General features: G+C 42.9%; 2 protein-coding genes across 6 annotated transcripts in view; both read right to left on the bottom strand.

The window, feature by feature from the left end:
* Positions 1–49035: 49035 nt before the first annotated feature.
* qkia (QKI, KH domain containing, RNA binding a) lies at positions 49036–127919 on the bottom strand. 5 transcript variants are annotated; one of them, XM_035167280.2, is made up of 8 exons: positions 127689–127919; positions 101231–101373; positions 89558–89674; positions 79925–80068; positions 60566–60653; positions 58777–59205; positions 56817–56891; positions 49036–55539 (listed from the first exon to the last, which is right to left on the bottom strand). In XM_035167280.2, the coding sequence occupies exons 1-8, from the start codon at positions 127831–127833 to the stop codon at positions 55523–55525; spliced, it is 1158 nt and encodes a 385-aa protein (XP_035023171.1). In that variant the 5' UTR covers positions 127834–127919; the 3' UTR covers positions 49036–55522. The 5 variants fall into 5 exon arrangements, with proteins under 5 accessions (XP_035023171.1, XP_035023174.1, XP_035023169.1 ...); XM_035167283.2 differs by having other exon boundaries at positions 58906–59205; XM_035167278.1 differs by lacking the exon at positions 49036–55539 and having other exon boundaries at positions 56012–56891.
* An 11008-nt stretch (positions 127920–138927) lies between these two features.
* The window catches only part of pacrg (PARK2 co-regulated), a 130856-nt gene continuing 125604 nt past the window's right edge, over positions 138928–144179 (bottom strand). The window contains exon 5 of the mRNA XM_035169074.2: positions 138928–139452. Within this exon, the coding sequence (XP_035024965.1) occupies positions 139292–139452 (161 nt within the window). The 3' untranslated portion in view covers positions 138928–139291. The remainder of the gene's footprint in view (positions 139453–144179) is intronic.

Raw genomic sequence — 144179 nt, 5'->3', positions numbered from 1 at the left:
AACTAACATAGAAAGGCACAAAAAAAGTTGACGCTAAAACTCAACTCATCTTTGGTAAATCAACAAGCCACGAAATCCAAGCCCGGCCCCAAGTCACGCCACTTTCATCCACTCCACCTACGACGGATCACACCAACACAAAGTGATGCTGCTGCTGATCATGTGTTGAGAACCTTAGATTTAAAAGTTTTCACCTGCTTTAAAAAAAAAAAAACATCTCATCTCATGAAGCAAAGAATAGTCATCGCATATTATTCTCTGTGCTTCAACCTTCTCCCCTCAACCTTTTCAGCACTTTACAGTTAAAGAGGCTTTTGCACTCCGAAGCATATTCCACACGGAAGAGACTTCGTGGTAATATCACAGAAAGGTTTAAACATTTGAAGCTAAAGAATCAGTTTTGTAAAGGCTGCAGATTTATTTTTGTCCATGAGAGCTTGATCGTGGATGAAGTATGGCACAACCAAAACTGAATGACATAATCTCCGGGAGCGATGGGAGGTGGGGAGATTTATCAGGCCTCCCGACGGGTCGAGCAGGTGACTGACAGATGGAGCCGGGCTGGCCGGCTTGCTGACCAGCTGGTTCCGTGCAGCGGGGAGGCCGCTCTCTGCCTCCACTGGGCCCAGTAATCCTCTTCTGCTGTGTCCAGTCCCAGCCCTGAACCCCGCGGTCCCACACTGTCACCTGCTCGTGACAAACACAGCAGAGAAATGTCCTAGCCGCGTCGTGAGCAAGTTACAGAAAAAAAAAGAGAGGAGTGTGTAAAGGCTGGGTAACAGAAGGTTGGCGGATCAATCTCAGCTGGGAGTTGGCGATGCAATTTGTGACAGCGCGATATTCCCTGACATGATTTTCCCTCCACTGGCCTCCTGCTGCGTCGACACCACGCTCCTGCAGATTCAATGCAACATCTTGATCTTTTGAGCTCCACCTTTGCTTCGCATCCCCCATTTCCTGCTTATTTCTTCATGCATCACTTCTTCTTTCTCCCTCGCTCTATTATTTTATGTATCTCGTCTCCGCTCCTCTTTTGGTACATCTTAAAATCCCCCAAACAGACTGAGCCATTTGTGATATATGCCCGTCAGTTCACAGATCCCATCTCCAGCCAGGTCGGATCTGCTTTCTGCTAATAAGATTGTGAATCTGTCTTATTTTACGGCTGTGCAATATCAATACCGGTTTGGTCATCCCACTAAAACCTCAGATTGCTATATATCCCATGGAGATTGATACTCATCCAATAAAAGCAGCCGTTATAGAAAAGGAAAACATGGAGTAAAAGGTGTGAAGAAAAAGAGAGATAAAACAGGAGAATGATGGAAAGAGTCACTGCATGATATTGGCAGAAATATTAAGCTTAAGACTTTTGGCTGTTGACTCTAAAGCAAAGGAAGCATCCAGAAAATATAAAGCACTCGGGAAAGTAGCAGCTGCACTCAGAGCTTAGGGGGGAAATGTTAATCTTTCCACAAAATATATACCTGGGTCATGACAGGCTAATATCTCTCGTGACAAATCGATGCAACTTAGGAGGAGTATTGCCGGGGAAAAAAAACGTGAAACGCTTGCAAAACAAATGTAGCCAAAACAAAATCATATTTTGTGGCGGATACATGGTGGGGCTTTAAAAATTGTCTGGCCATCAAAGATGCTGACACCGGAAAATAACACTTTCCCAAAGATACAACTCACGTCAAGCGACGCCGGTGCTTTAGATCTGCAACAGAAGAAAAATGAAGTTGCTACTCTTTTCCTCTCAACTGCTTCTCTGACATTACGCAGCAGAACGAGGGAGAATTATTACCTCAATCTGTTTTTACATTTCAAACGCTCCTGCTGATTATTTCTGGAGAATCCTCGCTGCTTCGCCCTTTAAGCGACGACACTCAGTTTTACAGAAACTTACTGACCTTGCCAGGCTTTGTTCTTCCTGTTAAGTATTTGAGTGTCTTGATGTCCTTTGAACTGATTAACAGTGATGGCCTGTAGCTCACCAACTGTAACCAGGCACATCCGGCCTGTCAGGCATTTCTCCACATGCTCAAGATGTGTGCATGGGGCTGTAGTGAGACAAAATACTTTTAAAACTATTGAGGGTTTTTCTTTTCATTTTTTTTCCCACGGACATGCAGCTTTAGTGTCAGTCTTTATTCAAGATAACATGTCACTCAATTAGCACAATACCACAGTAGGCAGTATGTAACCAGCACATTTAGCGTCCATTCTGCTGTGTTCTCGATTCAGCTGGAGACAATAAATAAAAAGAAAAATCAGCCAGCGAGAGTCTTCAACCAACTCAAGATGTTGAAGGGATAGTTCACCCAAAAAATGAAAATTCACTCACTATCTACTCACCACTATGCCAATGGAGGGGTGGGTGGGGTGTTTGAGTCCACAAAACTTCCGGGGTAAAGAGCGTTGGGTGAACAAAATCACAGCCGACATTTAGGCTAAAAAAAACGTGGTGTAAAGGACGACGTTTGAAAAAGTGGTCACCATTTACTTCTATTGTATTGGATTTGGCTGCAACGCTGTTTACCCCTGAAACCCCAAAAGTGTTTTGTGGACTAAAACAATTCACCCACCCCTCCATCAAAAGTCAGGGCTGAGCGAAGGATCAATTAGCATGTCAGCAGTTCTCTAATATCGCAACAAAGCATGACTGATTCACGTCAGTACCGCCGCACTTCCTGTAAACAGCAGAAGGTAGCAACTTGTGATGGAAGCAAGGTTGAATGCTACTAGAAGGCACAGACTGACGGACCAGCTCAGTTTAACCAACCATGAATGACGAGCCATCAGCACAGGCCCCGAGACCGACAGATGCACTGATTAATTTGGGACAATAATGATGCACATGCGCATCTATGCACACAGCACACACAAAGACGGTCCGCCGAGATCGCCCGTGGGCTCTGTCAGTCCACTGCCTGGCACTCATTGGCTTTACATAACTGTCTGTGTCTCTCATCATGTCAAATGTGCCAAGGAATGGAGTGGGGGTGGTGATGTGAAAGATTGCCTTGTGTTACCCAATGCAGTGCTGGTATGGTCCAAAAGAAGTGTGAGGGCTCATTTATGCTCAACGTCAGTACACAGAGACGGAGATTTCATCCGTTCGTTTCATCTGTTATTGTGCACGTCTTCTGAAAGCTTACGGATTCGGATGAAACAGAAAAAACTGAACCGGAAATTGAGGAAGTTATTGAGGAGAGACTTTGAGAGTTGACGAGAAATTACAGGCATGTATGTGATGTTACTACTCCAGGGCAAAGGGACCAACAGCTGCTTTTGCTTCCTTAGGTCCTCTGACTCGGCTCTGCCCACTAGTGGATGTATTGCTAAACAACCATGCCAGGGTTAAAGACGCATAAGTATGTGGGTAGTGATGGTGACATCATTTGAAACGTACGTAACGGCATCATAAATTAGCATTTACGGGGCCCTTCATCGTTTATCATACGTGGACAAGTTGTAGGCAATTCTCAGATTTTTGTAGAGGATTGGTTGCACAGTGAGCGTGTACACATCTCTGGACTTTCTTCATCAGAGCCTCTAATGTCTCTGAATCTGAAGAACCACACCACAACTTAATTTTTCCTTTCTATTAAGTACCCTGAGTCATTCCTGATTGAATTATACGAGAGATGTTTGTTTTATTTTGTTTAGAGCACTACCAGGGCAGTCGAATCAAACACACAAGGTTTAATTGGGATTTTTTTCGTTCATTGAAATCTATAAATAGACACGATATTGTCTCTCCTCATCGAGAGAATACTCATCACACGGCGTCTTATGTCTCCTGAGAAAATGTAACCTTCTGAGTCACCTGACTTATCCTCCCCTGACTGCATCTATAATTCACCAGGAGCCAACACCTTCTCAAGGGCAAGTCTGGAGCTTTACCTTCAACAGCACCAAAAGGAGAACTCTCACAACTCAATTTATGGAGTTCACATAGGCACTGCACTATTCACCTTCAAGGTACAGAGAGTTTGAATGAAGGGGTGCTCAACCATGGCCACATGCACCTCTGCCCATAAAAAACTCCATTTTAATTCATAACACAGGCGAACATAAATGCACTTCTATTAAATTGGAAATGGCATGGGGGAGAAACAAAATCACACTTTGCCACAAGCATAGAGAGATTAAGGAAAGTAAGTGAAGAACTCAGTAGGACAATTTAATTGAAATCTCTCGAGGGATTGGGCGGCCGTGTAGGAGGGGAAAACTCGAGGGAGAGAGAAAAAATATCCAGCACAATTTTTAGCCGGAATGTCATTTTTCTCTCAGTTCAAAAGGAAAAGGTCATCCGGCGTCCTGCAGTATTAATGTACCACCATTGATGATTGGTTTTCAATCATTCATTAAAACTTACCATGCTCCAAGGCACAAAGCTATGATTAAGAAACATTTCTCTCCCCCTCGGTCTGGCCACGAGTGCGTTTCTCTCGCTTTCGGATCACCCGTCCGTTCTCTTTCATTATTCAGTTTCTAATTAAAGCACCTGCAGGTTATGCCAAGAGGCGTTTTCGGAAAATACTGTACTTTATATTTCTGTGTGGCTCCAGACAACAGCTGAATGCAACAGTCTGCAAACAGCTGATCTGCCTTTACCCTAAATACTGTTTAGTTGCTGTCTACAGCTGACCGTCCAGAAGTCTCCCTCTCATGTGCGCTCGCTGATAACAGCTCCTACACCTTTCAAAGCATCTGCCCTTTCCACTGGCACGAGAACAATGTTTCTGTTGCCATAAATAAACCGAGTCATGTCGGCCACGCGGCGCCCGAGAAGCAACAGAGAAGTGGATGCATCACCGGGGAACGTGACGATGGAAAAGCCAAATGGAACCGACAAAGCACACCTTCAGTACATCCGCCAGATCGTTGTGCACAGTCTGTGAGAGGGTGTCACATGACACACACACACACACACACACACACACACACACACACACACACACACACACACACACACACACACACACACACACACACACACACACACACACACACACACACACACACACACACACACACACACACACACACACACACACACACACACACAGGCTGCGAGGCGAGTTCAGTCTCAGGCAACAAATAATGGATCCGTGTGGCTACTTCTCTCGCTCATTGCATGTTTCTCTTCACTGCAACACATTGTCCAATAGGATAAATAAATCAATCAAGCACTCTCATTAACCCTGTTTTGGAGATGTGAAAAGAAATGAAAACTGTCTCTCGTACATTAATCAGGTGTTTCAAAAAAAACATAATTACAATTTTTGATGTGGAGAAAGTCCTCCCGCCGTCACACAGACTTCAACCCACCAGTACATTATTTGTCCTTGAAAGATAATGTCCATATTTGCAGGAGGAATAGCCTGCATTACAAGGACTGTCGGCCATTGTGTGGGCTAATGCTGACTGATTGATTCACTCCTTTCACACATTGTGGGTGATGAGTGCATTTGTCTGCTTTAGTTTTTTATTTAAGTTCTCAGTTATATCGAGTATCAATGTGTCAACTGTAAAGAAAAGGTTCACATTAGTTTTATTTTAAATAAATATGATGCTGAAGCCAATATTTCCTTTGTATTTGTTTTTCTTTTAATTCGTTTTTGTGAAGCTATTTCAGTAAACGTCTTTAAAAGGAAACTTAAAAAAAATATTTTTGCTTCAGCCTTTAACTAGATCTTGCACTTTTTATTATCTGTTTTTATGCATTTTTTTAATTTAATTTAATTAATTTTTGAATTTTCTTGGTTACATTTTTTAAAAATCTGTTCTCTTATTATTTTGAATTCCATTTCAACATGTTTTTATTTCCATCCATATTGTATGTAAAGCACTTTGAGCTGCATTTCTTGTATGAAAGATGCCATTCAAATAAAGTTTATTATTAGATCATCATTATTATTATTAGAACTTTTCACAGCTTTTAATATTACGTTCTTTGTTTCATCTTCTTAACTCTACACCCACAGATTGAGCTTTAGTCACAGTCCAAATACTTCTCCGTGACTTGTATGTGTGTACAGGCAACTGAACCTGCTTGTGTTCCATAATTCAAATACCTGCAGTTGTATATTCTGACCGTGTTTCCACTAATTCAGCTTTTTTTAAGGCCTGGAGTCGACTACAGAGCAGAATCCCTTTGGAGAGGAGAGATAATCAGTTCAACCTTGGGGCAGAAGGTTGTCACTTTGTTTACGACCCAGGGGACCTAATGTGACATATGGATAGATGTATACTGAATGTTTAAACCATTTAAACAAGGACAAATCCTATTAAACTCGTCTGCAACAAGGCTGCGAGTCTCCAGGAACGCTAGTGGCTGTGTGAGGCTACTAGACACAAGACTTCATGCTTCATGCTTACAGAGAGGGGAGACGTGTGACACATCTTTATTTACAATCTGTGGTTGCCATCTTAATTAAGCATGCTAGCATAGAATAATTTGATAATTAGCACCAAACACAAGTACAACTATGGCAAGTTGGAATGTCACATGTTTTTGCAGGTATTCGGTTAACTAAACTAAAGATCAGATGATGGTTCTAAAGTCAAGGAGTTACTGAAATATACCAAACTATAATCTCATGATGGGACTTTCATGTGTATCTACGTTTTTGGAAATAGTTACTGAGGAATTCACGTTAAAATCATCCTTAAATCAACCTCAGGGTGACAAGTCAGGAAATAACATATGAGGATCATGTTCAGTTACCAGAATTTCATGGCAATCCATCTCCTAGATGTCAAGATATTTCAGTTTATGCCAAAGTGGCAAGCTGACCGACTGTTATCACTGGAGCTACAGTGTTAGCATGGACGGAATTACCAATAAAACACAACTCTGGATAAAAATCACTTACAGTTTTTCGCAAAGTTCATCGCAGTCATTGGCTGTTTGCTTAATTTATTTGCTGACAACTCGTAAAAGTTATCAGCAAACACAGAGGGCCACTTTCTATTGGATTCTATGAGAGTGTTTTCTTCTAAGCACCAGCGTCTTGGAAAAAGCCATTTGCTGCACTGTCACATCTCTTTACTAATGAACTTATAGAATACCACAGGGACTTGACCAAATTTGGTACTCTGCAGAAAATGATGCAGAGTGTGATTGCTGGGAGGTGAAAAGGTCAGACACTGTCCGGGACTCTCGCTAATGATGTCGCTAACTGCCTAAATAAAGCCAGCGGGAGAGAGTGCTGACGCAGGCCGGAAGAAAAAGAAAAACTCACACCTTCTTCTACCCTTCAACTCGATCCTGTTCCCTATTCTCTGAGATTAACTTTGCTCCCACCACTGACTCTACCTAATACTCTTCCAATTACACCTTAATTATGAGGAACTTCATCTATGTGAGAAATACTCGACGCTACGTATTCACACTTTCGCCGTGGGTACAGTAGCTTGTGGGTAATGATGATGTACGATCTAATAACAGATTCGCACTTCTGTCAAATCAGACACTTATTAGCATTCATGTGTTTGTTCAATTAACTGCGCTGATTAATGTGCCAATCAATTGAACTTAATGATTAGTGTTATGAAACAATATTGCATCACACTGTGGAACCTCATCCAAACAGCAGGAGACTCTGACTAGTCAGACAAGAGCACAAACCGTCAGTGAACTGGGAGGAACACGTAATGAGGAGAAATGGTCAAAGGAAGCAAGGAGAGAGGTGAGAGGTGGGGGGTGCACAGAAATACATGCACACCAAGTGAGAGAATCGAACAAGAACATTTCAAGGTTTCTTCACAGATCTTCTAAGTTATAATAAAAGGAAAACTCTTATTACCTGGTGAAAGGTGTTTCTGCACAAAAAGTGATATTTACCTCTATGGATATAATAAAGTAGAAACATTTGAGAAAAGGTCAGAACAAGGTCAAAATATTTTTTGTATAAGAAATACAAAGTTTGTAATATGGAGCAGATTCAACAGCGCATATTGAAAAATGTTTCCCTGGAAACGGCGTCATGTCTGAGGGGATGTTTCCCATGGCAGCAGCGGTGGACTGAAATCTCTAAAGCTGCTTTCAGACCTGCACTGAACTCTGGACATTTTGAGAATACAGCAGGATAATTCTCAGTTGATGAAGTTTCGAACACGTGACGGACGCAAAACTGAAAAAACACAGACAGAAAACAAACATATCAGGATGAAAACCAGGTGCCTCACACGTCAAAGACGCAGACGAAGATGTCGACTTTGAAAGACGAGATTCGAGAGCTTTTGACGACCAGGGCTGATGCCTGTGTCAATGTGCTGTAAACCAAACACGGGATTTCCACAGCGGACATTATGCGTCATGTCCCGCCTCCTGCATCATTTGAATGTTCAGGACATTCTCCTGTTGTTGTTAACGTGTCTGACTTGGACAGTTTCTGGCTGCGTTCTTCATATGTGAAAAGCAAACTGGAAAATGTCCGAAAACTGCGTCAGAGATTCCGCTGTCAACTTCTGTGGTGCTCCAGGTCCAACATCTTTGTAACGGTATATCAGTTTATACTGCAATCCCTTTGTTTTCTAATCCTGGTGCAAATCATAATCACTGAGAAAGAAAAAATCCACATTACCACATCAGTTTTGTGAATCATCCTCCCCCTTTAATCAGCCCACTGAGGAGCTCAAACCCTCTGCGCCAAACATAGTGGGCTGATTGGGTCTGATGCTCCAAATTACAGAAATAAATTTCAGAGCAATTTACAATCAGGTTGAGAAGGCTGGCATGATGACGGGAACATGGAGAAGTTTCAACTTGTTTTCGGTCACACAGTGAAAACAATAACCCCTCTGGCTAGCTTCTTAATTAAAAATCTGGCCTCAGAGAGCTTTTTCTTTTTTCCGATGTGGACTGGGAAGCTAACTTGCTTACAAATTAAGGTACCGTGTGGCTGCCATTGTTGATATTCATGTTTCTGTATATGCTCCCTGGCCAGTCTACCCACAATGCACTGTGATTTGCTGCTGTGAAGAGCTGCATCATTTTGATGGTGCTACTTTAACAATTCTCACGTAAACAAATGTGGAAATACACAAACATGGTATCCTGACAGTTTGTTATTAGTACCTGGCTTTTTTTTTTACATTACATGATCTAATCAAGGAGATTAGGAGAGATGAGTTCACAGACAAACACTGAGACGACTAACAATTCCTACATTTCTGTGGCATTACAAAAGTCTGCCGGGGCTTATTTAAACTGACTCATGGAATAAATGAAAACATGTAGGTATTTGTTGTCATCTGTAACTTTCCGGTAAAACCTCTGTGATTCAACAGGGACCACTTTCCCCGACTGAGTCAGCCCGAGACATGTACCATCGCAGTGGGGGGGGTAACAAGCTGTAAGGGATAATCAGCGCTGATTCACCACAGCTCACCTCATCATTTCCACAATATTTCCTCATATTTGTTTCATTCTTTTTTTTAATCTTCTGATGTGCGTGTGGGGGGGATTGAGTTTTTGTTTTGAAAATTATGCTTTTTTTTTGTTGATTTTTGGAAGGACAAATGACATGTGGTGGTTATTACTGGCATCTGGCACAGAGGCCTGGAAGGGCAATGAGGGGACATATTTCAAAAGAGATGAAAAACTGGAGATACTTTGCATCATCTTGCAAAAAGATTGTTTTCCTCCCTTAGAAAATTTATGGAACTACTATATCCCATGAGCAGCAACAGCTATAAGACCTCAGACTAAACAGAACAAGAAACAACTCATATGTGACCTGAAACTGAAATGTCCAGTGAGGAGGTAACTCAAATATTTTACTTAAGTAAAAGGAACAGACAAACTTGTACTAAAGTAAAAGTACATTATTAATTTTCTACTTCCAGACGAGAATACAAAAAACCACTACAAACACTCACCGGACCAGTAGGTGGCGATAAAGTCTACATCAATGATCCATCAAATACCAGAGAAGAACCATGTGAACATGCTCAGTGAACTCAGGTCCAAATACTGGGAGAGGCTGATGCCTGTGAATGTTGGTGATGTGGTGCTGTGATGCAAACTTGTTATTAGAACAACTTGTGCTCATCAAACCTATAAAAGCCAGTATATAGCCAGCCAGCATTGTTGTTATTGTTTTTTGCGCATGTTCATTACACAAAGCAACAGTTGGCAAGTGCATTCAAAGTTTTAATGACTCAGAATATCGTTTGCATGTGAACGAGCAGGATACAATTCGTTTAGCAAAATATCTGCATCAGTATGGATAGAATACAAGTATGCTAAATATGCTTAAAGTATTAAAGGTAAAAGTACTTGTATAGTGGAGTAGAGAGTACAGATTTTTGCTGATATATGTAGTTGAGCAAAAGTGAAAAGTATCTCAACCCAAATCAAAGTAACTAATACATGGAAATTGTACTTAACGGCAGTAACTAAACAAATGTACTTTGTTACATCCCACCACTGCAACCCCTCTTTGATAGTTTATGCACAAATTCCCCATCAGTTTCTGCAGACGCCACAAGAAATGCTAAATGACTCTGGTTATAATTCATGGCAATTGAAGCAACGGTAATTAATAATGTAGATCTTACAAATATGTGTTCATGTTCTGCACACAAAAGCGACAATGTAATAAAAAAAAAAGGGGGCCAGCCAGCATTAGATTGGCCAATTTACGACTTCCCCTGATGTTGTATCCCTGTCTGAGAGGCCTGGTGTTTTGTTCGGCCGTGCATCCATTATCCTGATACCATTTCCTCGGTCTGCACACCCCTCTGACCTCTCCCCAGTTCTTCCTCTTGGCTCGGACTCTGCTCTGTGGTGTGAAAAGCCCCGACACCCTGGTGTTCGACAGGAAGAGTGTCCCAGTGTGATGGGACTGGATGTCTTGCCAGCACACACTGTGGAGCGGGCGCCTGCTAAGGGCTGTATGGATCCTCAGATGTGGAGAACAGAGACACAGACCCTCCAATAACAACGGGCCTCTGTGTTTAGATGCATCCTCGGGAAGAGACTCTGCCAGTGATGGCCACCTGCCCGATTTACACACACACACACACACACACACACACACACACACACACACACACACACACACACACACACACACACACACACACACACACACACACACACACACACACACACACACACACACACACACACACACACACACACACACACACACACACAGCAATGCCTAACTCCTTTCCAATTTCTCAACTGATGTTTCTCTTTTGCCTTCAAACACACACACAAACACACGATCCTGATTCATTGTGAGTGACACATGGGACGACTGTGGTGCTTGCTACAGCTGGGGCCTTGCCTTTATGTCATGCTAGAGGACAGATGTATACTCCTACAATGTACCAACAGTCTACACACACACACACACACACACACACACACACACACACACACACACACACACACTCATAACTATTTAGTTTCCAATAAAACTGACAGAGGAAACATGATTCACTTGATTGAAACTCATTTGATTGAAAACCTAAACTTTATCTGTTTCCTCAGCGGAACACTCGACAGAAAATCTTCTCTGTTTTAATCCAAAGCCAAAGAAAATCAGCCATCTTTGCAGAGAAGAGTCTTGTAATCAGCGTCTGCAAGTCCAAATATTCATAAACACAGTTTGGAAGTCGACAAACCCGACACCACCGCTTTCTCAAATAAGAATTGTGGACGAGATGCCCTCATTACCTGCAGCCCTTTCTTTGTATTTACCGGTGAATGCTAATCATGCACGACTCTAATGAGGAGCTGCAGAGCTACGTTCCCAGTCTAAATTTTCATTCAGTGCAAAATGTCAAGTTGTTTGTATGTTTCGAAATCCTGAAATCATCCTTACAGAGCGTGAGAGGGGTGTCAAACTCTATCGCTGATCACGGTTATTATGAGATAGGTTGCTGCACGGGGGTAGGTCGGAATTATAAACCATATCTCGCTTTCTCTTTATATCCTTTTCTGTCACCTTCTTTCTGGTGCGTGTGCATGAGTTTTGTGTTATCGATTTTCTGTGTTTCAGCATGCGTCGGGTCCATTGCGTTTGCCAAGAGCAGACCTGAGAAGATTGATGGGGGTTATCGTTTCACAACATATAATTCATCAGAACCTGACAAATCCATATCTGACACAAACAGCACCACCGGCAGCTACACCTTTCTTGGATTTTTGTGTTTCACGCCTGATGAAATCTATGATGTTATATGTGTGTATCCATGTGTGGGAGCAGAGAGGGGGGGGGGTCTCCATTCGGGAGCAGAGGGGGATTGACAGTGCAGGATTGGACAATATTTATCTACAACAGAGCTGAGGAAAATAGGTTTGTCCCTGATGACATTTTCATCGATTGAAACATGTACTACCCCCCCTTTCTACTGAAAATGACTAATCTCAGGACTTGCGGTTGCGGCTTTGTTCTTGGAAAGTCGGGGCGCCGTGTCACAGCCACACAACATGTTGGACCTTATCCCTACATGGATTTTTCAGTGTTGGCCCCAACTGAACTGAAAAGACGTTAAAAGGTAAAAAAACTCAAATATCACCCGTTTGCTATTCTTTTCATGAAATGACCAACAGGAGACGAAGGCGAAGAATAAGGCACCATTTTTATGAGATAAAAAGTACTTTTAAATGTCACAGATTAAAAAAATAAAAGTCACTCCCAGCTGAATCTCTAGTTAAATGCAGAACTATACATAAATATTAGAACTCACCTGTGTCCTGACCCAAACAACTCGATGAAACGCTGGGGTATTATTAAAGGAAGGAAACTGCCGTGTCTTGGAGGAATTAAGAAGATCACCATCTCTTTTTTTCGTCCACGCACTTCACATAAAGGTTAACTAATGAATAGGAATGGTAATTCTGGGACCATGTGGGGTTCGTGACATCACCCCGGTGTTTTATATCACCACCTTTAATGAGCGTTGTGTATGGAGTCATTATCATCTTTGAACATTGGGGGGAACATCATGGAGAAACAGTGCTGGCACCATAGGGTGCATCTGGTTCCATAAAATGGCCTCACACTGCTTTGCCGTAATGTGACCCTGCAGAGCAATCACCGGACGTAATGGCTGCAAGAACACAGCAATCTGTGCCCATTCACATCCTCCATGTTTAGCAGATGGCAAAAGGCTTTTTAGTGTTTGGATTCCTACAAATATTGATCCATTCCATTGTTCTATTGTGGAAAAAATGAGACTCAGCAAAACCATAGAATTTTCTCTAGCACTTTCATTTTTCATACGTCCAAGTTAGGTAGCCCTTACATTTGATTATTGATCTGGGTTTGCTAAAGGAATGTTCATTTTCCCCAGACAAATTCACAAATCAAGAGCAACTCATGGGACAAAACATATTGCTCAAGAACTCTTTGTCATGTAGACAGGGAGATCGATGTTGGGATTGTAGAACTGTTTTCTGGTTACTCCCCGGTTCTTGGACTTGGGTGTGTTTGTTTTGCCCTGTCCCCATTTTGGGCTGCTGGCTGGGCGTAGCCTCCAGTTCCCTCCACTCCTGCCAATTCAGTTCCTCATCCTTCAATCGACTCCCTCAGACACTCCAGTATGTAAGAGCCGGCTCAGACACCACTCCTTCACTGGAACATTGATTTACCTTGTGGCTTTGCTCAACCTCTGGTCTTTGACAGCCGTGTGGATATCCACCCCGAGCCGGGTTTGGACAAAAATTCTCTCAGGTTTGGTCATGTTGGCTGAGCCTATTATTTCATTCTTTACACTGCACAGGCCTGTAATTTGGGCTTGAGTCAGGTCCGGACCGAAAAGAACGAACGCCTGTCGGCTTCAGGTCAGGCTTGATTAGTTTTCTCTCTGGGTTGGTTTAGCTTGGACAGAAAACTGCAGCCCCCACTCTACTGCCCACCTGTACCCTAACCCTTTTGTTCTCTGTGTGCTTCAGGATCACCTTAACCTTTTCAGGTGCAGCCACGCTAAGCCGAGCCACACTCCGACCCACTCCCCTGGACCTCTGGATCACTCCGCTTCCCCTACTCCTCGTCCTGTTCGTTTATTATCGGTCGGTGTCAATAATCTGTCTTTTTAACCTTGTTATTTACTCCGTATCTTTGACTCTGCTTTTGATTCCCAAACACGAACCTCAACACTAAACCAAAGTCCAATGGCCAATTGAACTTATTCAACCCAGACAACTTCATGTTTGTGTTTGTTTTCTGTCTGATCGGCACCTTTGTAACTCATGTGGTCAATGTAAAGCTCCCACAGAACTGATTTCTTTGAGATTCTTGAAATAATCTTGTTTATGATTCAATCCGAACATTTGAGGCAAACATTCTGTTAAATGTCTGTCTGTTCTTCGGCTTGTGATTGTTATTTGATCATTTATTGAACTTTCTGAAGTAGTACAAAACCGATAAGAGTTACAAAAACTGCAACAGCACAATAGAGACCATACAGCATACAAATCATGTCAAGTTATTTATACAGCCCAATATCACAAGTTTGCCTCAAGGCGAATAACTGTCTGTACAGCATTAAGAGACTGTCGGCCATTAAATCCTTGAATCGTACAAAGAAAACTTCCCCCAGAGGAAAAAATGAATAAATCTCAAAATGAGCAGTAGAGGAGGGGTCTCAGACATACAGAAAAAAAGCAACACAGATTTAGAGTGTATAAACCAGGATTACATTATTATAGGTTTTAAATATTAATGAAGATTACCACCTGCGTGACCATTGAGCCACTTCAAGGTACCACCCTGAGAAAAGACCTGAGCCAAACGACCTCCTCTCCACCATCATCACCAAAATCACACACACACACACACGCACGCACGCACGCACGCACGCACGCACGCACGCACGCACGCACGCACACACACACCTCAAATTTCAAATTTCAAAGTACACCTCTGAGGTAAGTGAGCCAGAAATGATACATCAAAGCAGCAGCATCGGAGCAGTTAACAAGTGGAGTCATGGTTACATGGATGTAAGATACTCGTGTTATCGGAGTTACTGGGTTCTGTGGCTTTACCATTTTTCTCAGACACTGATTTAAAAAATGTTCCGACCTGAAGGTGCAGAGAGTGTGACAGGACCAAAACATGTGGGTTTTTAGTTAAAGTCTGATGGCGCCTATCACATTCTGCATCAATATACTGGGTCAACTAATACTAACTATTGTTAGATGTAAAATCTGACACTGGATTAGATCATATCCTCCACAGATGGAGGATTTGTGTAATTGGCGTCATTCCTCCTTCCCATAAATTTGCTGTAATTCCTCCCATTAAAATGTGAATCCCAAAAGCCTGAACAGGATCCAGAGACAGAAATCATGAATATCGTAATAAATAAAACATATCACATTCATAGGAGTCAGTGTTTGTGAACTGTATCATGGGGCTCGTCAAAGCAATTTCACAAACTGTGTCAGACATCACAAAAAATAGTGCAGGTTTACATGTGACTACTGAGGTGTTAACACAAAGTATAAGACATGGAAAATAATATTGAAAGTGTAAGTCCGATATGTACTCTACAGACAACCTAAACATATGGGCCTGTGTTAGAAGAGGGGGTCTGCCTCACTTAGATTTCAGTGATCAAAGGTCAAGGTTTTTAGCCTCTTGAATGTGATTTCTCAAGACGGCTTGAGGTAATTTCTCAGTTGTCAACTGGACTCAAAGATGAAGTGATTATGTTTCAGTTATCAAAGGTAAATGTTACAGTGACCTTTATATGAATCTGGAAAAAAAGTATGTAGAAATATGTACACAGAAAGTGCACTGGGTGGCTTCATTTATCAAAATTCTTTTCACGTCTGTTATACTGTTATAAACGACCAAATGAAATAATTGGCTGGCGTACCCGTCTGTTACTAACCCACCTGCCTGTGCTCGACCTGCACATGACCCTATAGTCCTCAGACAGAGAGACATACACCGATGAAGCAGAGACGATAGTGAGAAATTAGTGAAGAGTCACAGAAAAGTCTGCTCCTAGCAGTTGTCAGGCAGTGAACGCTCATGTGTTTTGGGGCATAACTTTGACAAGATGGCCGATGAGCGGGGGTGGGATGTATTGGTTGCATATTGTAGCCTGCTCTTGCTATAGCTTAGCCAGAGTCACAACATTTCTGTAGAGCAGCGGGTGAAACTCATCTCACATCCTCCATCTCTTGACTGCTGTTCTACACGGATGACACAAAATTGTCTTTACCAGAAACATGAGAACACAGATTGTTTAAATGGCTTTCACTGACCTCATGACCTATTCCCCCAGAAGTCACCTCTTGCGGTCATGTAAATAAAGCTCGACCTCACCAGAGAAGCACATGGATCGGTCAGCAATGGTGGGAAACACTGAGATTTGAATGATATCCGTGTAGAGGATTTTAATACCTGACACCACATTTTGTATCTTGTCTCCTACAAGTAATCAGTGAGGCGATGTTAATGAAGATAACTACTCTTTCAGTAAATTCAGCAACAATTTCTTGAGTCATTCAGTCACCATTGAATGTCGTCTAAATCTGCTTCTCTCATCAGGCCCTCCCTCCCTCCCTCCCTCCGACACATCTGCTAGTTCATGGGCCCCGAGAGGATCATGGTGAGCAGTTACACCCTCTCTGGTGAATTCAAGGTAAATTCCAACCGGATGCGGTCGGGGTCCGCTGAGCACAAAGCATTTAACTCATCAAGTGGCGGATCTTCTACTCTTCTGTAAAGTTTTTGTAATAATCAGCAAACTTTTCCAAATGATCCCGCAGTAACACGAGCTCTGTGGAGAGATGCCTTGGCAGTAAGTACGTGTGTCAATTCTCTCAGAGTCACATATACTCTCTCTGTAGATATGCAGATTGATGCGTTGTAATCATTCCAATATTCTATTCCTCTGAAATTCATTTGAAACCCTCCCTTTTTTTTCTCTCACTGTGTTCGAGTTGCTCTCTGCCAAAAACTCAATGTTTCTCCCTCAGCAGTATCTGGGGGAAAGTAACTCATTGAGTCATGTCATTAGATAATGGGTTTGGAGGAGTTATTCAAATAAACACAGTTCCTGGATGTAAAATGGAGGCAGAGAGTTCAGTGTTGTTTTTTTGCGGGGATACCAGGGGATTTCCAGCGCTGCTGCAGGGCCCATCTGTTGTAGATCGAAGCAGCATCACAGAGCCACTGACCCATACTGCAGCTGCCCTGTCCCAATATTGTTTTTAAAGATATACCACAGCCGCCATCTGCACCTCGCAGCACTTGAGCAAGATATTATCAGTGTAATGCCAATAGTGGAATTACAGTAATCCTCCAGCTAAAAGCGGGTCTTCATCATTTACTTGTTATCGATCGGCTCGGCTCCCCAGTGATCGCGTCAGTGTATCGGCTCATGTTTATACGTGTGGGATGTATGATACTGCCTTCAGCGCAGAGACGTCATTTGCATTTCAGATGTGTTCGCTCAGTCAATATGATCATCAACAATAATAGTAACAACACATTTATATATTTTTAAATACTGTTCATCAACCCAATACATGATGTCCATGTGAATTCCCAGGGCTGCACAAAATCCTTCAAATCTGTTCTGCGGGATTATCAAATAAACAAGTGGAAAATCAGATGCACTCGGTTTGACAATGTAATCAGAGGAATTCAACAATTCAAAGCACCCACAGCCTGTCATCATGTCCTATTCGATAACATGCTACGTGTCCAGTTTTTGGCAGAGCTGATGTTCCCATGGTCTGGTATCTATCGTGGAAATAAATGAATATTCATGTTGTGATTTACTGCAAAGCACACATCCTAGTGTTCAAATGATCTGTTTGAATAAATAAGCATGATTTCTTTGCATTTTCAGACATCCTCTCAACTTATTATGGTGATTGTGCTTGAAACAAAGCTGTCACTGAGCTGTAGTGTCAGAGTGACTGGGATCTTAAAGTGGCAGTGCAGCAATGAATGATTTTACAGAACACTAACATTTATTTCATTTTATTATAATGGACATTTAAAAAAATGAAAATCTGTATAATTTCTCCGAGATCAGATACAACACTAATGACATCAGGGCCCATATTTTCTCATATTCCCAATTCCCAAAAAGAGTGAACTGACCTTTATTTTGTGCACTTCCCCTTTAAATGTAATTGCTATGCTGTATTTTCTATGATTCATTGTCAGTTGTGCTTGGAAAAAAGAAATCAATAGCAATGTTTTGAATGGTGATATGTTGAAATATTATTGACTTACTGTTGAATTACCGTAATTAACCGCGTCTGACTGTGCACGATTGAGTTTTTATACCATTGATGGTAATTGGTGTGATTACTGTAACACAGATGGCAGGTTTTGGTCATCACTCAGTTTCTGTCTTATATTGCGATCACAGGAATTCTATGTTTTTCTTTTTTCACATTGTCAAGCTGATAAAACCAAGGTGCAATGAAAAGACATTTTTCAAACAGTCAGGATTCTACCAATGCACCATTTGTCATGTGCATACTGCAGCTGGACAGTGTTGGAAAGGTATTTTACTATCGATGACTTGGATTACAAAGACAAACAATACTGATGCATGATGTAAAACATATGGTACTTTCACGTCAGGTCAAATTTTAGCAGTAGACTAGCAGTTATTCTGAAACTGCAAAGCTAAGGAGAGACAGGATCCTTTGCTTTAATCTCCTAGAGTCTCTTCCTTTTTCCCGTCATCACTTCAGTTTAAACCCATTTTCTGTCGGTGTGTAATTTCAGAAATGAACTTCCCTGTACTCCTGCATTTCTTCTATTTCAAACTCAGGTAATTAAGTAATCTTGACGGATGTTTACTGGATACACACATGCTGCCAGAGACAGGAGGATATAGAATCGGTAAGTCAGACTCACACTACAGCCTCGGGGTGTGTATACGTGTGTGTTTCCCTTTTTGTCATGTTTTTATTTTTTCATCCTCTCCGAGCCCGTGGCCGTGCTGTATTGACAGGCTCGCCGTGGTGAGGCCCGGCTGAAAGGCTCTCAGGGCTTTTAGTCGTGCCCTCGTTTAGACGGCTTTGAAAAGAGGAGCTTGGCCTCTGTGGTTATCGTTGGCACGTTAGAGGGAGTGAATATAGATTTTATCCTTTCCACCTCCCACCTCTTTTTTTTTCTTCTTTCCTTTCTGGTCCATTTATCTCTTTCCGTCTCTCTCGCTCCCGTTCCCTCTCCCTCACACTGTCCTTGCAATAATGACAGCAATTCATATTGAATTTCTCTATTGTATGAAGGTGATGAGGATGAAGCGTCGAAGGGCAAGAAGCAAACCGTTGTGAGGCAGCGGCTCAAGAACAGAAAAGCCCCGCCAATAAAAGTCGAGGTGGTGGTGACGGTGGTGGTCTTCTGGAGGAAGGAGGAGAAACGACAGCATGGAAAACCACTGAGGGAGGGATCGATTGTGAAAGACCAGGAAACACAAGGGGCACATGGGGTGAAAATACAGGAATTGAGTGTCCTGATGGGGGGGTGGAGAGAGGAGTCGAAGGAATGACAGGGTCAGGAAATCCCTGAGGAAACGAGGGATGAGAGAGCACATGGGGGGGGGAAGAAGGATGAGCACCACTCAACTGGGCTTCATCCCCCAGAGACCTGAGGGAGGGTGTGTGCGTGTGCGTGTGCGTGTGCGTGTGCGTGTGTGTGAACATACGGATACACTTTCTAAAACATTTTAAATGTTTGACTTGTGTCTGTTGCAGAAGGTTTTTTTTTCCTGAATATTTTAAAGTTTGCCGATGACAAGGTGAAATAAATGAACACATCTGTTCGACTGCAGCCTGGAAGACATCCCGCTTCCGCAAGCAAAAAATGAGGAGTGTATATAAGACCTGGGAGAGTAACTTGATAGACAACATAAGGATTAAACTGTCAGGGGCAAATGACATAGAGGGGTAAAGATGGGAGCAAAATTGAGGATGAATGGGGGGAGGTTGAGCGGGAAGGCGTCTGAAACCTGCGCCTGAGCTAACATGCTTCACTCCGAGCCTCATCAATAACTTAAACGTGATGGGAAATCTTTTCCTCTTCCTTGTTCTTCCACGTTTTTTGGCACACAAGGTCAAACCGTGAAACTGAAACTGCACGATATTTGACACATGTCACGAGGACTCACTTCTCAAGCTCATGCAATTTAGATCCTGGGGGTCTCTGCTGGTGAAACTCCCCTCTCTCGTGTGTCTCATTATGGATGTTAATGTATAAAACAGTGGGAAGGAGGCAGCACTGAGATTTCACACTATGTTGTTGAAACTACTGGGGAAAGAGACGTTAATGGGGGGTAATTATTATTTTAGATGTGTTGTTAAATTTGCAGTAGGTTGTGGTTTCTTGCACCAGAAATATGTGCAGTGTTTTTTTTTAAAGATGAAGGGAGATGAATTTCTGCCATGTTTTACCCATAATGCAACAGAAAAAAATAAAGTTAAACGGAGTTAAAGTATTAAGTAGAAACAGTATAATCAATATTTCAATATTTACAGTACAAATGACTGGGAATGTGCCACAAATAGTTGCTAATTGTCAACATTTCTGCAAAACTGATGATGTTTAAAAATGTTCACTCTATTATATGAGTGTTTGTTCGAGTTCTCCAAACTTGTGAGATGATAATTGGACCATAATGGGATCATACTTCTGGTTCTGCTGATGGGCATTTTATGCAAACAACACATAAAAACAACAGTAACTGCGGAAAATGAATAGAAGTGTAGTTTGTTATTCTTTTTATCCTCCGACTCCAACGTGGTCTGAAAATGAAATGTCCCTGATTAGGCGATCAAATTCTTGAACGTAACTGAAATGAACATAATTGCAATTAGGGGGTAACCTAGCAACAGCCTATCACGGCAGAGGCTGAGTGGGCAGGACTGATGATGTTGGAGTGGAAGTTGGTCCTCAGCTGTGCCTCAGTGTAACTTGTTAGTGGGCAATTAGGTCGCCTTGTTACATTAAACGGCACAAATGCTCTCACGACCTCACAGTCGTCTGCACGAAGCCGAGTGATACAGAAAAAAACTGCTTTGAAAAGCCACATTAGCCCCTCGGAGCTAGCTCGTGAGGAGGGCACACAGACGAGAGTGTGGTCGAGTGATCACAGCAACTGGTGTGGAACTGACAAATCACTGGTATGAGTATCGAGCTCGGCTTTTAACCTGAATGTCAGCTTAAATATTTACAATACAAACGATGCCCGACATGTGTTTCCTACCAGTTGTGTTTACATGAGTAATTTCATCTGCAGATGTCGACTCGGTGGACTATATCGATCAGTCTAGAAAATAATGTCTCTATTAATAAGAGCTGTGTTATTTGGAAAAACAGAAAGAGACTAAAGAGCGAATAAAAGAGGCAGGAATATAAGAGGAAGGATAGATTATTTCCATTGACAGACGACAGCCAGGTCATTCCCAGAGGGCTGCGGGGCTACTGTGACACACACACACACACACACACAGACACACACACACACACACACACACACACACACACACACACACACACACACACACACACACTCTCACTACCACACACACACACACACACACACACACACACACACACACACACACACACACACACACACACACACACACACACTCTCTCTTTCCTACCAGCTGCCTCTAAATTATTTTCTCTGGAAAACGAGACACTAACTTTCTGTTTCTCTGTCTGCTTTCTTAAGGCGTTGGGGGAGACGGCACAGGCCACATCCAGGACACTATTTTCAGGGCAGGCAATAACTCAGTCAAGCTGCCTTGAGAGACTCTTAACTACTGTATGAATTTACGGCCACTCGTTTCTCCCCTTGTACTCATGACTGCACGCTCACCTCCATTCACCCTCTCTCCTTCAGAGGAAGCCATTATAGTGACTTTCACTAAGCGCTTTGGGATAATTAATTTATGGCCCAGCGCAGTGACAACATAAAGTCCTCTTTGAGCAATTACAGTGTGTGGTCAACTTGGTCGTCTTGTCAGAAGGACAACTTAAAGGCCCTTAAGTCTTTCAGAACAGTGGGTTTACAGGGGACGTGGTGATAGTGCCAGACAGGCTGTCGGCGGAGCTGGATTAAGACCTCAGCGAGCCTCTGGGTGTTTAAGGTCAGGGGGCCTACTACTGTGTCAAAACACATCTGCTGACGCTTCAGAGTCACAGAACAAACACACACTGTCGTACCCATTTAGAATAAGTAACATGTGAAGCTTTGTGTCCCAAAACATCTCCAGACATTCACCACACACCCACTGAGTGACCCTTTAATAACCCTGATGGAAGAAACACTGAGAAAAGTGCAGAGGAAAAAGCAAACTCATAACAACAAGCTGCTGTTGCTCTGTGAGAAAGATATGCATGCATCCCCAGGCAAAAGTAAATTCAAATAATAGCACTGATGAGAATTACTTTTCATAAACTTTGAAATTAGGACAATTGATCTGAAGAATGTGAGATGAAATTCCTTTTTGTGGAAATGATTTTTTGTAGATTCCCTTTTTCTCAGTTTTATTTTGAGAATTTACATAATGGTGTTGGTGTAATGTTGGTTGTGGAGAGTTCAGGTGTCCCACGTTGTGGATTCAGAGCTCTACAGTAAGTTACAGTTAACACTAGGACAACCCTGCCTTACATTCATCTTTCAAATGAAATAATTAATACGAGAAAACATGATATTTCCACCTTAACACACATTAAACAGATAAACAGATTCATTCTTACCTTTAGAGGCTCTTTCTCCTTTCTCCTTAGGTTTAAAATCCTCAAATTCCAGTTTATTGACAAGATTTAGACTTCACCTATTAAAAGTGTTGTGCTCAGTTAACATGTTCCACTGCTTAGCTTCTTGTGCTTCCTCTTGACCTGAAGCTGGAAGTAAAACTGAAACAAGCCAATAAAACACCTGAGACACTTGTTAGACCACGCCCCAACTTATTAAATGAGCCAATCACAATGCTCAGGTTTGTCTAAAGGCCCTACACACTCACCTACATAGTTGTCTTCACTTTGCCTGATCAGACTTCTTCTCAGGCAGGGACACAATACAACCTCATTGGTCCTAACATGGCCTCAGATAAAAATCCAAATGAACAGAGATTTCTTCTCTTTTTAAAATATACAGGTAGGAACATTTCCTTTATAATTAATAAGTATAATAAGTATTATATACACATGTAGATAATCCCCTAAACAAATTTTGGCTGATTTTGTTCTCATTCAAGTCTTCATCTGAACTGATTGGATATTGAATGTTGCATATACACATTATATCTGTAGGAGGTATAAATGTTTTTCAAAAAAACATCTTATTGATTTGGATTTATATGTATACATTGATATATATTGGAGAGAGAATTAAAGAATTTCTTTGTACCTGATTATGATGGTACAACAATGTTTTCAGCTAAAATTCTGAATGGTAAATCTGACACCATAACCAGTGTTTTCTACAGTAAGATTATACAGTGAGATTACTACAGTGCCAGATTATAGTTTGATAGAAACTGAGGATCACATCTCTGACTCAAATTTAATCCAAGCAGATATACAATCAACCAGAATAACTGAAAACACTTGTGTACTTGTGAAATTTTAAATTAGCTTTGTTTCAACTGTTGAAATGGACACAAAGTTAGTACTAAACCTGCTCTAAACAATCATTATTACATGTATAATTAATCCTATTCTTATTCTTATTCTTATTATTAGTCATAACAATCTCAGCTTTCAGAATGATAGAACAAATCTCATTTAGCTGCAGAAAGAAAGTTCTCCTGCTCAGTTCTGCAGAACCTCACACAGTCTGTTTGTGCTCTTATACCTTGAGCACAATATTGAGATTCAGTGTTTACGCTGCAGAGGCAATGAGCAGATCCAGGTCACCCTTACCTTCAGGCAGCCCCATTGTTACACTGACCGCGATAATGAATTCATCACCATCATCATCACCATCATCCTCACCATCACCCATCATGAGCATAGCATTACAGCTGATGGTTCTAATGATGCTAAATGTGAGTTGCTCGTCACAGGGCCTCCATCACTGGCATCTCTCTCCTCTGTTTGCAGAATTACAGATGAGTGGCTTTTGCCCTGTTTGTTCTGCAAAGTGGCGGCAGCGCGGAGTGCCGTCGTCCGCAGACTTTGTGAGTTTGCGGTAATTAAAGCTGGATAGAGCCCTATCAAGTAAAGCTGCTTATGTTTAATACAGTCAGCCATGCAGACAGGGCCTGGCGGCGCACGGCCCGGCGCGGCAGGGGGACGGCACGGCACACAGCCTCTGCGCATAATCCCACCCAGTGCATCAGCATGAGAGCATGAAAGAGGGATGGAAAGAGGAAAGAGGGGGGAGGGGGGTCGGCTGCAACACTTGGGCATTGAGTAAAGTTGAAGAGCATTTCATTGTGTGTGTGTGTGTGTGCAGATGTGATGTGTGTGTGTGTGACAGAGAGAGCGAGGGGAGGGGGGACAGGGCAGTTGAGAGGGGATCGGGGGGAGGTGCAGAGTGAGAGGGATTTAGTTTATGGCAGCTCGACTTCACTGAGTAACTGCATTGTGCAAGTGCTCTGGTGTCGGGATCAGAGATGGAGAGAGTGTCCTCTCCGCTTAAATCTGCCGGCATCACGAGCCAGGCAGTCACTCAGTCACAGAGCAACACAGCGGTGCCGCAGAATGACGCTTTAGAAGTGTCCGGACAAAGACACAAACAGACATGGTGGACCACATATGAACAATTGACTGAGGCCTCCAGATGTTTTGGACTTTGACATCTGCATTTTCCCCAGTTTGGACACAGCTGAAGACCTTTCCGTCACCCCCCTGTTTAAATTGTATTTACTTGTAGATGTTTCTATTTGTTTTTTCATTCATTTGTTAGTTCGTTTGATCGGCCCAGCATTTCTTCAGTTTTATCTTTCTAATGGTTCAAGAAAACAAAGCTCATCACATCACAACAGATTCAGGCACATCTAACATTTCTTTAAATAGTGTTTGTTTCCATAAAATGTTAATTGCTGCAAGTGTATTGTACAGCATTAATTGTTGTTTCTGTTTACATGACATCAGCATAGATGTTTATAAAGATGGACGACGCAACTTCTCCCCAAAAATGAAGCCAAAGCGTTTCAATCGCCACCCATTGGCTGGCTGCAGTAAAGGTCATTAACCCCACCTCCTCCATGTTTGTGGATGGACTTCAAAGATGGTGTCTGTAATTTTAGGTAGTTCTCGTCACACCGATTCATGTCCAAGTATTCGTTTCTAGATTCATTTTGGATAGTGGGAAGTGGATCAGCAGTGTGCTCATTCACAAAAAATGTATTCTTGAGTTCCCCTGGATGTCCTCATGACCAAGACATAGAGAAACAACGCTTCAGGAAAATGTGAATCTATCCTTTCTAGATTGCACATTATAGGGTTTATAAGTTAAAGACTTTATTATAGGTTTATTAATCATTTATTAACCCCTTGGGGAGAGGGGTTATCTCTGATGAATTAAAGAGAATAACAAACACATTGCAAGTTGTATTTGAGGACTTATGCTCGTTGAAATTTTTATGACCCATCTATAAGGCGTTCATTAATCAAACATGAAGCATTAATTATTAACGCTTAATAATGCTTTCCCAATTAAAGTGTATCCACATACTCAACAATAATGCTGTGTCCTTGACTCTCATCACTTGCACTATAAAAGTCTATCTTTAGACTTATATTAACCCCTGATATAAGGGGTTAATATGCCCTCTTTTCTCAATGCAAACATGCACCAGTCACTTTTTGTAGTAATTTCAAATTTTCTAACTTATTTTTTTTTCTACTGTAAATGCTGCCATCATAGGACAACTGTTGCTATCTTAACTTCTATTTTACTAAATCCTGTGGATGAACATTGCATCACTTTCCATGAAGTACTTTTGCATTATTCTAGTTTGCACTATTCTCTCAACCTATTTGACTGCATACTATGTTGTACTATGTACTATGTGTTGAGTACTTAATATGTTGTGTACTTCTTCTGTGTACGTATATGTTTCTCTAGAGAGAAACAGAATTTCAATCCCGTCTATGTCCTGTTCAAACGGCAGAATTGACAATAAAGTTGACTTTGACCTTTTGACTTTGAATGCACCTTTAAAAAAGTACATTTATATACATGGAATAGATTTCGCCTTTGTATTCTACGCTGTACAGTTTATACGTGTCACACTGATATGAGGTGTAAGGAAAAACACTTCTTGTTGTGTTAGTCTGCATGATAATAATTACCCACTGGAATTCATACTTTGCTTGAATGTCATCTATTTTATCAAGAGTGTTACACAGCCAATCAGCAAAGGTTGTGGGTCAAAAACAGAGATGCTGTTTGTTTACTACTTTGTTTGTGTGTGTGTGTGTGTGTGTGTGTGTGTGTGTGTGTGTGTGTGTGTGTGTGTGTGCGTGTGCAGATATGAAATATTGTGTTATGAATTGCAAGCTATAGCCTGCATGACTTCTAGCGTGACCCGGTACAACAGAAATGAGACCTGCAGTTTGATGAAGGTGTGGAACATGTTTTAGATTAAGAGCTGACGACTAATAATTGAATTCTGCGGCTGCACGTGGCCGAGGCTTTTCACTTCTACTCAGGGTGCATTTACATAACTGATTTCTGAGAAGTGGAGAGGGACTTGTCCGGCTCGTATTCCTAAATGGGAGCTGTACAGTGCTGTAATTTCACAGCTGTAATGTGGCATCAAATTAGCCTTTCAGATCAATGCCTAATCTAACCTCGGCCTAGAAAAAGATCTGAGCGATCCAGTCTCCAAGAAGGATGCCAAATCCCCCAGCATCCTCGGTGGTGGTGCTGGTGCCGTGACGACACTTTAATAAGCTGTAAGCTCCTCTTCTGATTTAAGACAACCTGAAATATAACACTAATTCCCCTGATGAAAGGAATGTTATTTCTATAAATGTGACACGTGTAACACAAGCGGAGGAAAAGGGTTGAAGAGGAGCGGGGAGACGTGTGGGGGATGGAGATGAGGATTTGCTTCCTGTCTGACGCCCGTATTCTGTGAAGTGGCTTGAGCCAGAGTCGTCCGTGCTGACCTCCTCTTACGCTTCAAAAAAACATACAAAAAGGTTTCAGTGTGATATCCCTTCCCACGTTTCCTCAAGATGTTTGATCTCTGAGCTCAGAGGAGGGTATTAGACTTCACAAAGGCGAGCCGTTGATACCCCAGGGATCAATACAGCCCGGCCAGTCAATTCATTAGAGCTGTACAGTGATTAATTAAGTTGTCCTAACCATCAGAAGGCCGGAACGACAGAGGACGGTAAAAGGGGGGCGAGAGAAAAAAGAAAAAAGAGCCAGTCTTGGCGTGATGTGGGTGGCGTGGGTTCCTGAAATGCGAGGCTTGGCGGCGATGTGCTCTTTTGAGTTTTTTCATCCGTCTTCACCCCTGTCTGCTCTGTCCTTGGAGCCGTGGCTGTTCATTAGAGGATGAGGAGGAAGCTGGATACCGCAGTGTGAAATAGGGGGAGATGTTAATCCTGACAGGTTAGTCATTAAGAAGCCCTTAGAGAGGAGGAAGAGACAGAGAGCCGGGGAGGAAGGAGGGGCGGCGAGAACCACCGGCGAGGATGAGAGGAGGAATCGTAGCCTTGTTATTAATCCTGGTCCGACGCAATGTGAGGCACCGCGACCTTTGACCCGACCAGCTTGTTTTCTTCCCGTTCACCGACTGGCGGTTTCCTTTTTTCGGTTCTGAAACGCATTGTGTGAAATTCAAAGAAGAGCTTTCAGATTATCTCGTGACCTCTCGACACCTTCTGAAGCAGTCACTGCCTTTAGCACCCTGTGATCGAGCAAATGGACGGAAAGGCATTCACACAGGAAGGAGGAACAGAGGAGTCATGTCATCACGTCTGTGTGTGTGTGTGTGTGTGTGTGTGTGTGTGTGTGTGTGTGTGTGTGTGTGTGTGTGTGTGTGTGTGTGTGTGTGTGTGTCTCTTTGAGCAAACAAACACAAACATTGTTTCTGTTTGCAAAGACGAAAAATCTTGTCTTACTACTAAAACTGTTGTAAATAGGTTTGTGTGTGTCTGTTGTAAATAGGATTGTGTGTGTCAGAATGTGTGTGTTTGTGTGTGTCTGTTGTAAATAGGATTGTGTGTGTCAGAATGTGTGTGTTTGTGTGTGTCTGTTGTAAATAGGTTTGTGTGTGTTTGTGTGTGTCTGTTGTAAATAGGTTTGCATGTGTTTGTGTGTGTCTGTTGTAAATAGGTCTGTGTGTGTCAGTATGTGCGTGTTTGTGTGTGTCTGTTGTAAATAGGATTGTGTGTGTCAGAATGTGTGTGTTTGTGTGTGTCTGTTGTAAATAGGTTTGTGTGTGTCAGAATGTGTGTTTGTGTTTGTCTGTTGTAAATAGGTTTGTGTGTGTGGGATGTGTGTTTTGTGTGTGTCTGTTGTAAATAGGTTTGTGTGTGTCAGAATGTGTGTGTTTGTGTGTGTCTGTTGTAAATAGGATTGTGTGTGTCAGAATGTGTGTGTTTGTGTGTGTCTGTTGTAAATAGGTTTGTGTGTGTCAGAATGTGTGTGTTTGTGTGTGTCTGTTGTAAATAGGTTTGTGTGTGTCAGAATGTGTGTTTGTGTGTGTCTGTTGTAAATAGGTTTGTGTGTGTCAGAATGTGTGTGTTTGTGTGTGTCTGTTGTAAATAGGTTTGTGTGTGTCAGAATGTGTGTGTTTGTGTGTGTGTGTTGTAAATAGGTTTGCGTGTGTCAGAATGTGTGTGTCTGTGTGTCCTCAAACTACCTTCATCTCCCAGGTTGCTCTCACACCAAACCTGTTTGATTAATATTACTTTGTGGACTCTCTCTTTGGTCTTGTTTTTGTATTTGTGTTGACGTTGAATTTACATTTCACTTCTTTGGACTTTTTATTTCCTTCAGTTTGGTTTTGTATTCAGATTTACTTGTTATCAGTTGATACGGAAAAGTATAAAGGCGGAAAAAAAATGTAAGAAGTTCATTTTTTCCAATTTGCATTTTAATAAGTGGAATGTTGATCATTATAGCACCAAAATACAACACACAGTAATAGTGAGGTTGAGACCTAACAAAACCACAGAGAGGACCAGCGGTTCCCACCATGAAAGTCACAGCCTCACATCCTCGGAGTGTGTGTTGTTATTTATTTATTTGACTAAATACTCAAGGGAGGTCGGGTTAGTTGGACACAGGTGAAACACATTAGGGCGCGACAGGAAGCGAGACAAAGACAGGACACGAAACAAGACAAATAATTTCAAAGTAAGACAGGAACAAATATAAATAGACCAAACAACTGAAAAAACAAGTCTAAAGACTATTAATACAGAAATGAGTCTAATGCAAAATAAAGTTCACAAAAGTCTTTCAAAAGCTCTCGAAGTCCACAGCAGAATCATGACAAAGTATTTTGTGGAGAGGACCTAACTTCATCAGTTTGATATATTCTTAGAAGTTCGACTTTAATCTTGAAATTTCAAGTTTATTCTCCTAATGCAAAATGGGAAAAAAAATGAATCTTCAAATTTGTTCTTATGTTTTGCTTTAATTCTAAAATAAACTATGACGATGCAGCAAAACTGTCCCATCGGTGCGTTCGCAGTTACGTCTACAGATTCTGGTTTGTTTGAAAAAAGCCAGTGTGAAGACATCTGGACCAGAATGAAAAGACCTCACTGAACCTGCACTAAACCACCGGTGTGAATGCACCATCAGTCTCCCTGTCGTTACAGCTCCCCCCCCCTTCTCCTCACTAAAAAAAATCCCTGCTGCACACCTTTCAGCCCATGTGCTCATTTTATGTGGGCACAAAGGTGTGCCAGTCAATGCTAACACATTACCATAAAGCTGAAGGGATTCAAATTATAGGCCCTTTGAAGCCTTATAACATAAATTGGGCAAAATTACAACGAGCGTGGGTCGCTGCCTCCGAGGCTGATGCCTACGTAATTACAGTGATCTGCCTGCCTGGGCAGAAAAGAGGGGCCTGATTGCAGCAGCGTCATGATTGCACATACAGTGTACACTAACACTACATGTGACAGGTAGCTGTTAATCCTTCCAGTTCTTTGTCCGTGTCTGAGCTCTAACTTCATGTTCTGCAGAGGTCCCTGCCTGTCGTCTTCCCTGGATGTGTCTCTCAACGTGCACTTAAAGTGTCTCTCTTCCTCCTGCTGAACTCCGCCCCTGTGCACAGCGTTCTTTCTGCCAAGTCGCAACTAGTGTTGACAAATTTATGTTTGGTCCATTTTTTACAAAAAAAGGAAAGATATTTTAGTCTAGCTTTCGTCGTTCCATTTCCAATTTTTACAGTTAAGAAGTTGGATTCACTCACTTGTTCACTAGAGTACTTTTCATTTTCTGGGATTAGTTTGAGAGGAGACCGTTTATCATTGCAGCCGTTTCCTGAACAGATAATGTTATTTCTCGAATCCCGTTGTCTCGCTGTTCAGACAATATCCTGCTGCGTTCTCACATGACCTCACTCAGACATTCTCTGGAGTTTATACTCGAGGGGCCTGCAGGAAAAACTCTGGAGAACGTCCAGAGCAACTGCCTTGGACATTCGCGTTCTCACATACAGCCCCTCCAGATAATTTCAGGAGATTATCCGGAGTTCGGTTTGTGTCTGAAAGCAGGGAAGGTAACTTCAACGCTGAGATCTCTGTGATCTTAAATGGACCTCAACTTTAAATCAAAGTTACCTCCACATCGACCACACTTGACAGTTACATTAACTTATCTTCTTCTAAATGTCACCATGCTCCCTGCTTGTTCTTTATAGTCTGTCTCAGCAGGTTGTCAAATGGCAAAGGTGTTTCTTTCTGAATCATCTTCTTGACGAGAGATATTTTGTGCGGCAGCGGAAGCCAATCAGTGCGTGCAGCCACAGATTCATTGTTTAAGATTTAAAAAACATCATTTGTTTTTCACCATATCATTTTCTCTCTTGTCTGTTGACAACAATGCAATACACCTCGTAATAGTTGGTTGTTTTTTATTTGGTGTCGGTTCATTTTTTTTCATCACGGAAACATCATTTATTGATGAAGATCTGTCGTCACAGTTTTCGTGGAGTGAAATCCACACTGCTTGTGTTGTCAGCTCGTGGCACCAACAGGCCTGAGGGCCGAGGCAGACGAGCCAACGCAGGCAGGTAAGACAATACGCTCCGATCCAAATGAGAAAGACAGACACACACTCAAACCCACACGCAAAACCACACACAGACACGTGCATCGCTTACACACGTCCGCCCACGAGCGGCTAATTACCTCCTCTGTGAGATTTCTTTTCTTCACTTGTCCAAACAGCACATTTCTCTGCGCGGTGACAAATAAGCAGCAGCATTTTTTTTTCCCCTCTTTTTTTTTCAATTACACTGATGCATTGCAAGATTATTGTTTCACACGAGAGATATTACCTCCATTTGGCCTTGAAAACTTGTTAGATAAGCATAATTATATATTTTCAAACTGACAAGTGATGCATTACAGTCTGACAGTTGGTTTGTGTAATGATATCAAGCTGAGTAAGGATGGGGGACCTTACAATCCACCAGTGGGACGTGGAAGTCTGTGGAATCGGGTATTCCCTTCCATCGAGCCCCTGGGGTCCCATTTTAGATAATCAGTATTTCACAAATAGGACTTTTTTTTCTTTTGCTGCTGTGGAAATGGCTCCTCAGATGATGGCTTCACAGTGAGACAGGAAGGAGCTCTCTGTGCTGGGAGAATACTTTAAATAATAAAAGCACATGGAGCTTCATGAATAGAGCATTATGTGGCTGTGAATGGAAGGATTCTTTTAATAGTTTTATTTTTTTTTCTCTCTCTGACTTTTGCCTTCGCTTCACATGCCAGCTCCAAAAAACACTCTGCCCACTGTCCGGCTCGTCCCCCGGGAAATGCAAAGAGACAGATGGAAGGAGAGAGAGAGAGAGAGAGAGAGAGAGAGAGAGAGAGAGAGAGAGAGAGAAGAGAGAGAGAGAGAGAGAAGAGATGGCAGCGACACCACAGTAAAGCTTGTATTCAGGATTATAGGACCATTACATGATTTGTGGTGTATAACAAGTGGATTTATAATTTTCTGGACATGCTGCCAATTCTTTACATGTGTTCCTCAACAGACTGGAGTCCACAGTGAGGAGGAACCTAAATCTCCCATCGTGAGAAAAAAAAATACATCATTTAGATATTTTCTTTATAAATGTGCATTAAAACAAAACATGTGATTCTTATTTTAATATTTTAAGTTCTGATAGTTAATTCTATCTCATCAAATTGCAAACATAGCTGAATATGGTTTCTAGTCAGTAGAGCACACGTCCTCGTACAAAGCCACATTTATATTCACTGCATTCAGATTTTTATTTGAAACTGCGCCAAATTGCAAGCACTCATAGATGTCAGCCCCCCCTCTGATTCATGTCTCATTTCCTGGGAAAAAAGGAAAATGTTGAGAAACCGTGATGTGATGACTGGACTAAGAACAGAGACTCACATGCAGGAATCAGGCAAACACATACACTCACCATCCTTCTGAAAGAAAGAAAGAAAGAAAGAAAGAAAGAAAGATTGACAGATCCAGCAGGGAGACATTTGGCGTAGATTTCTATTGCAAATGTCCATTCAAGCCAAAAACAGAAATTGTATTCAGATATTTACAAACTTAAATTGTAGATATAATTATAGGGATAGAGGGGACAAATGAAGACACAAATAATTTCATTTATCTAGCATACATCTCTTTTTAAAGTAGGTATCCCCTGTGCTCATGTGTCAAATGACGAGCTCTTGCATGTTGGGTATGAGTATGCATGAAGTTGGCCGGGGCTCTGACAGGTGGCCGGTGTGTTAAAGGGCCCCTCCCACAGCCTCCAGTGGCCGGCCGAGGACTCCACCACGTCACGTCTCCTTTCTCCCCCCAATTCACGCATCACCACCTGGCGCTCTGACAGCGGCTGCTGCCCGTCGTGGCCCCCTTGTCAAACCCTGTTGCCATACCCCGTGACACCTTCCCCCATATCTCCGCTCAAAGTGCCAAAACCGCCGCCGCTGAGTGTTTGATTTCTATTTATTCATGTGGTGTTCCTGCTCCTCCACACGCTTGCTCTTGAATAACTTTCAAAATATACTGTATATCTAAAAGACAGAGCAGGGTGCCTGTGTACGGGAGCTGTCAGGAGCCTGTCATGTTAGTCTGCTCGGCTCGGCATGCACACCGTCTCATGAATTCATGAGCTTGAAGTGGAAGAATCTCTGTTAATGTCTGCGTGCGTGTGTCTCACTGTCTGCGTGTGTCTCACTGTCTGCGTGTACATATGTTTGCCTTTGATTCCACATTTGCATTCGAGTGGCACGGCTTTGACGACATGTTGCATAAACACAACACTGCAAAAACATTAACACAGCCTATTGCCAGAAATTAATTTTACAAGTTTGAACAATTTTCTGTTACATTATGTGCATGACGCCGAAGTATAAATATGTGCACGTTATGACCTTCCCCGTGGTAGAAGATGCCAGTTATGTGGAGGTTTAGTTGGACTCACGGACGTGTCCGACGGACGATTTTTCAGCTCCTCCGGCTTTTTATGTAGAAGTTCTTGTCTAATCAGCCTTCAGTCTGGACTGATTTACCATCGCTGTCCTTAATCAAGCTCTCATCATGTTTCCTGCGCTCCATGAATGATTCACTGTCAGTCAGAGCGCAGCGCGTGGACAGCCTCTCAAACACTTGTTTTCTGTTTGGAACTTCTCTGACATCTTCAAGACTTTTTAGATCAAACTAATTTATTCTGGAGGATTGAGATGAAGTGGAGGATATTAGAATGTCCCAGAGGACTTTTCTGTGATTCACCTTCACTACAGTGGAGCTGGAGTATGAGGTCAGATTTCAGCTTTTAAATCCTGTGAAGGTTCAGGTCATTCTTTCTGTGCAGCAACCACTTTATTCTTTGTGTTACAGATCGGCACGGCTACAAAAGAAAACCAAAGCAATCCCACTGCAAACAAGTCAAATATTTCCGTACAACTATAAGAATGTGTATTTTCTAAGCTTCTTTGAAGTATATTTGCTGAACAAGGAGCAATTTCCAAAATGAATTCATTGATGTGTGGCTTTGCTCAAAGCTGTAGAGCCAACAGTGAACAAGGAATAATTCAATTGTGCACTTTACTGAATCAGCGATTGTGCATCGATGTTGGACACATTATTGGCTCCTCTGTGTAAATTGTGGCCCCTGATTCAGAAAAACCCTCCATCCCCCACTGACTGGCAGATATCTCACCTCCATCCCCTCTGCTGTTATTTAAACATGCAGGAAGCACTGTAGCATTTTACCTTTGAACCACATTAGAATTTATATAAACATCTCAAAATGGACAGAAACAGCTGAAACCCAGTGTGCTCCCCCGTTGCTCCACCTACTCGCTCCCTGCGGCATTGTCACATTCACATTAATCCTCTGTCCTTCCTCTCACCTCCTCTCCTGACCCCCCCCCCAGTTCAACATTTGCTCAGCTAATAAGCAGAGCATTTCAACTGAAATCATTTTTTCTCTTTATTTACGGCACGCCGTGGCAGCTCTCCAAATTAGGATGTTTATTTATGGCCATCAATATTTAATTGAGTTTACTCTAATCTTGCGTTAGTGGGTTCAGAAGTCTCTGCATGGCTGTTTAAATATTAAAATTAATTGGAGCCGAGATACTGTAAAGAGGCTTGACTTAATTGTTCTGGGAGAACAGGTAGCTTCTAAAGCTTTAGCACGCAGAAGGCTCCACGGGCACACGCACACACACACACACACACACACACACACACACACACACACACGCACGTGCTTTAACCAGATTTACCAGATGAGTTCCTGGAGATTTCCTGTTGAACGCACAAACAACATTCTCAGTTCACAGTTGAGTCTTTGTGTAAAATGTTTACCGAGCTTGTTCACTGAGCTGTGGCCCAGACTAACAGGCTCAACACTAACACAGCTGATACATTGAGTTGCAGTAACAACAGTTATTACTCCCGATGTGATAAAACACGAGGACACAAGTCATGCATGTAGTGAGTGTTTGCATGTATTTATTTGATAAAATGCAATTAGCTGAAAAAAGATAACAAGGTCAACACGTCGTGACCGTTATTAATAATTAAAGTGTCAACCCACCGTGACGTCACCCATTGTTTAGTGAACTGCTGTTTTTAAAGCCTTGAGTTTGACATTCTGCTCAGCGCCATCTTGGTTTTTGAACCCAGAAGTGACCATATTTGGAGGAGCAGGGGTGGAGCCTGACTGAGACCTTCACTTATGACCTGCAGACATTGGACGGTACTAGCTGTCAATCGCAGGGTATCCACGCCCCAATACATACCAAGCTTTATCATCACATGCTAAATGAACTTCGTTCTGTGTTGACGAAGAATTAAAACTAGCGATTAAGAACATAAACTCTGTAAGAACATGTTTAAAGATGTTATAAAATCAGTGAGAAGTAGGGTCCCTTTTCTTATAGACTTTTATAGGAACTGAATTCAGTTTCCAACCAGTGGAGTCGCCCTCTGCTGGTCATCCAAGAGAATACAGGTTTCAGGCTCTTTGGCATTCGTCAGATTCCTGGACCCGGAGTCCCGTACATTTTTATATGCATTCTATGTTTTTATAGCTGCAATATATAGATTTCATCGTGGTAATCCTCTTTCACAATGGTATTTGCGTGAAATCTGTTATTTCAGGCCGGAGTTTCATTTCGTGGGTCAAGCCATTATTGAAGACTAAAATACTGTAAAGTAAAACGACACATTGTGGTTTAACACAGGATTATGTGACAAACCATTTCCTTGGCCGGCGCAGCAACTTGTAGGACTCCTGTCGTCACCATGAGGTTTCCAGGCAACCATGCAGCGGTTGAATAATTTTGATTTGATTTAACGACTCAGTACTCTCTGATTTGATCCGGCGTTGCCAAGTTTGGCAGTGTTTCCTCGGTTTGGTTGTCTTGGGTCGAGTTTATTTGGATATGATTAAGTTTAGTGCGGTTGGCTGAGGGATGCAAACAGGTCTGGAAAGCAGCAGAGAGCCTGTGTTAGGCCTCAGGTTATGCTGTTGAGGTGATTTAAATAACACTGTCTGTCTCTCATTTCATTAATACACTTTCCCTCTCTCACAGAGCCTCGGGGCATACAGCTACAGCGGTAACTGAATGAAATTCAGTTTTTCAAAATGAGCAGCATACTCCAAAGCGATGGTAATCTCAGATGTAGAAATTGGAAAAGTCAGCACAGCAAATGCATCAGCAGCTTTCCTCCAGACAAACATGCAATATTGATTCTCCTTCCAAACAGGTCATATTTTATGTATTTGTTTTAAAGATTTGTGCTGCAGTGCTCTTCACATTTGAGGGAGAGGCGGTTTTGCCTGTTAATGAACATTAATGATGACTGAAGCAGGCGCACGCTCGCTGCCTGGCCACCTCAGAAATCTTGTCACTTAATGAATCTTAATTGGATGTGTATGTCTGTACGTGTGTGTGTGTGTGTGTGTGTGTGTGTGTGTGTGTGTGTGTGTGTGTGTGTGTGTGTGTGTGTGTGTGTGTACGCCCGTGAGCACACCTATTTCCCCCAGCACCACCCATTATTGTTAGGCATATTTCTCAGCCGTCTCCGAAAATAACTTTGTTTATTCACATCTGCACATTTCACTCCCGCAGTTAAAATTTAAATACGCAGGAAAAAGATGCATCAACTCAATTGCTTTCAGACACTATGACACATATTATTTACCATAATGGAATACGAGTAAATAAGAAATAAACAAAGTCAAGGGGAAAAAAAAAAAAGTCCTCTGATATTATGTCGGCTACCAGTCACTCTTCAGCCAATTCAGCTGACAATGAATTGTCAAATGGTGCTGACATCAAGAAGATGGATATGTTCATAAAAAACTGTCCTCAGTGCCACGTTCAGGAAATGAGCTGGAGTTTGAATTGCAAAGGACTGTGGCGAGGAGAGGTCTATGATCATTAGCCCGGGGAGGATGGATGGATGGATGGATGGATGATTGATAGATAGATTGATGGATGATGGATGGATGGACTGCATCTGTAAACTCCACACTTGTCTTCATGTTTCATGCAAGTACTTTGCATCTCCCCAGACTAATTTCCGAATCTATATTAGATGACTGAGAAAACATTTGCAGAGCTTCCAGTTTGGCGTCTCTCTCTCTGTGCCGCTGCACCGGTAAATCTGCACTGACTCTAATGACTGAAAGGACCAGTGTGTAGGATTTAGTCAAATGGTCACAGTTGAATAACCGTCCCCTCACCATCCCTTTCTAAGACTGTGGGACAGAGGTCATGAATTGATGAACCATGGTCCAGATCCAGACCCAGACCCTGTCTTGTCCAGTCCTGAACCTATAACCGATATATATTATAACCGACCACAGACCAATTGCGTGCATTGTAAATCATCTCACGTGATCTCAGCCAATGAAATTATTGAATTCCAACGAGCATTCTGACGAGAGTCGGTAAACAGGCCCAGACAGAGGAGAGAAGTGAGTGAGGAAAAAATGAAGAAAATTAACTTATTAATAACTTCCTCCAAAGAGAGTAGACTGTAAAAAAAAAGAGCTCCAGGCAGCTCCAAACCAGAGAAGCAGGTGTAAAAGCTGCTCAGTTGTTAAGATGTGTTGAAATTGTTAGAAAATTGGTTGAGACTCTAAAGTGAGAGTTGGCAAAAATAAGAAAGGAGGGAAAACCTCATTTACACTTTTAAAAACTTAGAGATGCAAGATGCACATCTAAAAAAAATGTTGATATATATTTTGGGGTTTTTTGCTTCATTTAAATACTTATTTATTAACCCTCCAGTTGAATGTGAAAACTGACAGTAAATATTATTAGAATATAAATGTCCAAGTCACCTCTGTACAGTGTCTGTTTGGGCGACTGTAGAATCATGGCAGTGCAACATGGTGGACTCTGTGCAGGAGCTGCTCCCCATGTAAATATGAAGGGCTCATTCTAAGATAAAGGCAACTCAACTGGTCTTTGCTTCAGGTGATTATTCGCTAATGAAAACATGATTCTAATTAATTTCTGCCAATAGATCCCTCAAAATCCTTCACACTGATCCTTTAATCTGCTACATCCCGATGCAACGCAGCTATTCTCTTTGAGGGCCCTCAACAGGTTCACGGTAATAAAAATGACTCTGCTTTGTTTTACTTCTCCTGGTGAAAAACTCGTATAAACCTTGAGAAATGATTGATTGTTGGATATAATATAAACAGGTTTTAAAATCCAATCTCTTGGTGACAAAGTGACAAAACTATGCCAAAAAAAAACCACTTTACAATTTCGAGTGTAGAATATTTTAGTGCTAAGTGATTTATTTCAGGTGCTGAAGAAGAGGATTCTGTTTGGAAATAAACTCTTCATGAGAGGAGTTCATTTCAAGTCACATTCCCTCGATGGCTCAGTGTTAACTGGCCCGACACCAGAACCAAGGTACTCCAGCTGCCCCTGAACAACAAGGGTGCATTCCATTTAAAATAGTATTTTTTAACTGGAACACCCCCTGAAGTTAGATTGTGGAAAGTCCCTCCCCAACCTTAAAATCCAAGATGGCTGCTCTGTGCATCAACAAGAAAGCTGTGGTAACGGCCTGTTTGTGAGCACTTCTCTCTAAATTGTGTTATCAAATCAGTTTTGTGCACAATTCTGTGGACATGTGTGCGACTGTGTCTGAATGAGCAAAATAAGATGCAATGAATTATCAAGTGCAAGGACTACAAAGGTCCTTCTGGCGACGTCCATCTTGTTTACTGACGTCAATCTTCATTCAGTATATTGAATATAAATTTAAATTAAAAATGTATATACATTTTAAAAGACCAGGCATGTTTTGGGATCAGATGTCATTTAGTTATTGTTGTGAACATGCAGGGCTGCACAGGAGAAACAGGAAACACACTGAGACCTAACCAACGAATAGTAAATACTTTTTATTTCTTAAGGCAGCACAAAAGTCACAATACATCCATAAATTATTTATACCGCTCATGCTTTGAGCTGGAGCCAATCCCAGTTTACATGGGGCAAGAGGAGGGGTACACCCTGGACAGGTTGCCATGGTATCACAGGGACAACATAAAAAACAACCATTCACACTCACATTTACACCTATAATCAATTCAGAGTCTCCAATCAACCTTAACCCCAGTCTGCATGTCTTTGGATAATGGATAATAATAATAATGATTTTTATTATCATTATTAATTATTATTATCATATATTGTTGTTGTTGTTGTTGTTGTTGTTGTTATCATTATTAATACGTTTACGGGTCACTTCCTATAAGCAAGTCTATACCCTCAAACAGAAAAATTTGAATTTGTGAAGTCACAGTTATATAGAGGCAGATAATCGTATGCAGAAAGTCAGTATGATAATAAATCCGACCCCGTCTAACATCTCATTGTTGGCTTTAGTGACAAAAGACGAGGAGAGAGGGATGATCTTAGAGGGAAGGAAATGGAGATGAGAAGAAGTTACCTCCAGATGAAAGAGGAGGAAGGTGATGGAAGGAACTTGTGTGTGTGTGACACAGTGTGAGTGTGTGAGGGTGTGAGGGTGAGTGTGCGTGTGTGTGTGTGTGTGTGTGTGTGTGTGTGTGTGTGTGTGTGCGTGTGTGAGCGCTCAGAGCTCTGACTGCTTTGAATTAGACGGCACATCGCTGCAACGGCTGAAGAATTTTATTAAGAGTCTTTATATCAGCATAATCCCCGTCCAAACAAGAGATAATGAATCTCCTCTGTCAGTGTTGGGTTAGATAGGGGAGCACATGATGCCAGTGGAGGGAGGGAGAAGTGCACAAATTATTGGATTTAGATTAGGAAGGGCCTATTTTAATGGGTTTTAAGTAATACCACAACGTTAATGAAAAGTTGCCGTCGGCCTACACAACTGTGTGTGTGTGTGTGTGAGATGGAGAAAGCAGATTGGCCGATAAGCTGTGCTTAACATAGCTCATGGAAAACACCCAGCTATTGTGAGAGCGTCTCTTATTGTCCTCTGTTCTTTGTTTTGTTGATTATTTTTCATGCCAAGTCATCAAATCTAGAAGTCGTCATTTATATGACTTCATGATTCCTTGTATGTTTCTATGCTCCGCTCATACGTGAACCATAGGGACCGAGGCAGTGTGGCTAAAGTCTGCTTATCTATGTATGTATTCAATCTTTAATTTACATTTTCTCCTCCAGATTGTTCACAGACTCTTACAGCACACAACACATTCATTAAACTCTTTTATGCTGGGTTTATCTGCGCTGGCAGCCTCCACCGAATATAATTTCTAATGACCTTGGAAACATTTTTGAGCTTTTTCAGCTCAGTTTATGTTCATATTTATGCAAACATATATGCAGCATGTACATAAATTCTTCAGATGTTTTAAAGCCTTTTATTTGAAAAAAAAAAACTGAATTCCTACAGGGTCAAGCTAATTTATTATTCCAGATATCGAGGGGTGTGACTAACATGAAGCAGAACAACAAAAATACACATTAGTTGCGGTGACTTATTGTGTATTATTATGATGAAATGCACTATACACACGACAGGCTTCATCCAGAGACCTCGTCTTCCACTGTCAGTGGGTCAGCATGTTGACAACAGACTCTGTGCATCTGCTGGAAAGGATTTCTTTTTATCTTTAAAATGTCTGAACAAGGTTGACTCATCCTTTCAATTCCTCAAGCTCGTCCTCGTCTTCGTAAAATAAAAAAACAGCCAACCTTGGTCTCTGAAGACCAGTTTACATGCACATGCACCCATTGCCACTCTTATTAAACAGAGCGGTGCCTGTTAATCAAAGCAGAAATTCTCAGGCTTTGGCGTGAAAATGAATAAACACAGACAGACAGCAGACTGTCCCCCTGTCCCCCGTCCCCCACGACAAACACACACACTAACACACACACATTCTATCAGACAAGTTATGCAAAAGGTGGAAAACATGAAGGAAACAAGAGAAAAGAGAAGAAGACCGAAGAAAGGAGAAAACACTGTCGTACTGCTGCAGATATAAATGAAGCATCATAGGAGCGATGCATAACCCAATCAGAACAATGCTAACTTGTTAATATCACAATAATTCAATCATTTCAGTCAGACCACTCGCATTTGAAATGTTTATTGCTGCAACAGACCATTTTATTTTAATTTTATTGTCCAAATGGGTGTGAGAGTGAAATTTATTAAGACCAGGGGTAACCAAATATTTATAATAATTATGTTTGTGACATATTCGACGGATAAAAGTTTTATTGTTTATCTATCTATGTCACAAACATAAATATTTGCAACACTTCCTCTAGCCTACCTGTTTCAAAATAAAAGCACTCCAGCGTTTGTGTTGACTGAATCCATTCATTTGTTTTTTTGTGTGAAATATTTACAGGGAGCAGAAGATGGATGGCTTCATATTGTGGAGTTATGTTGTTTATTTGAGTTCATAGGACTACTTTTATTCAAGGAAATACAGTAATCCCATTTACGGCCCTTTTCAAGTCAGCTGTCAGCGATGACGCACATTGATGATAAGTCTTAAATCTCTGAATCCAGTGTCCATTATTGACTTAACTATCGAGTGTCTGCAATGACTTTCTCTCTCATTTACCTTTGTTATCGCTCCTTCTTGCGCTCTGCCTGTGCACATCAGCTCCTGCGTCTCCCGCTGCCTCTGACACCATCAGGTTTACGAGATCACGCAACTGCAGCGATTCAGTGGCTTCACCGCAGCTCATATCAGAGCGATCCTCTCAGAACAGACGGGTGTCTGAATGCAGTTAGCTGACGTGGAGGCCTCCATAATTACCGAGACATCAAAACAAAATCATACGGTACCTTCTAATACAGGAACAGCAAGAGGTGTGACGCTCCAAATTCCCTCATTCCGCTAATGACAGCACAATTATTTCTCCCTCCTGTGCCAATTACAGGCGTATTGATGAAGACCCCAGATGTGCCTCCCTAATAATTAACAGGGTAATAACGCAGCTTTCCGTGGGCTCACTGGGATGCAGCGCTACCTGTGTGGAGTGCTGTGTGTAACAGCAGCAGCCCGGTGCTACATTACACCAGGCTGCGGAATAAAAGTGTCTGTCAGCTTCAATTAGAGACATAATGTCTTGGATGAGAGGAGTGCGACTGGCCCGGGGAGGGGGGGGTCAAAGGAAAGTGAAGGTCAAAGGGAGGAAATGTTGTGGCTCAGGTTAACAGGGCAGCAACTGAGGGGAGAAGAAAATCAAGAGGGTGCTGGTTAGTGTGAGGAGTGAGAAGGAGAGAAGCTGGGGAGGAGTGAGGAGCACGTGTTTCAGGAAAGTGCTTGGTTCAAGATTTGAACTAGAGTTACCGCCCTGTATGCCACCGCCAACCAGCGCAGATTCAGTCCCTCCAGGTGTTCCTGACATGTTCTATTCACAATAATATGAGGTCACCGTGACCTTTGACCACTAAAATCTTATCAGTTAACCTTTGAGTGACAACTGCTCCAAACTCCCTACGAATTTTGACCTACGAACATGTTTTGTGAGGCCAACGTGGCCGTGACCTTTGAACACCAAAATCTAATCGGTTCATCCGCATTTGAAGACATTTCCGCTTGGTGTTCTTGAGATATCGTGTTCACAAGAGAAAAAAAAATCTGAACTGAGTCAGAGATGGGAGAAGAAGTCCACCTTTGTTTCCATCCAGCTGTGATGCACAAACTGAGCCTCAGTGGAGATGCCAGAAGCTTGGGAGACAAGAACAGTTTCAAAGTTTACCCTTGACCTTGAATAAACAAAGTTGAGAAAACAATCTCCCGCCATGAGACGTCATAACAAGCTCGGGAAAAAATGGAAAGTTTAAAATCTAATCCATGACATTTCCATCTGCTGCAGATAATTAATAAAATATACAAATGTCATCTCAGGTGGAAAAACAGCAACAAAACGCTGTGACCAATCAGTGTAATTGCTGTTTGACGGATTATATAATGTTGTCATATCCTCTTGCATATGTTTGTACCAAGGTAGTTAATTGAAAAAACACTGTTTTCATTTTAACTTCTAGAGATTCCATAGAAACACGAGGACTGATAACACGAACACCAAATCTGCAGAGCAATAAAATGAGTCGCACTTTTAGTGAGTGTGTGTGTGTGTGTGTGCGTGTGTGTGTGTGTTTCATGAGTCGCCTGACAGGCCGAAGTGTGGAGATTTAGTGCAGATACAGATCTGACAAGACAAATTCACCTGAGAAAAAAGGAAAGAACAAAAAAACTGTCCTTCCTAATGTTTAGAGCCGCCACACGCCCAGATTAATTACAGACACGCGCACAGGAAGAACACATCCAGGGACAATGTAGTCATTTGTCTCCCTGAACTCACAAGCGCTCCAGTAAAAGATAGCACCGTACTAATGTGCCGTCTCCCTATGTGCCTCCAGGATGTGCATGAGATTATGTCTGTGTGAGGAAGTCGTACGGCAGGAAGTTCATTACCGCCTCGCAGCTCGATGTGAGGCCACCCCGGCACAGAGCAGCTCAACAGGACCTGAACGGCATGCTGGGAGCTCAACCTGAGGGGGGAGCACACCCAGTGCGAAGGCACATCCTTAACAGCGGAGATATAACACAAACAGGAAAGCACAAATCTGGAAATAAACCCACTGTATATCAGTATACATTATTTATACCATATTTATTATCTGCAGATTAATAGTTAAGTCAAGTAATGACCTGAGTCAAACAGTTTTGTCTGAGACATATTGAAACTGTAAAAGGTTTTGAAACACAAGCAGATGAAGAAATGTGAAACAAATAACAATTTCCTGTGAAGTAATAACTCCGTCATCATGTTGGAGCGTCTTCATTTTCTGATTCTAAAGTGAAAAATGCAAAAAGTGGCACCTTCTGTATTCGAATTGATTGAATTAATCAGTGTAGACGAGGCACCGCTCCCGGATTATGTGGTGTTGGAGTGTGTGTTTGTGTGTGTGTGTTTGTGTGTGTGTGTGTGTGATTGAGTACTGGGCTGGAGTGCAGCGAGACACAGGTGTATTAAATTGGGTCAGCGTTTTCATTTCCCAGGGTGAGCACACACACACTAACAGGATGCTGCTGTTCCAAACTGAGCACTGATACAAACACACCTGCACACACTATGCATAAGAATACACACACACACACACACACACACACACACTCACACAGCGTGCGTGCATGTACACACACACACATCAACACTTCCCAGATAAGTCGGATTAGGAGTTATTCTTGCGACTAGATAAAGATTCTCAGTCTGAATCACTCGGGAAAAGAGGGTGGGAGGTGTTTCATACTTCTTTTGTGACTGTGTTTGTGCTCGTGGATAAGTGAGGACGTGGGTTTGTTTCAGAACTCGGTGGAGTCCAGGGTTAAAAACACGAGGCGAGTCGGGTCAGAGGAAGGTCGGCTTCCTTCAAAGAGCCCTGAAGTTGTATCAAAGGAAAGCAAGGGTTTGAACTTTGTGAGCTTTTCAATGCGTCCGCTTTGTGTTTCCTGATGTTCATCCGCACATGGATTCCTATTTTCAAACCATCGCAGCTTTCATGGAAAACAATGGGGCAAAGCAGCGGGAACGTCCGGCACAGGGACGGTTCACAAGAGGTGCAGAAGAGCGCGGAGCTAGCAAGACGAGCTGGAGGCTAGCAGTGCTACGTTCCACCACAGAGCTGCTTTTACTGACGTTTCCTAAACACGAGGGACGTCAGCACTGACAATGGGCCTGTGACGGTATTTGGCACTTCCCGTCTCGCAAATTATATGAAAGGAATGTAACCTAGGCAAAAGGGGTCCCCCGGCGGCAGACATTTTTGACACGTCATAGCGGGAGAGCACAGCTGTGACTCATAAAACGAACGGCTGCGTTCAGTTTTCGATGTTCCAGCTGCAGGGCTCAGTGTCGCACATGACGGGCCACTGGCTTTGTTTACTGATGCTAAAATGAAACAAAGTTATGAGCTTCGCCCGAGCTTCCAGCGTAGATTGTAATCATCTGAATATTACGCTGCGTGCAAACACAACTTGTGAGCATGTGGTTGTGATGTGGGGAGTTGTGTACACGCCGTGCTTGGTCGTCCGGGGGGTTAAATACAAGCAGATATGTGGAGCTCAGTGTTTTTGATGGGTCGACTGTTGTTTTTGTGTTCATTGGGAAATGTCATCTGACCAGAAGGATTAAACAAGGCTCTGGAAAAATCCCAACTAAATGATTTAAATAGACGTTCCTCGGTACGAAGACTTGAACCAGAGGATCCTCTGCAGTGTTGGGGGGATTCTTCACAACAGACGACAGAATACTCGCCCTTAAATGTCATTTGTAAGTTGATTTAGGATGACTTCTACATTATCTTAACTTAACTTAACACTCATGTGGCTTTCATGCATTACAGCTGCCTAAAGAAAACTGAACCCAGAAGTCACTCTGATGGCGAAGAAGATGAAAACCAACTTTCTCCCTCAAAGCAATATGCTCGAGTGAAAACCAGTAAACACACGATAAAAACATAGCAACGGATATTTACAGCACTGACAATCTCACTTTGTTGCTTTGTAAATAATCCCCTTGAAATAAAGTGTTGTCACATTGACTTCTCCTGACTCTCTGCAGACTTTCTACTTGGAGGCCAGGCGGAGTAATGCCTCTGTAGTCAGATCTGATGATTACTTAACTGCTCACCATTACTTAGCTTTTGTGTTTGAAACAGTTTATATATCTCCGCAGCACTGATCTCATCATCTCTTCCTCCTTCCCCCGACGTTTTATTCACAGCTGACAAACAGAGGCGGGAAACGTTGCGAGCTTCTTAGAATGATAGATTCTCTTCAGGGGAAATAATCACCTGAAGCTTCACAATACAAAGAGACAGATCTCAGGAAAAGTCAGAAATGACTCAGTTATGATTCTGAAGAAGTGCTCGCTCACTCGCTCGCTCTCTCTTTCTTGATACAAAATAAATGAAATTTGTGCGTCACTCTCTCATTCTCTTAACACACGCACGCACACACACACACACACACACTTAAATCAAACGCCAACACACAGCATCCAGCTGCTAGACTGTGTCACTCGGCACAGGTGCCCAAAGAACTATAGAGTTTCATTCATCAATGTGAGCTTGAAACCTCCAACAACTGTGCACTCTAAACAACTCTCTCTCTCTCTCTCTCTCTCCCTCACACACACACACAGTCTCACACAGTCTCTCTCACCCTCTCACACACACACACACACTGGCAGGGAGAGAGGGAAACAGCTGCACACTGATGAATGCCCTATATTCATTCCACAGGAAGCTGGTTCATCTGTCACTACTGATGCAACCCTTCCACTCTTCCCCTTCAAAACACACACATGCACACACACTAACCCCAGTTCTCCCTCTCTCTTTCCCTCTCTCTCTCTCACTCTCTCTGTGATTAGACTCCCAGCTGGTCCCTGCGACAAATGCTTCTTTGATGCATCTTCCCGGGGGCCAAAGCCACCATCAGCAGCCTCCTCCTCCTCCTCCTGCTTTTCTCCTCTCCGCTTCCTGCATGACATTAAAGTCACTTCCAGCAGCCCCCCCGTGAACCACTGCTCCCCACTGTCCCATTCAGCAGCAGCAGCTCTGTCCTCCAGCAAGAGGACGAGAGCACGAGAGAGGCAGTGAGAGGCAGATTTGTACCCATCGTCTCTTCTCCTTCTGCAGAGTTGCCAGTTTGAGCCACAATGAGACGTCCATTTGAAAGTGCTTGGCTTTTTTTATTTCTGCATTCTAATCGTGAATAGGATGTAACCGCTGTATCAGCTTAACAAGGGAAGTGGTGATAATTACCCACAGGAATGGCAGGTCCATTCTGCGTTGCCTGTGTCGCCGGGTGCTTTCTTCATGCACCTGACTCCACCAGTCACCCAGAGTCGGTTTCATTTGTGTGATCATCAGGGGAAATGTCTCCGGCAAATATTTATTTCGCTGACGCCTCAAAATAAGAGAAGGCAAACAAAGACATTGCTTGTTTTGATGATTTTATTTTTCTACCTGTGGTTGCCATCAGCAGACATCGGCCTAGAAAGTCCACTCTGCATCCAGTGTGTGTGTGTGTGTGCAGAATGTAGATTAGAAACCAGATTAAGGTGTTTAGAATAAATACTAAAGCTGTAAATGGGATTATTCTTTGGTTAAGATTTTTAGGTTTACATGTTAACTGAGGGTTTTCTAATCGTCAGACACGGTTTTCTAAATTTACAGGATATTATTATGGTATTAATCTTTTACTTTAGGCAAAACTACAGACGAAGAGTGTTTGTTACCTTTGTTTTACCTCATAGCTTGGGCCTTATTCCTGTAGAGCCATTTTCAGATATTAGCTTTTGAAATTGGATCCGGACATTTTCTTGAGTTTCCCTTTCCCGTATGAAGAACGCAGTAGAGGGTGGTCCAGGTCAGACGTGTGGGTAGAGCTCGCACGAGATGAGCCAACATTTTTACATTCCGTTGTGGAAATCTCTTGTTTTTGTTTAGAGCACATTGACACCGGCGTTGGCCCCGATCGCCCGAAAGCCCTCGAATGACGTGGTCTTTCCATGTGGACGTCTTCCGTAGTGTCTTCTACGTGTGTGGTTCATCTCTTTCACCTTGAGTATTGAACAGGGTGTTTATTTCACTTTTGCTTGTCTCACATGTTTGAAACGTCAACACATTCCACTCCCTCACTGTGAATTTTTTCCCGCACATTTTCCTGTTGTATTCTCAGTTTTAACTCAAGACATTTTGGAAAAAGGAAAAGTTCAGGAGAATGTCAGAAGTAACAGACTCGGACATTAGTGTTCTCACGTAAGCCCCCTGTTGTATATCTGGAAAAAATCTGGACTTCAGTGCATCTCTGAAAGCAGCTTGTTTGAGAAAAGCATGGTTGCAATATCAGTTTCTTTTAAATACCTGGTTTTAAAATGTTTTACTGAAATCAATAAAAGAGTGAAGTGTTCCCTTCCCATGTTGAATGTGACAAAACTCACAAATTAATAGTAAGATGCAAAACAAATAATCATTCATTTTGTTTGGCAGCAAGTCCCAGACCCATTCAGTCTTATAATAAACAATAAACCATCACCAGTAAAAGAAACACTGTTGATTTATTTGGGAACTGCACGGCTGCATATCAATCACAGAGATTTAATCACAGCTGAGGCCTCTGAGAACAAAAACAATACTTTGTCATGTTTTAATGAAATTAAATCTTATTGTAAAATATCAAGGTAATAAACCAATGTTTAATTTGTTTTAAGAGCAGCAAGATAAAATGAGTCTGGGGTCTCCAGTATCCCAAACACCACCGTACACTCACTCAGTACGACGCGGGGCTTTCAGTGAGAGGTTGACCTCTGTGTGGAGTTCACCGTGTGCAGCGAGGAACACGCTGACACATCAGTCTATCGTCAGCCTTCATTAAAATAAACACGCCTCTAGACGGTGTCGGTTCAGTTTACAGTAGCAGCATCAAACTTTTAACCTGACGCCACAGCGCGCCTCGTCGACTGTCGAACCACTGACTCGACTAGACCGGACCCAAACACTGAGGATTTATGTGCCAGTTGTTCCTCGGCTCGGATAATAAATGTCAAAATATAAATAGTTTAGTCAGAAATGCTTTTGGCCGCTAAACACCATCTGCAGAGAGAACGCTGTAACTCAATTGTGTAACCGCCATCACGCTAAAAATCCAAGAGAGGGCTTGGTCTCTCTGTGAGGGGCTTATGGGTAGAAGTTATTCTGCCCGTGTTGAACTTTCACGTGTTATTTTCCAGCTAATGCCGAGCACCTACCTTTAAATGCACAGGAACCACAGCGAATCGATGTCGCCGATAAAGAAGCAAAAAGGACCAGTCCAGGTAGAGCAGTCAGAGGGAAGCTTGTAAATATGGTTCTTTATTGCACACATGACATTTGTTTTCCTTTCTTTTGTTTTTGGTGTGAGCAACAAAAACTGGCATTACATGTTTTACACCCTATTCACTTTTCTCAGTCTAACCCTCTATATAAAAAAAACAAAAGAAACACAAAACAAAATAAGCTACTTCACATAAAATCTTACAACTCCACGACAAAAAAAATCTCACATTTTAGTGCACCACTATATAGATGAGGAAATTACAGTATATATCATACTAGTAATGTTTTAGGAAAAATAAATGTATTATATTCATCACAGTCAAAATAAAATAAAAAATCCAGTGGGGCTGATTTTTTTCTCACTCCGTATTTTGGTAGTTTTTTGCCCTTTAACCACCTGATACATCACTCAGACCAATACTGATCGGTTAACCTGCCGTTTAACTCATTGGAGGAATGTTTGTTAAACAGAACAGAAGAAGAAATAAAGGGTCGACGGGTGAAAAGGTAGTTAGTAGATAAATGCACTGAATGCCCTGCGACAGATTTGGAAATGCACTGAGAACCCGGGGCCAGAGGTGGCAGCAGTATGCGAGCAGCCATTTCCTGCATACTGTGGTCCAATCAGAAAACAAGACAAAAACATGTCAAGTTCTCAGTGGATCAAATCGAAAAAACAGGATCCATTAAGCCAAAGTTTAATGAAGGGAAATGCTGGAGACCAAATTCCTCACTTTGGTCGCCCTTTCCCAGTTTATGGTTAAAAGTTTCTGTGCATTGTGCTGGGAGAAAAAAAAGGCGTAGGCATTTAGGGGGTTATTTTGTGCTCAACAAAAAAAAAAAAAAAAGAAAAAGCTTTTGTAAGATTGACTGAGACAGAAAATTGGCACTGGATGATAAAGTACAAAAATATATAATTTTTCCAATCTCAGGAAATAAGGCACTTTTGATAATTTTTTTAAACCGTAGATGCAACATTTAGGCAGTGTTTGTAACACTTTGTGCTTTAGAAAATCCCTCGTCCATCATTTCCTTTTTTTCTCCGTCCATCAGCTTGGTTTTCAAGGCGAGCCACTGAAAACGTCTCCGACATGTAAAAGGCGAGGATTGTGACAGCGCAAATGCAACGACTGCTAACGGACGGATTTTGGCTTCAGTGGCCCATTACGGCACAGAGGAGTCAATCAAAGACATCAAAGGCCAAACCCACGTTAATAAATTAAAAAAACAAACTGATAACACCAAATGTACAGAGGAGGGAGAACAAATCAATTTGAGCTGGTTGCCAGTAATCCAATCTCTGTCTCTACTTGCTGGTGCACGAGCAGGTGTTTGAGGCGAAAACACCTGTTTTTCTGATCAAACACACAAAATGTTAATTTCAGCGCGGGAGAGAGAAATGTTAAGTTTTATGTTAGACACTTTTAATCCTCGTACTGTGCTCGCTGAGGCATGAAGAGAATCACAGCAGTTTGTGGCCAAGTTGTTTTTGTTGTGCGGAGGGAGGAAAGGAAGGAAGAAAAAAAAAAAACGTGGAGGCATCACTCAGTGGGTTAAAGTAATAATCAGGATTAATGAAGTTAATCTTTTGCTTGTGTGTCAGTGTCAATACCTTGAATTAGTGGGGAGAAGGAAGGAAAGCCGAGTAGAGAGAAGAGAGCTGGATGAACCCGGGGATGAGTGCACCGACACAGCAGTAGAATGAACAACACACACTGGCAGTGTTTCAGACCAACGAAAACAAAAACAATAAATACTGGCTAGCTGGAAGCCATATCAGCATTTTACACTGGAAGGAATAGTAAGGTCGTTTTGATCCCAAAGTACTTCATATTGGCACGGTGGTACTGGTGTGTGTCTAAGCATTATGGATGCTCCCAAATGGCCCAGTATTAGCCGTTATATCAATAAGCTGAATGTTCACCAAACAGACAACAGCTGGTGATAACTGTAATGCTGCTATCCAGCATAACAAGCCATGGAGGCAATGGGGAGGAAAACAGAAAAAAAAAGAAAAAAAGACAAGGGACGGCTTTAGATGATCACACTTACTGTCATCTATAAATGTGTCCCTGTGTCTGTCGTAAATACGTCTACACTGTGCGCTGATGAGATGTTCTGCTCTACATATTCAGTCAAATTAATCCTTTTGAGATGATTCACATGCAGTGGGGGGGAACAAACGAAAGAGGAAAAATTTAGTTTTATCTTGAGGGATTAGTTTTTTTGTTGTTTTGACTATCTCTTGTGAAAAGATGGACCCCCCCCTTAATCTCTGTTCAAGAGGGGACAGTTAACCAGTGACCTCAAGTAACGTGCAGTTTTTACACCCCCGCCCCTTCCCACCGGACACCGCTACACTTCCTGCCTGGCGAGGTCAGTGACACAGAGGGAGAGGACAACGAACGAGAGAGAGTTGTCTCTAACAGGGACGACGAGACACAGCAGCGGTGTTGAGACGCAGCGGAGGGCAAGTGCGAAAAGTGTCAGCAGATTTCTCCAGCACAGAGGTGAGAGTGCGTGAGCGGCAGTGAGGACGCTTATCAACTCGTGCAGTTTCCAGTTAGGTTGCTTGTGGAGTGGTTGTATGTGCAGAGATGACTGGTGTGTGTGTGTTTGTGTAGTGTGCATGTCATCAGTCAGTGTAAGTGGTGGCCAGACACCAGTTTTAATTGTGTTAGTCCGTGAACCAGACCAAGGTAATACATTCATGAAACTGGTTAAAAACACAAGACAAAATATCAGCAAGTTAGTAAAATTCTTACTAAGAATGTTTTATTAAAATAAATGCCAAGAGGTTAATAAGAAAAAATAACAGCATACACCATGAAAACTAAATGCAAGCATGTAAAAATACTTATGACAAGAAAAAACTAATAAAGTAGCTAATGAGTTAAACAAGCTGGGAATTGGCAAGAAAACAAAAACAAAATATAAACAGGGAAAAAGGCAACACTCCCCACGAGAGACAGTTTCCAAGATGAGGAAAGAGAAGAGGGGGAGGAAGAGAGGGACGTTTAGGAGAGGGGGAGAAAAGAAGCAGTGTGTTTCATAAAAAAAAAAAAAAAAAGGAGAAGCACTCAGAAACATGATTAATATACATATAAAATGAGATTAGAAAAATACATTATAAACCTGTAACAATGGCTGTTAATTACATTATCATACATGTAGTAGGCAGGCCAGAGAGAATACGGTAGGTATAGAGTTCACCTTTCACCTGATGGACTAATCCAGCCTTTCACAATGACACAGCAAGTTGTAACATTGCAGAGGGAATTTTCTTAATACTGTCAAATGCTGAATAGCCATCACTTGCTCCACTTTCTTTTAATATTGCATTTCAATTTAAAATAACACTGAAAAAAGAGAAAAAAATATATTTCATTGACCTTTCGGTGTAACAGCATGATGAAAGAGCTATGAATAGAAAAACAAACTGCCGGGGGGGGGGGAAATATCGGGATATTACAATTCTCTCAATTTAATATGAGTTTTGTTTTACCTTCCAGTGATAACCCGTCACTTGTTTCAATAACTGAAAACTGCGGCTGGGAAATAGACAAAGTCCTTTCACTAACCAGCCGGGTTTTTTTTATATTCGTCCTTCTTGAATCTCATGATTGTTTCTCTAAGTTAAATTGACATCAGAACATCGCCTGGATTCTTTCGGTTTGCAGCTGTTGAAACAAACGCCCGTAATGCAAACGGAGGACGACCCCTCCAACCTTTTGTTTCCGCTTTTCGAACGATTTGTATTTTTTTTTTCTCAGCTCACGGTCAAAACATGTTGTGGCAGACTACCGCTTTGCTATTGGCAGTTAAATTTGTCCTAGGAAGGTAGTCACAGTCACCGACAACAAAATAAATCAAGACAGTATTTCATAATCATTTAAAATCTAAACAAAAAGAGAACAAAGGCTGCTCATACAGCAGAGTAAAGGGCTGTCAAGTAAAGGAAAAGAAAATATTCAGGAAGACAAAACCATGGCACATATTTTAGCTGGTCAGAACGACTGCTATTCTTTTTGCATAGAATAACTTCGGTAACACCACGATATGGTGGCAGCTACCCTGCTCGACTATTCAGAGCATGTAACACTAGCCATTCCTCTCTGCGCCACTTGGTGGGTGCTGGATATTATTGAACACAACTGGAACACTCAGAAAACAGAAACCACTGTTGATAAGGCACTTTTGATTTGATCCTTTTTTTTTGAAAACGTTCCGTGTCTTGCTCTGATCCTCGCTAACTTTCCAAAGGTTATGACTGTTTTGGTCTTCATCCTCCTTTCCAATCATATCCCAGGTAACAGCTCCTCCTTTCCTCACCGACTCAGTATTTCTGTTTTCTCCATATACTGGTTTTTCTTTTTATTAGATTTTTTCTGATTTTGTAAATGCAAGTAAAGTATCAAAAGCTAAAATTGCCAAAAATAGAATTTTTAAATTTTTTTTTCTCTTCTCCAGCACCCTGTAAAATTATCTATTTTTTGTTCTCTTCTGTATTTGTATATGCAATGACAGATATCTACATTTTTATATATTTATATATATATTTATATATATATATAAGACGTATGTATAAAGCAATTTGAACAGGCAGGCATGGCTTTCACATCCTATTTTTTCTTGAGAGAGTTAAACAAAAAAGAAAAATCAAGATCATGGGGCTCAGGATCTAAACTATGATCACAGGGAGGTGTGACACATTGTGGATGCGCTTTTGGGTGGTTTGGCATGTGTTGAAAAAATAAATGTTTCACCGCGAAAAGAAATCAACTCAGAGTTAAATTTCTAAATTGCAGGGAGGCTCAGATTCTGCCAACCTAATGTCCCTACCGATGGAAAATGTTTACCTGGTGTTACTAAAAAAGTCTCTTTAAAAAATTGGCCAAATGTTGAGATGCAAAAATAAAAACAAACACCCATTTGGCAACGTGGCTGATGAAAAAACTCAATATAGAATCCTGACAAAAGCTTTTATGTACTTAACTCTAAGTGCCCTTCCCCTTCCAACATACTGCAACTGAGTAGCATGTTGATTTAGTGTTAAAATCCGTAATATCGTTCACCTACTCAGAAGAAATGGAGCATCAATGGGTCAACAAAAATCTTTAAGCTGACCGGCTGTGTGTTCCAGCTGAAGGCAGGCACCACAAATTCACACCCTAAACTCTAAAATCACAGAGAGCCCTGTCGGACAGATGCATAATTGCAGATATATAATTCATTGGAAAACCCTTTGGCTAAATATGCACACTTAATACTTTTTTTTTGTCTTTTTGATCACAGCTCAGCTAACTCATCGAGATATTTTGTCTAAATACATCAGGCACTGTAAAATGAATGTAGTGTGGATGGGGGCGTGGCAATGGACAGCAGCAAATGAGCGCTGCCCCGAGCACTGTCCCCCGAAGCCTCAGCACACCCTACTTTCATTGTAGTATTAATTAAAAAAAATTAACAAAAATCACACACACACACGGACCCATCAGCCCAATTTTGACCTTCCCATCTTGCCCTTCATAATTTCTTAGCTTTTTGCAGCCTGCTTCGAGCATCAGATTGCATTTTATTTTCCAGAGAAAACCACCTGCCTTAGTCGATTTAAGCAAAACTCATTAGTCAAATGTGAACAACAGAGAAACCAAAATCAAGTGAAGAAAATGACTCAAAAAGTAAAGCAAAATTAAAAACAAAAACACAAGACAGAGGAGAAAACACATAAATCATAAAAAGCTCCTTTTTGCAATCATTTCAGCCATGCTTTTTTAAAAACAGACAGGAAGCTGTTTTTAGGGGGCACACCCAGAATGTGTCAGCTCATCATTACATCTTAGAGCTCAACATGTAAAAATGACAGAAATTAAACAAGTTAATGTGAGTGTGTGTTCTCTTTCCTTCTATTTCTTTTTCTCTCCCGACGGATGGGTGGTGTAACAGGGTGGGAGCAGGTAGGGGCTGTTCGGTATTTAAAAAAAAATTTTGGGAAGGGACAGATGTACATTTGAGAGGGATTATGTCATCGCTCTGAAACCAAATGGTTCGTGTCAAATGTTATTGGAGTTGGACTCGTACAAGTGAGGTGACCAAATCAGAGCAGTTACAGGGGAGTGGGTGGTCAGGGTGGGGTCTTTATTGCTATATAATTCAGTGCAGATTCATGAGTAATACCACAAACACATCCACCCAGTATATGATTCATGAAGAAAAAGAAAGAGAAAGAATGGGAATTGAACTCAAGGGAAAAAATGAATATTACACAACTTTGTTGGGTTTTGTTGTGTTTCTGTGAAGATTCTGCGTTGGTTTCTATTTGTTTGTTTTTTGTCAGAACGTGTTAGGGTAACTGTACGGGCAGGCGCCTCTCTCTCTCTCTCTCTCTCTCTCACTTGCGTCCGAGAGGCTAGCAAAAGGCAATTACCAGTTAACTGATCAGCAGGCAGGCTTGGGGCGGCTCGTCATTGGGTGAAGAGTTCAGAGGTCAGAAGGTCATGTGTTAGTTGCCGGTGGCGGCTAGGTGGTTAGAAACAAAAACAAAACAAACAGAAAAAAAAGATAGAAAGGATATTAGTGTCAGCAAGAAGAGACTGGAATGACATCATTTTAACAATAAAATGAATGCAATCTCTCATGTTGCCCCCTGCTCCTAACTCCCCTGCCAATATGAGATGAACCCATCTAATCTCATTATAATCATGACGCTGTCGCATCATGATCCCAGCTGCTAAGCCCCCACCCTGAGTCATGTTGCTTGCCGGTTTAATTTAAGCGCAAATTGTCCCCAAACCCCCAAAAAACAGAAGCAAAGAGAAGTTTAACAGACAAACTAACATAGAAAACATGAGTCTAGTGTTTTAGTGTATTTCAAGTTGAAGTGCAAGTTACAAACAGTGTGATTAGTGGTAAGGAGACCTAAAATAACTGATGTTATGTGAAGGATAACTGTGACTAGTGTTAAATGTGCAATGAATAGATGAATCGATGCTTTCCGATTCGTTCTCTTTATTTAGCAGTATATTCTTATATAATATAAATATACACAAGAACCATAAATACATTTGATATAAAATGCTCAAATATAAAATGACAGTACCTCGTGTACAACTGAAATATTAAAAAATGTGTTTTAGCTTTATTCAATATATTTGCAAATACACTGGAGACAATGCAAGCTACCTCAGCTCATGTCTGTGCGTGTCTGTCTTCCATAGAAAAATAAAAATCCAAAATAAATTTAAATTTCAAGGTGAAATGGTGCCTGGTAGCAGCACGGCTACTTGTTTTTTTTAATCTGCCTGCTCGCTCTCTCAGATACAGTATAGAAATGCGTTTCTTATTTTCTTTGCTCCTTATGAACAAAGGAGATAAATGATGAATGGGAACAAGCCTGTCCCCATTTTAGGCTCTTATCTCCCATCAGAGGAATGTCATTATACACCTTCAACACTGCCTGCAAAGATCAACCTGTCCTGGCCTCACAGCTGCATAAGCTGCTGCTGCAAACAGCCGCAAAAGCTGCTAACGTCACTTTTGCCTTAGTTCTGGCATAAACATAGTCTATATATGTTACTAAATGTAAACAAATGTGCATACCACAATCAACCATTTAGCTGGTGTGTGGATGTATGGGATAGGAAAGGTGGTGGTGGTTGGGGAGGACAGGAAAACAAAACTAACAAAAAAATAGACAATATACAAATTCCCAACTAAGGCATCGAGGCATAATAGGCATAATATTCATTGAAATGCATCAGTCATAGAGCAGAGTGTAGCTAATAGACTAAACTGACCTCTGTCAGCGGTCACAATCCTTTGGTAAGGATGGACCCGCGTGTCATGCCGTCTCACTTTAGTAGCCATTGCACCTAGATTGTAACAGGTCCACAAGGTTAGAAACCATTCACTTTGAGGAGGGGGAAAAAAACAGTCATATTTTACAGTAACAACATTCACATTTTAGCCATTATCATTATAATTATTGGATAATACAACAATACACAGAATAGCAACATAATACAGATTATAGTACATATACACACACACCACGCATATCTTTCTTACTTGTAGAAAAATGCAGTAGAAAAAATTATACACCTTTTCATGGTATTTGAAAATGCATAACTTAAGTAGGAAATTTCCACAGTGCTCAGAGTTATATAGAGGACTCCTTGAAAAGAGGGCAGGTAAAGGCTACAGGCTCCTGGTCTGTCTGCAAAATAAAACCTGGGATGCTTCCTGTGGGATCCAGAGCGGGATTGAGAGGAATTTGTCTCTTTTTTTTTTTTTTTGAAAGGTGGGGGAATCAAATACAGCTCTGATGGTAATTGAAAAGTGCCAGACACCACCTGCCTCTCCCTTTCTCTTTCATTTTCTCTTTCCCCTCTCTCACCATTCCTCTCCAGGTCAATCTGTTCACTGGCAGCAGGGGCTGTCATTTACCTCCTATATTTGTCACAACTGATTTCTTTCCTCTGCAGTGCCTGGCACCGCCTTGATTACATGACACAAAACAAACTGTGTGTCACTGTATGTTGAAGTATTGCAAAACAAAAAATGGGATGTGCGCAGGAATTAAGAAATAAAAAAGTTTACTATGTTATAAATTTAAGGATTTTGTTCTGACAAGGCTCTGAAGCAACAGATGTCCTGACATTTCTTTTTTCTCTGAGAAGCCAATGGCGGCTAGATGCAGTTGCGCATGCGGTCGACCCAAGTGCACGAGTACGTGTGCGAGTAGGAGAGCGAGTGTGTTCCACAGGGCCCTGCGCTGCTGAAGGCACCGATCGATAGCGTGAGTAAATAAAATGCACTAAGCTGGTGTAACCCTGCAAGTTAAAGAGGGGAAAGAAAGTCAGCTGCTCCTGTCTGTTCTACACATGACTCCAACCAGCACCTCAAATCCACAGGTCAGCTAAAATCACGCTTGGGTCTGCTGCTGCCAGAAGATGCTGTGGACGACGTTGGAGGAGCACTTTGTTGAATTAAAGCTGCAAAGTGACTAGGCATTTTAGTTCTTGGACATATGGTGTTCGTATCAGTTGATTTCATCCGTAGATGTGTCTCTTTGGTAGCAGATGTGTTGAGCTTAAAGCACCACTGAGAATGAGTATAATACAACAACCCTGATACTGAACTGTACTCTAAGAGGAACGTCAGGTGCTACTAGCACTGAGCTCAGGTTTAAGAGGGGTGAAGCTAAGACAATGGCGAGAGGGGAAGGAGGAGAAAAAAGGGAAGACTGGAGGAATTTAATGAACATCCCCAGTGGGGGTGAGAGAGGGACTATCTACAGGCATCAAGGCCTGCCTGCAGAGAACAGTGCACAGAAATTATTTCAAAAGCTGCAGAAATCCAAGGGGATCTGCCGCCAGACTGAATATGCCTTCAGGCCAGTGCATGAAAGGGTTAGAGAGCAGGCTGCGTGTATGCCAGTGTGTTTCTGTCCGCGTGCCTCATTTCGCACAGAGCCAAGTCCTCCTATATAAACCTTGCAGAAAAGAGGCAATGTCAACCTGAGAGCATAACTGTTTAGCGAGAGCATAACTTAAAACAGTGAAGTAACCTCGGTCTAAATACTAACTTTCCAAGAGCCTAGCCCACACAAGGTAAGTTATGTCCCCCTTTTGCCATTTTAATATAGTGTCCATATGAGCCACATACTGAAGCTGGACATCCCATAACCAAGGGCTTCACCAGCACATCCACCCTGTGAGTTTTTTGTTTTTTTTCAGGTGGACACGACATATTTACCTTTCAAAAAGTCCTGACTGTGGCTCATGGAAGCCGCGTCCAGCACCCCTCCGGGGTAAAACAAGCTGGCCTCGTGTCCAGGCTGGCTAAAGTTGAATGCTGTACCCATGCTTCCCCAGGCTCTCTTACCTAGAACCCCACTGTGATCGATGGGGTACTCCAGTAGGGAGGTGGGTGCCAGGGCATAAGGATAGTCGTAAGGGGTGGTGTAGATAAGCCCGCCTTCCGGTGAGGGAGGCACCAGGGTGGGAGTGCCATTAGGCATCATGGTAGCCATCTGAGTTGGCCGGATGAGGTTCATGATGGGGCCCCCGCCTGGTGTCTGGGGCCGGAGTGACTGGGGAGGCATCACCTGACCTGAGGGGGCCGCTATGAGGCGAGAGCCCTGAGCGGCTGCTGCCGCCGCTGCAAGAGAGAACGCAAGGGTGGCTGCCATAAGCAAGAGAGGAAAGGACAGAAGTAGAAAGAAAGAAAGGAAGGAAAAGAGATAAAGTGTAGTGTGGTTGATCATAATCACAGATGAACAGTGAAGGGTGAAAATACAAAAGGAGGAGAAGAAGGGGGAACAGGAAGTGGTAGGGAGAGAGGGAAGAGGGAGGGGGAACAAAAAGGAAAATTAGTCCATGCAATGATCATGGTGGTGAACCACAAAAGCCACAATATGTTGCCAAGAAAAAGTCAACATAGCAAAACTAAAATCAAAAAATAACCCACACACCAATAAACAAGAAGCACACAATGCTGCTGTCATCCCAGTGCATTCAAAGCATACCAGTCACCACAGCAGCCACACATACATCAAGTGGAAATGGCACAGGTGAGGTAAACAACACTCCAACAGAAATGGAGCAGTTGACTTTATGAGGAGGAGAACACAAACGAGCAGGTTGAACTGAACATGAAGGTCACATGTTACACTTATACTTTATACTTTATAGTGAACTAAATGAATGTTGGCCCTCTACAAAGTCAGCAGTCCATTTAGGTTGGATAATGTACAACTTAACACACACTATCATATTTCAAGTGGCTGTGCGTTAGCATGTGGTACGAGCTGCGCCACACAAGCTTCACCAAAGGCAGATCAAGCGCAAGTGTAACTGTGGTTAGGAGGTGGGACACTTCATCATGGTGGCTACCATTTGAGCAGATGGAAACTAAACATGGAAATTAATCACTTAAAGAGTTTCATTTCATACATTTGAGGACTTTCCGATTAATTCAATTTTCTTTAAAGATTGGATATTAATTTATTACATAATCAATAATTAGAGTAATCCCACAAGATCTGGATTCAATTTTGATGCAATTATGCATTTAGAAATGACACTTTAAGAGTAAGAAGCAAACACGGTAGATGTGTAAACTGGTGCCTAACATGCAGAGTTGAGCAGGTGGAGAACAGCAATGTGCTAAAGAGCAGGTGACGAAAAGCGATTGCATCTGGACTGCAGGGGAAAGGATGGATGTAGGGATGGAGGAAAGAAATACGAAGAAGAACGGAATGGAAGTTTTCCTACTCATGGCTGTGTAGGTAAACATGAATGGTTTGTAGAGCTTGAGAGAAGGAGAGAGATGTCTGCTAGTGGTCAGAGATAATATGAGGGTATGTACACAGGAGATCTGACGACATTTTGTTTAATGAAAGTTAACAGTACTAGTCAATATGAAATATTGCGACAATATATGCATGTATGATCTATGCAGTTAAAAAGATTAGTTGTGTATGGTACAAAATGATGGAGTATGTTAAGTGTGGCTAAGTGTGTTCTCATGGCAGCTCACTTACGTGTTTTGATGTTGTTGTCTCTGTACGTCCCATTGAGAATCGCCAGCTCCATCAGCTGCATCTTCTTCAAATTGTCTTCTCCCTCCGCCTGTGAAAAATAGAAAACGTTAGTGTGTCTCTCCACAGTAACACACCAATTACAAACAAGCAGAGGCCCCTTTACAGGCCGACTGAAACAATCCACATGACAACTGTTTCACCGCACTACATGACCGTGTTGTTAAAAGGCTACAGTTACAGCTAAATCATTTGGACACGACATGTCATCCGTTTCTCTGCGAGCACTGGTTGGACTGGGTTCAAAGGGGGGAACGGAGATGGAGACGAGCTAAAGTGCGGTTGTCATGGAGGAGTGCCTCGTCTCAGCTAAAATGCTGACAGAGACATTAAGGGTGGGAATGCATATTCATAATCCATATCAAAATGATAATTACTGTAATTTTCTTTGCTCCCTTGTGCGCAATCAAATGCGCAATAACCGCCCTGGTTAATGTCAGTCCTGTCAATTAATGTTTGGATAAATAAATACAAAAGCAGCAGCCACTGTCATTATTGCCAAATTAGGGGACTGAAATTATTCACAGAAAGCAATTAAGATAGTACCCCTCCTCCCATGCACACACACCCCCATCCCCCCAACTCCATTTCCCCTGAAGCTAACGAACACTCAATAACCATGACAACACAAAAGCCCCAGTGATTTTCCAGGTTGTACATCATAATTTAAGCAGGGCCTGATGTGAATTACTCTCCAAACGGAAGGGTGCAAAGACGAGCATGTGATGCCTCACTATCGTCACATCCTCTTAAATGAACAACTGATTTCATGCTTTTTGGTACTGATGTGATGCCTTCAAGCACCATTTCAACTCACAAATACAAAAGCTCAAGCACATGCACTCTGCAACTGTATGTTAACGCATCACCAACACACACAGTAAGGCCATCCAGCCTGTTGGTATTAGTGGTGGCGTTAATAAAAGCAGAGAGAGGCAGATACTGAACCTCCTCCGTTTCTCTATTTGCTGCTTAGAGTCTGTCTGCTGGACTAATTCACAGTTCAACAACAGTCTGCCGCTCCATTCCGACAACGTTAAGCAAAGAAAGACATGGAGGGGGAGAGAGAAAGAAAGGGAAAAAAGAACGAGGGCTCAGAGTTAAGCCCCCCCCTGAGACTCCTCTACAGCACAGCCACAGAGAGAGGAAGAGAAAGCGCTAGGTTAAGCAAGAGAAAGTGACAGAGGCTGGTCTCCCTTGACTAAATATAAGACAGTGGCCTCAGAGCAGTCACAGTATTCAGCTTTGTGTGTGTGAGAGTGTGTGTGTGTGTGTGTGTGTGCGCGCGCGATGTTTAGTGTACCACAGAGCTGCCAATTAACGAAGCAAGGAAATTCTCGCTCTCCTTCTCTACCTCCACAGTTCTGTCTTTTTCTTTTAATGGGGGAGTCTTAAAATACAAAGATACACCAACATTTCTCAAAGTCACACTTTCTCTGCAGAGACAGACAAAAGGCTTGGAATGCAAAAAATAGGGGGGGGCAACATACATGATTTAGATTTTTCTCCTTATGAAAAGTTGATGATGTGCAAAACAGAGCTGGAGAAAGTCACAAACAAGAGCAGTTGTCAGACATAAAAACCAGCATAAGGTTTGGCAATTTTCTGGAATTTGCCTTAAACTTATGATGAACGTAGCTGGAGGTTGTCCGGGTCAGAAGTGTTCACAACAACAAGAAATTGCCTAAATATTCAGATGAGGGGTGACGTCTGGGTAGGGTATGCAGGAGGCAGGCGATGAAATCAAGCCAAAATCTTTTATCCTAAATTATCCTGTTTTTTCTATTACATACACACATCCTTCATAGTTAATGAGCCTTAATTTGTCCCCTTTCCACTGAAGGAGAGAGGGCCATTTGACATGCAGCGTCAACAGCAATAACCACACTAAGCTAATTGAACATGGCTGAGGTCAGTGGTTGACATGGGCAAGAAGATCCTCCTGCCACCTCTATGTAAACACTTGTACACATGAATGAATGAGGCCTGAAACAGCTGCCTAGCACACCGAAGAGCGAAAAGAAAACTACTAAATGCCATTATCCATCTTTATCTTTGCTTCTTTTTTTCTGCGTTCCTCTTTGGTTACTTACATCACAAATGAAACCAGACCTTGTCCTCTACAACCTTGTACAATATAAGTGTGTGTGTGTGTGTGTGTGTGTGTGTGTGTGTGTGTGTGTGTTGTGTGTCTCCCAAAAACTGTGTCAGTGGTTCTTTGGAAGAGGGCCAAGTCGACTTGCTAGACAAAACACTATCCACTCCGCAGAAATTTTACTTGTCACAAGCTTTTTCCTAACACAGCGACCGGCAGTCTACAAACTACGGATAGGTGATCTAAAGATTTTATATATATTTATATTATATCTTGCGCAAACACACAATCTAGTTTTCAAGGAAACTGACATTTTACCATTGTACCAACTCGAATATTTCTACACTGATAACATGGATCAGCACTAAACTCACAAACCAACAGAATGGTTGCCTACTACGTGGCTGGTCAAATGTGTCTATATCAGGGTCTCTTAAAAAATATTTTTAACATCAGCTAGCAGCATGTGGATGAGTAGCTGGTGCTGGTGGGCTGTTCTCTCAAGATAGGACTGTAAGGAAGGGGGAGTACATGGGACCAGGCAGCCGGCTGCAGCTCGGTACAAGTGCATGCTGGGATATGAATGTCAGGGCTGCCCGTGTGTTTGTGTGTGCTGTATGATGATGGATCGGCAGGGTTGTGGGGGTTAAATGGGAGCGGGGGAAGAGGGTGCCACCATCCATCCAACTCGGCATAGGTGGCACAGAGCCTGTTGAGAGGAGAGAGGTGCAAAATAGAGGGCAGCAAGAGTGGAAGAGCACAGATGCTGCTGCTAGGATGAGGTGTGCGCTGCTGTGTGTGAAATGTGTGTATCCCCAGTGGAGTGGTTCTGATATAGCTCCATCTTCTCGCTAACGCAGTTTGTTAGCTAAAGCCCCCAAACCCCAACAGATCATTACTGATTTACATCTGAAACAAGCTCATCTTTCCCCATCAAAATACAAATTCCCTACAGCGACGTCTCGCTGCTTTTCTCTGGTTTTGTTCTCTGTGGTTGTTTGAGGAGTGTTAGCAATGTAAGAACAACAAATAAAATGGCAAATCCAAAATGGCTGCAGACAGGAGGGGTGAGATTGGGAGAATATCTTTAAAACTGTTTTGATGTTCTCAGTATAGACATCATGGCAGAAGCAATGAGACTATTTCCAAGCATCTATTTTCTGTCAATCAGATTAGCCAAATACTGATCAAAACATTTGAGGAAAACATATGTCCCACAAATATGGCATGACGAATCCAGGTCCTGGAGAGTATTAGCCAAATACTGACATGAGTGGACAGTGCGACAGTTGGATTGTACCGAGATGACGATTTTGCATTTGTTGCCTCAGCAAATGACTGACTTTTTTTTCTTTACATAAACCTTTAGATTCTGGAGATACGCTGATGCCACTACCCTTAACTGCTCGGAGCCCAACAGAATTTAATACTCCAGCCTCCTGTAATTACCACTTGTGGCTGCAGAGACCGCTGTTACAGCTACTCAGCAAAACTTGTATCGTCTTGCTTTAAATCGTGTTCCCCAGAAGCACATCTTTGATGAAGGTTTGACGAACAGCACCACAGAGAGCTGTTAACACTTTAATGTTGCCTTGCTCAAGGTGAAGCCACAATTAACACACTCCTCAGTCAGCATTCACCACCCATTCTAAAACATTAGCTCAGACACAGGCAGTGCTAAGACTGTTTGTGTTGTGTATGTGTGTGTGAGTGAGCATACTGCATGTGCGTGTGGTTGTCTGTAATGATCTGGCAGCTGGAATTCCCAGGAGAGGAATAGCTGCTGGATTACGGAGTGAGAGAGGGGATGAGGAAAGGAAGTTTTTCGTTATCATCCCTAACATGCACGAATGCATGAGCGAAACAAATCCACACACACACCCACATGCTCCTGTCCATCAGCGAAAAAGCCACTCAATAAAGCTGCTCTATCCACAAGAATCAGATTCAATCAATGAGGCCTATTTGTGAAACCAGCAGAGCGGTAAAAGCTATCAGGGAGGAGCAAGACAGAGGGATGAGGGAAGGAAGGGAGAGGAGGAGAGGGGAGACGTGAGTGCGATGAGCTAAAGTAGGCGAGCCGTGTCCCACTGACTACCTGACGACGAGGTCACTAGATGCATGCTAAATCATTTTCATGCATTACTCTTTTGTGGCTCTCGCCTGATCAAAGCTTTTGTCTATACGTCGAAGGATACAAACTGTAGCTAATGCCAATTGTTACAGAAATCAGATCTTATATTCAAAGCTGCACATATGCCGTGTTTGCACATGTGGATGATAACAGGCAACAGATGAGTGACTGAGTGTGTTTATAGAGCCGCACCCTCACTCACCCCTACACCCAATTCCAGGACCTTTCCTATTCATCTAACCCACAGATAAACACAACAGGCGCCTGGATGAGGTCGATGAATTTGCTCATGTCTATCGCTGTAACTGAGGGGGCGTGTTCTTCTCATATCTGGCAAGAGTTGCTGTCTATGCAACGGCTCAGCTCAGAGAGATGAAATGATGAGCAGTGAGAGAGATAGAAAGAGGTGAAACAAAAGAGTGCTGGGGAGGAGAAAAGACGCTGCAGAGCAAGTACAAGAGAAAGCGTGAATGATTGAGTTGGTGGAGAGATGGAGAGATATTCAGGAAAAAGATAGGGATAGCTGGTGAATATGAGACAAGAAAAGACAGACAGCGTAGTGAAAAGCAATTTGTCTGCTCCCTAGTGGGCTGACACTGGCTAAGGCCTGCTTTCCTTCCCTGGCCTCACTGTCAGTCATCACAAACTGTTGTATTCACACATACGTGTACACACACACACACACACACACACACACACACACACACACACACACACACACACACACACACACACACACACACACACACACACACACACACACACACACACACACACACACACACACACACACACACACACACACACCTTAGGTCTTAGCGGGGGCCAGGGTCAGGCTCTCTCCAAACTACTCCAATTACCTCAGCAGTAAACACAGCCTGCCCTGGCTGCCTCTTGGGATACAGGGAGAGGCAGAATGTGTAGAACTGAGAATGAGTGGGGAGGGGGAAAAAAGTTCTGTGGAGTGGAGGAGGTGGTATTGGGAGCCTCGGGGAGGGAGGAGTAGATGACTAGATGTAGAGGGGTGGAACTGGTAGTGGCGGCAGCTGGTTTTTCTCCCGTTCCCCTCCCTCTCTCCACTCCCTTTTGGTTCCTTCCCAAACTCTAACATCTGGAGGAAAATGATTACTCTCGCCACGCTGCCAAGAAGACTTATCAACAATTCCACACTCTCCAGAAGCGGAGAGCAAGAAAAGAGGAAGGAACGAGTACTTGTAGTGAGCTTCAAAACATGGCCACAATAAATAAATAAATGAGAAAGTTTAGTCAAATTGAGTCCACTAGAGCAAACTTGGAAGCTGGATTGGGGTTAGAAAGGAAAACAGATGCGACACAAACTTGATTCACATGTTTTCATCGACAAAACAATAAATCTAATAAGTACCCCGGCGAAAATTAAAAACGAAAATAAACTTAACATAAAAACCCTCCTGACCACAAAACACAAAACTTGACTTTTCATGAAAAACAATGCACTGAAGTACTATAAGGAAAGTAAAGAAAAATATAGATCACAAATCAACACGACATTAAACTACAGGGGAAAAGCGTATTAAACAATACAGACATCTACAACCTTTTCACTTTCATAAAAAGCATCTTTAAAGAATGTGCTGAAGTAAGTACTGCATGTCCTTTCTCAAATTCACCGCTGCAGTTTCAAAGACAATTTCTTTCCTCTGCCTTGCTCCTCGGCTTTTGTGAACATATCTGCCAAGGGAATCAGGCCTCAACTGTATTTTCCTTTTCCCCCCAGACTAACAACGCAATCTCCTGCAACTCTCCTCTCTGACTGTCTTCCATCTTCTCAACGCTCCCGCAAAGCCTCTTTATTTCTCCTTTACTCATTTCCTCCCTACCCAGACAGCTCTGTTAGCGACGTGCGCTATTAGTCATGCTAAACCACCAACACACTAGCTCATTAGCATAGAAGTGAACCTGACTCCAGTCAGATTATTACAAACACATCACGGCTGCTCCGCCCCATTACTGTCAATCATGCAGCTTACTGAGGTACAGTTTAAAGTGGCACATTACAAAGTCAGGAACCAACTCTTCTGATAATACTCCACTGTCTGAATCATAACAAAGCTTAAAGGTGCCGAGGCTTCAGAGTAACCGAGCTGCTTCTGTTCTGTCTGATGTGGCATTGGTGGGTGATCAGGCTCTAACGATATGTTGCAGAGAAATATTAATTTCATTTGTGGAGCCTAGTTTACACCCACAGCTTCTCTGGGATTATACATAACATGCATGGGTTTGGGTGGTGGACCCCGTCTGGGCCCTTGCACATTGACTATTGGCCTGTGAGGCTTATAACAGCTTTTTAGTCGTACAGGAGAAGAGTGAAGTGGGCAGCCTTGGCACTTTGTGCTCGCCCCATCAATATCAACTGACACACACACATACAGACTCAGTGTCACCGACAGGAGAAGAAAATACATTTTTCTACTAGCTCCTTGCACTCTCAGATAAAAGAAAAAAATCATATTTTTCTCTCATCAAAAGCATTTCCAGTAGTACGGGGGGAAAGCTTTGCGGAAACTCTGACTGATCTTGTTTATCCTCAGAAACTGGGCTGATATTCCATGTAACATAACAGTATTAACAGCGGATTAAAGTTCATATAAATAACCTAGAAAAATATAGACAGATTTAACTACATGATTTGGATATATTATTAAAGCTTGTTGGCCTGCTACGGCTTTGACAAACAGATGATGTTACAGGCTAAGTGCAGGAGGGATCATGCAGCCCCGCCATGTTGTACAGCCCAAAAAACAGCTGTCTGTGTCCTCCCCATCCCCTTTCTCTCATCATCATCTGTTCCCTACCTACCAATAAAATTCCTCCACTGTCATGTCATCCCAGCTCGTATTCCCACTTTACACCACCCTCAATGTCTACCTTACTCACTCACTGCTATTCCATCTCTCCTTCCACTTCCCCTCTTCTCCCCTCCCTTCATCCCTCATTCCACCAGGCTGCCAGACGGTGCATTGTTCTGTCGCCGCGATCCTTTAATGCCATCCAATCGAGCAGGGAATATCTTGAAGGGATTTGGCCGGGATTGATTTGTGAGCTTTAAATAGTGCAAAGGGATTTGCATCAGATTCAGATATCCTGACTCAGAGCTGATCACTGGAGTCTTCTCTTACAACAGAGCTCTAAGTTCCTACCTTCGGCAAGATGTAGGATTCAGACCTGGAACCCATTGGATGGATCTACCTCAACCACAAATTTAACCACAAGCATATAATTAGAGAAACTTTCCTTAGCGTTCTTGGTTTATTGTAAACTTATGAAAATGTCTAAGCCTTAATTCAGAAAACAAACCTAAGAACATCAATGCTTACTTCAACTCCTTTTACATGCTTAAAGAGGTAACTGACTCTGCCCTTCCTGTTTTATTCCTGGTATGTCACGTTCAATGTCACAAACATGCCAGAAAAAAAAGGCTCTGTAAGCAGTAGAAAGCAGCATAGAGGCCAGTGACAGCGGTTCCCCTCAAATCAGGAGAAGCTTCTCATCATGCCATCTTGCAGCACTGCATATGAAGAACAAATTTGCGTCTGCATGTTGTTCTCAGTGAAAAAAACTGAATGATAGTACCCCATCCCAGTGAAAACAAAAGCCAGATGTTAGCGGATGTTAATGGGTTTTTTTGTCCAGTGTGATTGGGGCTTTACTCTAATTACACTCGCCAACAATGTCAACACACAAGGCTGATTATGGGACAGATCTGCAAGTCATTCACATGAAAATGAATCCTGCAAAAAAGCTGCAAAAATGTGTCCAGATGTTAACAAAGAAAACTTTGGATGAAATAATTTTGACAAATCTGATCTCGGACTAATAGCCATGTGGCATCCGAGCAGCTCTGCAAAGCCCCTTCAATGCATATTCTACTTAGTATGTTACTGTTACAGATGTTGTGCTGGCAGGACAAAAACATTGGAATTTCAAAGGAGCTTATTCAACAGAATAAAGAAATGTTTTGGTTTCAGTTTTGTTGTGTCCCCCTAAACACAACCACAACTTCCACTCTGGGGAAAACAAGTCAGCGCAATACACTGCAAGTGGAGTATTGCAAAAATCACCACTAACAAACAAAACCAACACGAACCAGAAAAGGGACTGTGATGAACAAAGCAACCCAAGCAACAAATTAACCCAAGTGAGATGAGAAAAAAAACAGAGGCAAAGTTTCTACACTTGAGACAGCATGGAGGAGACAAAGAAAGCCATCAGTTCAGAGTTGGCTGGTCGGACTGAGAGGATAGAGTTTCAAATGACTTGAGCGATGGCTGGCAAAGCGAGGAATCACACACTGTGGGAGCTGAATTTGACGGGCGGCCTTTGGGCTCTCTAAACGCTGAGCTCTACACAATCCTATTTTCCTGCCTAAACACTGGGACACACAGTCGCTGGAGAGGCAGAGATGAAAGCACTGTGTGTGTGTGTGTTACCACTTTGCAGATGTTGATGTTTGGCCCTGGTTAGACCTCAGGGGAAGCTCAGAAACTACTGCGGGTGGACAATCTATGAAGTGGTGTGTGTGCGTGCTAGACAAAGACACAGAGTGGCAGAGAGACAATGTGCATATGTCCCCATCAGCACTGAGCCTGAACCACAGCTTCCCTACAAACCACAGCCATATACACACACGAAAACATCCACACTTGTGCATTTCATTGCTTCTCGGTAAGTAGATTAAATGGACCTTCAAAGTGAGGCAGAGAGATTGGCCAGGGGCCTGCAGGATCCCTCTCCTCGCCACTGGAGGACCAGGGCAGATTAAAACTGCCCAGGCCTCTGAGCCTGCCTTGTTACCCGCCTCCTCTTCCTGTGTTCTGTATTAGGATACTTGGAAAAAACCCCAGAGGTGCCAAGCACAACCAGGTGGATTAGGAAGGAGGTTATTTTACAATGATGTGTGGGACCTAGGTGGTTAGGGACGGAGGTGCGAGCCGGTGTGTGTCAATTGAAATTAAAAAAGGACAGAACAAGCCAATTTTGTAAGTGGTGCAGAGGGCCTGTGTAAGTAGATGCACCTTCACTAGGGATCTTGGCAGACTTAAAAACCAAATGGAGACAGAAGAAGAAAAAGGATTAATTCCCCATATATGTAAAAAAATGAAAGAGATGGATTAGCAACAGGATGATTTCCAAGAAAAAATAAAAGGAGGAAAAACTCAAGAGTGTAAGAGAGAAAGTGCTAATTGCTGATGAGGCTGAGGTTGGATTCTGATCCACAGAGGACAAGTTTGCAAACCTAAAGACACAGACTCATCACTCAGACAATAATTGACTCGGCACCAGTATACTTCACTCTAGCTTCATGACATTTATCCTCGTTCAACTAGTCTTTGTTAGTGATTGTTTCCCATTAATAACAGAGACTGGGGCAGCCCTTCTCATAGCAACGCAAATGATGTTTTGTACCATTGCTTCATTGTAGAACTATGTGTTTTCTCATTGATTTGCTCAACTCCTCCTTGGCCTGCTGTTGCTCTGGCAGTCTTGTCGTAAACATAATGACAACAGACCATCTGTCATAATCGGATCGGCTATAGGGAGCCCCGGGAGAAATCCCACTGCAAAAAAATCCATAAAGTTTTTCCCAACCGTGGCAGACAGAAAGATAGCACTGGTAGTTACTTAACCTGTGTGTGTACCCGAATGCACATAGCTGCATATATATTTTTCTGCCCTTTTCTCTCTCTTTCCCAATTATCTACTCCACTAAGTTGACAGAGGAGTTGAGGGGGAGATGAAACATGTCATTCAGCACAACTGTTATTACAATCTGAATCTAGCCCAGCCTAGTAGATTTCACCAATTCTTGCGACTGCCTCCATGAGCAGCCTCTTGATGATGAGGTGAGAGGAATTCAGATCCACACTGCTGTTTCTATGCTTTTATGGTATTTCTGAAACACCAACCCCTCACAACTAATGAGCTCACTACAGGTACGCCCCTGGGTAGATGCGCATACACAAGAAATTCCATCTATATAAATCAAACCCATTACCCCCATGATTACATGGTCACTAAAATGTTGCATTGCAGGGATGCTTTAAATTGTTTAACAATATCTGATAATAATTAGTATTTAATTAAATAAATGCAGTTTTATCTAATCATGCCTGCTATAGATTATTTCTCTTTATGCGTTTCTCATGACCGAGGAGGCCTCAAGCTCTCCAGACAGACTGGAAGAGGAGGTGTTTCTGCATTTCTGTGCCAGAACCAGGAAATTAAAGAAGGAGAAGGACAAGACCAGGGAAGTCTGCCAGGCTTGGGCAGGTTGTTCCCTTCAGGGGTGCTGATACTTGAGGGTCAGTACCACCTGTCTTCCCGCCATGAGAGCGGTGGAGCTGGAAATGAGGAGGGCTGGGCAGATGGAGATTTGCAGGGGAGGAACCTTCAGGCCAAGATCAGACCAGGTCCCCCCTGCTAGGTTTGGGCTTACAGGAGGGACTTGGAACACATGGACAGAAGCCCAATAGTTACCATATGTACAGCAATACAAAATTTTGTGCAACTTGAGAATCATTCAAATTTGGTCCAAACAAGTGAGAACAGTGGACTTAAGTGTCTCATCCTCTGAACACAATAACCGAACCTACAAATGTTCTCTACATCTTTATATGATTAATATCAGTGACTCAGTCATGCTTCTTTGTCACTTGAGACACATCTGCAAACATCCGCAGCCTGCTCTGTGGTTTGTAACCTGTGTGCCGTGAACAGGATGTGGTGGCCTTTAGGCCCCTGCTGATACAGTAATAAGAGAGTGTGTTGAATGGCTTGTCCATTCAATTCCCCAGAGAGACAGAAAGAGTAGAGCAGACATCAAGAGACAGGGAAAATACACAACGAGAAAGAAAAGATAACAGACACCCATTGAGGGGAAGATGAGAAATGATGGGTAGAAAAACGAGGGATGAGAGAAGAAAGAGCAGTTGATAAATGTATTGTTTTAATTTGCCAAGATACTGTGGACTTAAAAATGCAAAAATTAAAGATGGTGTCTTTCTCTGTAAAGCATATGTTGTAAATATGTTTGCCAACTAGGAACACAAGGCAGTTACGCAGTTGCTTGTTTCAAAGTTAACCACAGAGAAATTCCCAATGGTATGTATTACCAATAATTATCATAAAACTGTGTTTGATTATCGCACTCTCCAGACAGTCTTACATACGCAGACACAGCATGCAACCTGGGTGCTTTGCATCATTGAGAACATGGCAGAAGGCAGTGACAGATTTTTTAGGCTTCTAAGAACATTATGTCTCAAGTGTGGTCTAATTTGTTTTATAAGTAAGCAGGGAAACTTGATCGAAGATGGTCACCTTGTCTGCATAACATGCAGAAAGAAAATCATTGAAAGAAGGCAACACTTTGAATGAAAAGCAAGACAAGAAAGAAGTAAAGCATTTTACTGTTATTTAGGTGTTGGGGGTACAGCGGGAATCTGGCTACCCAGTAATTTATGTAACCAAGCAGTTCATAAAGAAAGGCTGTTACCAGCGGATATATTAATGTCAGGGTGTATGCTTGAGTGAATACTGTTTCCCATGACATGGCTATACATGGTCACACTAACCAATCAAACGTTATGTGGGAGTGATCATTATTGGCATAAGTGTCGGAAAAAAGCCACATCTGTTTCCTGTGGTGAAGCAGTTTAAGTGGTCAATTCCAATTACCCACTTATCACCTGTAGATCATTAATCGGAGGTGATTTATACATCACACAGTTAAAGTGTTTGCTCTCCTCTGCTCTCCTGTTACAAGGACCTGTCTCGGATGTATTAGCAGGTATGGACAGACCAAAGGGCTGGATAAATGAGTGCAAATGATGTCAAGATGGATAATGATGAAAGTGGAGGACAAGAACATTTTTGGGACTATGGTCACACTTCCGATAGCCGGCTCAAATATCTCTCTCTCTCTCACACTCACACTCACACACACACACACACACACACACACACACACACACACACACACACACACACACACACACACACACACACACACACACACACACACACACACACACACACACACACACACAAAACAGCAGTAAAAGCATTGAAGGGAGAACACAGTGATGCAGTCTTGCCGTCTCAAGCAGAGGTCACTAAGTCAAGGAAGCCAATTAAAAAGATGATTAACATTCATGAGGGAGATGCCGCGTCTACGTGCAGGTGGGACAGCTTCATCGCTCGCTCTCTCTCTTAGACACACGCACATATATAATGGGAGCAGCAAATGGTGCAGTCCAGCCTGTTGTAACTGTGGTGTCCTGGGAGGTGGAGATCAGGAGGTTAATATGATCCAATCCAGCTCCTTCATTAGCCTGATGAAGGTAATAACAACCCACAGGGAAAGTGAGGCTGCCAGGTTGACTAAGAGCATCTACCTACTGCGTGCCTGCAAAACCTACTTGAGCTTCCTGACGTAGTGAGATAACAGCTACTTTTGTTATTCATCTCAGTTGCAGACATAAAATCGTGCAGCACAGGGGACAAGAACAGGTGTAGCTTTTCCTACACACCACCTTTACTCAGCAGATGTGTCGCAGGCCTTGCAGGTAGCAGTGGTAAGGCACAATCTAAAGCTGCTTTCAGAAATGTTCCTGTAAATGGGGCTGTATGCGAGAATGTAAATGTCCATATCAACATTTCATGCCAACCCCCAAGTACAATATCTGGAAAATGTCAGAGTGAGCCCATGTGAAAATACAGCAGAAACATACACAACCAGTGAGTGGGTTTGATGAAGACGTTTCTAACACACAACAGACACAAAACTGGGGGAAAAAACGAGGTGCCATACATGTAGAAGTTGCCGAGATATAAATCATTACGTGATTGCCTCCTGCATGATCTACCCAGGTACCACCCCTTCCAGAGATTTTCATGTCTGAAATCAGCTTTAAATGTCTAGGAATAATGACACCAGTTTCATTACACCTCAACCTTTCTGTAAAAGAATCTCCCACATTGTGTAACCATTAAGTTGCAGATTTTGTACTAATGGCACCATGGTTAAACTGACGCCTGTTGCAGAGCATTGCATCAGCCAAGCCAATAAAATCAGGCTCACTGACAAACGTAAGCTTCTCATTATGGATATGGCTGGATATCATGCATGACAGTGGACTTGAGGGGTGTGTGAAGGGGGGTCAATTAAGAGTAAATAAGAGAAGAATGGTAGTGATAGGTAGGCCTAACAGAGAATAAACATTAATTGGAGAGGCACACATGGATGGATGCAGCCAGATGGTGTTTTGTACTCATTTGTCATACATTGCTGACAGAGAGAGGGGAGAGGGAGAGCTAGAAAGAAATTGTAAGAAAAACAAAAAGGAAGTTTATTGATTGCAAAGTCAGTGCACTGCTGCCTCGAACAGATTTCCACTGTTCTGCATCATCTTCTCCCTGTGCCTTTCCTGTATGAGTGGTTCTGACGGCGCTGCGAACATGGCACTCCGCAAACTACTACTGCCAAGTACAGACACAACACCCCGCAGATCTGCTAACTTGGCTTCCATTAAAGTCCATCTGTCTGCCTTTAAAAAAACACCACCTACTGCATGTTCCTCCTCAATGGTGGTCCAAGGCAAAGCGAAACATAGGGGAGAAGAAAAAAAATCTGAAAGGTAGACTCGGGCTCAGGAGAGCAAGAGAGTGGAACAGGAACAAAGGGACACACAGGTTTGCCCAGAAGAGAAACTTAGTCTTGGCCTAGAGGGACTACAAAGAGGCTGGTGAGCCAAACATGGCAATTGATGTAGAGCTCTCACTTCGCCAGCCACTGCCAAGGCATTTATAAAAATAAATCAAGAAAAGTGGAGCAGTGAAACCATCTCTTAATTTCCATAATGAGGAGTGGAACGACACAACTGAGAAAATACCAAAAATAGATCTTTAAAAAGGGGTAAAAGAAAGATTGAGGGAAGAAGTGGGGGTTGGAGCACAAGTGGGAGCGGTGAGCTGGATCAAGGAAGGAGGACTTGGTTCCCACTGTGTTGCAAATGGAGAGAATTGCTCGAGGCCGCTGGTCTGCTCAGGCTGCTACCATGCTCACTTTGTTCTCAGCAATGACAGTTTCATTCAGGGAGACATGCACTTGGCTCTCCAGGGCCAAAGTGCCCCAGTGCCAACTGACTTTCTTCCTCCATGTGCTGTTGCCTTAAAACCTAGCCGCTGCTGCTTCCTCAGATGCTCTGTAACTGTGTGTGTGTTTGTTAAGAAATTCAAGGCTAGAGAGGCTATTTCTCTTAATGTATCCCACAATCTCACATAGCTTTAACAAAACCATGTATTATAACCCCAACCACTTCTCTAAATGAAATGAAAATGATTTGCAGAATCATTTACCAGTCATTGCAGGTCAAATTAATCATCTATACAAAATATTGGATAAATAAATCACTATAGACAAGAATCAACAGCCTTCTCACCAGAGACATTTTTACTTGGATATAAAAAATACTCAAAGCTCAGAAAAGATGAGGTGCTGTACCAGGAGTTAGTCTCCAGGGTAACATGTTTACATTTAAGGATTTAGCATGTTTGGGATTTTCACAGTACAAACTCAAAGAGGAATGTGACATAATTACATGCTTCATATCCTAAATCAGCAATATTACAAGTGAAAATAACACCAAGGTCAAAGCCATTGTACCTCGATAATTACAACTTGCTAGAACTGTTTTAAAAGACAAATGCTAGAGACAGCTTACAGGACCTCTTGGATCTTCGGGCACATTAAGCATGACGAAGCGTGTCAAGCCTATGACATAATGACGACAGACTGGTGTGGGCAAAGTTAAGTATAAAAACCTGAGTACCTAATTTGTCTGAAAGAGAAAGACTGCTTCTATGCTTGTGCCTAAAAGCAAAATGCAAACACAAAGACTAGCACTATATCTATTTATTATGAAAAGGCTTCTTGAGGGAAAAGGACTGAGGGTTACTAAAGGACAAGGTCTTTGTATGGACTCAAATGGCCTTGTCCAATTGTCCGCCTGTCTGTCATTTTCCCATAAGCCCCTCAAAGGTGCTGCGACCAGAGAGGACAAAGGAGAATTTATTATAGCCACAACAATGTCCAGTGCATACACCTGTCAATCACATCTGCTTAAATGAGCACATATGTGAATAATGCATAAACCGACACACAATTCGGTTGTATAAACACATACACAAATAAAAAGTTGTATCTGTTCGTCATGATGTTGCATTTTGTCAAAGCCTTCATGCAGAGGACAGCTGCTTCTGCATGGCGGCTTGTGGGCAAACATTTAAAGCATGTTTTCCTCACTGCTCACCAGCAATGGATGCTGCAGTAGTTTTTCTCTCAGTTGTCACAACGAAAAATCCAAATTCTTACATAATTTAATAGGTGGGTGCCCGGAGGTGCAACATGCTTGAATGTTTCAACCCATAGAGAGGGATACAAGAGTTTTTTTTTTAACTTGTGATCGCAACATCATTCAATATGTCATAATCATGGCATATACATAACTCAGGTTTTCTGCCTCTTTCAAAACTGACAGTCAGGTCAGTCGTTACAGCAGTTCAGCCCATCAGGAGACGAAGAGAGGAGGTAAAATGAATCAGTTTGGGCTTTATTCATAAAACTCTGAAGGTATCTGAGTGAAGGTTAGCTAAAGTGCAGTGGGGCTCTACCGCTGGTTTCGTTTGAGGGCCTTAACCAAGGACTCGAGGGATAAGCGGAGCATTTAAGTCAGTGTGTGTGCGTGTATGTGCATGCATGTGGAAGCATTTTTCTGGGCTAGCGTATCCATGCGTGTGCTAGTGTGTGCTAATGTGTGCACACTAGGGCAGGATCAGTGGAGTAAATCCACACTTGAAAGAGTAGCTCAATCAAGCTCTCCCACCCATCTCTCTCTGCCTCCCTCTGTCTCCCTCAACTCCCCGATGTTCCCCTGCTCCAGGTTCACAGAGAGTTGAAAGGTTCACAGGAACGAGGTGCAAACGAGCGCTACGGAGGGGCAAAGAGGAATAAGCGTGCACCTTTAAAACTACCTGTCAGTGCTCGTATTCCAACTGTCAATCAATCTCTTAGTAAGGAGCAGTCATGGACAGGGCGTTACACATCAGTCAATATTTGCTCTGCTAACATGTCAACCAATGAAACGCTGATGATGGATTTCGACACAGACAAAACGGATTTGCAACACACTCGTATGAGTCTGTATCAGTAACCCATTGTTGGTCCTACAACTTTCTGAAAACAAAGCCAAAGTGTAATAAGTGTATATTGCTGTTATAAAACAAACAACCGTTAAAATTAAGTACAACTTTCATGATCAAATAAAACATTACTGCATAACAATATTCTATATACAATTCAGTCATCACAGAAATAAACTCTAAAGTTCTCACTGTTATGTCACTGTGAGTTTAGCTGAACTGGTTGAGTTTTTCCCTGCCAGATATCATGGCTACTTATCCCACTTGAGTCAATTATAAGATTATTTAAAAGCAAAACAATCATTATGTAGCTTTTACCTTCCATTTATTACCAGGTTTGCAGACAAAACAACTTTTACTTCATCATACTATGCTCCCTCTTGGTTTCACTCGCTGACAACTAAAGCCTGTTCCTTAAAAGTGAATAAAAAGCATGACCTCATTTTGTTTCCCGTGCGAATTAATAAAGGCGATTATACGGTGCCAAATGTGGAGAAGATGCCCTTCATTAGAACAGTGCGTACCCAGCGTACTTTAATCCAATTTTGTTTAGCATGATAAAGGGCATTACTGTCAGCCGGCTCTACTGCCCACCCACTCATGACGTCCGCATGATAATGGACATGAAGAAAATGTAGTGCCCTCGGGGTTCCATGGGTAGATAATTCACAAACCCAACATTCAGGGACGGGTCAACTTGACGCTTTTTCTGCCATATTGAAACTATGTCACTTCTATTGACATTCAATTAGTCATGCCCTGGGTCAGTGACAGGCCATTATGGTAGTGTGCATTAAGAGCTGGATTCCTGAAAGCAGAATCGAAGGACGTTTTCACAACAAAACCTTAAGTTAGTTTAATTCTCTAAACAATAAGAAATTTGTTCAAAAGAAAATATAAATTAAAATATACTTTTGAGTAATTGCCTTCAACGTTTGGACTGTACAAATAAAGACCACCGAGACAAATGTGCCTTTGAAATTATTACATCATAAAACAAGGCAGGAACATTGTATTCCTCAAGAATCAAATTATTTATGGGTTCGTTTGATGGGCCCAGAAAAGACATATTATCCGTCTAATGGAAGGATCTTTTCATTACATATAAATGAACAAAGATGCCTTGGCTTGAAGGAAAATGGCCTTTGGTGGTCTGCAACGGATCATTAATTAGTTCTATAAAACTCTTATTTGAATTAAGGGTAGAGTGGAACTTTTTATGGGCAAAATTTCATTAGTGTCTCTAAAGAGCTGGGAGCTTTTCTTGTGTTTGAGGAATAAAAGTGGAGAGCGTCTTCTTAACCTACAACAAGGTTCAGGTACTGAATCTCCAGACAATCTTTAATGCTCTTGTTGGGCTGTGAAATGCACAGAGATTTCCAGACGAGTCAGGACGCTATTTTTGTGGCACTCCATTCAGATGAGTGTTAGCTGCAGCAAGCTGTCATTGGCTTAAATGGACGCCAAAAGCGGTTTTGTTGTGTGCGTGTGTGTGTGTGTTCACAGTGACTCATTCTGCATCAGTCTTTAGAACATTGTCGCATCCAGAGAGCTTCATCCTCAAATTTTGTGTATGAGCACACACACATCTGCGTGCATGTGTAAGCAACATCCTTTGTGTGTACATACAGGCTGGGGAGATCTGAAACACTCCTGCACTCAGAATCATAACAAGTGGGTAAAGAAGTGACAGGCAGGCTGAGCAGAGACAAGCAATCCTTAAACACGAGGACGTGAACTGAAGTGCTTTCCGCATTGTCAGGCTGGGCTAAGGCCTGGATGAGAAAGACAAAGAGGAACTCTCATACTAGACAGACGAGCACAACATGAATGCACCTTTTGTGTCAGATCTCACATTCGCAGTTCAGGGGAACAAAAAGTTAGGGTTCAAAGCTGTAGATTTAGCCACATCAAAGTTGGCCTACATTTTCATGTTGGGGGATTCAGACTGAACTCTTACAATGTCATATAAATGTGCTTTCGTTCCACAGTTTCATTGATTCTAATCTTTGTGTATTTGTTTATTATTAAAGGGGGTTTATTTCTTGAGGTGTCACTTGCTCAAGGTTGTAAAAAGCATCATTATTCTGCTACTGAAACAACACAGGCCGATAAATAGAACTGCCGTGCAGCTATATGTAGGGTAAACATCATCCGTGGTGCATTTATTTCTCCCACAGACATGGAAGCATTTAGAGGATGAAGTGCATGAAGGAAGGCAGCTTTGCAGCATCACAATTCTAGTGACACCACACCCCTTGTTTAACCTTGCGTGCCTTGGCATCGGCTGGTCTCATTTCCGCAGACCACCCAGGCCTGTGCATTTCCACCCGATGGCAAATCTGGGCCTTCAGCTGCCCCGCCCACCTGGTCACCACAGTTGACAGGAAAAAACACACACCACGTGCCAAAACACTGACAGTAGCTATCACCAGTGGCACAGTGTACAGGAAGCTGGGGCAGAAGGGGAAGCTGAGAGGAAATGTGACAGTCACAGGAGGTGGGTGCAGCTAGCTATGTTTTTCCACCCCAGTGGGGGTGAAGTCAACCTGTTCTCCTGGTCTATATGTGGGAGTAAACAGGATGCTAACAGTGGGATTGAGGTGCTGTGCCATACGTAGCCCCATTATCCTGTTGTTCACACGAAAATAGCTGAACATGGAAAGGCTGGTCTCAGCATTAAAGCACCTAATTCCATGTTAAGCCATGTCCTCCATAGCAACTGCCTTGGAAACTATACATGTAGAGACAATTAAATATCCCATTAGGCCATAAGGTGCTACTGTTGCATGTGTAATGTATGTATATGAGCATGTGTATGGTATAAACTCACAGCAGGTACGAGGAGCTTCTTGACCTCCTCCACTGCTCTCCTCATCTTGAGCTCAGCTCTGGCCTGTGTGTCCTCCACTGTGATCAGGACGTGAAGGTCTTCATTTAGGTGTTCCCAGTTCGGCTTTCCTCTGTTCTGCTCCTCCTGGAAAGAGAGAGGAAGAGCAAGAGTTGATGGTGAGTAAAAGTGTGGGTGTGCTGGAGCAGCCGTACAGTAACATAGCATAAAGAAAGGAAGCACAGGCGAGAGGCGGTAATACACAGAGGAAGGCCGGGCCCTTCTCTTCTCTACCTGAAGAGAAGCAGGATGACAGGAGAGGCCCTTTAGTCAGCTATTTAGCTTTAACTTTGAAAGGACACCTTCTTTAATAGATCCCTCGCTTCACAAAGACAAAGTCGACAGCTAGCCCTGCAGCAATTAATATCAGTCAAAGATAGATGAATGGAGGGATCAGAGAGATGTGGATGGGGATTTTAAACCACACCAACGTAACAGGTATAAATGAATGGAAAGAGCTTGGAAAAGGGTAAGAGAGAATGGGAAAGGTTCAGAGAGCTGCAGGTTTGTGTGTAAAGGTACACCGAGTTGTATTTGTGTGGACAATACAGCCCAAGTAACAATGGCTCTCTGAGGGAGTTGTTTTTCCCCCTGAAAAGGCAGCACCGAAGCACTCACACAAGGCCAAATTGTAGCACTAGGGCTACCTCAAAGGCAAAATGGGTTGTATTGAAAACATCACTGTTCAATGGCCTTTACACATGGTTAAAATGCAATATTTCGAATGGGGGAGGCTGGGTTTGGGAAATGGTGCACAGAAGGGCTGTCAAAATTGGCCGATGATATTTGATTTTTCATTCCAAACAAATGCATTGCTTCAAACCGCTTAAATATTATGTCAATAAGAGGGCAAACCGATACAGTGATGCATTTATTTCAACATGTTTTTTGGTGGGGTAACATTCATCAGGCCCTGCTCAGCTGTGTGCATATTTTTGAAATGTACTGGATTTCTAGTGCTGGAATTCTGGGTTAGCCGTAGCTTCACAGCTTGCATACAACATTAAAGTACCACAAATATACCATGTAATGACCAAAATCCCAAGTATTTCCAAACAGGGTTGGGAAGTAATATAGTATTCCTGGGTGTGAGAAAATAGCAATGGTGCTCGTTTGATTACTATCATAAGAAAATTATAAAAAATATAAAAACTATGCATAATCACTGCCTTAGGAATGTTTGTCCACCATCATTGTCGTGTGGTTGAAGATGCTAAAGTGAAGTTCAGAAAATAATATTTCTAAAGCAACCTTTCAAAAAAGACTTAAGTCTTCGAAGCGATCATAATTGTGCATCATGTGACAGGTACTCCTTAGTGGGGAAAATTTGAAAAAAAAACAGATTGCGAGTGCAAGCCAGTTAGCAGTGTATTTGTTAATGTTGTAAACATTTGATCTTCCATTTCTGATGTTCAGAGAGATAAACTTAGAAAAAGAATTGTAGCTAAAAATAATTATGGTTGTTTTAACAATATCAGAGTAGAGTCACTAAGAGTGCTCTAAAAAGCTTTTCGAGGTTGTACCACACGTCACAATCATGAAAGTCAGCGGTTTGAAAGCTGACTACGTCTGTCTGAGTTGAGGTCTAAGTTAACTGTAAAAAAAAAAAAAAGACCTAACCTCAGATTCTCTGTTGTGTGACACCACGTTAAAACAGGATTACAGTGTTACAATGTAATTACTTGACTGATTTTCTGAAAATGAAAATTGGGAACATCCACTAGATTGTAGCTGAATGTCTCTATATCAGAGTTGGGATTTCCTTTTCCAAAGGAGGTCAGCGACTCAAGCAGTCAACTGCATCCCAGGTTTCTCCCCTCCTGCTGTTGGTGCAGGTTTTTACAGATTGTTGACGAACACCGTGTCGTTTACCCCCACCTGCACAAACCACCTCAACTTCAGAGGAGTGCTCATTTGAGAGCAGTTCGCCACTGTGAGGGTGTCTAATTACAAACAATGCATTGCAGTGCTTTACAGGGGGTCCACCTGACATGATTTCGGAACACTCAGCGAGCACAACAAAGTGAGAAGGGGCTCAAACGCACACACACAAACACACAAAGCTTAGAGCCTAAGCGGAGTGCCACCCACCTGCTTTCTACTCCAGAGAGCTGTTGCCATGGCACTGCTCTTTACAACACACACACACACACAAGTTCAATATTCCACTCTCGTTTTCCCCTTTTCCACACAGGGGGGGGGCCTCGTTTCAGCAGTCATCCCGTTATTTCACCATGGCTGTTTGCTTATGGCCTATTAAGGGACATGGGGACTGGAAGGTGACTCAGCATTTTCTATGAATGGACGGACAGACAGACCATGAAGGCTGACTCTGCATGCAGGGCACTCTATGAGAGCATGCGATAAAATCACACTGACAGATTGTTACTTGAAGCAACGTTATGCAGCTATTGTACCTTAAAATGAAATGACACCTTAAAATCCTTTTGATGGTACATTGACTTGTAATAATAGGGATAATGGGGCCTCTTTCATTCCCACTCTGCACCCTGAATGCCTGTTCTTGCACTATGTATGTTTCTTGAGCTGGTACGAACTGTGATAAGTGACAGTCAGTGGCTTCAACTGCTGAAATCAGGCCCAACGAGTTTTAGAGTAACGACTAACTGTAGATCAGTGAAAAAATACTTGCATGGACTCTGAGTGCATTACCACCTGTGGCTCTAGGGGACGCTGTTGCTCAGGGAATGAGTGTAGCTTTAAGTTGGGCCCAGAAATATTAGTCAACCGCATGTCTGTTCGGCCCAGCAGATTCTGATTTGGTTAAATTGTCAAAGAGACCTTGGAAAAGAGGAGTAAATGCACGCACATAAATACACACATGCACGCACACGCTCCGGCATGACTGCCTGTGAACAAGGTCACTGTGTGCCCTCTGAGAGAAAGTGACAGCATGACAAAGAGGAGGGAGGGTGGAATCAGGATGGGAGGGTGACGAAAGAGAGGAGGTGAGCGCCAGAGGCAACACTGGGATGGCCTTTGAAGAGAACGTCCACGCTGGCTGACATCAAATGCCGTGGCAATAACCACATACCAGAGAGTAATCTGTTTTGGCGAAAGTATGTAGCATGAAAAAAATAGCACAAATACTGCATCTAGAAACAACATCTGAGAATAGAATCAGAGGGGAAAGACGGCTCGTCGGTAATGTTGCCTAACTTCCGTCATCTGTAGAACACCTGTTTGCCTCCCGGCTTTCACGCCCAGAAGCTTGAGTCCAATAAACTTTAAGACCGCCATTCTTAACATGGATGACACCACACTCAAAAAGGTTACAAAAATAGACGACCCTCATTTTCTTCTGACCCTCCCATACCCTTTTAGGTTGCACTTAAAAAAAATGAGTGGCAGTTCAATCCGGCTGTTTATATGTTCATGTTACTTTTTGTTATTGATCCTGTTGGTGCCATCATTTCACCAGTCCCAATCCACAAGGAAGTCAGCATACAGGATCAGGTATACCCCTGAAGCTCAAAGGGATTTATTGCAAGGACACATAACAGGGAGCACATTTGCAGACGCAGAGCTTTCAATCCTTGGTGTTGTGGCTGAAGGTCAGTCCCGCTTAACAAACCAGCCTGCTGCTTCAATGGGATTTTGGATTATGTGGTGCTACAATTTTGTCCTGGCAGTGTTGCACTTTAACACTCATAAATGAAACTATTTGCACTGTTTCAACCCTGCCTCTCCTGGACTCCTTTGATTCAAAAGGACGTTCCCAACTGGGGTCGATGCAACCTAGGCTAAATGCCAGCAGAGCAAACAGGTGCAGCTGCAGGAGCATGGAAGGACAAGAGAGGACAAGTGTGAGTGTAGAGGAGGACCAACTAGCACTGATTAAGAAATGTGATAGAAAATATGAAAAAGATGAGATAATGTAAGATAATCTTATATTAGCAGCAGAGGGGATACAAAAAATTGGCAAGCACCAGTATGAATCATTAAAAAAAAAAAATCTAAACTGATCAGACTTTCCAAGACAGAAAGGGGGGAGAGCAGGGAAGACATGTAGCAAAGAGCCGGATGGAATCATGGCCAATACAGGGTTACTCAAGACTTGGCAAACATGGATGAGCTACTGGGTTCCCTGAGAAAATGCTTTTAGGAATGGAAATAAAGCATTACTTAAGCGTGATGATTTTAGTCAACTGACAGCATTGGCTTAGATTACTTTGATGAAATATAAGACTACATAAAAGGTGAGCTCTACATCTGAAAAGAGAAACTATGGGCAACAGTAGGCAATTCCAAAAAGTTGTATAAAAGGGGAAAATCTGTTTTCTATTATGTTACATTGTATTTTTACACTGCCATATTGTAAATGTAGTCATTTTCTGGCATGTGTGGGGGCAGGTTTGTCAAACCCTGATGAAGACCTAGAGTCAATACGCATTGATCTGTTTGTCTGCAAAGATGCTTAAAAAATATATATATATATATATAATTTCACCTGAAGACAGAGTGACAGTTTCCTTTCCATGCCAGCCTGCGTTACTCAATATGCAGGGAGACTTCTGGGATCTTGTTTTTGTACGTCTACCTGTCTCACTAAAGAGCACCTGTCGGATCAGCCACAGACATGCAGCCTCCTTTCTCCTTTGTAAACAGGTCCCTGAAATGTCAGGGTTTTTAGTTCTGTGTTGGAAAAAGGAACCACATTACAGCACACCCCAACAGGAGTAATTATAGCACCAATAAACCACACTGCAAGGGTTGCTACACCTCTTGCTATTTACCACCCTGAATGTCCTGAACCATCACATTCTCCTATTGCCCTCCCAAGCCACTTCCAGCCAATAACCCTGAGGCACCAAAAGAATCACCTGGACGCTTCTCTGCTTTTCTCATCAGCCTAATGGCTGCCTGTAAATTCTTAATAAAAGAAGAAACAGGCTTTTACTTGTGCTGGGTCAAGTAATTTGAAATAAAGAGATGAGGAAAAAAGGTCAGCGTTAACTTTAACAAGTGGGCTTGCGTGCTGCAGTGCCAACGGGCCAATCAAGTTGAAAATATTGACTGCCAGTGTCACAGGCTGCCAGTTCTTAAGCAATAAAACGTGGGAGATGTGGTGTTGCACTGTCTATTGGCTGGCAGAGGTTGAACAGAGCAGGCGCCAGAGGCCTATGCTGTTCAGCCAGTGACCGTGCTGATACCACAAATTTAGGTATAATGTATCGGGACAATCAGAAAGGAAAAAAAAGAAAGTGCAAGTCTGAAAGGACATTTAGTTTGGCTTAAACTAAAACAGCTGTCTATGCTGCTTTCTGCAATCTTACACTGTCTGGTAGCCAAAATAGAATCAAGGAATTGTGTTTGCAGACAGGAGGGAGATGCCTATTCCATTTGTGCAGTGGTCGATATAACGTACCTGTAATTTAATTGCTGTTGTTGCTGCGGTTGTTTCGCATTAATCATGACTGTAAAACTGAAAACCAGGGAGACTAAAGCTGCCACATTAGATGAAAGTTTGATTGGAATAAGGCTCCAGAAGGAGTCTCTTTCCTGTCCAACTGCTGAAACAATAATCATCAAAAAAAGGACAGAACTTGCAAGCTTCATCCCCGGGGGCTGCATCTGAAAAGTGTTGTAGACTTTACAACACAGAGAAAAAAAACCCCACAAGAGATAGGAAGGGCTGAGTTAAATGGCATCATAAACACCTTTAAAGGGAAAGCTCTCGATGGAATTAGTGTGTGATCCATCCTGTTTGACAATTGTGTCAAAAAAAAAAAGTAGATGTCCAAAGGTCTCTATCCGCAGAAGTCCCAGGAATGTACTTGCACTTACTCAGTAACTCTCACCTTACATTTAGTCTTGTTTGCTCAGAGTGTGATGTGTAGTCTGGGGACAGGATATTATCCTGCATTAGTCTCTCTTGTCTCCTCCTATTTGAGTTGAACATTATGGCCGCGCCCATACACATACACAGGTGGGTTCTGTGATTTGACCAGGTTCATACAGTGATTAGGAATTCCATCTCAATAAATAGGTTAGAAATATGAGTTATTGTAAACTTCTACTGGTTAATATCCATCAACTTGTGTTAAAATTAAGAACTTAGCTTGTTTTTTAAAATATATATTTCCCATTGTTTAAGCACTGACAGTTTTTTTCACTGCAATAAACGTTAGTCGATAATCTTTTTGGCCAATACTATGACAATGTCATGTCAACGACAAGACTAAAATGTATAAAAAAATACAAACTACACTCGTAGTTGACAATGAAAAGATGAAATGACACCGTGTTCTTTTATAAAAAAAAAAGAAAAAAAAAGCCTTTTCGATTGTCGGGAGAGACGCCCTGCGGCTACAAATCACCGGGAGGAAAAGAACAAACCTGAAGACACCTTAAAGCACATGACGGAGGAAGTCAAGTTAAGATGTTAAATGTTACGTTTAACAACATGTAAAGCCAACTACTATAGGCTGTGGTGCAACATTATCTAATAGCAACAGTGGGACCATGTTTCTTTGCTTGCAGATGGAGACTGTCAGTAGGGCAGTCACATTTCATGAATGGATCGGTGACAGCTAAATCTACTGGTAATTATTTTGTTTGCAAATACGTTTACATTTCATATTTTCTTCACAAATTTATGTTCGGTACTATAATCTAAATGGTAATTTAAACCCTAACAGTTACTGCACAACACAATAAAAAACAAAAATAAGACCTATAAAGTACAGAATAAAAATCCACCTTTCTGACAAACCTGAACGACATTATGCAGGATTTATTTCAGGGCTGTTGTACAAGGTTTGTTTCTATTGTGAAGGGTTTTCTTTTTTCCCGTTCCTTTCTGATTTACTCATAAGAGAAAGCTTGCATTGGATCTGTAAAGGTTGTTGCATCTTTCCAAATTTAAATGTTAAAAGCGGTTGAATGAAATCTTATTTAAAAAGAGTAAATGCTCGTTTTTGGCCAAGACTAAAACTAGACTAAAATATTTAGTCAATTATAAACTACGACTAATACTAACATGGACTTTTTAATGTCTAAGACTAAAGACTAAGACTAAATGTAAAATTAGCTGAAAGAGATGAAAGTTTTCCTGTGACAGTACTATAGTGAGACTGAGTTCAAAGTTTACATGCAACTAGAGATGAGATGGACAGTGTTTTAGTCCCCAATATGACCAGGAAACATAGAATTAAAGAAACCATCAACAAGAAAATACCTTGTATGACAGATTAACAAAGGAAAGGCTAACATAAAAAATTAAGGGATATCAGGACAGTGGCTGCAGGATTGAACAGAACTTTTGAGCAAAGTTAAATGACCGCAGCCAAAATAATGTCCATACAAATTACTATGGGATACAATCAAACTAGATTTGTATTGTTGTTTCAGTGCCGGTATGTGTACAATATGAGCTGTAATATATATGATAAAAACAATGCAAATCTCAGTGTGAGTATTTTCTACTTGATCTGCTTTTATTCTCTTTGCCATTGTTCTTCCTTTTATTTAACCTCTTTCACTGTCCCCCAGTCACTGCTCCGCTCTCTCCCACTGCGTAGCTCCAGTGAGCTGACTCCCCGTCAGGCAGTGCAGCCCAGGAGGGAGCAACTAGCTGAATTATTGAGAGCATAAAAACGCTGCAGCTAATGGATCCTGAATAAACACACCGGCTAAGCTGCAGCCACGGCTTCCTGACTGCCACAGGGCATCAAGCTGAAAATTCCGAGGCTGAGGATACAGAGGCTGGAGGCTACGGCTGAGGCTGAGGCTTTGTCTGGATCTGAGCCACAGCTATGACACACGGGAGCCATCCAAAAGCATTTGGGGTACAACGAGCTAACCTTAAAGTGATTTATGTTATTGAGTGTGGAGACAGAAAGGAAAAATAAATAGGAAGTGATTGGGTGTCTTTTTCATTAGCTTTTCCCCAGGTATACCTAGCGTTACAGTAGATATATAAACCAGTGCTTGGTAAGAGATGGGAAGGAAGCGAGGAAAGAAAATGGAATTTTAAATGGAGGACAATTCTATTCAAGCCTCATTTAGAGAACACAATCAATTAACTTCATACATGTGCACAGAAAAGCATGTAAGCTGTTTTTAAAATGTTCCCATTTATTTCATTCCTTCCACAAATAGCTCATGTTTGTTTTGGTTCAACTGAAATGTGCAGGGCCTTTGACGGGTCACATGACATAGCATCACACAGGTGAACAAGCAGTCACATGCCATCAAGTTTTAACTTAGTGAGAAATTATAAAGATATTCATATATTGATTTAATGAGCTATAGAGAACCTCTACAATGTGTGTGAGCTGGTTCGTACAGGCTTGAGCGTGTTCACTCCCATTAACTACTTCTGGATCTAATTCCAAAGAAAGAACCATGGCAGAACGTCTTAATCATGTTCTGTAATAATGAACACACTCAGAGGGAAATGAGAAGAGATAGAAATTAAAATACGAGTAGAGGAGCCATAAAAGAGAAAGGGGGAAGAAAACGTTGGCCCTGCAGCAAACTGGAGCTTCTAAGCTTATGACTCAGCTGAAAAAATGTGTATGACTGTGTGTGAGTGAGAGAGAATGTGTAGAGAAGGTGATTCCCATTCTGAGAGGGATGAAATACACTTTTTCTGACTTATGTAAATTGCTCCACTTTCCTGGCAAATCTGGGCAACCGGGAGGTACGGACATGGCAATACAAAAATAAAACGACAAAAAGAAAATTTAACTCCAAAGAGGTTTCACTCATTGAGGAAAAGATAAGCAGAAAAACAGGCAAAGCATGACTGAAGCCCATGAGCAAAACAGGCATGGATGCTTGAAATAAAAAACTAAATTTGCTGTCAACAAAAATCAACAAATCTGATCTGACACAATCTGGAACAGCTCTGGGATGCAAGTTGCTGCTGTTTTCAAAAGTTTAGGTTTTCATCACTACACTGTCTGCTCTGGCTGATTGAAAATTTGATATGTAAGACTGAAATATGCCATGAGTCAACTTTGTAGGCTTGAAAGACAATTGCTGTACAAGACAGACTCATCCACATTATTTTACAGTCAGTCTGTTAGCCGGAAATTTCTAATGCGGACTGACAACGTTTTGTGTAAATACACATTTTGCATGTAAAATAATGCAAAAAAAACCTTTGGTCACGGGATACGTATACACACACATTATCCTTTTATGACTCCATCGTCAGATCAGTGGGTCCAGAAATAGAGGTAGCCCCTGGCCTTGGCCGTCTTACTTAGCACTGCCCTCTGTACTTTCCCCTGCACAGCGTTTTGCAAATGGCCCTATCAGATGTCAGAATGTAGCCAGCTGGCATGTGTCTTCCTCGTGTTTCTACAGGGCTACTGGTGTGTTTCTGTGCGACAGCCCTGTCCCTTCCCAGTTTCACATTGTTGTGCAATATTTCAAGACAGGTGATAAATCTATGTGGGGAATGAAAAAAGTGGGCTTAGTGTGTGCTGGTTTGTTCAAATAAATAAAGGTTTTATTTATTTTACTTGTGTGAATGTAATCTAGAGAGTGACATTGTTATAAAGAGATAAAACAGAGAGCACTCTGCCACGCCGTAGAGCTTACCTTTTTCTTGTCTCTCATGGAGCTCTTGCCTCGCACCATGATTTTGCATCCCGTCTCTGCTTCCAACTGTTTGGCTGTGAGACCCCGAGGGCCAAGGATTCTCCCCACGAAATTATACTGTGGATACAGAGAAACAAACCAGTGAGTCAAGAGGTGAATACAGAGTGTAAGAGATTTAGACATTATAACTCCCTTTATGTCAGTACATTGAATTCAACTATTGCAGTTCCATCTTGAACTTGACCATGGGTTAGTACACACACACACACACACACACACACACACACACACACACACACACACACACACACACACACACACACACACACACACACACACACACACACACACACACACACACACACACACACACACACACACACACACACACACACACACACACAAGTAGATAGATAGGCCCACACACTGGAATGTGGATACCTGACCTGAGCCATCAGGGCCTATTGGGACAAAAATGTTTAAATGATATTCAGGTAATATCAGTCATGTTGGCTGTGCTGACTTCTTACACACATAATAATAATAACCATGCGCTTGATAGACAGTGGAACACACTCAGTCGGATACAAAGGAGATGTTGGGGTCGGGCTGGACTCAAGTTCTTTGTTTTATACGGGTTTGGACGGAAAAATACTGCCCCAGTCATACTATTACATACACATGTACCACATCAGCAAATATGACTCTAATTACGCTTAATGAAATGAACTTAGTAAAAAAAAAAAAATCATGACTTGGACGGATCTTTTCATTTGCAGCTTGTGGTTGTGAGCAAAGCCCTGCATGGTAGCTAATGCTAGCTAATATTAGCAGTCTGTAGAAATCAGGCTGAAAATCCCCCAAAGAATTGGCAGATCAGTGCCTTCTATCGTCCATTTCACAACCCTCCTGCAACACTGCTAAACAATTTGATGCTTTTATATTCTCCTCATCATGGAGATAGCAACACTGGAAAGAATATGTGAGTTTATAAATTATCAAGGAAGAGCAGTGTTCATATGATACACAGACTTCCCAATAGATTAATGTTTTTTTTTTCTTTCCGCCTGACTTGCTTTCCAAGCACATGCAACACTGGGATTGGCTTGTATATACTTTAGCATCCCCACTTGATTTCAGAAAAAGAAAATTAATTAGCATGAATTAATCTGGGTGGGAATAGTGGGGAGGGGTAAAGGGTGGTGGGGGATGGAGGGGGTGTAGAGGGGAGTTGAGTTGTGAGGTGAGTTAGTTTGCTTGACACAATTTTCTTATCAAGGCCTCCTTTCACTGGTGAGTGGCTTGGGAGCTTTGTACCAAAAGGAAACATATTTACCGACATAATCCTCTCCACTTGAAACCAGCTTCCAACTAGATAAAGGGAAAATGTGTTGAAATAATCCAACACAATTTTCAGCCAAAATAAAAACGGAAGAGTGTGGTAAACAAAACACCCATGTTTAAACAGGGACTGGTGCAGAGCATGATGGGTAAGAGATCTCTGCTGCTATTAAAAAAGGGATATTTATTACTCAAGCTAAATTTCCAAACCTGAAATATTCAAATGCTCACTGGCACGGAAAAATGCTTTTCCTTGACGACAAGAGGCACAACGGTTTGTCTCTTGAGCTGCTGCAATGAGCCGTGACACCCCTGCATTCAATTCTTAAACGCAGTGAAATCAGCTTAAGCACTCCACCGCACCAATGCTCCGGCAAAGTCCAAAAAGCCATCAGAGAAGTCACATTTAATTACAGAGAGATTACAAATTTAACGCAAAATTTGTGTATTTTCCCCTAAACAATGTAAACACCAGTGCGGACAGTCTAAAACTCCAAGCTGTTGTTTCCCCTTGTCCCTGCTGCTGAGCTTTGCCTGCATCCGAAGCCTGTCAGGAAAGACGCACCCTGTGGCTGGAGAGATGCAGATGATCGTAGCATGCAGCTATACGGGATTCCCGCATGTGTTTCTATGTCACAAGGCAACTGTTTGGTTCACTTTAATCAAGAAAACTGGTCCAGGGGATAGTTTGTGAGTGTGTGTGCCTGCAGAAGGATGCATGGGCACCTGTCCTCGGAGGTCAGCCACCAAAGATGCATGCTGGCCTGCCTCTGACACACACACACCCATATACACAACACAGACACACACACGCACACAGCCCCAAGGAGCACAGGAGAGGGCTGTCTGTCTGCATCACAGTGCTGCTGCAGACATGGGTGAACCCCGAGCTCAGGGCTTTAAAGCGACGCTGTGGTACTCCTACACAACACACACAGCCTCTAGCCTTTAGAACAGAGACTACAGTGACAACGTCCAGGGTGTTGTTATTCAGCTTTCCTGCTCGCAACTGCAGTACCACACTTGAAAAAATGCTTGCTGTCATACACAAAATTTACACCTGCAAGGTTTAAAAAGTTACTATATTTATTTATAGGGTTTTTTCTGCAGATGGGACATGTGACAGTTCCTTGCAGGCTTCATGTATCCTCCATCAGTCCAAATCCCATCAGAATTACAGAACATGAATATATTAAATACACAATAGGTGTATTACAAAGCAAGCCCCAGATGTCAAAAAGGATAGAGACAGGGGAAAAGAGTACATGCGATCTAAAATCTGAGGTGGTTGCTTGAGTGATACAGAAAGAGCATTTAATATTTTATTCTCTGGCCTTCTCTCGCCGTGTTGCTAATACCACTCTCCCTCCGACAGTGGTAAGTAAGTATTCTCTGTAGACATGAATATGCTGATGACAAATGCACTTGACAGTGAGCAGGGGCCTGATGGAAGAGAGCTAAGCGAAGTTGAGAGAGAAAGGGTTAGAGAGAGGATGACACAAGAGCCCGCCCACCCCCTCAGTGCGAGAGCTTGTGGGTGTGGAGGCTGGTGAACCACTGTCAGATGTGTTTTTTTAAATGATGACACAGGCATGTGCACACACACATGGGGGCAGGGGGCATGGCAAGGAGCAGGCGCCGTGTCTGACCAAGCAGTCACCGCAAGTTTTACTCACACACAAATGACTCCAGGAAATTGAATCCTCAACACGCATCAAATTACCGAGCTTCAAGCATCTCACGTCAATCTTGAGAGGTAACAAGAAACAACACTGCCTCCTGCTATCAACCCATTAAGACCTAAGGCGCAGAATAAAAACGCACTCTAAAACCTAAGCTTTGTTTGAAAGCAACCACCAAAAACCTGAGGGTTTTCTGAAGAGCCGACAGAATTGCACAAATTTATGAAAGATACTATTTGATAGCTTAAACATTTGCTCCTGAAACACTTCACCTACCGGCTGAGCCTTGGTCAGCACGTTCTACGGCACATCGCCCGTGTCTGAATCTTCTTTTTTTCATTGTTTTCGTAAATTAAACACTGCTGTAATCCTGTTCAATATCACTCCCCTCTCTTAGATCCTCAGCCATTTTCTGATGTGCAACTTTAACAACTTTACTGCAGGCTAAGAGCACTATCAAACAAACTCAATTTCCGATAATACATCTCGTGTTTCCCACAAGTATTTCAGCAAATCAAGATTTAGACATGTGTGTATCCGGCTCTAAAAGGAGACGCATGCAACCATGGCAAACAGTCTTGAAAAGGTATATACACGTGTATGTTGCATCCAGTGTAATCTATCTCTCTCTCTGCTCCCTGACTTCCAGCTCTGTACTTTGGGTTTGACATTCTTCTAATGGATGTTGATGTGCTCTTAGAACAGGCGACCTCCATTTTAAGCCACTGGAATGTAGAGACAATGGGGGAGCCAAGTGGGTGAGTTATTAGGGGGGTGAAGAGCCATCGAGCCTGCCAGGAACTCAGACCACAGTACAGCCAGAGGAGCAGGATGCACACAGTGCCCTTTCCGCCAAATACACGAACCTTTCTTCACCTTCTCTTGCTAAACTATCTAACCTCCTCTCCACCTACTCGAGTTTTCAACCTCTATACGGTATTCTGCTGTTGCATCAACTCCACCGGCTCCCCAGACTCAGGTCTGTAAATAACGTCATGTCCAGGAGCCAAAGCTTTGCACTGTCACTGCTGACTGAGAAATTCATTCAAATTTTACAGGCTTTTGACAATTAAAAATCAAAAACAAAGTGTCACAGTAAAATTGTGATAATTATCATTAAGAGTTCTAGTTTTCCCTTTGGCACCTGATTGCTCATGACTGATGAGAGAACAACAAGCTATTCAGGAGTTGAAAAAATTAAATAATGTCATATCCTAGTATAAAGTATGTATTATCAATGTGCAAAACTTAGGAGAAGGTTGAAAACCGTTGTGGTGGAACTACAACACACCAATGAGCAGGACAAATATAGAAACGCCATCAGCACTTCCACTCGGTCGCTGTGAATTCTGCGGACAATGACCTGCTCTATTCACATGTCAGCTCTATTGAATATTACACAGACTTTGTGTTAGAGAGCCGTCAGTGTAAAGTCCATTTAATGTCCAGTTCAACTAATTTGGACATTTGTGTTCACACAAATACCTCCTCCGGGTGATGTCTGCAAAAGTCCAGGGTGGCAGTGAATGTGTGAAAGCAGCTTTTGTCTCTTATACAGAACAACCTCCGTCTGGGTAACAAACTGCTGCTCCACCTCTTTGCTAACAGAGCAGACATAGGCTGCTTTCAGACATGCACTGAACTCTTGACTGTCCTCTACAGACAAAAAGTCGCCAGATTTGTCCTTGGGGGGCTTTTTTGAAATCCATTAACCAGGTCAGAAAAGAAAACTTCACAAAAATATATTTTGAAACAGCAATGGCGAATGACATAAGTCGCAACAGCAGGCTAACCAACTCACATGGATGTAGTGCTGGACTGTGGCTAACAAAAAAAATAAGTATGCTTAACAGCTACGTTTAATCAAACACTGTCAACACCAGTGTTTTTGCGAACTTTTGTTTTTGTGTTTTGCTAAAGGTGGCCGGGCTCTTTCCCACACCTCTGATTCAATTTTGTTTTATCTCTGTTTTCCTAAAAAACATTCCAACAATATTGAGAAACACACAGGAAATATACAAACGGTTTCTGACAGAGAGACAAGATGTGCACACACTTACACATATACACAAAGCCCCCTTCAGGACAAGGGCTTACACTGCCATTAAAGGGTCTTTGTTTAGCTCCAGTTATCACTTCTCCACAGGCAGGTTTTGTTGTGAACATATCTACGACACTGTCTTTGAGTGCGAGTGTGTTTGTGTGTGAAACCACAATACATGGGAGTGAACTCTTGCAGACACCCCCGGCACCCAGAGCCGATTGTCGTGTGGTTTTGCGTGCACGTGCCTTGTGGTTTGTTTTTGTGAGAACCGACTGCAGTTCCACCGACAATGCTCAGAGGAGAAGAACAATTGTGGCTTTGGTGGCGTTTTGTTTGTGGTGGTGGGGAGACAGGAAATGAGATCATGCTCTCTGGCTGTATGCACACAGGGCTTATCAAAGAGGGGCCAGGCCAAGAGGAGAATACCAATCACTTATTAGCCAGCCTCACTGGAAACGAGGAACAGTGTATTTGGTGCAATTTATCAAAGTAAGGTGGATTCTGTGGTTACACCAGGCACTGTCATCTTTTTCCTGCACTCAGACTTCACCCATATTTTCACTGTTGAGCTCACTTTATTGTAACTAGGGACGGTACCATTAATCCATTCATAAATTCTGGAAACAGAGCAGGCATCCTTGTAGCCTGATCTCTCTTCAACCTACACAGTCAGCAGCTCCCAGTAGCATTTGCACACTGGAAGGAGAGGATGGAAGGAATATGGGAATAAGGAGAACACAGGTGTATAGCCCAGAGTGGTTAATATGCTTGATCTACAGGGGGGCTAGAGGTGAAGAGGCTGGAGCAAAGAAGGGGTGAAAATTAGGCTTAGATTCCAATGATGACATCGCTGCCTCCTAGGCCCACAGACTTCAAAGCCCTCTATTCAGCACATCCAGCATTTAGCGCCTAATCCATGGCTCCTTTGATAATTCTGTTTGGGTTTATTTTGGGGTTGCAGGCAGGGTGGAAATTCAGAAGAGTGGAGACAGAGAGATGGAGAACGACTGATGCCAGCTGGAAGTCTGGAAGACGTGATTGAAGGAGGCACAGGGCAAAGTTTAGACGTCTAGATAAGCTAGAGCTGCATAGAGAAAATGGACGAGCAGGAAAACGTTAAATAAAGTTTCCCCCTCGGTGTTCCTCTTGAGCCTTAGTTAATCATCCTAAATCAACAGGAGACTGCCTTTTTGACAAAGAGGTGGAATAACGTTAGCAATGCCCTGCTACCTTATCCGCGAGTCTATCATTAAGAGAGGAAGGGAAACAGTATCCAATTTAGCTTGGCCACGTCTGGCCAGCACTCAATCCTTTAATAGAGCATTGCACTGAAGTCACACTTGCATCATCTGATCAGCCATCAGCCATTTCATTCATGAGTCATCGTCTTTACCCAATACATCAGATGACTGGTGAACAGCTGACTGGTAAAAATCTAATCAAAGTTGAGTGTACAGGGCAGCTTCTACAAACTGAAGGGTGTCACTATTATTCAGCTGTCTCCTCTCTGTATATATATCCCTCTGATATGATATTCTGATATTAGAGGTCTCCTAACAATAAAATACAACTTTTGGAAATAAGCTGCTTGAACAAACAACCTATAGTATTGTCTTTTTAGAGATAGACAACCTCATATATAAACTAAAGTACAGAAGCTTTCGGTATTGTTGACTCTGCTGAGATCCAATGTTTATACGTGTTTGCACATATATCAGAGTTTTGTATACCATAGTGTTTTTGCTAGGGGATTAGTTCTTTCAGCAGGGAACTTTGTTGTTTAACTATTTGTAATAAATAGCCAACTAGATGAGGCAAGCGTCTCCTATTAAAAAAAGAGATTTCAGGAGAGTGCACACATCAACTTTGATAGTAAAATCACCTACTTGTCACATCTTTTTATAAACCTGATAGAAGAGAGAGTGGATTATTAATGGCACTATTTAAAACACTGATGATGGTCTAAAAACTGCACACATACTATATTAGCTGACACCATGTACTTGGTGCAGCCTTTTCATCACTGTGTGCTCAACCTGCTTCCTTTGTCCTTCATTCTCCATTTTCTCCTCTGCCCCTCTCAGTTTAAAGACATCGGGGACAGACGGGTATCACAAGCAGACATCCACTTACAGCGCGCAAGCACGATTTGGTAATATGCAAGCAACCATTGGCATAAGCTCAGTTATGAATGCTTACCAGTTTACACTGTTGCCCTTTGTCATGTTAACTGACAACAAATAGTCCTCTCTGTTTAAATGATCATTGTAATTACCCCCCCATCAAATAGCCAACTAGAGAACCATCCGTTCATCAAATTATCATCATCATCACGCATGGCTAGCTAGCAAGAGATATCAAAATCCTGCGCTCTGCCGCTCTAACGGGGAGGTGAGGTGTGGGAGGTACATTTCCAGGACTAGTAATGACTTAGGGGGTCAGAAGGATATCAGGAGCTGGCATGATAAGTGATGACACCCTCATGGGAACAAGCTTAATGACTGTCGCTGTGGCTGCCTCGGCCTGGCAATTTTACTGCAGTGAAAAAGAAAGGTCCAGGAAACATCCAGTCTGCTCAAACCACCAGAGCCCTTTCTTTGGTAATCTCGCATTTTTGTGCCTTGCAGTAGAAGTGAAGTATCATGGCCATAAAGCAACATTTTCCACCCTCTCTAAAATATAACACATATGCACACAGAAGAATACGCGCACACAAGCACACACAGCATGGCTGCTGCAAAAATATCTTTATCACGGTGGGATGTATATAAAGGAAACTCCATTGAATAATAATTGTAAAGAGTAAAGAATTAAACACTTTTTTAAGTCTACATTTTTACTGTGTGTTCTTGTTCAATATTATCAAATATTTTATTTTACTGTGTAATAAACAATATTTATTATATATATATATATAGATATATATATAATTTTACTGCCTGTTATAATTACTTGTTTATTCTGTAAAATTGTTCTTACTTAAAGGTTAAAGTTTCCTAAAGTTTCTTAGCACTTAAAGTGTAAACTTTATGAGACAGGGCAACATTGTATTATAGCTGCAAAACAATAACAAAATAAATCAATTTCCTGTCTGCGACATCGCCATGCATTGAGCCAATATTGATCAATCTTTCACTGGTTGTTGTGTTTTTTCAGCCGACAAGTTATTTGTCGTCCTCAACTAGATTCATTTGCTCTCAAAATACAAACTAATGACCAAAAAAGGGAGACTTGCAGGGGGATCAAACATCTGTTTCTCTGGGGATCTTTAGTGCGGAGACAAGTGAAGGGAAAGTGGAGGAATCTGAGGGTTTGGGGGGGGTCTAAAAGTAGCCTGAAGTACCATGACAACCACCTGAACACCAGATAAACACTATAATGCCACAGAAACACTGTTTTTGCTGTCCTATCTATATAAGATAATCATTATTTTCTCTGCAATGTCCTAAGGAGAATTTAGACCGTCCTGCTTAATAAGACAGTTGCTCAACAGCTTACATCTCACTAAGGGTCCCATTTCATAGAGTCAGCAAAGCAAGGGTGGCGTCCACGTGTGTGTTTTCACTTCTAAGCATTTCTCGCTACCCTTACTGACCCAGAACCCATTTGGGCATTTAACGGTTGGCAAATAAAAATACATAGGGAATAAAGTGGAGACAGAGGCATACTTAAAAGACATGTCACATATCCTATCAGATGCCTGAAGGTCAACAGAAATGACATGCTGGGCTGTCAGTCAGCTGCCTATCATTGTGTGTGTGAGCGTGTGCTCGGGAGAAAAGTGGAGCCACAGATAGCATTTAATTGAAGGTTGAAGTTATCAGATAGCCTGCGACTCAGCTGTCAGTCAAGATGCAGTCTCCACGGTGACGCTTCACAGCGCTCTGCACCACTGACGACACCAGGAAATGGCTGACTTTGATGAACGGTGAGGGAGCAAGCGGGGAGTCACGGCGGCAGACAGGATGATAGAGACACAAGCCGTCAGACAAACACATTCACAGAGAGATGTGGGGCTCACAGGCAAGTACACACGAGCCAGAGAAGGGACACACTTAAGGGAATTAGAGTAGAGGTGTGCTGGCAAGGCAAGTTATTTTGGTAGAATTGACATGCTGCACGGCATTCAGGCACCAGGACAATCTAATTATCTACTGGTGAAACCAGAGCAGGGGGCTCTTAGGTGAGACAGAAAGCCCCATTGAGCAAGTGTGACCTCAGCCTGGGGATATGGTGAGAGTCTCATTTGTAATTGAAAGTGAAAACTGCGAGAAATGCAAGTAGACGGCAGGAATCCCAAAATGACAAGTGTGGAAAGAGGGAGAAGACGAGGTAATGGCATGAACGACGACAAATATGCTCTCCCAAGTGAGTTGATGTCAAAAACACAAAACAGAGACCTGGATCGTCGTTTCCTGCTTTCTTGGTGGAACCTACAATTGCGTCAGTGAGACACAGGCACACATTTATTTTTCCGATGAGAGGAATATGGGAAATTAGGAGGAAATGTGGGGGGGGGATATTCCCCAGTCTAATAATCCTCATTACTGTTTCCTCTCCTTTTAGCAAAGGGTAGATGGGGATAGGAAGTGACATTTTTCTTCCCTTCCTTCATTTCTTTCATCTCTCCCTTTCCACGCTGATCCTACATCATCTCCACTTGTACTCGACTATTAAATGATTCCACTCTTTATCCTGCTTGAAAACTGGATTTTGAGATACTGGAGCTCTACGTTTGAACAACAATTATCAACCTACACAGAAGGATGAGTTCAGTCCTGGGTTTAAGTCACTAGAACACACAATACTTCATCTGCAATTGTCTGCTGTTCAAATAATTCACATTTCTTTCCCTCCTCACCTACTCAAAATTACAAATGGTGGGAGCAGCAGAGAAAAATGTGTGTTACACTGTTAGAATTCAAATCCTGACACAAACATCACATTTTTAGTACATAACAAAGCGATCTGGCATTTTCCTCTGCAGATATAATGACTAAACTTCCAAGTGAAATATCTGCCGCTTTACATCACCATATGTGTGTGTTTTCCTGTCATTTTACTTCCCTGTGCACATGTTAGTGTTGGTATAAATTTTTCTACTAAAGTCATCAGTGACTCGTCTCAGCCACCAGGTGGAAGCCTAATTGGTATAGTTGGACTTCCCAGCTGCTCGTAAACACAAGTGTGAGTTACAGCCCTGCTCTGATAAGAGCAGCATAGCCCACAGTGAGGGAACACATGGGTCATCTGAGGATGTCCCACTTTAAATAGGCTGTGTGTGTGAGCGTCATTGCCTAAATATCCTTACAGGCACAGATGGCAGACAGTGTTTCACACATTTCCACACACCTTCAAATCATATATATCACTTACAGGGTTAACACAAAACACACCAACTAACACACATGTAATATCTGTGTGCGTGTCATCATATATGCTGGCTTTTATTCCTATTAAATATGTTGCCAAGACCCCTTAAACTTAAAAGTCTATATATATATCACGAGAAGACATAATAATGTTAATGTTTCAGATGTATTGCATATAAAAAAATCTATCATAAACTCTGCTTTGAACTTCTGTATTTAAATACCTTGTTCTACAGAAAGAGATTTCAGTTAAAGAAAAAAGTATCACTCATGCTCCTACAACTTAAATAAAACTGATAGACAGAAATTGTGAACAGACAACCACAGAGCAAAGAAACGATCCATCACCCATACAAGGTCGGTGCTACATCATTTGCATTTTCAGAGTAAAAGATGTTTATGTTCTCAGTACCTACAGTATATAAGTAGAATGTATTCATGATGGAAGGTTTGGCTGCATAGGTTTAACTGAACTTTTACATTAGCTTTAAATGACTGACTTCTGTTAAGATGTCAAGGATGATAGGAATTATTGAAGGAAAAAACTGTTATGCAATTAGCACGCAAAAGCAACACAAACAGCAAATGGGAGTCTCACAGCTAATTTGGGGAATTGTCCCGAGGGCCTGAGGTCCTGCCACTAGAGATGAAAGGTGAAAGATGGGATTTGGTTGGCTGATTTAGCTGGTGAGCTCTGAGGCTGGGTCTGGTCTGAGGGTCAGCTATAGCTAAGTTGATCCCAGCCGGTCCCTGGTGCCCTTTATCAATTCTGTCATGGGGAAAATGCAATCCATGCCTGGCTGGGCCTTGCTCTGCTCTACGGTGTCTCTTATCCTCCGTCAACTCCCTCCATTCATTTCCTCACTGCAAGCTGCCGGGATTACGAAGAGAAACGTTCCTCCTCAAGACGTGACGCAACCATTCATGTGTGTGCCAGAGAGTAACTGTGAGGACAAGAAGGTGGCTGACTGACATACTATATGCCCGCTCACAGGCATAGTGTTTTTTGGCCACAACGATGCAGTTGTCACTCCCCACCCCCCACTCATGAGGTGGCTACCTACAACTTCTTCCTCTTCCCTACGATGAACATCCAGCAAACATCACAGTTGGTACTTGAAGTAATGCTTAACAGGACTTCCCGGGAGCGTCCAAAGCGTGGCCGGAGGGCGGGAAGCAGCGTATTGCTGTAGAACCTGAGACACTTTGAAAGTTGATTAAAACAGGTACTTACATCAGGGTACTCTTTGACAGGCACAAACAGTTTTTCCTGCAGGTGGACAATGGGTCCCAAAGCCTCAGGTAGCTCCAGGGGGTGTCTTTCCACAAGGCCATTCACTGTGTCACTGTACATGTCTTTGCGCACTCTGTTGATCTCTGAAACACACAGAAAAGTAGAGTATGGTAAGCAAATGAATAAAAACAACCGCACAATTGCACTTCTTTTTCTTTTTGTATTTGATAAATCACTGTGATATTGATTTTGACTTCTGGGCAAAGGCTTAATGTAGCAGATAAATCTTTGTTGTAAAACAAATGAAAGAAAAACAACAGATATTTGTCAATTGCCTTGAGTGCTGTATGTTTTTATAGAAAAACTGTTGTGTTTTATTGTTTTTAGAAAGTACTTGACAAAAGGATTATCACAGCCCATGAGTGCAAACATGTATGACAACAATATCTTATAATACCTGCAGGGAAAATAGTTTTTCAAATTGTTCAGACTAAAAACAGCAAATGTTTTGTTGTTTATGACAGAGACGTAAGTTAAGTGTTGCACTATTGAGGGGTTAAGGCCACAGTCTTTCCTTTGCCCCTGGGATTCCTCAGTGGCTGTTGTCTAATAGAGCAGACTATGCCAGTGGCTGGGCAGGTGGGAAGATAAGACACTCAGATCCGGGTATATGCCTTCAGATCTGATCCCCCTGTCAGATTAATCTGATGGACCTCTGTCCCACTCACAAACACAATGCCAACACGGATTACTGCTCTAACTCTTGACACACACACAAACACACGCTCACCTCTAATTCACAAAGAACCCATTTCAGCACACACAAATTCACATGACAGAGGAAAGCTGTGCCTTGCAGATTGAGTACACCTCTTCATTCATTCCTCCTGTGTGTCTGTAATGAACAAGTGATGTGGTCACACTTTCTTGTTTCCCACATTTGTCATTACTGTAAGGGTTGATTTTTATGATTGGACAGTGAGCTCAGCCCTGGGACATGTACGCAACACACTGAAGGACAGCTACATAGGGAGGGTCTGGTTTCTCCCGGTGGTCCTAGTGCCCCGGCTGACCAAGTCAGATGGGTCTGTTGTCAGTGAGTTTGTGAAAGAGTAATTGTGACAGCTGGAAAAGGAAGGACTGAGCACATCTATGTGCCGCAATAAAGCAAGAGCACAAAACACTACCATCAAGATCATTTCTGTTATCATGAGAAGTGTTAGAACATTTTCAATTCACAACTGTAGGAAAAATTACTGGGAAACCATTATCTCTGAAGCATAAAGCTGTTTAGCTGTAAAGGGCAGGAGAAAAGTGATTTTCTAAAGGAGGCATCTTTAAAGACGGTTTTAAGTTTGAAGGTGAAACAGCTGAAACAAAATGGCAGGGCTAGTGAAGCATCGAGAGATGATGTGTCTGGTGTGGAGTGGGAGCAGGTGTTAGACACTATTTCCATCTGTCATGAGACTTCCAGCCAGTTGGGTGCTCTATATAAAAACTCGAGCTGGGGAACCTGACACTCAACTAAAGATGCCCGCAGTAAAGCATGCCTGACCTGCAAGGTTTATCCTTGCCCTGAAACGCATTTAGAAGGAGGGTCAAACATAATAATGTTTTAGTGTAGTAGTTGTCTTTGTTTTAAGTATTTTACAAATGACGAGATATTAGAAAAACTCCTGGATGCAGGAATGGAATTAGTTTGCAAAGCGTTCTTGTATAGCTGAAAATAGGTTTCACTGGACACTACTGACGAGACAAATGTCTGATTTATGTGCTCACGGACACTGACAAGCATACACACACACACACACACACACACACATCTGGCCTGCAGCTGCAGGGAAAACCCCTGTGAGACACATTGGAACCACACAAACAGCTAAGGAGCCTTGGCCCAGTGCGACTCCTTCCCAAAAGCACATGATTTCACCACTCTGTAGTCAACACAGATTCTCCTAGTCCTCTCTAAACACAAATTCATCCTCGTGGTATGGAGCCCAGCGGACACATTACATCAGTTCTAACCAACACCAGCAGCTTCAGGCCACATTCTGGCCTTGAATAGAAAAAGAGGGACTTGGCAGTGACAAGTAAAAACAGGGAGGAGACGAGGACAGACAAACACAGGGAGTCAAGCTAATACTGGAAAACACGATTACCTACAAATATTTGTTGGGGGAAAAAGAAAAAGAAATATAGGTGTTTAAATATAGCATGTATTCTATGCTATTAAGTCTATTGTATCTAAGAACATCAATCCTACAGATGACAAGAGAAAAGAAAAAAAGTGTGCACGTGTGATGATGCAGCTCAACAACCACCAGCAGCACCCCTCCTCCTTCCAATTCTATTTCCTGTTGCTGAAATGCCACATTAACATAAGGGGGCCGAGCTGGGCTATCAGTGGAGACGTGCAGCATTTGACAACCCCTAATTTAAGCATGCCAAGTCTTTTGTGCAGCGCTGCGCTCACCTAAAAATTACCCCCTGCCTTGCATGACCGACAAAATCATTTGTCTAGCTGTCCATCCGGATAGAATGGGCTGATTTTGTAAGAAAGGCATGAGGGAGGGAGAGGAAGGAGGAATATCTTGGGAAGAAAAGGATAAAAAAAGACAATAGGCTGGAGGAAAAGGGGTCGACTATCAGTGAGGACTTTTCTTCAACTCTGACATTAGGGCGAAAAAAAAATAAAAAAATTCAGGATTACATACTGGAAATACACATGGTTGAGATCATTTGAATAAGGATTCATGGGGAAGTGGTCTCCGACTTTTGGACCCCACTGTGTGTGCTTTAACAGCTGAATGAGGAGCAGTAACAGATCCCCTGTTACTGCCCTTCAGCCATCTCTCAGCTCAATGCCAGTGTGTCCATCCACAATCTGACTCAGCAAACCACAAACACACACACACAACCTGCCAGGGCTGTCTATTTACTGGTGGGGCAGCTGCACACTCAGACACAATGGAAGAGATAATAATATCTGTTTAGTTTTTCACAGAGGAATCTGTCAGGACGGAACAAAAGTCGACCTTGAGAGTCGTTTGAGGGGCAGAGTGGAGGAAGGTTTGCTTGCTGAGACAAAGACGGAGGAAAGAGGAAGAATTATAACCACAGTGCTGAGCAAGCAGAGTGCAGGTTGTATTCCTCTCGAAACACACAGCTCTTTTCTGCCTCAATTTAAGTTCACGTGTTTCATTTTACCCCACTATTTTCTTTTTGTTTCTCTCAACTTCTGCCCTTTCTTCTCAAGATCTACAGTGAAAAAAATAAAATGGCACCGGCCGTGGATGTGTATCTGTTTGCCCTTTGTACGCTCAAGCAAAGAAAAAAATTCTCCTCGTCTTCTCCATGATCTTGGCAGTGTGGACACATGAGTATTGAAAGGGCAGGATGTGGGAGAGGAGAATGGCAGGTGGAGGGGGTTGAGAGGCAGTGGACTGAGGGGTACGGGAGAGATTGTGGCTGCAGGTCTAAGAGCAAAGAATGTTTGGTGGGTGGATGTTGAGTGTGAAGAGTAATTCTTGACCTTGGGAACAGGAAAAACAAAAAAGAGCCTCAACTCAATGTCCACTCACTTCCCTTTTCCGGACTATTTCAAGGTCTTCGCTTAGTGGACAAGGTTTTTTCTGTTTTCATCATGTGAGCCAAGTATTTAACATTGCTCAATATGTCATATGATGAGAAGTGAGAGCAAACTCCATCTGCTGAGGAGATCCTTTTAAAGCTCTGCAAAGTACACTGAGGATGTTTTCGGTCAAATTTATGAAAATCCATTAATATTGGTGCCATGATAAAAAGGTTAATCTGACCAAATTAAACTATAAGAATAAAAGAACCATACGTATAATCAACTAGAATGCCACTCATATACCTTTCCAGTCCCCTTTAGAAAAACACATTTAGATTCCCGGGTTCCTCAAGTAGAAAACAATTGCTGGATCCACCCCCTGATCTGGATCCACAGACAAACTAAACCTAACATTGCACAGCTAATGATCCATGTTTCACAAGTCTTAATAATCACAATACTTATCTTTCCAACAAAGGCTCAACAAAGATCTGCACAATTAACACATTTACTCAACTCCTTAACTTTCATCATTGCTATACCAAAAGTCCCTTGTGAAAACTGTGTTTTCTACCTTGGACCTTGCAGAGACCATAACCCACTGAATGCAAACTGTAGAGCTAGGCCTTGCCTGGAGATAGTGGAAACTGAGATAATCAAATCCATGACACTATCTACTCATCTGAATGAGTGATATTTGACAGAGTCAGCCACCAGGAACTGAGCAACCATGGGAGGGAGAAGCTTTTTATTTATTAAACCCAGCTTGATGTGAAAAACAATGATCACACAGAGACAGCACTGACTGGCAGCACAGTTCAGGAGTGGCTGAAATGAGGAGAGAAAAGGCATAAGACGAAAGAATAGCCAAATGGGGTGGGAATATTTTCTAATGTTGCAGCCTCTCTGATCTAACATGATCTAATGAATGCAAACACAGCATGAGGACAAACATGGAGGGAGGGGTGGGGAGGAGAGGAGAGGAGAGATCAAAGACAGAATGAAGAGATAAACCACAGAGGGAAAGAAAGAACGAAAACAGGGCATTATTAAAAACAATGAAGAAGTCCAGAAGGAGATGCCGTAATCAGGTTTAAGACTGGTGGAGATCATTCAGTCAGACCTGCTCCGCTAGAGAATGAGAACGAGTCCATTAAGAGACCAAAAATAGACGTGCTCCATAACTGCTTTGTCCTCACCAGGTAGCTCAAAGCAAAACATCCTCAGACCAAATCTGTCCATGTACGTGTGTGTGTGTGTGTGTGTGAGAGGGAGAGTAAAAGACGTGTAATGGGTGAGTAATCGGAGTGATCAGAATTGCCGGAGGAAAGCAGCTTTAGATGCCTTGTGATGCCGGCTATAAGCCTGATGATATCTGGCACCTGAGTCTAACACCAATTAATATTAAAGCCAGAATGATCAAATGTTCGACTCTGCACAGAGACTCCATGGATCTTCCTTGTTTAGTATGATTTGAGATCGAAAACCTATAGTGTGAGGGATCATTCTGTATTGTCCTGCTCGCACAGACATGCATGTTCAATTAATGATTTAAACAGGTGAAAAGGTAAATGGTCTTTATTTACGTAATGCTTTTCGTCTTGAAGACCACTCAAGGCGTTTTACAGTACATTAGTTTTTTGCCATTCACACACATACAGTGCATCTATCGGCAGAACTTTTTTTATTTAAATGAGGGGCATAGAACCGCATAGACTGCTCTACCTTCTCAACCACAGCCCTCCCCAAAAAAACATGACTAGGAAGCTGAGGTAAATATAGGCATGAGAAATGTGGTGGTCGTGTCTGAAACACTGGAGCAATCACACAGACCTAAATGTGCTGGAGCTGAGTGAAACAAGACGCAGGCAAGGAACAAGCCTTTTCACTTTAAAGCTGTGCACTTTTAGCAATCACAAAGCCTGGGTACCCGTTGCAAGTGAAAGGATTTGGACGTTTAATGCATTCCTGCCCTTTATTCATGGCACAGACAACTTTATCCAAGACGACACTCCACTTCAACAGTTAAGGGGTTTGGGCAGGCCAAGCATATGAAAGACAGGGGTTTCTTTTAAAGCCGAAATCCGGAGTATAGTGTGAGCACACTGGTGGGGGCGACTGAGCCATGAAAACGTATGCATTTCTTGGTCTTATCGTCAACTCACAGCTGCCTCTCTCTCCCTCCCTGCGTGCAAAAGAAAAAAGTGCTTCCTTGTGCTTCTGTCTTATTTTTACTTCCTAATCTTTGATTTAACAGTAGGCCTGTACCGCACAATCCTCTGATGCACAAACTATTTCTCTGTTGTTAATGAGTATGCTATACCACAGCAAAGTGAACAGCACACGCATTTAAGTTTTTTTAAAAAGGGAAAACACCAGGTTTAGGTTTGAAACATCCAGGTCCTATGAGTTAACATGAAGGAAAATGTGCCTTTGTGCAATGGTGTCAGTGTCATGTGGCCAGAGGAATTAGGACTTACCATCGAAATCCTATATTTGATAGTATTGTCAGAAAATGTTCAGTACAAGATGCCAGGTTTGATGTGTGACTTGCTTATGTTTCGTCACTACCGGTGCTAGAGTGTGGATACTTTCCCAGCAGGTAATAAACTCATGACGACACTGGTGTTACTTATCACACCAGACATTTTACAGGAAAAGACATGTGTTGGCTTAATATCTGCAGGGCGCCTACTTTCATCTGTTAGATTTTGCTGCAGACTCACTCTCGTGGTGCACTGGAAGGTGTGTGTGTAGATAAGGTGTTGTTGTTGTGCCCAACTACTTTATTATTTGATCAACGTGGGCATGACTGCAAAGGTGTTTTAGCACAAAATGTCCTGCTTGTGTTTTAAGTGTTTCCTTGCTGAGTTACAGCTCAGGGATAGTAACATAAGGAAGCAATTCTGATTGGAAAAAGTTAGTTACTTTTGAAGATACCGATAAGACTTGACTAAGCACTAACAAGAGATCACTTAAACCTAGGTAAAGGAGAGATTCAGCGGCCAACAACTTTCAGTGTACACAAGGTTTGTGGGTCTTGTGAAGCAGACTTGGAAACTTAAATTTGTGACATCTTTGTTAATTATCTGTCAACCATCAAATTGTGCAGAGAAATAACAAACTTTGCTTTGCAGTGACTCTTCCACATAGTTCCTGAACCCTGACATGATGTGGATAAAAGCATTGACCCCCACAGGCTGAGGAGTCTAAATGGCTCTCAACAGACATGACTGTGCGATTTGCTGGAAGCCAGAGGGTGAGATTTATGTTGTGTCTCAGTGATTCTCCAAAGGCAGGCTGGGTAAAAAGCTCCAGCGGCAGGTCTTTAAGTAGATAGGCCACTAAATAAATGACTGGCATAACAAGGTTTCTGGAACTGCTCTCTGAGCCAGGTAAGGAAAAGAAGTAATAAAATACAGAAAAACACTTGCATACACAGACGTACTTTCTCAGCTATCTCATGGGTGAACGACAAGCCAAGACACAAAGGAACTGCTTTCCAAACTGGGAGTGAGCGGTTGAATTAAAAAATGATTAAAATATGCTTACACAAACTTCCAGTAACACAATCTCTGTGAGACGAACATTAAGAATATACACGCAGGAGGTGCGAGAGTACATGTTCACGTTTGTATCCCCGCCAGCTCACAGCCCGAAAGCAGCACGTTCCGCTCTGTGATCATCAATAATGAGCTGAAGCTGCCTGAAAACACACACACACAGATAACAACTCACACATAATTTAGCTATGGTCCAACAATAGACAGGAATGTGGCTGGCCTGACACTGACTTAAGTACATATAATACATATAAAAACAAAGACCGAACTACACATTAAAAAACACCCACACACGCATGATCTAATGAGCTTTTGTGTTTGTAGGCAAGGCTCCCCTGAGAGTGTGAACCCACAGAAATAACACTCCACATGGAAGGAGGAGAGAAACTGCCTCAGAGAAAAAATCTGCTAAACAAATACAGCAGGAAACGAGAAGGAAATAGCCCTACACCTCCCCTTCATCTTGCTTTACTAGCCACAGCTTCATATTTAATCCAGTGAGAGAGTAAAACCACAGATTACACATGCTGCTACATGCAGCTGCTCCTTATTACACATCAACTCTAATTGTTTTATCGTGGTGACTGACAGCAGAGGAAACAAGTGCAAAGTTTTGGTCTGTAAAAGACAAAGTGCTTTTTCTACCGTTAATGGCAGCACACAGCAAATGCTCATCAGGATTATTATGACTACATACAGCTGCAGCACAAACAGAAAGAGTGAGACTCCTTTTTTTACAACCTGTTAGTCATGTTAGGTTTAAATTTGGTTTCTCTCAGATTCAAATTTATCATAATTATTTTAAATGAAATTGCACTCAAAATATTGACAACAAAACAAAGTCAGTAGTCTATCAAATCAAAACACAAGTTAAACACATCCTTAATTATGTGAGAAACATTGACAAATTGGAGGCAATGCTTTACCTCCTCCTCGATTCTGGCTGAACCCCTGAGAATATGTATGCTAAAAACAGAACGTGTAGGTGTGGTGATGGCCAAGAGCAGCAATCAGCAAAGCCATTAATCATAACCGGTGACAAATTAAATGTTTTGAGGCTGTCACTGCGACTGCATGCAGGACGGGGAAGAGGTGCCAAGCCGAATGTGGCTTTCTGTGGCTGCTGGCAGCGACAGTGATGGTGTGTTATAGGGACGTGTCATGGCCCGTTAGCTTGGTGATTAAACAAAGCAAACAGACAGAGTAGAAAAGGAGAGGGGGACCAAAGCAAAGAAAGGAGAAAAAGCAATAGAGCGGGACAAAAGGGAGAGGATACGCTGGGGAAGTGAAATGCATATTTCTTTTTAAATATCACATTAGCCAATATTGGGAATCACATTCTTACATTCAAAGAGATATATTTGCATTTGACTAGAGCGACCACTGTCAATGACTGCGGCACAAGCAGTGACATATGAGCAGGTGAAGTGATTGCCCTGAAAAATGTGGCTCGGCGTCGGCAGAGTTAACTGAACCTTGAGAAGTTATGATGCCAATTTTGAGCACATGATAAACAGTGAGGCAATCTCATCAAAGAACTGTCAAGTGGCCAAGAAATAGTGTTACAGAATACCGTGAGATGGCAAGAACACAAAGACGCTATTTAAGTGTTAAAAGTGTTGCTGTGGTCCCAGAACTGGTAGCTCAAGGGAGTGTAAGAATGTGTGTGAAAAATAAAATGGGAAAATGGTAATTGGTGATGCCAAAACCAATCATCCACTGATGCGTTAACAAAGGGGGATGGTTAACTGAAATTAAAACTATTAGCAAAAAAGTTAGTTTGGCCATGTTTATATTATTGTATTTCTTTGAAGAAAATTTTACATGATATTTAAATTAATTGATTTATTTTACCATTTCTGTTTTCACAAGGGACTGCATTTTAAAGATGTTAAAACATTGGTCTCACAAGAGGCAGGATTCTCTTTCCTGAGGATGAAAGTAAGACAAAAGAAAGTGTGTTGTCATTGCTCACACAAGGACACTTGTGCATTTGAATATTTCAAATTAAATGTTTTGTTCCTGAAACGACCCTATAAAATTTATTCAGAACAATAAATATGTGAAGTGAAAATATCAAAAGTTTGTTATGAATACATTTGTTATACTTATTGTATGTAATGCTAAAAAGTTGTTTTGAATTTGGCTCAACTACGAGGGTAGATAATTCACACGATCTCTAAAAGAGTTGTCGCAAAAACCCATAATATCCTTCTCACTCTCATCACCATGCTATACCATCCCCAGCTTAACAGCTAAATTAGTGTTTCAGACAGTATCTGCAAAGCTATTAAGACCTCAGCCTAAAATTAGAACAAGGGATCATCACATTTGATGATGTGGAACTGCATTATGGGGGTGTGTGCTGCTGGGGGGCATGCTGGCAGCTCAATGAGCCATAGGAGTGCCAGAGTTGTGCACGCAATGGGTTCTACCATAGAGTGAGGGTGAAACTGGCAGGGAGGGCTGGCTCGATACTGAACCATAATGGCTTACTCTTAATGGCTGCCGCAAGGGGCCAACGTTCATTACTCTCTGCATGGGCTGACTTACGACAGGGTCCTGGGGTGAAACTTGTGAGAGCACATGCACACGACTCGCGCACAAACCTTGAGGGGGCACCCCAAAGTGAATGAGCGAGGTGCAGAGCTACCAAAACTGTTTTACTTCCTTCACACACTCACACGGACATAGTTCTGTTTCACTGGGGAGTCTTTGTGTGGTGGTAAAAGGAATGGGATAAGCTCCTTCCAAGAGTAGTTTCACAATATTGCTTATTATTCAACAAATAAAATATCTAATCCAACACAGCAGAGTTGTGTGCCAATACTTCCTCACTCTTCGGTTCAACCTTTCGAGTAGCCCAATACCCAAGCTCAGCTGAAACCAACAACCTAACGCACACAGATGCAGACTCAGGTTCCTACAAAAATAACAAGCAAAGATAGGCCATTTTACTGCTGCTCTCATCATCTAGAGGGGGAGTGATATGTAGCGTTAAATTGGAACCCACAGCAATAGTCATTTAACAGGCTGACTTCAAGAGAGAAGCCTCATGAGCTGAAAATGGTTATAAAAATCTCAGATGGCATACTTGGTCCAAAAAGGAAACATCCTGCCTCAGCTATGCTACAATACAAGGAGGAGGCACACCAGCTACTTCCACAGACATATCCTGTGTCTGTGTGGTTCTATGCATACTAAAAAGGCTGCTTAGTTATGACAGGTGCAGTCAGAACTAGTTGATTAATTAGTATGAACATAAACACACATTCAAAGCATGAACAAAGCGTAACAGCCAAACAGATTGTTGATTCTTCTGTATCTCATGGGAGCTCATTTCACAGAGTTTACCTGCCAGTGAAATCAGGCAAACAAACAAGAACAAGACCGGAGCTGCGTGCTGTGCGGCGCTATTCAAGAATCTCTCTCTCGCTTTCCTTTTAACGCATCCATCTCTAACTTCAGTGATGCGGTCCACACACCACATATGCTCCAAAAAACAACCATTTTCCCGCTGAGGCCTCAGTCATACTTTAACAGGCACCTGCACTTGCACAGACAGACTCACATAAAACAGCACAACAATGAGGGGGCTGCTATGTCATAGTGAAGCACAGGATGCATGCTGTGAACTCAACAAGATGCGAGACGGCGAGATAAGGAACGGGATGAATAACAGGATGAGGAGTCAGGATGCATGTTGCTGGGATGTGTATATATGAAGAGCCCCTGGGCCCATTTGGTGCACTCTGGTTTGTGAAAAGAGGGGTGTCCCTGTCCTTTGCCCACTACCTGGACGGCCTTAGGAAAAGGGACATTTCCTGTCAGTAGACACAGATTTTCTTACTACATAAACAAACATTGCTCCTTTAAGTTCTTGCTTACCACTTTTCATCTATTACAAAATTTGAACTATGTCTATCCCTACACACATCTCCCCCCTCTGTTCCTCTGTCAAGCAACAATGGCAGGAAAGGTCCAGCTGTCAGAGGAGGAAACAAGAGAGGAAGGAAGGAAGGAAAGGCTCTGAACGTCAATGTGACTGGACACGATAACACGTACTGTGCTTCCTGTCCCCACCCGTGTAAGTAAGGAGACCACAGTTGTCCGAATCAATTGGGCAGATGTGAGGTAGGAAGGAAAATTATTTCTCATTCTCATGGTTCCCACCATCAGTTCAAAAAGGATATTTGCCTTTGTGTCTCTGATGGATATAATCTCCATTTATAACCTTTGATCCAAAGTTATATTTTACCGAAGCTTAAAAATGCTTCCAAAATAATCTGGACATGCTGGGCAGCAGGAATTACAGTAGAACAGTGTGATGGACACGAAACTGAAGGAATATAAATTTCTCATGATGAAACAGAGGTGCCGTACACATAGAAGTCCCTGAGGAATATGTCAACTTGGAGAGATAGAGATTGTTTTTAGCGAGAACTCAATGCCTGTGTTTATGTGCTCAAAAACACTGAAGTCTGTGGTTGAATTTATACGCATCTTCTGCCTCCTGCATGCTCAACTGAATTTTCTAAAGATTTTCCTGTAGTTGGGAACAGGTCTAACCCGCACAATCTCCTGCAGCAATATTCACATGTTAAAGGCAAACTTTGGCCAATGTCTGAACCAGATTTTCCAGCAGACAGATTATTCAGCTGGTCATTTCGGAAATCATTCTCTGAAGTTAAACACTGATAAAAGGCAACACGCAGTGAGATGTTAGGACAGGAACTGTATTTTCACTGTGAATCTAAGGCAAATCCTTACATCAACTTTGACTCCAGTGATTTTTTTGGTGATAAACAGATGGAAGCAGCAGGCGTCTGCCTGAAGTGCAGTCCTATGAATGTCAACAAACAGATTGAAAAACAAAAGAATCTCTTTATTTAATACGTTTGGTAGGTGGGGGGGGTGGGATGATGACAGAATGAGGAACAACCACATTCTTTTCACTCTCTCGGTATCAGGGAATGAGGTCACTTGATAACAGGAAAGAATTGATGCAACAAAAACAGAGACAGGGGCAAACAGAGAAGAATGCCTTAAAGTGCGTTTCATCAGGAATTTATCTTCAATCCACTTTTCCGTGACAGACAAAAGTAAAGCTCAACAATGTGTTATGGAATGAGATGGGTTTTCCCTGGATGAAAATGAGACAAAGGGTGGGACTTCCAACACCTCAGCACCGACTGAAACTTGATTAATTCAAAGCAACAGCAGATATCATTCAATAATCGGATGCAATCAAATCCAACAGCAGGGCATTAAATGCTGCCTTTATGAATCTTCCCATATTCGCCTGTGACCAAGAGACATTGATTCAAAGCCATGGTTGATTTGCATGCCGCTGCTTGTGTTCTTGTATTGAATTGCATTTTAATGAAGAGAAAAAATATTGATGAGCTCAGTGTCATCTCTCTGTTTTCAATATACATTCACTTACATGCAAGACTAATGCAGTGTACTCTCATTAATAGAAATGATGTGGACAACATATTTAAACACCTCTCGAAACAATGAGTACCACAGAGAAGCCTTCAAAATTACCACAAAGATCAATCAAATTCTCTCAAAGACTGTTTCAACAAAGGCTACATCCACGCTACGTTTTTTTTAAAAAACGTTTCACAGTTGCCATGTTTACGTCTGGCATCCACAATACTCTGGAGTTTCCAAGTTTAGTACGAAAACTGGGGGCTGCGTGTTAGTATGGATGGAAAAAAGGACCTTCGGAAACAACAACGCATTCACTTCCTGATTGGGTCTTATCAGTCACAAGTCAATTACCAGCTGTGAAGGCAAATGTAAACACCAAAAACAGTTCGAGAAAGAAATCCCTGCTCTTACTTTTCACGTCTGTTTTAATTCGTTCATATTTTTTGTGACCGAGCAGCCAACTAGACATTGCCGTTCCTGTGTACACAAGCACGCGCAGGCAATTGCTATTACAGGTGACACTGACGCATTTAATACAACGCAAAAATTTTAGGATATCCTGCTCAGGACATGATTTATAGGCAGAAGACAAACAGGTTACATAACAAATGTGTCTGTGTGTGATTGTGTGTCAGCTGTTTCATCCCCAGGGACAGGGCATGCTGTGGCTTGTAGCAACCATCTCAAGCTCCAGTCGCTGTCCCTGGTTGTGACAACACAGACTCACATCAAAGCTGCTGTTGTCTTTGCTTCGGCTCCTCATTGTCTTCAACCGACCACTCTTGCAGGATCAAAATCTTTCAACTTCAAACGCCTACTATTATATTAAAAATTTAACATAAAAGAACTGTGTTAAATATCTGGATGGATTTGCTGGGTTCTCTACCAGAACTTAGACTTGCTCTGGGCTGAGTATTCACGGATGGATTGTGTGCGAGTGTTTATAATCGTAAGTCAAACTGGTACAGATTCTCTATGAAGAACAAACAGGCCCAACATTGTTAAAAGATGCTGATAAACTCTAGGTGTCTGATGTGCTTCCAGATATTAAGACCCCTTATCTTGACGGACAGACAATGAAAAGAGGAGGAAATGGCTCCGTCTGAACTGTTCCCTACTGTCTGCAGAACATAAGACGAGCTGCTCTTTGGCTGTGCATTTGTTTGGTCTGGTTGTCTGGTGCTGCATATCATCCGGCTGATGGGTATTGTTTTGCCGAGCCATTTTTGAATGTACCATTTAGAGCATTAAAAAAAGACAAAGATGTTGGAGTGGATGTAACAACTGGGTCAGAATGTCAGAAAGGGAGGAGGGGGATAAGAGGAAAAGAGAGAGAAGCCTTCTCGCTGACTCATCTGTCATTAACCGAGCTTTCACTTTGCTTAAGCCGTTAAACATCGATCTGCCTTAAAGCTCTTGGATTTGAGGGCTTTACAAATCTGATACATACATGCATACATGTGCACAAATACAGGCAGCGGGTGCAGTCATGTTTTTCTCTGCTGACTAACATTCCCGCCCGAGAGTGAATGAGTGGAGAGCCAAGCGCGCACTGGGTTCCTTTGAGCAGACAGCGAGAGCTGGGCTGATGCAAACCGACAGACCACCTTGTGGGCCTTTAATGTCACCACTGGTCCTCATATGAAAGAGGCAATGTAGCCCCAAGGCTAGATTTTTGCCACACATATTCACTTTAGAGTAGAGCTGCAAAGGAGGAAACAAATGGAAGAAAAGAGACAGTGAAGAAAAATCTGGACAAATGTGACAGAGGATACAAGAGAAGAGAAAAACAGGGGGGGAGAGGGAGAGGGAAGGACTCACTCTGCTAAAATAAATAGGTAAAAAGACAAAGCCAGGAAAAATGAGTCACTCCCTTGAGATAACAGACACTGATTTTTTTTTCCTTTGGAGAATATGACACGGTGGAACAGTCCTTATGCCGGGAACCACGCTATCCATCTTTTTTTCCAACAAAAGGGGAGGCATTATGACATAAACAGATGCATGTTGTTTTTAAGACAGAAAGAAAAATATAGCAGGGAGAGAGCAAAGCCAACATATGCATGTGTGGGTCTGGTGTGGAAAGAGGGAGTGGGTTTTTATACTGTACATGGAGATGAGGGAGGAGGAGGGGAGATAGAACTGGGATCTGGTTCATTGAAAGTGTCAGACGTTCAATAAAAATAAGGTTGCAGGAAGAGCTCCAATCACGAACAGCCTCAACTCGTGGCAGATAAATTAAGACAAAGTTGGAAGAGAGGAAGGGAGAGAGGGAACAGCGGGGACAGAGACAAGTCCATCTCCTGGCAGACTATTCCTCACCTCAAGGTGTCAACAACAGCTGGCACCTTGGCACCTTGCTCGTGCCCACACCTGCCTCACCTGCTGCGTCTCCCCACCGTCCATCCCCAGTTGCATTAAACCTACCCTCGAGGACAGATAGCGCTGGCAATAAATTATGTCATTTGCAAGTGATGACACAAAACATCTAATCCTAACATTTGCTGCAAATTCGGTCAATTTACAACATCTCCAAAACACCCTGTGCCTCATGTCCGTAAGCTTGTCCAGGCACGTTCTGCGAGAGCATTTACCCAGCAGACAGACAGGAGCAGCTGTAATCTAATCCAACACGACAATAAAGCAACACCTTGAAAGTCTTTTATGGGCTACATTCCTACATAATGACAGAGCAGAGATGTGTAGTAAAGCAGTATGTGGTAGGCTGAGAGAAAGAGATCACCTGTGCCAGCTGGTTCTGCATTTTAACAGTGTGAAACAAACCTATTAGAAACATTGTAAACTCAATTAAGAGTTTTGTCTACAATCTAATGTGGTAGCAGGTAGTTGTTTTCTCCCTGTGAGCCATGTTACCAAGTGTAAGACAGTCTACAGTAGATCAGTCTTTGGACAGAGTCATCCTCCTTAGGTCAGAGGTGCATCTGGAATTTAAGTTCTAGTAATTAGGGTCATGGTTGGGGTCAGAGGAAATGATGTGCGGTTAGGGATGTTCATGAAGGGAATGAGGCCAGATCCTGGCTCTTTTTGTGTGACAAGCCCACCTTTAGCATCCCAGTTATCAAAGCACTAATAATTCATCCGTTAGCTGAAAAAAATTTAACAATGAAGAAAATATGTGGATTCATGTTTACAATTCATGTAAAAAAAAATTTTTTTCTTAATTCAAGTTTTATGTTTAATTATAATAAAGTTTATGGTTAAACTGTAAAATCTCAAACCTCAGTCACATTTCTTCGTCATACAGGTTTGTTAACAGCATCTTAGGAATCACTGCCTTCCTCACATCTGTCACCAAGCTAACCATATTGGTTGAGCGCTGGTGTTTATTTATGCTAAACTTAATATGGCCTAATTGCCACACTGCCTGGGCAAAACCCAAAAGGTAAATACGTTATATATGCTGCATCCCTTTCTATATTCCTCCAGTGAGATATTTTAAAGGGTAGCCACATTAAATGCAACCAAATAACTGATTGCTGCCCCTCAACATGTGCAGTACATTAATAACATATTTCTATTCTATTACATTCTTTACTCACTATACACATCAAGTGCAAGAAAGAAAGGGCTGCTTGGAAATGTTTTTTCTGTCCTGGATCACAGTACAAAAGGATGTGATTACTCATCCAGACACACAATAGAGCAAAAACATTCACCTGTTACACTTACAAACCAATGAGATACAAAGCAAAGATTGCGGCAAGAGGCCTCACTCTGGAAACTGCTTTTCTAGCCAACAAAAATACAAGAAAAAGATTATTTCAACGTTCTCTAAGTTGTCTCCACCATCACCCTTCAACTCTGAGAGATGAGGGGGCACATTAAGCTAATAAACCAAGTCATAAATGCAATGCGTAAAAATCCATTGCAATGCAGAGGTCTTGTTGTCTGACAGACAACACTTGTGTTCACACTTGTGTGTAATGTGGTAGGAATGACCCAATGTGTGTCTGGCCCATTACAGCACAAAAAAAACCATTGTGGTATCATTAGCTGGGGGGGAGAGGGGTGGTGTGCGGAGCTGAGGGAGGAGTTAGCGACCTTCCACATAACCAACCAGATGACCTCATTCACATCACATAGGAATCCTCTGTCTCCCCCCCCACTGTTCTTTATCACACTAACCATCCTCCCCTAGCTCTAGGCAGCCTTGCTCGCCCTTTTCCTTTCAGCGAACACAATCAATCTACTGAGCAGGAATGAGGCTCATGCTCACTAACCCTTTCATACAGACAGCACATTCTTTCCTGCCAGTTATCGCTGCGTTTTCATGCCAGTCTTTCCTATGTTACACACGGTGCTACAGAGGCTCTTTGTTTCACCAATTAAAGCCTAATCATACAAACCCACCCATTGTTTCTGCTCTGTAATCGCCTCCCAACCGCTGCACTGATGAGGACAGACAGACTTAAGCCTCGCCACAAACAGACAAGCAATGACAAATGCTAACCAAACACAACACACACAAAACTGTTTCCCTCACAGTTGTACAGCTCTTTATTCTTGTGCCGCTACTGTCACTTTTAGTTGGACATGAGCATAAATTATGGTAAGCAAATCGTGTTTAACATTACAGCACAAGACTGCAGGGCAGACAGCCACTGAAAAAAACAACTGTGCAACACATGTGACTCTAGTTTGTCTGTGTCACTGAGACAATTTAAGCACTTTGAACAGTTCTGAATAGGTGAAGTCTTCCCAGACACCAGCATTAACAAGCTCCTTTACTACAAATGGGGAAAAAAGGGTTGTGCAGTATGTTGCTAAAAATGCATGACATTTTAAATATTAATAAATCAACTGTTCTCTATGTAAAGATAAAGTTAAATAATGGTATCTTGAGCAGAGAATTAAGTCATACTACTGTAGGCAGATCGTCCAGTCCAGTGAAACCATCGACCCTCCCTACGTTTATAAAGCCCCAGGGATGGAAACATGAAGCCCAGGTTGACATGCTAATTTTCACCAATTTTTGTCATATCACCATGCTAACTTGCTGTTAGCCACCTACAGGACCACTGAGAGTGTGCTGCTCTTTTATAAACATACACTCTCAAATAAAATAGTCTCACTTAGGTTCAGACACTGACAGGAGTTCAACCCGCAGATAAATTGTTACAGATACATTTTACTAGTCTGCACGACAGCTAGCTGTGCACAAGGTACCTCTATTCAGATGTGCTTCTGGTTGGATAGGTCTAGGCAACACAAAAGACAGCAATCAAGGATGGGCTGAGCTGTACAAGGTGGCAGGCACACCACAAACTTGAAAAACCGTAGGGTGAAATGAGCAGACTTACATGATATAACACAGCACATATCGTGCTTACAGAAAGCCCTGCAGCAGGGGCTACTCTCCTTCCTTCTTCTGCCCTGCTTCAGCTTTACACCATCACACTGGGTTGAGACTGACTCCACTATCTTTAAAATACAATCACTAAAGCTGCATGCACAGAGGTAATTCTCATAAATACACAACTAAAACAGCACTTGACAGGTGGAGTGCAAAAGTATTTTTGTCTATTTTCAAATACATTTCAATGTATCAAAATTAAATCAATATATTTCTTACAAGACAATGTCTGCATTTAAGATTCAAAAAGGCATTTGAACGCTCCCTTAAGGTAAAAATACACAATGTGAACAGCAGCATTGGTGGGGGTGTACCACAAACAAATGTCACACTTTCTCTGGTGAAGACAGCTGGAATCGTTGTCTTCATACGAAACTGGGACAATGATACAGCTGTATAGGAAGACATTTATGTATCAGTGTATAAAAACTAATGCCAAACATTTTGTTGCCGCAGCAAAAAAAAAAAAGCTAATTATAAAATGTATGCAGAGATCATAAATCATTTAACAAAAACAAGTTATTTTCATGAATAATGAAAATGTAGAGTGGCAATGGACCCCATTGTTTTTTGCACAATATCAACAAAGTAGAAAAGAGCAACAAGGAGAACTGAGTATATAGCATCGACTGAAAAAGTGTCGAAGCTGTAGCAAAACCAGGGAAGCGGCCGATGCTTGTTATGGTAGGACTTTGCAGCACTTGTGTTCGATAGAAGAAAATGCGACCCAGAAATCTCACTACCATGCCACCTCACTTTCTGTGGCCCTTAGGGAAGGTTGTGGCAGCACCGCCTGCTCTTGCCACGCCTCACAGAAACAACACGAGCTGCTGAGGGACAGGTAAATTATTCCACTTTGATTTATCAGCCAATGTGCGACTAGTGAGACACCAAGACAAAGGCTGCAAACCAAAAGCAGACAGATCTATAAGGATGTTTTGAAGGAGGGTGGGGCTTAGCCTATAAAATAAATAACGTCAGTCGCCAATGGTGGGTTGCTAAAATAGGCAAACCTAACTACAAACACATACAAGTAAAGTTGATGTTTCACAAAGTTTTTGGTTGACCCTTGCCATCCACCACCACTACCACTTGAAAACAAGTAATGTGATGTTATTTTTGGCACATGGTAAAGTCTGCTGAGCTAAACTTAGCAATAAGTGCTAACGACTGAGATAAAGATGTTGTGTTTGATTCCGTTTCCCACAATTATGCTTCCACTGGAAGTTAATGTTAGGAAAGGGTTGGGTTATGGTGAGAGGGAAACATCTCCACGTGAAAACAGACTTTGACACACCACCCGTTTCTTATCAGTGTTTCCTCTGGTAACGGTTCCCCGTGGTGGATCGCCACAACAACAAAAACAACTCAAAAAAAAAAGATCTACACGCTTTATGGCTGCCTCAAGTAATGTGACCATCAATAAAAGCACACAAAAGACTTTTTCATGCTGGTGCACTCACGCACTGGGAGAGAAGTTCGACTGAGTCAAATTTACATGGGGGCAGAAAGGCTATTGTTGAGTGAAGCCATGGAGACGAGTAAACTGTCAGTGAACAATAACAAACATATATTGAATTATACAATTATTAAGTGTTTGTTTACCTCCTTAAATGGAGAGGGCATATGGGATAGGGATGGAAGATGGCGCACAGACAGGGACAGATATGGAAATAAAACAAAGTCTGTGTGGGATCCCTGTTGGCCTAATAGTCCAAGATTCAAGCCTCTGTTGTACCATACTCTAACACAAAATTACTATTTAAAATAAATGAAAATCTATAAATTTAAATAACCTTATAAATCTATTCATCATTAAGTGATCTTCTCAAACCATCTACTGTCACATTGCTCTTAGGGAAAACCTCTTGATCTATTGGAAACACTGACTTGTGCTGTTCTGTGGCCAATAGAAACTGATATTTTTTCTTTTAGCAGCCATTGGCAGATAAACCAAAAAAAGTTTGAGCCAATGGGGCAAAGATAAAATCGGTGAAATTGGGAGTGACAGTGTATAATTCCATACGTGTGGAATGAAACTTGTAATAGTCAGACATGTATTATGCATTTAACATTTCTAGATATTTAAAGCCAACGTTCTTATGCCTCCCTGTGGAAGGCATTCACATTAATCTGTGCTAAAACACGGTATGAGAGTGTGTGGGGAAAACAAACACCAGGCTGGAGGTTAAGTGCTCTGACTATGCTCCCGGTAAAATTCCTGAGCTTGCTGCCAACGCTCACTTGCCATTCCTGCTCTGAAAGGAGAGAAAATGAATGCAGAGGGGTGGGCGAGTGAGAGGAACAAAGTGAGCATTCAGCTCATATTTTCACCTCCTTTCTAAGATAAAACTGGGTAAGAAAACAGGAATCTGTGACAAATGTTACTGGTATGATTCCTGTGAAACCTAATTGTTAGAAACTGTATCCATCGTTGCAGTTCAGAGATTTGGAGAAAAAGGACGACAGATGGAGAAAGAGGGGGGGGGACTTCCTTTGAGCAAGGGGGTGAGAAAGCTATTTGAAGAACTCAAAGAATGTAACAGGGTGGGGCCCATACTTCTAAGTGTGTTGCATATCCACACAAATATGTGGAGGAGAGAAGGAGCGAGAGATGAATCGTGATGTAATCTAAATTAGTCAGAAGAAAGCTTGGAGACAGACCCACCTCTGTGAGAGAGGGCAAAAGAGGAGCAGGCCTCTCTTGTCACCACAGCAAGAAAACACCTCCCCCTCCTTCTCCATGTCCGTCTGAATGGAAAAACAAACCACTGACCACCTTCTTCATAGTCCTTTCCTGTCTGCAACAGGCGTTACTTCCCGTAGCTGCTTTAACATGTGACACAAATTCAAGAAAAAGAAATGGTGAATGCTGAGTCACATGGGAGGAGTCACGGTTTAAGAAATGTCAGAAACAGGTCAGTGTCAGGGAAGCTGTTGTGTAGTAAAATACTTCTTCCTCAATACTACTTGCACAAACACACAGAGCCAAGAGTCTTGCTTTGACAGAAACCACAAATTAAAACTCTTTCAGGGGATATTCACTGTGCATCTGGTTATTCATTGTAAATTTTAACAGGACTGCTCTGCTTTAAAGCTTGAGGAATAATACAAAACAGAGAGAGAGAGAGATAAACTGCCTCTGGCAATGTGTTGTCTAACAGCTTGCAGTAATAGAAGGAAAGACACTTAGTTTTGGCGACAGTGAGCCAGATAGCCAGCCAGGCGGCTGGGGTAGGGCACGGAGAAAAGAGGCCAGGCGATAAGGAGGCCCCAGCACTCACGGGATTGAGGCCTAAGATAAGAGGCCGAGCTGTCGCTGAATGACTTTATCATAAAACACCCGCTGTGGGGAGTCGGGGTGGGGAGCTAGTTGAGTTAAAACAGGGACTGAAGCTCACACAGGTTGAGGCGGGTACACTGTGGTGGGGCTGCTGGATAAGATGGCTCTTATAGGCATGGGCCCGCAAGAAAGGAAAGCAGGCTCATCGGTGCTGGGTCCTGCCACAACCCCTATGTCTCACCCTGTCAGGCTTATGCCACCTCCTAATTTATTACCAGAGAGAGAGACAGAGAAAAGGGAGGGAGACAGAGAAAGACGGCACAAAGCCTCCAATACGGCTTTCTCACTGGTGGCGACAGCTCAGTTAACCAGCTCACAGAATGGCTGCTCTGGGTTAATTAAATCCCAGCTTATAAGTGGTGCTTTGGGATAGAATGTGGGGAGAAGAGAAAGGGGATGGTTGAAGTGGTGATGGGGGTATAACAGGTTCCTGCCTGCAACAACTGTCCCGTCCTAACAGCCCTTATTCTCTTTTCCTGTCGCTCCCTACGGTTCTGAGCTGCCTCTTACTCTTCGAGCAGTGCTCAGTCTTGTTAGCTGTTACATTGACTGTATGTCAGAGGTGAGTTAAGGTCGAGCCCCGAGCAGAGGAGCACCAAGGGGTCGAGCGGCAGCGTGATAGTACGGGCTGCAACATAAACAGAGAAAGAAACGGGAGCTAAAACCAAACAGACAGATTGACAGAAATATGAAACATCAGGTAGAAAACCCAACGCAGACTTCCAAAACTCCCCATTTATCAAAATCTGTTCTCTAAACAGCCGTTCCCAAAGGACCAGTTCCCCACAAAGGCACCACAGTGGACAGCAGACAGTTTGTCCTCGGAGTGCTGACAGCTCTCCCGGGAACGTCCTGTTAAATCACGGCACACAGAGACTAACAAGCACACACAAAACTCTGTTTGCAAGGGGGTTGCTGTAAGCACAGAAGAGTATAATACACCACATGGCTCCACCACACAGCGAGCAATGGAACAATGGTCAATTTAATATGTTGTACAAACAAAGTTAAAATGAGAATGGAAGAAATGGTCCCAGGAGGTTGGAATATTCTTTTCCAGTCAATCTGACTATTCCTCTCCCCACACTTCATGACAACAAAAATAAATAAAACTCCTCGCTTCTTCCTATGCACCGCTACCTTACAACAACGCCTGCACTTCACTACTAGGCTACATCTCTAGATGTTATATGGGCTGTCTCCTCCTGCCAAGAGAAAATATAGCAATTTGAAAGCAGCGTGTTGGCTGGCAGATCGTAAAGAGAAGTAAAAAAAACTCCAGAGCAGGTGTCACCTCGGAGATGAACAACTGCAACGCAAGAGGATTTCAAGAGGGGGGCCTGTCAATCGGCCTGGGTGACCTTGAGGGACGACGCACAAAGTAGCATCGTAACATTGACGTCCGCACACAGATGCCACTAAAGCAAAATGGGAGCAAGTTGACGCACAAACACGCACAAGGGTGGTGTCAGCTTTCTTAAGCCACGATAACAGCTGTGTAGACATGCACAAAGTGTTGGGTGGGTGAGGGAGGACGTGCAGCTGTTGTTGGACTATACTGTGAAAGACGGACATGGAGTTTAAGTCTTCAGCTGCAACTGGATAGAATTTCGCTCGTATTAAGAGAATTTAAGTGTGACAGAGGACACAATTTAACACTTTCAGTCACATTTAAGCAAACAAAAGAGTGTCATCTCAGAGAAGAAGTAGTAATTTTATTAACACCAAAAAAAAGTCCTCCCTCAAGATACAGGACGGCTGATGGCTCGTCAACATATGGTTCTGTATCAACTTCTGCTCGAGTATCAATAGCTTTTTTAAAGTAGCATCTGCTTTCTCCTCGTCACCTTGAAAAGCCAGCCCCTTTCAACGAGACCGAAACGCCTCGCGCAACTCGCTCTGAGAAGAAAACTACACACCAAACAAAATAAATCACCACATCAAATGTAATTAACACCACAATATCACAAGTGAAAGAGTCCCCTCTGGAGTCTTTCCTGTCTGTAGCTGTAAGGGTGTTTGCCCAAAAAAAAAAAGACACACAAAACATGCTTCATCTTTTATCGCCCGTATAACAATATAACAACCACAACCTAAAATTAAAAGGGACTATTTTGAACTGGAATTGCAGCAATTTAACAGCACAGACACCACGATAAAGATAGCACATACTTGACAATTTTTAGAGGACTAGGACAAAGGGGAGAATCATTTTATACACCATTTGTCTCTGTTTTCAATTTTGATCACGTTGGATTGTGTATTTTGTTTAAACTGGGTGGGGTCACGAACAGGGAGCGGGATGAGGTAAACACAAAATATCACATAATAGTTTCAGTCCTGTCTACAGGGGGAAAACATACCAAGCGGCCCCTAACAGAAACCAGACGGGCCTCCTCTCAACTGGGTTGGCTTTCATCACACACAAACGCAATTTTGGCGACAGAGTAAAGTTTGGACCGGTGCTGTGGAAACCCTTGTAAACCATGAGACGGAGGCTGGGGAGCCACAAATGTCTCAGCCATGATTTCTTTAACACCAGACGAGGGAAGGTTTTATGCTTCTTCTCTCCGTCAGGAACTGCGTGGAGGCAGCAGGGCAATACAGTATTACAGAACCAATTTCTGAACTTCTAACAGCCCGCTTTACTTTAAAGCTGCAAAACCATATGGTCAAACTACATGTTGGAAAATGTGCTTTCACCAAACAACGTGCAAAATACTATTTCTGACAGCAGACTTTTTATTTACTTTTACAATAAGCAAAGAACACATTTGTGGGTCAAAATTAAATATAAAATTGGCAATTAAACTATCCAGAGACAGCGTTTAAAAAGTACGGCCTGGAAGGTCTGCAGGCTTCAGATATGTTGAGTTTTTATTTATAAGCACTTCCAGCTTATACAACATCTCTGCTGAGTGCAGTGTGTTTACTCCCCTACTTTAGTCCGACAGTTTGAGCACAGCTTAAAAGCTACAAAATACAAAAAAAAACTGACCGTATATACAAAATGTGATTAGAATTAAAACCTCGAGAAAAGATGAAAAGAAAGCATTTCATATTTTTTAACGTTAACTTAAAATTTCCCGGGTTGACAGCCAAATTTAAAAAAATGTAAAAACCCTTGTCAGCTTGGTTACTTATGGTCGCAACTGGATTTCCTTAGTTAGTTTGACATCAGTTAAAATGTTACGTTGACCACACCAAAGAAAAGTTTCTAGTTTTCAGCTCATACAGTTTGGCGACAGCAGCACAGCTGAGTAAAGAGTAAAGGAGACTTTCACAGAGTCTTGGTACTTTTCTGTACCAAGTACCACTAAGGGGGCTGGGAGACGGCAAGAAGGTGGAGCGTGGATAAAAAGAAAACAGATCCATTCCTGACTCTCCCTAAAATTAAAATACCAACACACCCACCACTCCCAACTGAGTAAAATAAGAATGTGTACTTTTACACAAAAAAAACCCACAACTAATAGTGCTCTAAGGACCCCCTGGAAAAATATAAAAAGTACGTTTCCAATGGATTAATTTTGTTAATCTGCAAGCCCCAACAGGAAACTGAAATTTCTGCAGATACAAAGCACTACGATATTACTACAGGCAATACTATTGTGTCATTATAAGGCAACAAAATAAAGACTCGTTACGATCTAAACTTTTAATTTGAGAAGAAGTGTTACACATGTGCGCCGCTGCAGTTTCCCTGCGGGGGATTAGGGAGGAAACACTTCACTCCACGGCTCGATTGTCTTGTTTATCACCAATCAAGGAAGCAGACAATCTTTGCAGACCGGTTTAACAACTGCATAGCGGAGAAGCTGCTCATCCAGACACGCAGCCGAAACTCCCGAGTCTGCCCCGACTCGTGTATGAGGAAATCACTCCTTTATTCATACAGCTACACACAATGCACCTCTTTAATGTCTATCCCCCACCATCAGCGGCACCGTGTCCAACACGCGGCGCGGGGACAGTGTGCTCAGGGGGCTGTGGCGCTCTCTAGTGTCCCCAGATCGGTTACATAAACCGTGGGTCCAACCTTCCGCTTAGACCAGATTATGTTATCGATCCTTAACATAAACGGCGAGATCAGCCGCGGCTTGTGCCAAGATAAATACAAAGCAGAATAAAGCGAAGGCAGCGCGATCCCGTCGGGACGTCACCGCTGACAAAAGCCGACGCAGGAGCAAAACCAAAAAAAACACACCACGACGCTGCTGCAGCAAAGGAAGGAAATAAGAGACCGAAACGCACCAACTCGTGTTTATACAAACGAGTTGGTAACATGTGTTGCAACGGAGAAGAGGCGAATTTAATGGCGGCCGTTTTAATGAAAAAGTTACACGGTCGGAATAACCTCCGTGTACCCCCGTCCTTCCTTCCTCCTCCCTCCCGCAGCAACTCCATTGTTTGGGCAACAAGCAGACACACATTCCTTCGTGCTTCTGAGCTCGGCCGCTGGGCAACAGCTCGCACAAGCCTCGGAGCAAAGAAAAACAAGGGGAAGCGAAAGTCGAGCTTTTGTTCCACTTCCCCCCCAAAAAACATGTCGGACGTGACCACACGGCCGCGGTCATATCTTTACTTAAAGATTAGAGTTAACGCCGCTGTCTCTTCTTCTTTTCTCGGTTTTTTCCTCAAGAGTTTAACGGAACGCAGCTAGCTTGAAATGTGGCTAACCAAAGCTAGATCGCGGTGGAACATGTGGAACCCCCCCCCCCCGGGCCCCGTCTGGGTTAAATGTTTTGCTGAAGTTTATTTGACGTAGAGCGTGATTTAAAACTTTCGTTTGACTTGTTTAAAGTTAAAAGTGTTTGTAAAGTGACAGCGAGAAAGTTTTCGTAGCCTCAAAGTCAGGAGTGCGGGGGCAAAACTCCGGAGAAGCCCGACCGACGCTAGCAGCTCGGCTCTGGGACCCACTCGGTCTCACTGGGCTCCGGAGTGGAATAAACTCACACGCCTGGAAGTCTCGGTTGTTTTTTGGGGATATAACGTGCAGCTCCGGGGAAGTTGTGAGCGCTGCCATGCCTGCCACGGTCAGCGCTATGAGGGGGGACCCTGCTGTAGTGTGGGTCCGGGTCTCGCTCGCGCTATGCGGCGAGGCAGCACCGTGGTCACCCTTCCCTTCCCCCCCTTGGGGCTCCGCTACAGCCCGGCCCGCTTACCTTCGTCGAGGAGCCGCTCCAGGTGCGTGAAGATGCCGCAGAGATTTGGCAAACTCGTCATGAGCTTCTTCTCGTTCAGCAACTGCATCAAATAGTCGGGACTCGGCCTCGGTCGCTCCTTCACTTCGACCTCTCCGACCATCATCTTTGCGGCGAGAGAGAGAAACAAACCACCGCGGAAAAGACGGAATCCTCGTTCAGGGGGAAAAGGGGGTGAAAAACGAGGGTTGGGGGAGAAAAAGAAAAAAAAAAAACCTGCGGCTCCAAAATCCCTCGCTTCCCTCCTCCTGGTGAGCAGAAGACTGTGCGGAACCCCCCTAAATCAGCCGGGTTTGGTTTGCTCTTGCTGGAGTGGAGCGGGGGCAACAACTCGCCGTTATCTCGCTGCCTCACACTCGCGCGCCGCACTCTGTCCGCTGTGTGCGCTTCGGGGACGTTCGATTCCTCTACTGTGGCGCGCGACGCTGCTCCACCGCAAAGGCTCCGTGCTCCTGCGCTCCCATTGGCCAGCGCGGGCTTTGGCTCAACAGTGTCGGGCTGCGCCAATGAGCGCCCGGGTTTCCGCGAGCGGGGCGGGGCGGGGAGCTGAGTGGCGGACGGACGGACGGGGGTTTGAGCCAATGGCGTGCGGTGCGCAGGAATGCACAATGTGAAGTGTTGTCAACCGCGAACAGCGCACGTTTTTACTTTTAATTCCTCCGAACATGATCCAGAGTTTGTTGTTCATGACTTTTAACCGCGTGTCAGTGAGTCCACCTTAAAGGGATGGTTCACCCAAAAAATAAAAAAATGTCACTCATTATCTACTCACCACTAAGCGGACAGAGGGGGGGGAGGGGGGGGGAGTGTTTGAGTCCACAAAACACTTTTGAAGTTTCAGGGGTAAACAGTGTTGCAGCCAAATCCAATACAATTTAAGTAACTGGTGACCGATTCTTCGAATGTAAAAAACAACAGAAACACGGTGTAAATGACGCAGTTTAAAGTGGAATTTGAATGTCATGGCTTCTGGACACTGATGACACCACAGGAGCAGTATGGAGGCATGTGATAAGCAAAACATCTTCAGTGAACTATCCCTTTAAAAATGAGGTTGTAGTTATATTATTGATGTTTTTTTATTTGAAATTTATTACACAGCAAATGGTTCATATTAAATGACTACTGGTGTAAAAGTGAAGTTGCAGTGGTTCTCAAACTTTCTCAAACAAGACCACAAACCCCCATTTGACCAGATTTTTTGGTCTTGGTGTGTTAAGTCAGGAAAGGTATCAAATTCAGGACCAACATATCCATACACTCTCTTAGTGTGTTACTTATGGATGAAATTATGTGCTGGGGACCCCTGGAAACCCTCAAGGGACCCTTCAGGATGGTTCTTCTGTTGTAGAAGGAAGACAAATCCTACAGTTACCCCTGTTTTCAAAGAGTCATGGATTTGGAGCTTCTTAAGCCATGAAGTCGCTTCTCTTGTTATGCAAAAATTCTGCGTTAACATTTTCCTAAAGGACGTGACTCACAGACTTTTACAGTGACTATCACAGCATTTGTCCCCATTTGTCACTTAGACTTTACGAGTTGTGGTTTAATTCTCTGCGTTACAATGACATGTGTGGGTCTACTTTATAGTCAAAGCTCTAAGACCAGCTCACAAATCAGACTGATTCTAGATTTAACGTGTAGGCTTCACCTAAAGGTCCTGAAATATGAAAAAAGGAGATCAACCTGTGCAGTCCATACCCCTCAAAATGCCTATTGTTACTCAAGGGTTGTACAGCTTGTTATCTGTCGAGGGACCGATTGATCAACGCTCTGGTAATCAATAGAGCCTTTTCATTGTCCTGTCCTTGGGAGGACCTTTCTACATATCCTCAGAAGATTAACATCCCTGATCAATGGAACACACACAAACCAGCTTCCTCCTGTTTCCTGCTTAGTGTGAAAAATAAACCACAACTGATCCATTTTGATTTTAACAGCTGTTGGCTGAGAGGGGCCCCGGCTAAATCTGAGTGCTGACCTTGGCCCCTCAATCAGTTTGTCCGCTTACTGCTCACCCACTCGTGTCTTTGTAAAAACAGGTCCCCTCACAGGCGCATGAATACTCAAACAGCTGCACTGTGACCTTCTGGCCCCACTTTGTCGCCATTGTGTTGGTATGGAGGGTAGCAAAATTAGTGCCACACGTCCGCTATATTGATTGTTCAACTCCATCTCCTGATGACTTTTAGTGAGACTGATATAGTGTCACAGTATCATTAACTCCAGACACAAATATACCACACACTAACAGCCTCCATACAAACTGTAAAGCTGCTTACAGTCAAAACAAAAGTCACATGCATCCCCACAAGAACATGTGTGATCAGGCCTCCAGACACAGATAGCAGCCTATGTGTGCAGCAGGCGACAGTAGCCTCCACATCAAAGCAGGAAGACAGATACAGTTGCCTTAACAACCAGTGCAACACATTTAGTGGATCCTGCTTCTCTGCCCTTCGGCCAGCGTCTACATATAGCTGCACCATGTTATTACTGTAAGGTCTGAGGAGTGTTATTATGGTCCTCACTGGAGCTGGGTGGCAAAAAAACAACAACAAAGGCATCATGGTTATGGCCAAGTTGGAATCAGTTTCCTTCTTTAACATGTTTAAAAAGTGACAATTCAGAAAAGATTTAGCAAAGTTGCTATTTCTTAATCTTTTATGTCAACGTCAAAATGAAAAAGGTTTTCTTTAGTGGGATTTACCAGCCGTTGTCTTCCGAGCTGTCTGGTATTTACCTTTGGATTGCCATTATTCCAACCAGTGATCACAGGAACACACAGATAATAAGGGTTTTGCATAATGGCTTGTCATTTGGCCCGGCACCAGTTACACGGGGCATGTCATATTAGTCCTGCCGTCCACCCGGTCTGCAGTATCAGCACTATCCCTGAGCCAGAATGATAAAACATCCCTTGAAGTCAAACACTGATAAGTGATTTCGGTGGATAAGAGTAAGTAGATAGGCAGAAGGAATGAGAAACCCCATTTTTCATGTGACGTGGAGATAGCTAAATTGTTCACGGTGTTGTCTTTATGTTTCTTTTTTCTCCCCCCCCCCCTTATTCTTTGAATATAAGCGATGGAAAAAGTCACAGTCTTCTGGCTTCAAAAAGAATCTGGCATTTATTCTGAGCTTTGAAAATGGGTTTAGTTCTTATCTCAAACAGCGGTGATGGTAATTTGCACCTTGCCTCGCGCTCGCTTTTCTGAGTTGGGTCACATACAGCTTCGGTGTGTGTGTGTTGATATGTGTGTAAAACAGCAACACAGAGTTAGAGTCACAGCAATAGACAGGCAGAACTAAATGTGTGTGTGTGTGTGTGTGTGTGTGTGTGTGTGTGTGTGTGTGTGTGTGTGTGTGTGTGTGTGTGTGTGTGTGTGTGTGTGTGTGTGTGTGTGCCTTCTGACAGCCCCAGAGTAAACAGAAACGATATTAATCCCCCCTTTTGCTCCCCCTGCCCTTGTGTTTTCGTCATTTTTAATAACACGGTTTCTATTCAACAATTAATCCAATTAACAAGGATCCAGATAATTAATGAACATGCGTTTAGCCCCTTTTGAAGAGAGGCTGTTAACGCACTCTCAATGAGCTTGGAGAGCGCCCTGGGTTTACAAGTGAAAGTACGCTGATGGAGACAATGGGGCCCTCGGTAGGGGCCCGGTAGCCGGCTGCAGCCCGTCTCTGGGGCCACGTCCGCAGGGCGGCGAGTCGAAACGGGTGGCTCTGTCAAAGCGAGGCTGTCTGTGATAACGGCTGCTGCTGTGGAGGAGGCAAACAGAGGCCCACGGGCTCCGATAACACACAAACATACAAACAAGAACAACGTCTTTCCTTTCTTCTCTTGACTTACTAGTTTGGGGACTGTGGGGGAAACAGTGTTGTCAGAATCTGGGTCATTTACATTTTGAGGAAGGTGGGAACAGAAATAAGTTTCCTTCTAGCAACCACAGCAAACAGAGCCTATACAAAGGCACACATAATGCAGCTATTATTCATTTAAACTCGTATCATGGGAATGACATGACGAATGCCCTACCAGTGCTCGTGTGAATGTGTTCATGCACTGTTGCACACACACTTGTTTGTGTGTGCTTGTATTGAATAGTGTGTGTGCATTTGTTATTGTCAGTCACCGAATATTCGCCATTTGTCTTAAAATCCCCTGAAATAAGAATTGCAGGAGAATGCTTGCGTAAGTAAATGTGATGGTGGAACATTGTAGGAGGATTCTCAGTTTACTTAATGGTGCTGTAGACTAAAACTTTTAGAATGAACCTCTCTGAGAGCACTTGTGTTTTAAATGTCAGCCTAGTTACTGTCTAGTGACGTCCATTTTGCCATTTAACTGGATTCTGTTAAAATGTTTCTCTGTCAGATGACGTCAATATTATACAATTCAATGACTGATCAACATCCCAGTGCAGCAGCGCAGGAGCAGCTCACGTGGTTCAATTGTAAGACTGTCTGTACTAAAACACCTGATGAGTGAACATGTAAGCACTCAAAATGTTGGATGTTAAGAATAGTTGTGTTACTGTATAGTCGAATAATACGATAATGGTATGGGGTGTTTTTTCTTATCTTTAGTTAAGAGTGTTGTCTTTCAGTTCAAGAGCAGGACTTGAGTTCATGTTCAGATTTTGTAATGCTTTTGCTTGTGCCAAGATTTGCTCTGCTTGCGCTCAAAGTGTGCGCTTGCACTCATATTCCCTGCGCTCCAGCTCTAGCTCTTCTCCTCACCCTCTGAACTCGGAAGCTAGCATTCTATTGGTTTGGGAATATGTTTTTTTTGGATAACGTGTTGCACTAAACCACCCAAGCGCAGAAGAAAGAAAATCCAAGAGCAGAGGAGAAATCCGAGTACAGAAGCATAGTGAGCACGAGGAGAAGAGCTGAAGAAACCAGGCAACAAAATATCTGGGTACAAGAGCACAATTTGAGCACAAGCGGAGTAAATCCAGGCACAAGCACGGGCTGTAAACTGAAAGACCACCCTTTTTATAGTATACATTATTGTATACTCGTATCATTCAGGAGTTTTTCTTGTTTTGAGTTTTGGCCAAACTGCTTCTCCAGGACTAAAACCATCCCCTTTGGTTCCATAGCTCATATCCAGTGAAGGGCCAGTCTGGTGTGGGGGCTGGTTCTGGAGACCTCGATCCATCATGTTGTATTTGACACCTACCTGCTGACTGGATCACAGGGGGAGGGAAGGCCAAAAGGAAAAGGAAAAGATGCGTTTTTTAAATTGAGCTCGGATCTCACTTGAGCTCAACCAGTACATTTCCACAGGTCTCTGGGCCTTTTGTGGGGACAGGAAACATTGATACACATGTCACCCCTGACCAATTAGAATTACACACAAGGAAGTGCATACACTATTCACACACTACAGGTTATACTATGAGGAAGAAGTGTGAGCTGGTGGAGTGTTACAATGAATCGCAATCCAAGCTGAAACTGCAGCATTCCAGCTCCCAATAACACATTCTACTGTCGCCACTGCGGCTATTCACCATTCTCTATTTTGTTAAAGGTCACCTTGAGTTGCCGTCTAGATGCTCCAGTGGTTTGGCAATCGGGTGATGGAAATGCCTGTTGGCCGGCCTGTTGTCACCCAGAGGGGAGGGGAGAGGGGAGAGCGAGTGATTGGGGGGGTGGGGCAGGGCAGCTGGAGCCACTTGTGATAGAAGGCTGTGACAGGGGGTGGGGACTTCAACCTCAAAGTTCCCACCTCGAACCTGTTGATCGTCAATCAGCGGGGGGGGGGAAACGACGCCACCGAAGCACACGTTCCAGTTTTCACAGTGAAGGATAAACAAGTTTCACCCACTCCTCCGTCCTCCTGCTGTCCCCCGGGAAAACACACTGGTGTCAATGCGGCTTAAAGCGGTTCAGCCGATACTACATCTGTCCCCGCCAATTGTTAGCAGCGTGGATCCATTCCTGCTCCCTCTGTATTTATTTAGTTGCTCATCGGCCTGTTTGTGCGCGGCTGCCAGCCCGTAGCGGGGACAGAGATGAGTGTTTGTGAGCGATAAGACCTGTAAGAGGAAGAGGAGGAGGAGGAGGAAGAAGACGAGAAAGTGGCCAGACGAGAAAGTGACGGACAGAGGATAGAGAATCCTCATTGATCACATCTGCCCGGAGAAGGATTGATCCTGTGGCCTGGTCGACTCTGGGATCTACACGCACACACCTAAGCAGTGAATCAGGCTGTGAGATTTCAGACATTATTAATATTTAAAGGGAGCTTTACAGGGGAGTGCACGAGCAAAACTGAATATGAGCTCTTCTTTCAAAGTGTTTACACTTTGAATGAAGTCCCCCCATTGCCAGTCCTAACAATCTGCCCTGTGGGGCTGTAACAGTGGAATATGACAGAGAGCATAGCAGAGGAGTGCGTGTAAGTGAAAAGACAAATAAAGACGTCCTGAGCGCTTAACAAACTCCGTGCACTGGGACGCACAGCCCAACTCTGATCAGTTGGATTTCTGACACAAAGTGCGGGGCCCCCACATTCGGCTGGTTTGCTCAGATAAGGGAGCGCGGTGATGTCGTTAAGTGCCAGTTGTCGCCTCAATTCTCTTCTGTTTTTCACTTGTGAGGGAAAAAACAGATAAACAAGTGGTGCAGTCTGTGGCCCCCTCCTCATCCTCCTCCTCCTCCTCCTCTTCCCCGCTCTGGTCTCTTATTCCCTCTCTCTGCAGCTGACTGCTCCTAAATCTCGGCTCTGGTCGGAGCTAGACAGCTCTCTCTACCAGGTGACACAACATCCCACTTCCCTCCATCCATCCATCTCGACGCGGCCCACACACTCTCTCCTTCCCTTCATCTCTCTCCGTGCCGATTTCATCTCGGACCGGCCGTCTGTCTCTGAGCTCGGGCACAACATATCTGCCTGTTTTCCTCTTTATTCAGCATCTTCTCTCTCTCTCTCTCTCTACACACACGCATTTCAAGCTGCCTTTCCTCTTCCATAATTGTCTTTTTCTTCCTTCCTCAGTCTCAGCCATTCCTCTACTTTTCTCAATCTCCCTTTTCCCCTCTGTCAACAGAACGCTATCGGCGTGTTTGTGTCGCTTTTGTTGCACAGCTCACCGCAATACAAAAGCCTTTGTTGGCCTGCCACCACTGTGATGTGGTGAGACGGAGATGCACAAGGACAAACTTGAGCTCCGTGGATCCAGCTTTCAGAAAGTCACTGTTCACTCTGAGATAACGGCTCAACCTGAAGGCTGGAGGAGCTGGTGGGGTGTGAGCCAGACACACGTGTGAACTCTGGTCCGCTCTGGTCCGCCTGTGCCGCTCCACGTGGCTGTATGAACTCTGGGTATAAATTGTCACACGTCCTTGCAATGCTTGGCGTTTCCATCAGTGAAACGGGCTTGCATGCGCTTCTCAGAAGGAGTTATTGCTGGTAGGGGGCAGTGGCAGCTGTTGTGAGGGTTTGAGCTAATAACCCCCGGAGCTGAGTGAGTGCCCACAGGCCGCGCATCGTCGAGGGCTGACCCCCGGAGTCCAATTGCAACGGAGAGTGCGGTTGAGGCCAGGTTGTGGATTAGAGAACCCTATTTCAAATTTGTAAGGACTCAGGCAGGTGGGCAGGAATGCTTCATGCTCTGTGCTTAACTATGGGGTCATAGTGATAACATGTGATTTAAAAAAAGCCCAATCCACAAGCGAGTGTTACACAACAAATACATTTAAATATACACCCAAGAGCAGCGAGACATAACAGAAGTCGTATCTTGAAGTTGTTGTTTTTTTAACGTTGAATTTGGTGCTTGATTTGTTTTGAGCTTTAAGCCAGAATTTCCCTTAATCTCTTCAGTGCATTCGTGGGCTGAACAAAATTAACAAAAAAAAAGCATAGAGATTTCAAAATGGCTGAATAACATGTTAGATCAATACCATCGCCCCCACATGCCATCAGGCAGATCTTCCACAATAGACAGGGAGCACAAAATAAAAAAAAACTCAAATGCTCTCAACTGAAAATAATAATGCAGCTTTATCTGCGACAGATAGTATCTGCTGTGGGGAAGTAGAGCATGATGCTATAACCTGTGTTCTATGACTGGAGGAAATACACTGAATGGGAAGCAATTTATTTCCCTGTGTACGTTGGGGGCACCCGCAGTCAGGAAATGATCAATTGCTCATTATGACTAAGGAAAAAGGGTCACGATACGATGATGAGGACGGTTTCTTCTCATGTGTTAAATTTATTTTTTCATGTCCGAGAGGCGGACGAGACATGGGAGAAATGTAAGTAATGTCATGCTTGGTCGTCCCGGGCCTGTAGGTCTGGACCAGTCATGCCTCGATGCCTTTGATAGACCAGATAACCTCTTTGGCTGCATCCATTCCTGTTCATTTCACAGTTCACTCTATTACTTGCATGAGCAATTACAGCTTGGTGCTGTTGTTTGGTATCATTTGTGTATGCATGTGTGCTCAGGCCTGTGCGTGTCTGCATGTGTGTGTTTGAGTGTGTGTGGCACTTGATTTGAGACCATATAAGCAAATGTTTCTTTGCAGACTGCCACCTCTCTTAATGAGCTTCTGCGGTTTCCTGAAGAAGTCGAAACGGACGCCGTTTAACGCTTAATGGTCATTAGCTCCTGTGATGTGACCTAATTGAGCCAAAGCAATCCGATCGCTGGGCCCTCGTAAGTGTGAAGAAGGGAACTGTCGATAGTTTCTGCTCATGACGGGTTGTATGGCACTGGGTGCTAGCGTGAAGCAAAAAGGTGTGAAGCAGTCTGCTCTAAGACATGTACAGAACTCCACAGAATATTTGCCTGGAATGATCGGAAGCGGCTGTTTGTGAGAACGCTCAGTTGCTGTGGACATTCTCCGGAGTTTCTCCTTCCAGCCCCCTATTAAGAACTCCGGATAATGTCAGTGAACAAAAACAGCAGGAGATTATCCGGAGATTTCACCCGTGAGCGCAGTGGATGCAAACCTGAAAGAACCCGAAAAGGAAAACAAATATCTCAGGATGAAAAAGACGTAGAAGACACCAACAAACAAAGATGTCAACTTGGAAAGGCAACGAGAAGCGAGAGCTTTTGTTGATAAGAGCCGACGACGGTGTTGATGTGTTCTAAACAATAACTTTTATCTCCACAGTGGAATGCATGCTGCACCACTCCTCGCTTTCACACACACATTTCTGTGCTGTTGTGAACACGTCTGACTGGAGAATCCCCTGGAGTTCACGTGGCAAAATGGCTTGTGAAAAACGACACTGCTCACCGCTTCATCCAGCTCCTTTCCGGTTGTCCTCTCCATCTGTAAACTCTCCGTCCGTTTCCGACTGCTGCGCCTGTGGCTCAGTGAAATTGGACAGGTGAGGCAGGAGAGCGGGGCGTCACTGATACAGTTTGACAGAACCGCAGGCCATGCAGAGTTCGATCTGCTCATCGAGCGAGGACAGAGGTGAAGTTGTGCCCCCGACTCTCCTGTTGCTATATTTGTTTTGTTATGCAGCCGTGGTTATTAAAGGTGGAAATGTGTTTCTGTGTCGAAACGGGGAGCCGCTCATGCACTCCTCCTTTTACTGCACAGATCAAGCAGCCTGGCGACAAAGAGAGAAAGCGCGGCCGCGCTCAGTGGCGTGGAACACCTATTCAGTCACATTCTTTTCAAGATGCCGAGGTTGAAATATGAGCATTATGAACCTGTCTTCTGGTTAAGAACAGATTCCTCCGCAGGCCTGTAAAGTTGCTTTTACCGGAGACATGACTTACAATAAGTGACGGCACTAGTGTCCTTGTGAGTGTCAGAAATCAATTACGCTATGTTTCCCCTGTGGGTTGCAGGATTGGATGTGTGTGTGTGTGTGTGTGTGTGTGTGTGTGTGTGTGAGGGGGGGTTCTCAGGGGGACAGTGGGCGGGGAAGCTGCTCAAACTTCCTTTGTGTCTTGGAAGGAAGTTTCCACAGTGACGTTTATGCAGCAGACAGGATGAGGGAACTGAGCACCTTCCATCTACACAGTGCAAAAAACACGAGAGTTGGTTAAAGATGCCGACGGAGTTAGTGGCTGCTCCCGATAAACAAGGAGCCCACGTACCCTGTCATTCACCAACACTCATCAATAAGCCTGCGAGTGTGCGCTGAGATCACCGTGGGGTGCTTGAGTTCAAAGGAGGGGGAACCAAACGTGTGTGCGTACTGACTGTGTTTGTCTGGAGGAATGCTGTCGGCCGTCATTCCTGTGCGTCTTTCTCAGCGTGTTTCGACAGGCTCTGTCTCCAGCTGGGCCGGTGACAGAATGGGTACAGTGGTACAATGCAATACAAAACACCGGCGCGGTTGTGAATAGAGGCGGTTGTAAGAGCAGGACAAAACACAGTGCTGATGTTCAATAGGCCGTTATGAAGGGACACAGGGAAGAAAGACCTGCAAGCACTGAAATCATCCTCTGTTCCACCTCTTAAAGCTGCATTAGCAACTTTTCAATTTGAAAGCTCTGTAGCGTTGTGACAATGACTTGGTTTATCACACAGGAGCGTAACGTATTTAATATTCATATTTCAATATATAGGATGTGATGTGATGTCAGTGGCCCTGTCTTGAGCAGCACTCATACACTGCAGACTCGATAAGAGGCTGTGAATCAACAGAAAGATGCTGCAGCAGTGGTTTGAGAAGTTGTCGACACCTTTTGTGCCCTGAAGTCTCGTCACCTTACGGAGGAATCGACTGCAGCGGATGTGAATCTGAGCTGGGCCACAACTGCTGCTCTCTGCAAACAGCAAACCTTTTACAGTCAGTTCAAGGCTACAGGCGTATGACTACATTTGCCTTAAAAAACAAGCGTCTTGGCTCTGTATCAGTTTGAATCCCTGTCCATCCTAAGGTGCCTGAAAACGCGTATCACATGGGGGCGTACACAGGAATCACTTGAGTAACAGCTTGTTCCCTCAGCATGTAGGCAGTTGTTAGCAAAGACAGTAAGGGGTCAGTAAGGCTTGTAATTGATTATCCATGTTGTGTTCTACACTGGTAGCCGAGGGGTCATGTGATAAGAGCCTGAGGAATGACCCAAAGGACCCAATCAGCAAGCGGGGGGGGGGGGTGACGTCATCGTTTCCAAACAGGACGCTGCTTCTGGGTTTTCAAACTAAAATCAGCTGAACAAATCACTGAAGTGATAAAAAACACAAAACAACAACTGGATAAGTTATTAAACATGCTGATTTATTTCAATGAGGAAAACATCTTTCTCAAAATCAAACTTTTACTGTTATAATGATGATTACAGGAGGAGTGGAAAACAGAGCAGAGGAAGAAGAAGAGTTGGGTCGTAGTCCCATTCAGACTGGCTGACATCTGACCTGAGGAATCTGATGCATTATTATAATAATAGTAATAATAACTTTATTTGTACAGCACTTATCTAAACAAGGTTACGCTTCACACAAACAAATCCAAGGCAAAATTAATGTATGAAACCAGTGTATGAAACTGGGCGGATGTTCACTTTAGGTCTGAACGGTGCCAAAGAGTCTGTTTAAACGTGACAGTGACCCCCCCCCGCCCTTCAGCTGACCATGCACGACTCGTAGGTGGGCACCATGTATTTGATGTTGATGAAGGCGTCCTCTCCTCCGTAGCGCTCAAACACCTCCAGGGTCTCCTGGATCAGGTCACCGATGTTTTCTCTCTTCTGCTGGCTGTAGTCGATACCATCTCCAGAGTTGACTGTCGGGACACAGAAACACAGAGACACGGGGGGAATGAGAAAATACAAAATTATTTTTTTTTATCTCGGGTTTTTTATCTATCTTTTTTATTTTTGTCTGGGTCATCGCTGATAGTGAGGTTGATGTCAGGGCTCACAAAGCACCACCTGTGGCCACGCCGCACTGCTCCGCTGCAGAGACCGAGCTGGCAAATGCCATCCTTCCATGTGACTTCAAACCCAATGGACAGATTTTATTTAATTTACTCCTCTTATGCTCAGTTGGGACCGAACAGCAGAAGAGTTTTTTAACTGTTCAGCTCAAGGTTTAATGAGGCAGCCTGCAGAGAGGAGAGCAGCGTAAAGGACAGACGAGTTAGTGACGGCTCCGCTGGTGCACAACTCTGCATTGGTGCGCACGAGGCATGAGCAGTGACCTGGAGTCATGCTCCACAGGTAGCAATGAATGAATGCATGTGTGTGTGTGTGTGTTTGTGTGTCTGTATGTGTGAATTTGCACTATAGAATCAAAATCTAAGACAGGAACAAAGACTTCCAGTTTTCTGTGGCTTTTGCAGTTGACATGTGATTGTACGTGTAACACACCTGTCGCCAGTCGCAATAAAGAAGGAAAGCTGCAGAACCGCCCCCTCCCTCCCTTGAGCACACAGACCAACACAGACATACTGTACCTTCACACTCACATACACACACAGACCAACACATGCAGACATTGAGGCAAAACACACAAAATTGCACAACACAGCTCTAGCGTGCTGGGGGAACTTGTTATCGAAAAAACATTCCTGAGGTGTCCAGCCTCTACTCTACTGCGTTCCTCCCCCGTTTCACCAGCCGGCACACACACACACACACACACAGAGACACACACACACACACAGAGACACACACACACTAATACATACAGGCACATATACGCACACAGATCGTGACTTAATCAGCACACAGCAAACTGCCAATTTCATGCCACTGCACTGGGGCCTCAAAACACTTTTCAGAGAGAGGTAACTATGGAGAGGGATAGGGGGCACACACACACACACACACACACACACACACACACACACACACACACACACACACACACACACACACACACGTAAAACGGTTAAACTAAAATATCCTGAGGGTTCTCGAGGCTTCACAATAAAACAAAGAAAAACAGTTAATTATTTGATTTAAATGAGCAAACGAGGAGAGGAGAGGAGAGGAGAGGAGAGGAGAGGAGAGGAGAGGAGAGGAGAGGAGAGGAGAGTGTTACCTGCAATGGGAGAAATCCCGAGCAGCACTTTAAGGGGGTCCCACACTCAAGCCCCTCTCTCTTTTCTCTCCCTGCCTTTGCATCCATCCATGGCCTCCTCATTAAAACACAAAGACAGCCAGTCCCATAAAGTGGGCTGTTAAGCAGTAACACGTCTATGATCTCAGTCTGCCGCACTCGCTTTCTCCTCAGGATTCACTCTCCTGTTTTGCATGAGAGCGACGGGGGAGGATTCTCCAGCCGCGCTTTGACCGCTGCTTAGCCTGGATGAGGCGCAACTTTTAATGGCCTTGGCTTTATATAGCAGCTATTTACCGTGTTCCTCTCGGAGAAACAACAACAATAACTGCACACGCGGAGGAATGCAGCTTTTAAGGAAAAAAAGCTCTTGCTCATACATCTAAACTTGGGCTGTGTTTTATTCTTGGCTACCCACAACACAGGAATCTGCACCCTACTAGTTAGCAAAATCTTAAATAGCATCTAAAATGCATCCATCTGTGCACTAAAAGAAAAGAAAAAAGCAATCAGAGAGGAATGAGGACAATGGTATGCTGTGATTTGAGCGAGTTGGAGGAGTGGGGAAAAGAAAAACAATAAGGTGACAGGAGGCCGCTGGGTCACTGTTACAATCTGTTTCTGCTTTTGCGTGTACGTGTGTGTGCGTGTGAGTGTGTGTGCATCTTGGTGTGGGTTAAAATGCCGAGCCCGTGGAGAGCCACCCCCTGTTCGTGGAAATGAGCAGCCAAAGCCAGCCCAGAGGGGGCGCTTGGCCTTCAGACGGCCAGCACGGGGAGCCAGGGAAGGGGTGCGGCTTGGGAACCAAGAAAGCTCAGACCCGTTTACTGGGGGCCCGGAGGGGGGAGGTCCTGCTGTTGCTGTACCAGCACTGTACCAAGTGCACTTCTATTGATGAGCTGCTGGGAGGACAGTAGCATCCAAAAGGAAGAGGCCAGAGGAATTTGCAACGATTCACTGATATTTAAACAGCAGCAATGGGAGAAGTGTGTTTAGGAGGGGTGGAGGGAAAAGAAAGCGAGGGGAGGGAGGGGGGTTAAAAGCTGCCTCTGCAAATGTCCTTCAGCAAAATAACTTCTCTTTCTCGCTTCTTCTCTCCCCCTCCCTCGCTTTCTTTTCTTCTCCCTCTGCTTTCAGCAATATCCGAAACCCCGGGCAGAAACAAAGAAAGAGAGAGAGGGGGGGAGAAAGAAAAAAAATCTTTAAAAACAATCATAATAAAAATTCCCGCTTTGTGAACAGAGGGAAAAAGGGCCCTGGCAGGAGCTGGCTGTGTGCTCCTCCAGAGGAAGAGGAAGAGGTCGATAAAGATTGAGACAGAGGGGATGAAGGGGAGGGTCCGCCGCACAGGGACGCTTGCAACAGACAGGGTGGAGCCGTGTGCCCTCGCTGTCGTCTCATGGGCCCCTGTGTAGAAATGTAGAAATTCACGTTGCAGCGACACAGCCCGCAACAACTGTGATTGGTCAACTAATAGCATGTTTGGTCCTTATCTCCACGGTCGGACAGGCACAGAAAACACACCCTTCTACCTCCCTACATACCTAACCTGAATACCTAGCTACAGTGTGTGCCTGTCAGGCAACATGGGCTGTACCTCTCTCAGGCTCGGCTGTGATTTCTGGCAGCCCACACCCAGCCCACACAACAACAGCTGCAGCCGTCCTCCTCCTCCTCCTCCTCCTCCTCCTCCTCCTCCTCCTCCTCCTCCTCCACCTGCTCTTTCTCCATCCCTCATTCCCACGGTCCTAAACAACCTGTCTTCCCACATCAAGCTCAAGACAAACAGTCACAGATGCAGCGTTTCCTCCAAACTAGTTCCACTTATTTATAGAGAGACAATATATTTTAGGGGTTTATTCACAAACTGGGTCAGATGATTATCAGTCTTTCTCGAATGGTAACAAAGCCGCACTGTTACCCCATCTTAGGACTTGTGACTTATGCATCATGTGTATGTTATATGGTCGTAATCTCCCCTCCTGCCAGGAACTGGCTGACACACACACACACACACACACACACACACACACACACACACACACACACACACACACCGCAACAGCTTAAGGAAGTTTAGCTCCAAATTCCAGAGCTGATTTAACAAAATATTAAACCACCCACCCTTGTTTCTAATCAACTTAGCCCTGATTGTGAAAGCAGTCTAGAGAGAGAGAGCCCCCTCTCCGGTCATATATCAACCACATGCAGAAGAGGATCAATGAATGAGGGACCTGTTTTCCTTTCTTTGTTTCTCTTCAAGAGTTTTGGTCTCGCTCAAAAAGGGGAAATGGAGGAATGCAGGTTATGAAAGCGATGGAACAGCTTGAGTTACAGGAATACTTTGTGCAGACATCGACTGTGGCTGCACAGCTGAGGGTGTTGTACGAGTGCATGTGTCATTATAACTTACTGATCCACACACTGACGGATGAGTTAAGACGGGCAGAAAAAATACGATTATAATCTTGTTCTTGACGTGGATTCTTGTGGAGTGGTTGGAAATAAAATTTGATCTATATTAAATACGTTGTCTATACATATACAGTATGTGTATATGTCAGGACAGGGAGAGGCAGAGGTGGTAATCGTGGTTGTGTGTTTGTGTGTTTGTGTGAGACAGTGTGTGTAGGTGTGAGGAGGTGGAGGAGACCTCTGGAGGAGACCTGTGCTTAACAGCAGGGCACTAATTAAAAGGGCCTCACAGTTGGGCGCAGGCAGTCCTCTCATAAAGAGACTCACACTCCGGCAGAGCGGTGGGAGAGACCAGGTGTGTGTGTGTGTCTGTGTGTGTTTGCCTAATGACAGGTCTTTGTGAAGGGAAGGCAGGCAGACAGAATGAAAGAAAGTATCCTAATGGTGTTTGTGTGTGTGTGTGTGTGTGTGTGTGTTTGTGTGCGTGTGTGTCAAGAGATAATTACTGTAAAGCCGTTTTCAGACACGATCTACGGGTAAAATCCGGCGAATTGGCAACAGCCGTTTCCCAGAGTTTGCCTTTCACACATGCACAGCACAGCAGGAGGTTCTCTGCACACACGAGTTCACAACAGCAACAAATCCATTGCATTATTCAGGCGAGAGGTGGAGCAGCAGACAGAGACAGGAAGCGACGTATTAACTCTGCTGCGTAGATCACGTGATTTTCTTTACAGCACCTGAACACCGCCGTACAGCTCTTATCACCACGAACTCTCTTGAGATCTTCGTCGGTGTCTTCTACGTGTGTGACGCCGCTTGTCTTTTTTTGACGGCAACAGATATTTGTTTTCTTAGGGTTTGCGATATTTTGGTGTCTGTCGCGTGTTAGAAGCATCATCAACATCTGCACTCGTCGCAGTGAATCCAGCGAGGGATCCCCTGCTGTGTGGTCACATCGACTTCTCCTGGATTTCTACAGACATTATGCTCGGAGAGCAGGCGGATAAAGTCCTTAGAGACTGCGGGGGA

Source organism: Hippoglossus stenolepis, chromosome 10, assembly GCF_022539355.2.
Source record: "Hippoglossus stenolepis isolate QCI-W04-F060 chromosome 10, HSTE1.2, whole genome shotgun sequence".
NCBI lineage: Eukaryota > Metazoa > Chordata > Actinopteri > Pleuronectiformes > Pleuronectidae > Hippoglossus > Hippoglossus stenolepis.
This window is presented reverse-complemented; position numbering and strand designations above follow the sequence as displayed.

Excerpts from the sequence above, each read along its gene's own strand:
- qkia (XM_035167278.1), bottom strand. The coding sequence starts at position 127,833 with ATGATGGTCGGAGAGGTCGAAGTGAAGGAGCGACCGAGGCCGAGTCCC. Across the intron at positions 101,374-127,688 it reads GGAGCGGCTCCTCGACGAAG|AGATCAACAGAGTGCGCAAA; the intron begins GTAAGCGGGCCG and ends TGTGTGTTTCAG. Across the intron at positions 60,654-79,924 it reads AGAAGCTCCTCGTACCTGCT|GCGGAGGGAGAAGACAATTT; the intron begins GTGAGTTTATAC and ends TATTTTTCACAG.